General features: G+C 44.5%; 1 protein-coding gene and 2 pseudogenes across 1 annotated transcript; 2 read left to right on the forward strand and 1 right to left on the reverse strand.

Annotated features, from left to right (window-relative positions):
- Positions 1-13,384: 13,384 nt before the first annotated feature.
- Positions 13,385-80,107, reverse strand: LOC147119884 (putative G protein-coupled receptor 139; annotated as a pseudogene).
- A 20,389-nt stretch (positions 80,108-100,496) lies between these two features.
- LOC147119885 (putative G protein-coupled receptor 139) lies at positions 100,497-108,883 on the forward strand (annotated as a pseudogene).
- An 18,348-nt stretch (positions 108,884-127,231) lies between these two features.
- Positions 127,232-142,999, forward strand: LOC147119886 (putative G protein-coupled receptor 139). Its single transcript, XM_085983791.1, has 2 exons — positions 127,232-127,374; positions 142,091-142,999. The coding sequence occupies exons 1-2, from the start codon at positions 127,269-127,271 to the stop codon at positions 142,990-142,992; spliced, it is 1,008 nt and encodes a 335-aa protein (XP_085839917.1). The 5' UTR covers positions 127,232-127,268; the 3' UTR covers positions 142,993-142,999.
- The last annotated feature ends 1,180 nt before the right edge of the window (positions 143,000-144,179 follow it).

Below are 144,179 nucleotides of genomic sequence, written 5' to 3' on the forward strand. Positions count from 1 at the left end.
ACTTCTTGCCATAGCCCTGTATCAATCCCAAACGAACCCCACTGCCACGTGCTCGCCCCATAGCCCTGTGTCAATCCCCAAACTATTCCCACTGCCATGCTCTCTCCCTTTAGCCCTGTATGAATCCAAAACTAATCCCTCCACCCGCTCTCTCCACATAGACCTCATAGAGTCATAGAGTTATACAGCACAGAAAGAGGCCCTTCAGCCCAACGTGTCTTCGCCAGACATCAAGCCCTAGCTGTTCTAATCCAATTTCCCAGCACTTGGTCCGTAGCCTTGCATGTTATGGCATTTCAAGTGCTCATCTAAATGCTTCTTGAATGTTGTGAGGGTTCCTGCCTCTAACACACTTTCAGGCAGTGAGTTCCTGATTCCAACCACCATCTGGGTGAATTTTTTTTTCCTCAAATCCCTTCTAAACCTCCTGCCTCTTACCTTGAAACTATGCCTCCTGGTTATTGATCCCTCTGCTAAGGGCAAAAGTTCCTTTCTATCTACCCTATCTATGCCCCTCATTATTTTGTACACCTCAATCAGGTCCCCCTCAGCCTTCAATGTTGTAAGGAAAACAACCCCAGCCTGTCCAGTCTCTCTTCATAGCTGAAACGCTCCAGCCCAGGTAACATCCTGGTGAATCTGCTCTGCACCCTCTCTAATGCAATCACATCCTTCATATAGTGTGGCAACCAGAACTGCACACACTATTCCAACTGTGGCCTAACTAGCGTTTTGTACAGCTCCATCATAACCTCCCTGCTTTTTTATTCTATGCCTTGGCTAATGAAGGCAAGTATCCCATATGCCTTCTTAATCACCTTATCTACCTGTCCTGCTGCCTTCAGTGATCTATATACATGCATACCAATGTCCCTCGGATCCTCTGTCCTTCCTAGGGTCCTACCATTCATTGTATATTCCCTTGCCTCGTTAGTCTTCCCAAAATGCATCACCTCACACTTGTCTGGGATAAATTCCATTTGTCACTGTTCTGTCCATCTGACCAACCTGTCTATATCGTCCTGTAGCCTGAGGCTTCCCTCCTCACTATTTACCACTCCACCAATTTTTGTGTCATCTGCGAACATACTGATCATACCTCCTACATTCATATCTAAATCATTAATGTACACTACAAACAGCAAGGGACCCAGCACCGATCCCTGCGGTACACCACTGGACACAGGCTTCCAGTCACAAAAACAACATTCGACCATCACCCTCTGCCTCCTGCCACTTAGCCAATTTTGGATCCAATGTGTCAAATTGCCCTGGATCCCATGGGCTCTTACCTTCTTGACCAGTCTCCCATGTGAGACTTTGTCAAAAGCATTACTGAAGTCCATGTAGACTATATCAACTGCACTACCCTCATCCACACACCAAGTCACCCCCTCGAAAAATTCCATCAAATTGGTTAGACATGATCTCCTCCTGATAAAGCCATGCTGACTATCCTTGATTAATCCTTGCCTCTCCAAGTGGAGACTAATTCTGTCCCTCAGAATTTTTTCCAATAACTTCCCTACCACTGATGTTAGGCTCAGTGGCCTATAATTCCCTGGTAATTCCCTGGTTTATCCCTACTACCCATCTTGAATAATGGTACAACTACATAATGGTGTAACCATATCAATCGAAAACTAAACTCACTGCCCTGCTCTCTCCCCATAGCCCCGTATCAATTGAAAACTAATCCCACTGCCCCGCTCTCTCCCCATAGCCCCGTATCAATTGAAAACTAAACCCACTGCCCCGCTCCCTCCCCATAGTCTTCTATCAATCCTGATCTGATCCCCGAACCTACCGCTTCGTGTTACATTGATGATCTCTCATTACTCACCTCCGCCAGAGGGATTAAGCTAATCCTATTCGCCCAGTCAAAACCCTTTATAAATTGAGAAACCTCTTTCAATTTTCAATATAAAACCGGTAAAAGTTTAAAGTTCTGCAGGAACAGAGGCCTGCGGGTGGACATACACATGTCTTTGAAGGTGACAGGAAAAGTTGAGAAACACATTAGAAAAAGATACGGGTTCTTTGGCTTTATAAATTGAGGCATAAAGTACAAAAGCATCAATGTTATGCTAAACCTTTAGAAAACACTGGTTAGGTACCAGCTGGAAGGGTGTCAAGGCCTTTGAGGGAGTGCAGAGGAGTTTTACTGGAATCTTTCGAGGAATTAAAGACTTCTGCCTATGAGGCTCGATTTCAAATGTTGTTGCATAACTGCTGTAAAGCGCCTTGGGACTTTTTACTTCATTAAAGGTGCTGTATAAATAAAAGTTGTTGTTGGCGAATCATTGCACGATCTCAATGGCTTTAATGTCCTTTCTATTATGGTGCCAGAAACTGCACACTGTACTCTAACTGTGGCTTAACCAATATTGTGTGAAAATGTATTATTATTCCTCCCGCTTGTACTCTATGGTTCTATTTACACATCCCAAAATGTTCTTGACGCTTCTTCTGTCATTCCATACGTGCAACCACACGTTTGGTGGTTACATATCTGCATTTTCAGGGCTCGCTATTAACACACATCTTTCAGTATCTTTCCATTTAGTATACTCCCATTCCTAGTTTATTCTCCGAATATATATTATTTACCCAGATTGAATTGTATCCTCTGCCTATTTGCCCATACTGCTAAGCTCTTTGTCTTCCTGAATTCTTGTCCTTTGTTCAACCTCCAACTGTTGTGTTGTCATCTGATTTTCAGCTTATTTTCCTATGCCCAAAGTCCCAATGATCATTATATAAAGTGGGGCCAGTACTACCTGCCATGTTTCACTTCTGACCCGGCTCCAGTTCAAGCAACACCCATTTATCCAAAACCTTTGTTCCCGGTCCATATGATTTCCTATCCACGGTACTACATTTCCTCTTTCCCTTTCTCCTGAACTTGTGTATCGAGACTTTAGTGAGACACATTACCTAACATCTTCTGAAAATCCACATACTTTATAGTCACTTTATTCTCTTTATCCAATCGGTCTCCTTGGCAAAACAATATTTAAATGAACAAACACGCCTTGCATTTAACATATCCCTGCTGACCATCCTTGTTTAAAAAAAAAACACGCTGCTCTAAACTTTCACTAACTTTATCTGGAATGATGTATTCTAAGAGTGTGGTCACAGCTGACATTTTACTCAGTGGTCTTTAGTTACCGTCTGAACGGTCTCCACATTCTTGAGCAAAGATGTTACACCAGCTACATAAATACTGTGGCAACAAGAGCAGGTCAGAGGCTAGGTATTTTGCGGTGAGTGTCTCACCTCCTGACTCCCCAAAGCCTTTCCACCATCTACAAGGCACAAGTCAGGAGTGTGATGGAAGACTCTCCACTTGTCTGGATGCGTGCAGCTCCAACAACACTGAAGCTCGACACCTTCCAGGACAAAGCAGTGCACTTGATTGGCACCCCATCCACCACCATAAACATTCACTCCCTCCACCACTGGTGTACTGTGGCTGCAGTGTGTACCATCTACAAGATGCACTGCAGCAACTCGCCAAGGCTTCTTTGGCAGCACTTCCCAAACCCGCGACCTCTTCCACCTAGAAGGACAAAGGCAACAGATGCATGGGAAAACCACCACCTCCAAGTTCCCCTCCAAGTCCCACACCATCCTGATTTAGAAGTATATCACTGATCCATTATTGTGGCCGGATTAAAACCCTGGAACTCCCTACCTTACCGCACTGTGGGAGTACCTTCACCACACGGACTGCAGCGGTTCAAGAAAGTTGCTCACCACCACCTTCTCGAGGGCAATTAGGGATGGGCAATAAATGCTGGCCTTGAGAGCGACGCTCACATCCCATAAATGAATAAAAAATAAACTACAGGCACAAAGCGCACATTTAATGCGGGCCCATGTAACATCTACACCTTGAGTTCTGCTGATTTCAGAGCAAATCATCTTGAGACGGTTGCCTCCAACAACTGTCCTCTAAACACACCTGCAATCTCACTTCAACCATCATTTGTAACAATACTGTAAAGTATTGATTTAATATCCTTCCCCTCACATGATGACGCCCTCTTCATCCTAAATTGGTTGTATCCTTTCATTAACTATTCTTTTAGCTTTTATATACTAATAAAGCCCTTACCGCCATCTTTGAATTATATACTCATTCTTTTCAAGACTGGAACTAATGTTAACGTTCCCCTTCATAATTAGATTTCCCAACAAAATCCCAAGAACCGATGATATAGGAACAGGAAGAGGCCACTTAGCCGCTCGAGCAAGTTCTACCATTCAATTAAATCACGGCTGGTCTGTGACCTAACTCCAGATCTCCATATGGGCCTTTGCCCCATATCTCTTATATATTTGTTAACCAAAGGTAATATCAATCCCAGACTTGAATTTAAAAATTGAGCGAACATCAATTGCTACTTGTGGAAGAGAGTTCCTAACTTCTACTGCCCTTTGTGTAATGTCTCGGCTCCAAGAGTAATGTTTCACTTTTTACACCGAACCCGGTACTGCCGAGTTAGACACGTTTTTAATGTAAAGTTTGCTTTTCAAACGTTGCCACGCCTCTGTCTCGGTGACCTGCCCATCCGACCCAGCGATCCACGTGGGCCACTCGAGTGATCTTTCTAAACCAGGAGCTCGGGAGTCTGGGCTCACTACCCCAGACCAGGCTGTGTTCAAATTACTGCTGTGAACAGATTGAGTCCCAGAGAGTGTTCAACTTCTCACTGGGACCTAACCCACTGCCTGCCACACAGTCTCTGGGCTGGAAGTTCCCAGAGGATTATAACCGGCAGGGTTAGAATGAAATGTTACCCTTTGCTCGAGTGGCTTGGGAGGGTATGAAGAACTGTTCTGGCTCGGGTTATTGTCTCTCTAACGCTGGGCTGGGAACCTTTCAAGGCATATATTTCAAGATGTGTCTATATCCTAGAATCCTGTTAAAGCACAGCTGCTTTTGTGACCGACAACCTGGGAGCGCCCGCCGTTTAAATCTAATTTCTGGAGCTAGTAATATGTGATAAATCGATGTAGTGGAACAAGAACTCGAAGAGGCGATATCTTAGAATTAGCACGAGCACTTCATTAGCAACTGTGTAGCAAACAAAACAGGCCTGCATCCTGCATCCTTGCATTCCACCTTTGCTGACCTTGACAGGAAGCAACCCCTTGACCTTAACTAGTGGCAGCACTGGCTACAGCACCACCAGATGGATAACCTTAATCATAACATCCCAGATTACTATATTCCCCCCCCCTTAAGATTTCAGTATGAATTTCTTAACAACCCACATAAGTCTCTATTCACTATGTTCCATACGTGATGAATCTAACAGGTCAGTATCAATCTCTCTGGTGGCTTGCCAGTCCTTTGTGATCGTCTAACAATAAAGTCCCTGCTTGTTTGTGGTGAAGTCACCAGCTGCTCCTGAGCAGTGCTCAAGAGTATCTGACTCTGCAAAGATGGTTTCCTCTTAAAGAACAGGTTCCTGTGGAATTGTCTCTGTCCATGGTGGTGGCACCACAGATGCACTTGGATAACTGGGGGCAAACCTGTCCTCAGCCATTGCATCTGGAACCTTCATTTCAATTTCCCCGTGTCTGTGAAGTATCTGATCTACATGTCTGCATACTACCCTACCATCTCCCAACATGACCTTGTATGATACTGGCCCTGTCATTGAGTCTATGAAGCCAGGAATCCACTTTGGTCCATAACTGAAATTCCTGAAAAGGACTGCATTTCCTTCTCCAAATCTTTGGCTCTTTGTTCTTTTGTCATGGTTCTCTTTTTGTTTGTTTTGTCTGTTTTCTATTTTCCTTTTTAGGTCTGGGTGGACAAGGTCAAGAGTGGAGCGTAGTCTACAACCTAATAACATATCAGCAGGAGAGAGTCCTGTGGTGGATTGAGGTGTTATTCTGTAGCTGAACAGAACCCGTGACACTTTGGCTGCTAAACTCCCTTCTGCACCTTTTTTTCATCATCTCTTTAAATGTTTGTACAGCTCTCTCCACAAGTCCATTTGTACGGCTCTCTCCACAAGTCCATTTGAGGACGGATGATATGGAGCCGAGGTCACCTGCACTATGCCATTTTTTCTCATGAACTCTTTTGTCTCTGTACTCACAAAACAAGTGGCATTGTTACTTACCACGATCTCCGGTTGCCCTTGATTACTAAAGCTCTGACACAGGCAGTCTAAACTAGTAGTGGAGGAAGCAGAATTAACAGGATAAACATCCATCCATTTGGAATGTGCATCAATGATTATGAGGAACATCTTCCCCATGAATGGGCCCGCTTAATCTAAGTGCAATCTTCTCCATGGTTTATCCGGCCACTCTGAGGGGTGTAGAGGAGCCACTGCTGGTGCCTTCCTGTATGCCTGACAAGTGCTGCATGTCTTGACTAGATTTTCTATCTCCTCATCTAGCTTTGGCCACCACAAGTAATTCCTAGCCAAGGCTTTCATACGCGAGACCCAAGGATTACACTGAGATAGTTGCCATAGGATAGACTGTCGTGCTGGCTGTGGAATAATCACTCGTGCTCCCCACAACACGCAAACATCCTGTACACTCAGCTCTGTGTTCCTGACACTGTAGGGTGTGAAGTCAGCCCCTTCCGGATGCTGTGGCCATCCCCTCACCACATCTTCTCGAACACTAGAAAGTACTGGATATTTACCTGTCCATGTTCTTACTTGCTCTGCAGTCACAAGTGCCGTGTCAGTGTCCTCCAACATCAAAACTCTGTCCTCTGGAGCTGCACAGATAGCTGTGCCTGGCAGTGGAAGATGGCTCAAGGCATCTGCGTTCCCATGGTACTTGCCCGCCTTGTAGACAATGACTTACTCATATGCCCTCAACGTCATAGCCCACCTCTGGATCCGGGGTGACACCATCTGTGGAACAGCTTTCATTTCATTGAAAAGAGAGATAAGAGGTTTATGATCGGTGCATATGGCGAACTTCCTGCCATATATGTACTTGTGGAACCTCTGTAACCCAAACATTACTGCTAACCCCTCTTTGTCTAACTGGGAATAGTTTTTTTCCGCTGGTGTTAGAGTTCAGGACATAAACCCTCTTGGTCTTTCAGTTACATCTTCCATGCGGTGTGAAAGAACTGCCCCCACCCGGTAAGGTGAAGCATCACAAGAGAGAATAATGTCTTTCTCTTCATTGTAGTGAACCAGCACATCCGATGACAGCATCAATTTTTGGACTGTTCAAATGAAACCCCCTGCTCCTCTCCCCACTGCCACTGTGTCTCCTTGTGCAGTAGTTTGTGAAGCGGTGCTAACACTGTTGACAAGTTATAATAATTCAGCAGTCCCAGGTAAGCTTTTAACTCAGCCACATTGGTAGGAGCAGGGGCGTCCTGCAGTGCTTGTACCTTCTCCTTGAGTGGATGGAGCCCGGTGACGTCCACTCTGTGTCCCAGGAGCACTGCCTCATTCCCTAGGAAAGTGCACTTACTCCTCTTGAGTCGGAACCCTGCCCTCTCCAATCTCTGTAGTATCTCTCTCAGAGTGCTCAGCTGCTCCTGGTCGGTTCTTCCCATCACCAGAATGTCATCCAGATAGATGGAAACATGTGGAATCCCTTGCAGTACACCTTCGATTGTCCTCTGGAAGATAGCTGGACTAGATGAGACACCAAACGGTAAGCGGTTATATGTAAACAAGCCCTTGTGTGTATTTATGGTGACATACTTCTTTGATTCGTCATCCAGTGTAATCTGCAAGTATGCATGACTCATATCCAACTTTGTGAATGTCTTTCCTCCAGCCAGGTTTGCAAAGAGATCCTCTGTTTTGGGAATAGGATACTGCTCTTGTTTGGACACCCGATTGACTGTCTATTTATAATCTCCATAGAGTCTTACCGAATTGTCCGGTTTCAAAACAGGTACTATGGGAGCTGCCCATTCCGAACATTTCACCAGCTCCAGTATGTTCTCTCTCAATAGACGGTCAAGCTCAGCCTCTACCTTTGGCTTCATGGCATAAGTCACATGTCGTTGTTTAAAAAACCTTGGCGGTGCCTCCTTGTCTACATAAATCTTAGCTGGGGGGCCATTAAATGTGCCAAGTTCCTCCTTGAACACATTCTCATGTTCACTCAACACTTCTTGCAAAGTCAATTGTTTGCCCTCATCTATTTGATTTACTGCTCCCCAGTCTAATTTAATTTCTTTTATCCAGCCCCGACCTAACACATTTGGTCTGGTACCCGATACTATAACTAGAGGTAGCTGTTCCACAATGTCCCTGTGCTGCACAGTTACATTAGCTGCACCTAATGTCGCTACTCGTTCACCTGTATATGTTTTAAGATGCAGAGAGCAAGACTTTAACTCTGGAACTTTTGCATGGTTCCACAATTTTGAGTACTCTGCCTTGTTCATTACGGTTGCACTGCACACTGTATCGACTTCAAAGTTCACCTTAGAGTCATTTACTGTCAGTTGCAATGTGATATGAGCCACTTTTGGAATGTTCTCTAACATGCTATACATTATGAACATGTCCTCTTCTTCCCCAGCTTCCCCGCTGATGTGGTGTGCTCCCTGTTTTTTCACTTCTCTTCCTTGGTTTTGCTTTCCTCCCCCTTTTTGTTTGGATTCCTCCACAGGTGATTTTGCACTGCATGCTCGTTTTATGTGTCCTTTTTTCCCACATTTGTGGTACTTTTGCTCCAGAAACCGGCATTCACTCGCCAGGTGATCGCCCTTGCATCTATAACATGCCTTCCCATGCCCACGTTGTGGTTTCTGATGCATGTTTAACTTGTGCACAACAACCTGACCAACTTGCTTAGCATTAGCCCTGTCTGAACCCTGTATTTCTTTTACATCTCGGTTCGCTGTCTCTGTGGCTTGAGCAAGTTCCAATGCTTTTTCATAAGTAAGCCCAGTCTCGGATATTAATCTACACTGCATTCGATCGTCCATTATTCCGCCAACTAGCCGATCTATCAGCATTTCCTTCAGGTTGTTCCCATAATTGCAATCTTGTGTTAATTTACGCAACACCGCAACATAGTCCATTACACTCTCTTCCTCTTTTCTGTTCCTTGAATTAAACTTGAACCGCTGTACAGTCTCACTAGGCTTGGGGTTGAAATGTTCTTTGAGCAAGGCCACTAATTCAACAAATGATTTGTCTCCAGGCTTTTCAGGACTGAGCAGATTCCTCATCAAACTGTAGGACTGGCTTCCCACTGAACTAAGCCGAATGGCTTTCCTTTTTCCGGCATCATTTCTTTCATTTGCTTCGAAGAAATAACCCAACACTTCACAGTATTCCTCCCAGGTTTGTGCTCTAATATCAAAAGCAGAAACCGTTCCTATCATGGCAGCCATGCTGTCTTCCAACTGGTAGCTAACTTTAGCTCGTGATTTTGTTGTTTAAAAGTCCCGGCAGACTTCTCTTCTTTATTCAGGGTCCTTTTTACCTTGTCGCCAAATGTGATAAATCCATTTAGTGGAGCAAGAACTCGAAGAGGCGATATCTTAGAATTAGCACGAGTATTTTATTAGCAACTGTGTAGCAAACAAAACAGGCCTGCATCCTGGCATTCCACCTTTGCTGACCTTGACAGGAAGCAACCCCCTGACCTTAACTAGTGGCAGCACTGGCTACAGCACGACCTGGTGGATAACCTTAATCATAACATCCCAGATTACGATATAATGGGTCTGTTTGTTGCTTGTATACCGGCTCCTAAAATCAAGCGAGCCCAAGCGAGTTTGTGGGGGGTGTGCAATGGGGGGTCTCGGCCTCCAATGAGCAGATTGCCAGGTGTTAGAGGCTGAGGATTACCCCTGGATTAACTGCTCACCCACAGTACACGAAAAGGGAGCCTCTCTCCACAGAATTATAGAAACTTACGGCACAGAACGAGGCCATTCGTGTCTGTGCTGCCCGAAAAAGAGCTATCCAGCCTAATCTCACTTTCCAGCTCCTGGTCTGTAGCCTTGTTGGTTACAGCACTTCAAGTGCATATCCAAGTTCTTTTTAAATGTGATGAGGGTTTCAGCCTCTACCACCCTTTCTGGAATGAGTTCCAAACCCCCACCACACCCTGGGTGAAAAAAGTTCTCCTCAGCTCCCGTCTAAATCTCCGACCAATTACTTTAAATCGATGTCCCAGTTTATTGACCTCTCTGCTCGTGGAAATTGGTGCTTCCTATCCACTCTATCTGGGGCCCTCATGATTCTATACACCTCAATCAAGTCGCCCCTGAGTCTCCACTGTTACAAATAAAACAATCCCTGCCTATCCAATCTTTCCTGACAGCTAAAATTCTCCAAACCCGGCAATGTCCTCGTAGAACTCCTCTGTACCCTTTCTAGCACAATCACATCTTTCCTGTAATGTGATGACCAGAACTGCATGCAGTACTCTAGCTGTGACCTAATAAGAATACCCTCCCGGCTTTTATATTCTATGACAAAATGTTTGACCTGAAACGTTGATTCTGTTTCTCCACTCCTCGATGCTGCCTGACTGGCTGAGTGTTTCCACCACTTTCTGTTGTTATTTCAGATATCCAGCATCTGCAGTATTTTGCTATTTTATACTCTATGCCTCAGTTAATAAAGGAAAGTACCCTGTATGCCTTCTTAACCAACTTATCTACCTACCTGTTCATGCACTCCAAGGTCCCTCTACACTTCTCAATGTCCCACCATTTATTGTTTAGCTCTCCCCAAATGCATTATCTCACACTTCTCTGGATTGAATTCCATTTGACACATTTCTACCCTTCTTACCAGTCCATTGATATCTTCCTGCAGTCTGCAGATTTCCTCCTCACTATCAATTTTTTGTATAATCTGCAAATTTATTAATCATGCCCCTTACATTGAATTTCAAATTATTGATGTACACCCCAAAAAGCAAGTGACCTCGTTCTGAGCCTTGCGGAACCCCACTGTATACAGCCTTCCAGTCACAAAAACACCCGTCAACCATTACCCTTTGCTTCCTGCCACTGAGCTATTTTGGATCCAACTTTGCACTTTCCATTGGATTCCATGGGCCTTCACTTTTCTGACCAGTCTGCCATATGGGACCTGGAGAAAAGCCTTGCTAAATCCATGCAGACAACAACAAACGCACTACCCTCATCGAACCTGCTTGTTACCGTCTTAAAAAATTCAATCAAGTTCGTCAGACACGACCTTCCCTTAACAAATCTAAGCTGACTGCCCTGGATTAATCCCTGCCTTTCTACAAGACAATTAATACTGTCCTTCAGAATGTTTTCCAATAATTTGCCCACATTCCCGTCAAATTATCTTCAGAATCTCACAATCTCTAGCAACTGCAAGCCCTAAACAGCCTCTCTGCTATTGGAGACCTTACTGGTAAATTGAAATGGGAAGTTCACGTCACTGGCACAGAAGTTCTACAAATGTTTTAGTCAACACCTCGTCGCTTCTCAATTAATAATCATCTCAAGAAGCACTTCCTTGAAACACATTAAAGAGGACATTAAAATAATTCAAGTGTTCTCTTTATTAACTGAAACCTCTGAGCAGACCGATGCAATTCTAGTTCCTCTATTCACAGAGAGGGCCGCGGTGAGAAATCTCTGCTTACAAAGCGTCAACGAGTGGAGGCTGCACATTCGGAACAAATCCGGTGGATAAGATCCAGGTAACAATGCAAAGTTGTTAATATCCACAATAGCTCCCCATGATAGGTTCAGAGACAATAATGGCAGACGCAGGGGAGGAAGTACCCAGCTGCCTACTTTAGCAGGAGATGTCTGACTGCAGTAGGTTTCATTGCAAAGTGTTAAGCATCTCACCCAAACCCCGCCATTAATGATAAAATACTATTTAACACTGACCCAACCATTAATGAGAAAAATTCCACTCCACCACAAATTCCCCACTAGCCGCATGCAGATTTACTCTCTCACGCTGATCTCTGTGATCTTATCCACACAGATTTGCTCCTTTGTCAAGTGTATGGAAGGATCCTCCCTGTGAGGAATGGCATAAAGTACAGTCATCAAAGGCCGGGGGGTGGGGTGGGTAGCGAGGACGGGTTTTCCAGGTCACTTGGAGGAAACTATCTAGCCACCTTACAATGCACGGTGATCGGCTCCGAGGCCAACATATGGCAGTAATTTTAACTTTGTACGATAGTGTAAAATGGGTGAAATCTAATTGGCGGCCCAGTAAACATCCGCCTGATTTCCCCTTCATAGAATTCAACGGAATACAAAATCGAGCGTAGTGTACCTTGGGTGGCTAATTACACATTACCCATTTTACACCATCGCTGTAAGTTAATATTAACCCCACGTGTTCCCATTGGGAGAGTAAAATAACCACAGAGGGAACGCAACAACAGGCCTGATGTCCTTCATGACAATGAGGAATTCCACTCATTATAACCCAACAACTCTCAACACCTGCCACATTTTAGACGACAAACGTTCTGGCCTCGCTGGAATTGGATGAAATCAGGATGAGCTTCACTGAAGGATTTGAGATATTCTAATACGATCAGATATTTAACAAACGCTAACGTTCAGAGTTTTCTCCAGTTGGGCTGCCGTCCAGTGTTGGGGAAGTGGCTGTTGGTGTGTTCCAGAGTGTCGGGGTGCAGTGAGAGTCAATCCAGGACGGGCTGTGAAACAGCGTCTGTTGGTGTGTTCCAGGGTGGCGGGGTGCAGTGAGAGACAGTTCAGTATGGACCGTGAAACAGTGTCTGCTGGTGTGTTCCAGGGTGACGAGGTGCAGTGAAGGAAAGTTCAGGATGGCCTGTGAAACAGTGTCTGTTGGTGTGTTCCAGGGTGACGAGGTGCAGTGAAGGACAGTTCAGGATGGACCGTGAAACAGTGTCTGTTGGTCTGATCCAGGGTGACGAGGTGCAGTGAAGGACAGTTCAGGATGGCCTGTGAAACAGTGTCTGTTGGTGTGTTCCAGGGTGGCGGGGTGCAGTGAGGGACAGTTCAGGATGGACCGTGAAAAAGTGTCTATTGGTGTGTTCCAGGGTGGCGGGGTGCAGTGAGGGACAGTTCAGGATGGACCGTGAAAAAGTGTCTGTTGGTGTGTTCCAGGGTGGCGGGGTGCAGTGAGGGACAGTTCAGGATGGACTGTGAAACAGAGTTTGTTGGTGTGTTCCTGGGTGGCGGGGTGCAGTGAGGGACAGTTCAGGATGGACTGTGAAACAGTGTCTGTTGGTGTGTTCCAGGGTGGTGTGGTTCAGTGAGGGACAGTTCAGGATGGACTGTGAAACAGTTTCTGTTGCTGTGTTCCAGTGTGGCGGGGTGCAGTGAGAGACAGTTCAGGATGGCCTGTGAATGTGTGTCTGTTGGTGCGTTCCAGGGTGGCGGGGTGTAGAGAGAGACAGTCCAGGATGGACTGTGAAACTTAACCTTGCGCTAATGGAGAAACTCATTCGACTGTTATCATTATTTAACTCTTTTAATGGTCAGGTTCACTGGAGATTTGAACATTTTCATGAACTCCTCTCTGAATTTAGTCTGGGTCACTCCATAAATACAAGTGTTGGTGCAGCAATTCAGGAGCTGGAGCATTTTTCCGCTTTCCTGGAGAATGAACTTTGGATCATTGAATCCCGAGATCTTATAAACGTTCGAAATTCGCACATACAGGAAATTTACAAAATAGGTCATCCATAACAGGATGAAACTTCCCGAGATGGCGAAGAGTAAAACGATGGACTTTCTCCGGCTCTCCATCTCTGGGTCACTCTGAGTCTCTCCATTGCTGTGGGCCCGGAGTCTCCTGCGGGCTCTATTGGCCGCTAGAATGTGTCTGACGGTCAGAGCATTGAACAGTAACATCAGGAGGAACGGGGCACAGGGGTTTAAAATACGGTCAATCCAGTCAAACGCTGCCCATGCAAGTTCAGAAATAAAACTTTGCTTAATTTTGCAGTACCACGGGACACAGTTAATTATATACAAAGGCTCATATACAAAGTACCAGGGGATGTTTTTTACACAGCTCACGGCACAGATCGCTCCTATTACAATGGCAGCCGTTTTGTCGGTGCAGTTTTTGTTCTCAGCTTCTGGCAACAAATAGCTACAAATCGATCGAAGGTGAAAGCGACCGTCAGCCAGACAGAGCTGTCCCTGGCTGCATAGAGCAGAGCGATTTTTAGGCTACAGACTGGAGTGATAGACAGGAAAAGAACTGGAAAATAAATGACACTGATCCGGTTTAATATCACAGCGGTGATAATGACCAGGAGATCCGTCACCGCCATGGACACCAGGTACCGAGTGACACATTTGGAGAGACCGCACCTTCCTCGGGACAGGGTCACAATCGTCACCAGGTTAGCTGTGGGTGGAAAAGAACAGGTGACTCAAACAGTGTTTTACTCGGAAGTTGTCACTCGTTACCTATGGACTCAATTTGAATTTAAATAACATTCAGCATACGACGTAAAAACTGGGTGAGTTTTTACTTTTACCGCCATGCAGTCGCGGTTCTAACACCCGATTTTACACTTCTACTGACGCGTCGCCTGAGCACTCACTGAGGCTCACCATTGATTTCCGTCCGGAGCGGATCCCTAAACGGAGCTAGGCCCCAACTGATCTGTTTGCGAGGAAGGTGACCCCAACAGATAGGGCGCTGGCCATAGCCGGACATAGCCCTCATCAGGAACAGGTTTCCAGACAATGATCGTGCATTTGCCGGGCGGAGAGAGCTTCCGGAAACAAAGAGACCGGACGAGCCAGTGACAGTGAGCGGAGTGAGGGGTGGAAAGTGCACGGGGTGTTGAACAGCGCTGGCTGGCAGGAGGCTGAGAGAACCGTGTTGGAAGAGCAGTGTCAGAGTCAATCGCCGGATCAAGATCCAGAGAACTTCAACCGAAAGAAGGAATGACCACAAAAGAACAGCAAGGATTTCGGGAAATAGGCCGGATAGTAGGGTCGATGCAGCTTACTAACTAACTAACTAACTATTTGATGTTCATTAACTTTTACCAACAGCTGATTGGCATGTTACGTGTCTTCAATAAATAATAACCATTAAATGCAATAATATTTCCTTTATTATTACATCCAGTTCCCATTATTATAAGTTTTTAGTATTTAGTTAATTGAATATATCCTCTGGGCGGAAATGGAGCTGGTAAAAATGGTAATCATTTTAGAAATCAATTAGTTAATTGATGATTAAACCAGGTCAATATTATAGCTGCACATTAGTGAGTAATAAACTACTTTCCAAAGCCCGTGCAGTATGACGCCTCACACCTTTAATGGGAATCAGACGCCGTATATCCGGAGTGTATGTCAGAGACATCAAAGGGTTGGTTTCATATGAATTGAGATAGAGATTTTTGTCAAAACATCAGGAGCGCCAACTGATCTTCAAATAGAGCCTGAGAATTTTTAAGGGGCCCCTGACTCAAAGTAATAGGGGATCGAGGCTGAGGTCATAACATCTCATCCAATGAATAGCAGCTCTGATAATGCCGCTCACCGTCAGCAGTGTACTGGACGGTCTGCCGAGATTGGAAGTTCAAATCCCAGAGGTCCAGGCTGAGAGTCTTCTCTCTGTGTATACAGATTACAGTGTAATCCCACCATCACTCTGTTGTTAGAGAGGATCGTCCTAGATTGGGAAATCAAATCCCAGAGATCTACACTGAGATCCTGCTATCTTAATAAACAAATTATAATATATTTTCACCATCACTCTGTTGTTATGGAGGATCGCCCTTGACTGGGAACTCAAATCCCGGAGATTTAAACTGAGATCCTGCTGACTTCATACACAAATAAAAATGTATTTTCACCATCACTCTGTTGTTATGGAGGATCGCCCGAGATTGTGAACTCAAATCACAGAGATTTAAACTGAGATCCGACTTAATTATTACACAAATAACAATGTATTTCCACCATCACACTACTGTTATGGTGAATCGCCCGAGATTGGGACCTCAGATCCTGGAGATTTAAACTGAGACCCTGCTGTCTTAATGCACAAATAACAATGAATTTCCACCATCACTCCACTGTTATGGAGGATCGCCCTAGATTGGGTCCCAAAATCCCGGAGATGTACACTGAGAATCTGCTGCCTTAATACAAAAATAACAATGTATTTCCACAATTACTCTATTGTTATGGAGCATCGCCCTAGATAGGGACCCCAATTCCCAGAGGTTTAAACTGAGACCCTGCTGTCTTAATGCACAAAAAACAATGTATTTCCACCATCACTCTATTGTTATGGAGGATCGCCATAGATTGGGAACTCAAATCCCAGAGTTCTTCTCTGAGATCCTGCTGTATTAATGCAGAACAAAAATGTTTTTCCACCATCACTCTACTGTTATGGAGGATCGATGTAGATTGGGAACACAAATCCCAGAGATTTAACGTGAGATCCTGCTGTCTTGATACACAAATAACAATATATTTCCACCATCACTCTACTGTTATGCAGGATCGCCCTAGACTGGGAACCCAAATCCCAGAGATTTAACGTGAGATCCTGTTGTCTTAATACACAAACAACAATGTATTTCCACCATCACTCGACTGTTATGCAGGATCGCCCTAGATTGGGAACCCAAATCCCAGAGATGTAAACTGAGATCCTGCTGCCTTAATACACAAACAACAATGTATTTACACCATCACTCTACTGTTAGGAGGATCGCCCTAGGTTGGGAACCCAAATCCCGGAGGTCTACACTGTGAACCTGCTGTCTTAATGCACAAATAACAATGTATTACCACCATCGCTCTACTGTTATGGATGATCGCTGTAGATTGGGAATCCAAATCCCAGAGATTTGAACTGAGATCCTGCTGTGTTAATACACAAATAACAATGTATTTCCACCATCACACTATTGTTATGGAGGATCGCTGTAGATTGGGCACCCAAATCCCAGAGATTTAAACTGAGATCCTGTTGTCTTAATACACATATAACAATGTATTTTCACCATCATTCTGTTGTTAAGGAGGATCGCCTTAGATTTGAACTCAAATCCCGGATATGTACACGGAGATCCAGCTGTCTTAATGCAGAAATAACAATGTATTTCCACCATCACTCTATTGTTATGGAGGATCGCCCTAGATTGGGACCCCAAATCCCAGAGTTTTAATCTGAGACCCTGCTGTCTTAATACACAAATAACAATGTATTTTCACCATCATTCTGTTGTTAAGGAGGATCGTCCTAGATTGGGATCTCAATTCCCAGAGATTTAAACTGAGATCCTGCTGTCTTAATACAGAAATAACAATGAAGCCCCACCATCACTCTATTGTTAGGGAGGACATTATAGATTTGAGCTCAAATCCCGGAGATGTACACTGAGATTCTGCTGAAATAATACACATATAACAATGTAGTTCCACCATCACTCTACTGTTATGGAGTATCGCACTAGATTAGGAACGCAAATCCCAGAGATTTAAACTGAGATCCTGCAGCCTTAATACACAAATAACAATGTATGTCCACCATCACTGCATTGTTATGGAGCATAGCCCTAGATTGGGAACCCAAATTCCAGAGATTTATACTGAGATCCTGCTATCTTAATATAGAAATAACAATGTATTTCCACCATCACTATTATTATGGAGGATCGCCCTAGATTGGGAACCATAATCCCAGAGATGTACACTGAGATCCCCCTGTCTTAATGCACAAATAACAATGGCTTTTCAAAATCACTCTACTGTTATGCAGGATCGCCCTAGATTGGGAACCCAGGTCCCTGAGATTTAAACAGAGATCCTGCTGTCTTATACACAAATAACAATGTATTTCCAACATCACTCTCTTGTTATAGAGGACCACCCTAGATTGGGAACCCAAATCCCAGAGGTTTAAACTGAGATCCTGCTGTTTTAATGCAAAAAAAAACAATTTATTTTCACCATCACTCTACTGTTATGGAGGATCGCACTAGGTTGGGAACTCAAATCCCAAAGATTTAAACTGAGACCCGGCTGTCTTAATACACAAATAAACATGTATTTTCTCCATCACTCTACTCTTATAGAGGATCGCCCTAGATTGGGAACTCAAATCCCAGAGATTTAAACTGAGATCCTGCTGTCTAAATAAACAAATAACAATGAATTTCCACCATCACTCTACTGTTATGGACGATCGCCCTAGATTGTGAACCCAAATCCCAGAGATTTAAACTGAGATCCTGCTGTCTTAATACACAAAAAGCAATGTATTTCCACGATCACTCAATTGTTTTGGAGGATCGCCGTAGATTGGGATCACAAATCCCAAAGATATAAACTGAGATCCTGCTGTATTAATAAACAAATAACAATGTTTTTCCACCATCACTCTATTGTAATGGATCATCGCCCTTGATTTGAACTCGAATCCCAGAGATATAATTAGAGATCCTGCTGTCTTAATACACAAATAATAATGTATTTCCACGATCACTCTGTTGTTAAGGAGGACCGCCCTAGTTTGGGCTATCAAATCCGGAAGTTGCACACTGAGATCTTGCTGTCTTATTGCACAAATAACAATGAATTTTCACCATCATTCTGTCGTTAAGGAGGATCGACGTAGATTTGGATCCCAAATCCCAAAGATATAAACTGAGATCCTGCTGTCTTAATACAGAAATAACAATGAAGCCCCACCATCACTCTATTGTTAGGGAGGACCACTCTAGATTTGAACTCAAATCCCAGAGAGTTAAACTGAGATCCTGCTGTCATAATACACAAATAGCAATGTGTTTTCTCCATAAATCTGTTGTTATAGAGGATCGCCCTAGATTGGGCTTTAGAATCCTGGAATTGTACACTGAGATCCTGCTGTCTTAATACACAATAACAAACTGTTTTCACCATAATTCTGCTGTTAAGGAGGATCGCCCTTGATTGGGCTGTCAAATCCTTAGATCTACACTGAGATCATGCTGTCTCAATACAGAAATGACAATGAAGCCCCAGCATCACTCTATTGTTAGTGAGGACCACGCTAGATTTGAACTCAAATTCGGATATGTACACTGAGATTCTGCTGAAATAATACACAAATAACACTGTATTTGCACCGTCACTCTACTGTTATGGAGCATCGCCCTAGATTGGGAACCCAATTCCCAGAGAAGTAAATTGAGATCCTGCTGTCTTAATACATAAATAACAATGTATTTCCACCATCAATCTGTTGTTCAGGTGGATCGCCCTAGATTGGGAAAGGAAATCCCAGAGATTTAACCTGAGATCCTGCTGTGTTAATACGCAAATAACAATGTATTTCCACCATCAATCTACTGTTATGGAGGATCGCCATAGATTGGAACCCCAAATCCCAGAGATGTACACTGAGATCCTGCTGTCTTAATACAAAGAAAGCAATGTCTTTCCACCATCACTCTATTGTTATGGAGGATCGCCCTAGATTGGGAACCCAAATTCCAGAGATTCATCCTGAGATCCTGCTGTCTTAATACACAAATAGCAATGTGTTTTCACCATAAATCTGTTATTAAGGAGGATTGCCCTTGATTGGGCTTTCGAATCCCGGAATTGTACACTGAGATCCTGCTGTCTTAATACACAATAACAATCTGTTTTCACCATAATTCTGCTGTTAAGGAGGATCGCTCTAGATTGGGCTGTAAAATCCCGAGATCTACAGTGAGGTCCTGCTGTCTCAATACAGAAATAACAATGAAGACCCACCATTCCTCTATAGTTAGGGAGGATCGCTTTGGATTTGAACTCAAATCCCCGAGATGTACACTGAAATCATGCTGAACGAATACACAAATAACAATGTATTTTCACCATCACTCTACTGTTATGAAGTATCGCCCTAGATTGGGAATCCACATCCCCGAGGCGCACACTGAGATCCTGCTGAAATAATACAGAAATAACAACGTATTTCCACAATCACTCTCATGTTAGGGAGTATCGGCCCTATATTGGGAACACAAATCCCAGAGATTTAAACTGAGACCCTGCTGTCTTAATACACAAATAACAATATATTTCCACCATCACTCTATTGTTATGGAGGATCTCCATAGATTGGGAACCCAAATCCCAGAGATTTAAACTGAGATCCTGCTGTCATAATACAAAAATAACAATGTATTTCCACCATCACTCTTTTGTTATGGAGGATCGCCCTGGATTGGGAACCCAAATCCCGGATATGTAAATGGAGATCCTGCTGTCTTAATGCACAAATAACTATGTATTTCCACCATCACTGTATTGTTATGGAGGATTGCCGTAGATTGGAAACCCAAATCCCAGAGATGTACACTGAGATCCTGCAGTCTTAATACACAAATAACAATTTATTTCCACCATTACTCTGTTATTATGTTGGATCTCCCTAGATTGGGAAAGCAAATCCCAGAGATTAAATCTGAGATCCTGCTGTCTTAATACACAAATAATAATGTATTTCCACCATCACTCTACTGTTATGCAGGATCGCCCTAGATTGGTGACCCAGGTCCCAGAGATTTAAACTGAGATCCTGCTGTCTTAATACACAAACAACTATGTATTTCCACCATCACCTTACTGTTATGGAGGATCGTTCTTGAATGGGACACCAAATCCCAGAGAATTAAACTGAGGTCCTGTTGTCTTAATGCACCAATAACAATGTATTTTGACCACCACTCTACTGTCATGGAGGATCGCCCTAGATTGGGAACTCAAACCCCAGAGAATTAAATTGAGATCCTTCTGCCTTAATACACAAATAAAAATGTATTTTCTCCATCACTCTACTGTTGTAGTGGATCGCCCTAGATTGGGAACTCAAATACCGGAGATTTAAACTGAGATCCTGCTGTCTTAATACACAAATAACAATGTATTTCCACCATCACTCTGCTGTTATGGAGGATCGCCCTAGATTGTAAACCCAAATTCCAGAGATTTAAACTGAAATCCTGCTGTCTTAATACACAAATAAAAATGTATTTTCATCATTACTCTATTGTTATGGAGGATCTCCATAGATTGGGAACGCAAATCCCAGAGATTTAAACTGAGATCCTGCTGTCTTAATACACAAAAAATAATGTATTTTCATCATTACTCTGTTGTTAAGGAGGATCGCCCGAGATAGGGAACTCAAATCCCAGAGATTTAAACTGAGATCCTGCTGTCTTAATACACAAATAACAATGTATTTCCACCATCGCTCTGTTGTTAAGGTGGGTCACCCTAGATTGGGAACACAAATTCCGGAGGTCGACACTGTGAACCTGCTGTCATAATTCACAAATAACAATGTATATTCACCATCATTCTTTTGTTATGGAGGATCGCACTAGATTGGGAACTCAAACCCCAGAGAATTAAACTGAGATCCTTCTGCCTTAATACACAAATAAAAATGTATTTTCTCCATCACTCTACTGTTATAGCGCATCGCCCTAGATTGGGAACTCAAATCCCAGAGATTTAAACTGAGATCCTGCTGTCTCAATACATAAGTAACTATGTATTTCCACCATCACGCTGCTGTTATGGAGGATCGCCCTTGATTGTAAATCAAAATCCCAGAGATTTAAACTGAATTCCTGCTGTCTTACTGCACAAATAACAATGTATTTCCATCATCACTCTATTGTAATGGAGGATCACCATAGATTGGGAATGCAAATCCCAGAGATTTAAACTGAGATCCTGCTGACTTAATACACAAATAACAATGTATTTTGTTCGTCACTGTTGTTAAGGAGGATCGCCCTAGATTGGGCTATCAAATCCCAAAGATGTACACTGAGATCTTGCTGTCATAATGCACAAATAAATATGAATTTTCACCATCATTCTGTTGTTAAGGAGGATCGCCCTAGATTGGGCTTTCAAATACGGGAGATGTACATTGAGGTCCTACTGTCTTAATACACAAAAGCAATGTATTTCCACCATCACGCTATTGTTATGGACGATCGCCCTAGCTTTGAAATCAAATCCCAGAGATTTATTTTGAGATCCTGCTGTCATAATACACTAATAACAATGTATTTCCACCTTCATTCTGTTGTTATGGTGGATCGACCTAGATTATGAACATAAATCTCAGAGATTTAAACTGTTATCCTGCTGTCTTAATACACAAATAACAATGTATTTCCACCATCACTCTATTGTTATGGAGGATCGCCTTAGATTGGGCTTTGAAATCCCAGAGATGTATACTCAGATCCTGCTGTCTTAATACAAAAATAACAATGTGCTTTCACCATAATTCTGTTGTTATGCAGGATCGAGCTAGATTGGGCTTTCAAATCCCGGAGGTCTACACTGTAAACCTGCTGTCTTAATACACAAATAACAAAGTATTTCCACTATCACTTTATTGTTGTGGAGGATCGCCCTAGATTGGGACTTCAAATCCGGGAGATGTATATTGAGATCCTGCTGTCTAAATACACAAATAACAATGTATTTCCACCATCACGCTATTGTTATGGAGGATCGCCCTAGATTGGGAACTCAAATCCCAGAGATTTAAACTGAATTTCTGCTGTCTTAATACACAGATAAAAATGTATTTCCGTCATCACTCTATTGTTATGGATGATCACCATAGATTGGGAATGCAAATCCCAGAGATTTAAACTGAGATCCTGCTGTCTTAATTCCCAAATAACAATGTATTTTGATCATCACTCTTTTGTTAAGCAGCATCGCCCTAGATTGGGCTATCAAATCCCGGAGATGTACACTGAGATCTTGCTGTCTTAATGCTAAATAAAAATGAATTTTCACCATCATTCTTTTGTTAAGGAGGATCGCCCTAGATTGGGTTTTCAAATCTGGGAGATGTACATTGAGATCCTGCTGTCTTAATACACAAATAACAATGTATTTCCACCATCACGCTATTGTTGTGGAGGATCGCCCGAGATTGGGAACTCAAACCCCAGAGATTGAAACTGAGATCCTGCTGTCTTAATACAGAAAAAAATGTATTTTCACCATCACACTACTGTTATGGAGGACCGCACTAGATTGGCAACTCAAAACCCAAAGATTTAAACTGAGACCCTGCTGTATTAATACACACATAAAAATGTATTTTCTCCATCACTCTACTGTTATAGAGGATCACCCTTGATTGGGAACTCAAATCCCAGAGATTTAAACTGATTTCCTGCTGTTTAATACACAAATAACAATGTATTTCCACCATCACTCTACTGTTATGGAGGATCGCCCTAGATTGTGAACCCAAATCCGAGAGATTTAATTAGATATCCTGCTGTCTTAATACACAAATAACAATGAATTTCCACGATCACTCTGTTGTTAAGGAGGACCGCCCTAGTTTGAGCTATCAAATCCGGGAGATGTACACTGAGATCTTGCTGTCTTAATGCACAAATAACAATGAATTTTCACCATCATTCTGTCGTTAAGGAGGATCGCCGTAGATTGGGATCCCAAATCCCAAAGATATAAACTGAGATCCTGCTGTCTTAATACAGAAATAACAATGAAGCCCCACCATCACTCTATTGTTAGAGAGGAAAACTTTAGATTTGAACTCAAATCCCAGAGAGTTAAACTGAGATTCTGCTGTCATAATACACAAATAACAATGTATTTCCACCATCACTCTATTGTTATGGAGGATCGCCCTAGATTTGAACTCAAATCCGAGAGATTTGATTTGAGATCCTGCTGTCATAATACACAAATAACAATGTATTTCCACCATCACTCTATTGTTATGGAGTATCACCCTGGATTGGGAACCAACATCCCGGATATGTACACGGAGATCCTGCTGTCTTAATGCACAAATAACAATGTATTTCCACCATCACACTATTGTTATGGAGGAGCGCCCTAGATTGGGAACCCAAATTCCAGAGATTTATCCTGAGATCCTGCTGTCTTAATACACAAATAGCAATGTGTTTTCTCCATAAATCTGTTGTTATGGAGGATCGCCCTAGATTGGGCTTTCGAATCCCGGAATTGTACACTGAGATCCTGCTGTCTTAATACACAATAACAATCTGTTTTCACCATAATTCTGCTGTTAAGGAGGATCGCCCTAGATTGGGCTGTCAAATTCCGAGATCTACACTGAGATCATGCTGTCTCAATACAGAAATAACAATGAAGCCCCAGCATCACTCTATTATTAGTGAGGACCACACTAGATTTAAACTCAAATCCCAGATATGTACACTGAGATTCTGCTGAAATAATACACAAATAACAAAGTATTTGCACCGTCACTCTACTGTTATGGAGTATCGCCCTAGATTGGGAACCCAATTCCCAGAGAAGTAAACTGAGATCCTGCTGTCTTAATATACAAATAGCAATGCATTCCCATCATCACTCTGTTTTTAAGGTGGATGGCCCTAGATTGGGAAAGCAAATACCAGAGATTTAACCTGAGATCCTGCTGAGTTAATACGCAAATAGCAATGTATTTCCACCAAAATTCTACTGTTATGCTGGATCGCTCTAGATTGGTAACACAAATCTCGGAGGTCTACACTGTGAACCTGCAGTCATAATGCACAAATAACAATGTATTTCCACCATCATTCTATTGTTATGGAGGATCGCCCTAGATTTGAACTCAAATCCCACAGATTTAAACTGAGATCCTGCTGTCTTAATACACAAATAACAATTAATTTTCACCTTCATTCTGTTGCTATGCTGGATCGCCCTAGATTGGGCTTTCAAATCCCGGAGATGTACATTGAGATCCTGCTGTCTTAATACACAAATAACAATGAAGACTCACCATCACTCTATTGTTAGGGAGGACCACTCTAGATTTGTACTCAAATCCCAGAGAGTTAAATTGAGTTCCTGCTGCCTTAATACACAAAAAACAAAATATTTCTACCAGCACTCAATTGTTATAGATGACTGCCCTCGATTTGAACTCAAATCCCAGAGATTTAATTTGAGATCCTACTGTCATAATACACAAATAACAATGTATTTCCACCATCACTCTATTGCTATGGAGGATCGCCCTGGATTGGGGAGCAAAATCCTGGATATGTACACGGAGATCCTGCTGACTTAATGCACAAATAACAATGTATTTCCACCATCAATCTATTGTTATGGAGGACCACCGTAGATTGGGAACCCAAATCCCAGAGATGTACACTGAGATCCTGCTGTCTTAATATAAAAAAAGCAATGTCTTTCCACCATCATTCTACTGTTATGGAGGATCGCCCTAGATTGGGAACCCAAATTCCAGAGATTCATCCTGAAATCCTGCTGTCTTAATACACAAATAGCAATGTGTTTTCACCATAATTCTGCTGTTAAGGAGGATCGCCCTAGATTGGGCTGTCAAATGCCGAGATCTACACTGAGATCCGACTGTTTCAATACAGAAATAACAATGAAGCCCCACCATCACTCTATTGTTAGTGAGGACCACTGTAGGTTTGAACTCAAATCCCAGAGATGTGCACTGAGATTCTGCTGAAATAATACACAAATAACAATGTATTTCCAAAATCACTTTATTGTTGTAGAGGATCGCCCTAGATTGGGCTATCAAATCCCAGAGATGTACACTGAGATCTTGCTGTCAGAATGCAGAAATAAAAATGATTTTCACCATCATTCTGTTGTTAAGGAGGATCGCTCTGGATTGGGCTTTCAAATCCGGGAGATGTACATTGAGGTCCTGCTGTCTTAATACACAAATAACAATGTATTTCCACCATCACTTTATTGTTGTGGAGGATCGCCCAAGATTGGGCTTTCAAATCCGGGAGATGTACATTGAGATCCTGCTGTCTTAATACACAAATAACAATGTATTTCCACCATCACTTTATTGTTGTGGAGGATCGCCCTAGATTGGGCTTTCAAATCCGGGAGATGTACATTGAGATCCTGCTGTCTTAATACACAAATAACAATGTATTTCCAGCATCACGCTATTGTTATGGATGATCGCCCTAGATTGGGAACTCAAATCCCAGAGATTTAAACTGAATTTCTGCTGTCTTAATACACAAATAACAATGCATTTCCATCATCACTCTATTGTTATGGATGATCACCATAGATTGGGAACGCAAATCCCGGAGATTTAAACTGAGATCCTGCTGTCTTAATTCCCAAATAAGAATGTATTTTGATCATCACTCTGTTGTTAAGGAGCATCGCCTTAGATTGGGCTATCAAATCCCGGAGATGTACACTGAGATCTTGCTGTCTTAATGCCAAATAAAAATGAATTGTCACCATTATTCTGTTGTTTTAAGATGATCGCCCTAGATTGGGCTTTCAAATCTGGGAGATGTACATTGCGATCCTGCTGTCTTAATACACAAACAAAATGTATTTTCACCATCACACTACTGTTATGGAGGACCGCACTAGATTGGGAACTCAAAACCCAAAGATTGAAACTGAAACCCGGCTGTATTAATACACACATAAAAATGTATTTTCTCCATCACTCTACTCTTATAGAGGATCGCCCTAGATTGGGAACTCAGATCCCAGAGATTTAAACTGAGATCCTGCTGTCTAAATACACAAATAACAATGTATTTCCACCATCACTCTACTGTTATGGAGGATCGCCCTAGATTGTGAACCCAAATCCCAGAGATTTAATTAGAGATCCTGCTGTCTTAATACACAAATAGCAATGTATTTCCATGATCGCTCTGTTGTTAAGGAGGACCGCCCTAGTTTGGGCTATCAAATTCGGGAGATGTACACTGCGATCTTGCTGTCTTAATGCACAAATAATAATGAATTTTCAACATCATTCTGTCGTTAAGGAGGATCACCATAGATTGGGATCCCAAATCCAAAAGACATAAACTGAGATCCTGCTGTCTTAATGCACAAATAACAATGTATTTCCACCATCACTCTATTGTTATGGAGGATCGCCCTAGATTGGGAACCCAAATTCCAGAGATTTATCCTGAGATCCTGCTGTCTTAATACACAAATAGTAATGTGTTTTCTCCATAAATCTGTTGTTAAGGAGGATCGCCCTAGATTGGGCGTTCGAATCCCGGAATTGTACACTGAGGTCCTGCTGTCTTCATACACAATAACAATCTGTTTTCACCATAATTCTGCTGTTAAGGAGGATCGCCCTTGATTGGGCTGTCAAATTCCGAGATCTACACTGAGATCCTGCTGTCTCAATACAGAAATAACAATGAAGCCCCAGCATCACTCTATTGTTAGTGAGGACCACACTAGATTTCAACTCAAATCCCAGATATGTACACTGAGATTCTGCTGAAATACTACACAAATAACAATGTATTTGCACCGTCACTCTACTGTTATGGAGTATCGCACTAGATTGGGAACCCAATTCCCAGAGAAGTAAACTGAGATCCTGCTGTCTTAATACAAAAATAGCAATGCATTTCCACCATCACTCTGTTGTTAAGGTGGATGGCCCTAGATTGGGAAAGCAAATCCCAGAGATTTAACCTGAAATCCAGCTGTGTTAATACGCAAATAGCAATGTATTTCCACCAAAACTCTACTGTTATGCTGGATCGCCCTAGATTGGGAACCCAAATCCCAGAGATTTAAACCGAGATCCTGCTGTCTTAATACACAAACAACAATGTATTTCCTACATCATTCTACTTCTATGGAGAATCGCCCTAGTTTGGGAACACAAATCTCGGAGGTCTACACTGTGAATCTGCTGTCTTAATGCACAAATAACAATGTATTTCCACCATCATTCTATTGTTATGGAGGATCGCCCTAGATTAGAACTCAAATCCCACAGATTTAAACTGAGATCCTGCTGTCTTAATACATGAATAACAATGAATTTTCACCTTCATTCTGTTGCTAAGGAGGATCGCCCTAGATTGGGCTTTCAAATCCCGGAGATGTACATTGAGATCCTACTGTCTTAATACACAAATAACAATGAAGACCCACCATCACTCTATTGTTAGGGAGGACCACTCTAGATTTGAACTCAAATCCCAGAAAGTTAAATTGAGATCCTGCTGCCTTAATACACAAAAAACAAAATATTTCTGCCAGCACTCAATTGTTATGGATGACCGCCCTAGATTTGAACTCAAATCACAGAGATTTAATTTGAGATCCTGCTGTCATAAAACACAAATAACAATGTATTTCCACCATCACTCTATTGCTGTGGAGGATCGCCCTGGATTGGGAAGCAAAATCCCGGATATGTACACGGAGATCCTGCTGTCTTAATGCACAAATCACAATGTATTTCCACCATCAATCTATTGTTATGGAGGATCGCCGTAGATTGGGATCCCAAATCCCAGAGATGTACACTGAGATCCTGCTGTCTTAATACAAAAAAAGCAATGTCTTTCCACCATCACTTTACTGTTATGGATGATCGCCCTAGATTGTGAACCCAAATTCCAGAGATTCATCCTGAAATCCTGCTGTCTTAATACACAAATAGCAATGTGTTTTCACCATAAATCTGTTGTTAAGGAGGATCGCCCTAGATTGGACTTTCGAATCCCGGAATTGTACACTGAGATCCTGCTGTCTTAATACTCAATAACAATCTGTTTTCACCATAATTCTGCTGTTAAGGAGGATCGCCCTAGATTGGGCTGACAAATGCCGAGATCTACACTGAGATCCTGCTGTCTCAATACAGAAATAACAATGAAGCCCTACCATCACTTTATTGTTAGTGAGGACCACTCTAGGTTTGAACTCAAATCCCAGAGATGTGCACTGAGATTCTGCTGAAATAACACACAAATAACAATGTATTTCCACCATCACTTTATTGTTGTAGAGGATCGCCCTAGATTGGGCTATCAAATCCCAGAGATGTACACTGAGATCTTGCTGTCAGAATGCACAAATAAAAATGAATTTTCACCATCATTCTGTTGTTAAGGAGGATCCCCCTAGATTGGGCTTTCAAATCCGGGAGATGTACATTGAGGTCCTGCTGTCTTAATACACAAATAACAACGTATTTCCACCATCACGCTATTGTTATGGAGGATCGCCCTAGCTTTGAAATCAAATCCCAGAGATTCATTTTGAGATCCTGCTGTCATAACACACAAATAACCATGTATTTCCACCTTCATTCTGTTGTTATGGTAGATCGACCTAGATTATGAACTCAAATCTCAGAGATTTAAACTGTTATCCTGCTGTCTTAATACACAAATAACCTTGTATTTCCACCATCACTCTATTGTTATGGAGGATCGCCTTAGATTGGGCTTTGAAATCCCAGAGATGTACACTCAGATCCTGCTGTCTTAATACGAAAATAACAATGTGCTTTCACCATAATTCTGTTGTTATGCAGGATCACGCGAGATTGGGCTTTTAAATCCCGGAGGTCTACACTGTAAACCTGCTGTCTTAATACACAAATAACAATGTATTTCCACCATCACTTTATTGTTGTGGAGGATCGCCCTAGATTGGGCTTTCAAATCTGGGAGATGTACATTGAGATCCTGCTGTCTTAATACACAAATAACAAATATTTCCACCATCACGCTATTGTTATGAAGGATCGCCCTAGATTGGGAACTCAAATTCCAGAGATTTAAACTGAATTTCTGCTGTCTTAATACACAAATAACAATGTATTTCAATCATCACTCTATTGTTATGGATGATCACCATAGATTGGGAACGCAAATCCCAGAGATTTAAACTGAGATCCTGCTGCCTTAATTCCCAAATAACAATGTATTTTGATCATCACTCTGTTGTTAAGGAGCATCGCCCTTGATTGTGCTATCAAATCCCGGAGATGTACACTGAGATCTTGCTGTCTTAATGCCAAATAAAAATGAATTTTCACCATCATTCTGTTGTTTAAAGAGGATCGCCCTAGATTGGGCTTTCAAATCTGGGAGATGTACATTTAGATCCTGCTGTCTTAATACACAAATAACAATGTATTTCCACCATCATGCTATTGTTATGGAGGATCGCCCGAGATTGGGAACTCAAACCCCAGAAATTAAAACTGAGATCCTGCTGTCTTAATACACAAATAAAAGATATATTCACCATCACACTACTGTTATGGAGGACCGCACGAGATTGGGAACTCAAAACCCAAAGATTGAAACTGAAACCCGGCTGTATTAATACACACATAAAAATGTCTTTTCTCCATCACTCTACTCTTATAGAGGATCGCCCTAGATTGGGAATTCAAATCCCAGAGATTTTAACTGAGATCCTGCTGTCTAAATACACAAATAACAATGTATTTCTACCATCACTCTACTGTTATGGAGGGTCGCCCTAGATTGTGAACCCAAATCCCAGAGATTTAATTAGAGATCCTGCTGTCTTAATACACAAATAACAATGTATTTCCACGATCACTCTGTTGTTAAGGAGGACCGCCCTGGTTTAGGCTATCAAATCCAGGAGATGTACACTGAGATCTTGCTGTCTTAATGCACAAATAACAATGAATTTTCACCATCATTCTGTCATAAAGGAGGATCGCCGTAGATTGGGATCCCAAATCCCAAAGATATAAACTGAGAGCCTGCTGTCATAAAACACAAATAACAATGTATTTCCACCATCACTCTATTGCTATGGAGGATCGCCCTGGATTGGGAAGCAAAATCCTGGATATGTACGATCCTGCTGTCTTAATGCACAAATAAAGCAATGTCTTTCCACCATCACTCTACTGTTATGGAGGATCGCCCTAGATTGGGAACCCAAATTCCAGAGATTCATCCTGAAATCCTGCTGTCTTAATACACAAATAGCAATGTGTTTTCACCATAAATCTGTTGTTAAGGAGGATCGCCCTAGATTGGACTTTCGAATCCCGGAATTGTACACTGAGATCCTGCTGTCTTAATACACAATAACAATCTGTTTTCACCACAATTCTGCTGTTAAGGAAGATCGCCCTAGATTGGCCTGTCAAATGCAGAGATCTATACTGAGATCCTGCTGTCTCAATACAGAAATAACAATGAAGCCCCACCATCACTCTATTGTTAGTGAGGACCACTCTAGGTTTGAACTCAAATCCCAGAGATGTGCACTGAGGTTCTGCTGAAATAATAAACAAATAACAATGTATTTCCACCATCACTCTACTGTTATGGAGTATCGCCCTAGATTGGGAACCCAATTCCCAGAGATGTAATCTGAGATCCTGCTATCTTAATACAGAAATAACAACGTATTTCCACCATCACTCTTTTGTTACGGTGGATCGCCCTAGATTGGGAAAGCAAATCCCAGAGATTTAACCTGCGATCCCGCTTTGTTAAAACACAAATAACAATGTATTTCCAGCATCATTCTACTGTTATGCTGGATCACCCTAGATTGCGATCCCAAATCCCAGAGATTTAAACTGAGATCCTGCTGTCTTAATACACAAACAACAATGTATTTTCACCTCACTCTACTGTTATGGAGGATCGCCCTAGATTGGGACCTCAAACCCCGAAGATTTAAACTAAGATCCTGCTGCCTTAATACACAGATAACAATGTATTTCCACCATCACTCTGATGCTATGGAGGATCGCTCTAGATTGGGAACTCAAATATCGGAAATGTACATGGAGATCCTGCTGTCTTAATACACAAATATCAATGTATTTTCATCATCATTCTGTTGTTAAGGAGGATCGTCCTAGATTGGGCTATCAAATCCCGGAGATGTACACTGAGATCCTGCTGTCAAAATGCACAAATAACAATGTATTTTCAGCATCATTCTGTTGTTAAGGAGGATCGCCATAGAGTTGGCTTTCAAATCCCGGAGATGTACACTGATATCCTGCTGTCTTAATACACAAATAAAAATGTATTTCCACCATCACTCTATTGTTATGGAGGATCGCCCTAGATAGGGAACTCAAATCCCAGGGATTTAAACTGAGATCCTGTTGTCTTAATACACAGATAACAATGCATTTCTACCATCACTCTACTGCTATGGAGAATCGCCCTAGATTGGGAACCCAAATCCCAGAGGTCTACACTGTGAATCTGCTGTCTTAACGCACAAATAACAATGTATTTTCACCATCACTCTACTGTTATGAAGTATCGCCCTAGATATGGAACTCAAATCCCAGAGATTTAAACTGAGATTCTGTTGTCTTAATACACAGATAAAACTGTATTTTCAAAAGCAATCTGTTGTTAAGGAGGATAGCCCTAGATTGGGCTTGCAAATCCCGAAGATGTACACTGAGATCCTGCTGAAATAACACGCAAATAACAATGTATTTCCACCATCACTCTACTGTTATGGAGTATCGCACTAGATTGGGAACTCAAAAACCAGAGAATTAAATTGAGATCCTTCTGCCTTAATACACAAATAAAAATGTATTTTCTCCATCATGCTACTGTTATAGCTGATCGCCCTAGATTGGGAACTCAAATCCCAGAGATTTAAACTGAGATCCTGCTGTCTCAATACATAAATAACTATGTATTTCCACCTCACTCTGCTGTTATGGAGGATCGCCCTTGATTGTAAACCCAAATCCGAGAGATTTAAACTGAATTCCTACTGTCTTACTACACAACTAACAATGTATTTCCATCATCACTCTATTGTTATGGAGGATCACCATAGATTGGGAACGCAAATCCCAGAGATTTAAACTGAGATCCTGCTGTCTTAATACACAAATAACAATGTATTTTGATCATCACTCTGTTGTTAAGAAGGATCGCCCTAGATTGGGCTATCAAATCCCAGAGATGTACACTGAGATCTTGCTGTCATAATGCACAAATAAAAATGAATTTCACAATCATTCTGTTGTTAAGGAGGATCGCCCTAGATTGGGCTTTCAAATCCGGGAGATGTACATTGAGTTCCTGCTGTCTTAATACAGAAATAGCAATGTATTTCCACCATCACGCTATTGTTATGGAGTATCGCCCTAGATTGGGACCTCAAATCCCAAACATTTAAGCTGAGATCCTGCTGTCTTAATACACAAATAACAATGTATTTCCAGGTTCACTCTGTTGTTATGGTGGTTCGACCTAGATTATGATCTCAAATCTCAGAGATTTAAACTGTTATCCTGCTGTCTTAATACACAAATAACAATGTATTTCCACCATCACTCTATTGTTGTGGAGGATCGCCCAAGATTGGGCTTTCAAATCTGGGAGATGTACATTGAGATCCTGCTGTCTTAATACACAAATAACAATGTATTTCCACCATCACGCTATTGTTATGGAGGATTGCCCTAGATTGGGAGCTCAAATCCCAGAGATTTAAACTGAATTTCTGCTGTCTTAATACACAAATAACAATGTATTTTGATCATCACTCTGTTGTTAAGGAGGATCGCCCTAGATTGGGCTATCAAATCCCGGAGATGTACACTGAGATCTTGCTGTCTTAATGCCAAATAAAAATGAATTTTCACCATCATTCTGTTGTTAAGGAGGATCGCCCTAGTTTGGGCTTTCAAATCCGGGAGATGTACACTGAGATTCTGCTGAAATAATACACAAATAACAATGTATTTGCACCAACACTCTACTGTTATGCTGGATCGCCCTAGATTGGGAACCCAAATCCCAGAGATTTAATCTGAGATCCTGCTGTGTTAATCTGCAAATAACAATGTATTTCCACCAACACGCTACTGCTATGCTGGATCGCCCTAGATTGGGAACCCAAATCCCAGAGATTTAAACTGAGATCCTGCTGTCTTAATACACAAACAACAATGTATTTCCACCATCACTCTACGGCTATGGAGAATCGCCCTAGATTGGGAACACAAATCTCGGAGGTCTACAGTGTGAACCTGCTGTCTTAATGCACAAATAACAAAGTATTTCCACCATCATTCTATTGTTATGGAGGATCGCCCTAGATTTGAAATCAAATCCCACAACTGAGATCCTGTTGTCTTAATACACAGATAACAATGTATTTTCAAAATCAAACTGTTGTTAAGGAGGATAGCCCTAGATTGGGCTTGCAAACCCCGAAGATGTACACTGAGATCCTGCTGAAATAACACGCAAATAACAATGTATTTCCACCATCAGTCTACTGTTATGGAGTATCGCCCTAGATTGGGAAGCCAATTCCCAGAGATTTAAACTGAGATCCTGCTGTCTTAATACAAAAATAACAATGTATTTGCACCATCGCTCTGTTGTTAAGGTGGGTCGCCCTAGATTGGGAACACAAATTCCGGAGCTCTACACTGTGAACCTGCTGTCTTAATTCACAAATAACAATGTATATCCACCATCATTCTTTTGTTGTGGAGGATCACTGTAGATTGGGAACCCAAATCCCAGAGATTTAAACTGAGATCCTGTTGCCTAAATGCAGAAAGAACATTGTATTTTCACCATCACTCTACTGTTATGGAGGATCGCACTAGATTGGGAACTCAAACACCAGAGAATTAAATTGAGATCCTTCTGCCTTAATACACAAATAAAAATGTATTTTCTCCATCACGCTTCTGTTATAGCGGATCGCCCTAGATTGGGAACTCAAATCCCAGAGATTTAAACTGAGATCCTGCTGTCTCAATACATAAATAACTATGTATTTCCACCATCACTCTGCTGTTATGGAGGATCGCCCTTGATTGTAAACCCAAATCCGAGAGATTTAAACTGAATTCCTGCTGTCTTACTTCACAAATAACAATGTATTTCAATCATCACTCTATTGTTATGGAGGATCACCATAGATTGGGCTATCAAATCCCAGAGATGTACACTGAGATCTTGCTGTCATAATGCACAAATAAAAATGAATTATCACCATCATTCTGTTGTTAAGGAGGATCGCCCTAGATTGGGCTTTCAAATCCGGGAGATGTACATTGAGATCCTGCTCTCTTAATACACAAATAACAATGTATTTCCGCAATCACTCTATTGTTATGGAGGATCGCCCAAGATTGGGCTTTGAAATCCCAGAGATGTACGCTGAGAGCCTGCTGTCTTAATACAAAAATGACAATGTGCATTCACCATAATTCTGTTGTTATGGAGGATCGCTCTAGATTGGGCTTTCAAATCCTGGAGGTCTACACTTTGAACCTGCTGTCTTAATACACAAATAACAATGTATTTTGATCATCACTCTGTTTTTCAGGAGGATCGCCCTAGATTGGGCTATCAAATCCTGGAGATGTACACTGAGACCTTGCTGTCTTAGTGCCAAATAAAAATGAATTTTCACCATCATTCTGCTGTTGCGGAGGATCGCCCTAGTTTGGGCTTTCAAATCCGGGAGATGTACATTGAGATCCTGCTGTCTTAATACAGAAATAACAAAATATTTCCACCATCACGCAATTGTTATGGAGGATCGCCCGAGATTGGGAACTCAAATCCCAGAGATTTAAACTGAGATCCTGCTGTCTTAATACACAAATAAAAATGTATTTTCACCATCACTCTACTGTTATGGAGGATCGCACTAGATTGGGAACTCAGAATCCAAAGATTTAAACTGCGACCCGGCTGTCGTAATACACACATAAAAATGTATTTTTTCCATCACTCTACCCTTATAGAGGATCGCCCTAGATTGGGAGCTCAAAACACAGAGATTTAAGCTGAGATCCTGTGCTCTCTAAATACACAAATAACAAAGTATTTCCACCATCACCCTACTGTTATGGAGGATCGCCCTAGATAGTGAACCCAAATCCCAGAGATTTAAACTGAGATCCTGCTGTCTGAATACAGAAAAAGCAATGTATTTCCACCATCACTCAATTGTTATGGAGAATCGCCGTAGATTGGGATCCCAAATCCCACATATAATCTGAGATCCTGCTGTCTTAATAAACAAATAACAATGTATTTCCACCATCACTCTATTGTAATGGATGATTGCCCTAGATTGGAACTCAAATCCCAGAGATTTAATTAGAGATCCTGCTGTCTTAATACACAAATAACAATGTATTTCCACGAGCAATCTGTTGTTAAGGAGGACCGCCCTACATTGGGCTATCAAATCCGGGAGATGTACACTGAGATCTTGCTGTCTTAATGCACAAATAACAATGAATTTTCACCATCATTCTGTCATTAAGGAGAATCGCCGTAGATTGGGATCCCAAATCCCAAAGATATAAACTGAGAACCTGCTGTCTTAATACAGAAATAACAATGAAGCCCCACCATCACTCTATTGTTAGGGAGGACCACTCTAGATTTGAACTCAAATCCCAGAGAGTTAAACTGAGATCCTGCTGTCATAATACACAAATAACAATGTATTTCCACCATCACTCTATTGTTATGGAGGATCGCCCTAGATTTGAACTCAAACCCGAGAGATTTAATTTGAGATTCTGCTGTCATAATACACAAATAATAATATATTTCCACCATCACTCTGTTGTTATGGAGGATCGCTCTGGATTGGGAACCAAAATCCTGGATATGTACACAGAGATCCTGCTGTCTTAATGCACAAATAACAATGTATTTCCACCATCACTCTACTGTTATGGAGGATCGCCCTAGATTGGGAACCCAAATTCCAGAGATTTATCCTGATATCCTGCTGTCATAATACACAAATAGCAATGTGTTTTCTCCATAATTCTGCTCTTAAGGAGGATCGGCCTCGATTGAGCTGTCAAATCCCGAGATCTACACTGAGATCCTGCTGTCTCAATACAGAAATAGCAATGAAGCCCCAGCATCACTCTATTGTTAGTGAGGACCACGCTAGATTTGAACTCAAATCCCGGATAGGTACACTGAGATTCTGCTGAAATAATACACAAATAACAATGTATTTCCACCAACACTCTACTGTTATGCTGGATCGCCCTAGATTGGGAACCCAGATCCCCGAGGTTTAAACTGAGATCCTGCTGTCTTAATACACAAACAACAATATATTTCCACCATCACTCTACTGCTATGGAGAATCGCCCTAGATTGGGAACACAAATCTCGGAGGTCTACACTGTGAACCTGCTGTCTTAATGCGCAAATAACAAAGTATTTCCACCATTATTCTATTGTTATGGAGGATCGCCCTAGATTTGAAATCAAATCCCACAGATTTAAATTGAGATCCTGCTGTCATAATACACAAATAAAAAAGTATTTCCACCATCACTCTATTGCTATGGAGGTTCGCCCTGGATTGGGAACCAAAATCCCGGATATGTACACGGAGATCCTGCAGTCTTAATGCACAAATAACAATGTATTTCCCCCATCAATCCATTGTTATGGAGGATCGCCATAGATTGGGAAAGCAAATCCCAGAGATTTAAGCTGAGATCCTGCTGTGTTAATACACAAAGAACAATGTATTTCCACCAACACTCTACTGTTATGCTGGATCGCCCTAGATTGGGACCTCAAACCCCGGAGATTTAAACTGAGATCCTACTCTCTTAATACACAGATAACAATGTATTTCCACCATCACTCTGATGTTTTGGAGGATCGCCCTAGATTGGGAACTCAAATACCGTATATGTACATGGAGAGCCTGCTGTCTTAATGCAAAAATAACAATATATTTCCCAATTCAGTCTACTGTTATGCAGGATCGCCCTAGATTGGGTCCCTTATACACAGAGCTTTAAACTGAGATCCTGCTGTCTTAATACACAAATATCAATGTATTTTCATCTTCATTCTGTTGTTAAGGAGGATCGACCTAGATTGGGCTATCAAATCCCGGAGATGTACACTGAGATCCTGCTGTCAAAATGCACAAGTAACAATATATTTTCAGCATCATTCTATTGTTATGGAGGATCGCCCGAGATAGGGAACTCAAATCCAAGAGATTTAAACTGAGATCCTGTTGTCTTAATACACAGATAACAATGCATTTCCACCATCACTCTACTGCTATGAAGAATCGCCCTAGGTTGGGAACACAAATCCCGGAGGTCTACACTGTGAACCTGCTGTCTTAATTCAAAAATAACAATGTATATCCACCATCATTCTTTTGTTATGGAGGATCACCATAGATTGGGAACCCAAATCCCAGAGAATTAAACTGAGATCCTGTTGTCTTAATGCACAAATAACAATGTATTTTCACCATCACTCTACTGTTATGGAAGATCGCACTAGCTTTGGAACTCAAACCCCAGAGAAATAAATTGAGATCCTTCTGCCTTAATACACAAATAAAGGTGTATATTCTCCTTCACTCTACTATTGTAGCGGATCGCCCTAGATTGGGAACTGAAATTCAAGAGATTTAAACTGCGATCCTGCTGTCTGAATACATATATAACAATGTATTTCCACCATCACTCTGCTGTTATGGAGGATCATCCTAGATTGTAAACCCAAATCCCAGAGATTTAAACTGAAATCCTGCTGTCTTAATACACAAATAACAATGTATTTCCATCATCACTCTATTGTTATGGAGGATCACCATAAATTGGGATTGCAAATCCCAGAGTTATAAACTGAGATCCTGCTGTCTTAATACCCAAATAACAATGTATTTTGATCATCACTCTGTTGTTAAGGAGGATCGCCCTAGATTGGGCTATCAAATCCCAGAGATGTACACTGAGATCCTTCTGTCTTAATGCCAAATAAAAATGAATTTTCACCATCATTCTGTTGTTAAGGAGGATAGCCCTGGATTGGACTTTCAAATCCGGGAGATGTACATTGAGATGCTGCTGTCTTAATACATAAATAACAATGTATTTCCACCATCACGCTATTGTTATGGAGGATCGCCCGAGATTGGGAAATCAAATCCCAGACATTTAAACTGAGATCCTGCTGTCTTTATACACAAATTAAAATGTATTTCCACCATCACTCTACTGTTATGGAGAATCGCCCTAGATTGTGAACCCAAATCCCAGAAATTGAAACTGAAATCCTGCTCTCCTAATACACAACTAACAACGTATTTCTAGCATCACCCTATTGTTATGGATGATCGCCCTAGCTTTGAAATCAAGTCCCAGAGATTTAATTTGAGATCCTGCTGTCATAATAGACAAATAACAAGGTATTTCCACCTTCATTCTGTTGTTTTGGTGGATCGACCTAGATTATGAACTCAAATCTCAGAGATTTAAACTGTTATCCTGCCGTCTTAATACACAAATAACAATGTATTTCCACCATCACTCTATTGTTATGGAGGATCGCCCTAGATTGGGCTTTGAAATCCCAGAGATGTACACTGAGATCCTGCTGTCTTAATACAAAAATAACAACGTGCTTTCACCATAATTCTGTTATTATGGAGGATCGCCCTAGATTGGGACCCCGATTCCCAGAGGTTTAAACTGAGACACTGCTGTCTTAATACACAAATAACAATGTATTTTAATCATCACTCTGTTGTTAAGGAGGATCGCCCTAGATTGGGCTATCAAATGCCGGAGATTTACATTGAGATCTTGCTGTCTTAATGCACAAATAACAATGAATTTTCACCATCATTCTGTTGTTAAGAAGGATCGGCCTAGATTGGGCATTGAAATCCCAGAGATGAACACTGAGACCCTGCCGTCTTAATACACAAATAACAACGCCCTTCCACCATCACTCTATTGTTATGGAGGTTCGCCCTAGATTGTGAACCCAAATCCCAGGGATTTAAACTGAAATCCTGCTGTCTTTTTACACAAATAACAATGTATTTCCACCATCACATCTGTTGTTATGGAGGATCGCCATAGATTGGGAACACAAATCTCAGAGATATAAACTGAGATCCTGCTGTCTTAATACACAAATAACATTGTAATTCCATCATCACTCTACTGTTATGGGGGATCGCACTAGATTGGGAACTCAAACCCCAGAGATTTAAACTGAGGTCCTGCTGTCTTAATACAAAATAAACATGTATTTTCTCCATCACTCTACTGTTATAGAGGATCGCCCTAGATTGGGACCTCAAATCCAAGGGATTTAAACTGAGATGCTGCTGTCTTAATACACAAATAACAATGTTTTTCCACCAACACTCTACTGTTATGGAGGATCGCCCTAGATTGTGAACCCAAATCCCAGAGATTTAAATTGAGATCCTGCTGTCTTAATACACAAATAACAATGTAATTCCACCATCACTCTATTGTTATGGATGATCGCCCTAGATTTGAACTCAAATCCCAGAGTTTTAATTTGAAACCGTGCTGTCATAATACACAAATATCAATGTAGTTCCACCATCACGCTGTTGTTATGGTAGATCGCCCTGGTTTGGGAACCCAAATCCCGAATATGTACACGGAGATCCTGCTGTCTTAATGCACAAATATCAATGTATTTTCATCATCATTCTGTTGTTAAGGAGGATCGCCCTAGATTGGGCTATCAAATCCTGGAGATGTACACTGAGATCCTGCTGTCAAAATGCACAAATAACAATGTATTTTCAGCATCATTCTGTTTTAAGGAGGATCGCCCTAGATTGGGCTTTCAAATCCCGGAGAAGTACACTGATATCATGCTGTCTTAAAACACAAATAAAAATATATTTGCACCATCACTCTATTGTTATGGAGGATCGCCCTAGATTGGGACACTAATATCCAGAGTTTTAAACTGAGGCCCTGCTGTCTTAATACACAAATATCAATGTATTTTCATCATCATTCTGTTGTTAAGGAGGATCGCCCCAGATTGGGCTATCAAATCCCGGAGATGTACGCTGAGATCCTGCTGTCAAAACGCACAAATAACAATGTATTTTCAGCATCATTCTGTTGTTAAGGAGGATCGCCCTAGATTGGGCTTTCAAATCCCGGAGATGTACACTGATATACTGCTGTCTTAATACACAAATAAAAATGTATTTCCACCATCACTCTATTGTTATGGAGGATCGCCCTAGATAGGGAACTCAAATCCCAGAGATTTAAACTGAGATCCTGTTGTCTTAGTACACAGATAACAATGCATTTCTACCATCACTCTACTGATATGGAGAATCGCCCTAGCTTGGGAACACAAATCCCGGAGGTCTACACTGTGAATCTTCTGTCTTAATCCACAAATAACAATGTATATCCACCATCATTCTTTTGTTATGGACGATCACCGTAGATTGGGAACCCAAATCCCAGAGATTTAAACTGAGATCCTGCTGTCTGAATACATAAATAACAATGTATTTCCACCATTACTCTGCTGTTATGGAGGATCGCCCTACATTGTAAACCCAAATCCAGGAGATTTAAACTGAATTCCTGCTGTCTTAATACACAAATAAAAATGTATTTCCATCATCACTCTATTGTTATGGAGGATCACCATAGATTGGGAACGCAAATCCCAGAGATTTAAACTGAGATCCTGCTGTCTTAATACACAAATAACAATGTATTATGATCATCACTCTGTTGTTAAGAAGGATCGCCCTAGATTGGGCTATCAAATCCCAGAGATGTACACTGAGATCTTGCTGTCATAATGCACAAATAAAAATGAGTTTTCTCAATCATTCTGTTGTTAAGGAGGATCGTCCTAGATTGGGCTTTCAAATCCGGGAGATGTACATTGAGTTCCTGCTGTCTTAATACACAAATAACAAAGTATTTCCACCATCACGCTATTGTTATGGAGGATCGCCCTAGATTGGGACCTCAAATCCCAAACATTTAAGCTGAGATCCTGCTGTCTTAATACACAAATTACTATGTATTTCCACCATCACTCTACTGTTATGGAGGATCGCCCTAGATTGTGAATCCAAATCCCAGAGATTTAAACTGAAATCCTGCTGTCTTAATACACAAATAACAATGTATTTCCAGCATCACTCCATTGTTATGGATGATCGCCCTAGCTTTGAAATCAAATCCCAGAGATTTAATTTGAGATCCTGCTGTCATAATACCCAAATAACAATGTATTTCCAGCTTCATTCTGTTGTTATGATGGATCGAACCAAAATTATGATCTCAAATCTCAGAGATTTAAACTGTTATCCTGCTTTCTTAATACACAAATAACAATGTATTTCCACCATCACTCTATTGTTGTGGAGGATCGCCCTAGATTGGGCTTTCAAATCTGGGAGATGTACATTGAGATCCTGCTGTCTTAATACACAAATAACAATGTATTTCCACCATCACGCTATTGTTATGGTGGATCGCCCTAGATTGGGAGCTCAAATCCCAGAGATTTAAACTGAATTTTTGCTGTCTTAATACAAAAATAACAATGTATTTTGATCATCACTCTGTTGTTCAGGAGGATCGCCCTAGATTGGACTTTCAAATCCCGGAGATGTACACTGAGATCCTGCTGTCTTAATACAGAAATAACAATGTATTTCCATCATCACTCTATTGTTATGAAGTATCGCCCTGGATAGGGAACTCAAATCCCAGAGATTTAAACTGAGACCCTGTTGTCTTAATACACAGATAACAATGTATTTTCAAAATCAATCTGTTGTTAAGGAGGATAGCCCTAGATTGGGCTTGCAAATCCCGAAGATGTACACTGAGATCCTGCTGAAATAACACGCAAATAACAGTGTATTTCCACCATGACTCTACAGTTATGGCGTATCGCCCTAGATTGGGAACCCAATTCCCAGAGGTTTAAACTGAGTTCCTGCTGTCTTAATACACAAATAACAATGTATTTCCACCATCGCTCTGTTGTTAAGGTGGGTCGCCCTTGATTGGGAACACAAATTCCGCAGCTCTACTCTGTGAAGCTGCTGTCTTAATTCACAAATAACAATGTATATCCACCATCATTCTTTTGTTGTGGAGGATCACCGTAGATTGGGAACCCAAATCCCAGAGATTTAAACTGAGATCCTGTTGTCTAAATGCATAAAGAACATTGTATTTTCACCATCACTCTACTGTTATGGAGGATCGCACTAGATTGGGAACTCAAACACCAGAGAGTTAAATTGAGATCCTTCTGCCTTAATACACAAATAAAAATGTATTTTCTCCATCACTCTACTGTTATAGCGGATCGCCCTAGATTGGGAACTCAAATCCCAGAGATTTAAACTGAGATCCTGCTGTCTCAATACATAAATATCTATGTATTTCCACCATCACTCTGCTGTTATGGAGGATCGCCCTTGATTGTAAACCCAAATCCGAGAGATTTAAACTGAATTCCTCCTGTCTTACTACACAAATAACAATGTATTTCCATCATCACTCTATTGTTATGGAGGATCACCATAGATTGGGAAGGCAAATCCCAGAGATTTAAACTGAGATCCTGCTGTCTTAATATACAAATAACAATGTATTTTGATCGTCACTCTCTTGTTAAGAAGGATCGCCCTAGATTGGGCTATCAAATCCCAGAGATGTACACTGAGATCTTGCTGTCATAATGCACAAATAACAATGAATTTTCACCATCATTCTTTTGTTAAGGAGGATCGCCCTAGGTAGGGCTTTCAAATCCGTGAGATGTACATTGAGTTCCTGCTGTCTTAATACACAAATAACAATGTATTTCCACCATCACGCTATTGTTATGGAGGAGCGCCCTAGATTGGGACCTCAAATCCCAAACATTTAAGCTGAGATCCTGCTGTCTTAATACACAAATTACATTGTATTTCCACCATCACTCTACTGTTATGGAGGATCGCCCTAGATTGTGAATCCAAATCCCAGAGATTTAAACTGAAATCCTGCTGTCTTAATACACAAATAACAATGTATTTCCAGCATCACTCCATTGTTATGGATGATCGCCCTAGATTTGAAATCAAATCCCAGAGATTTAATTTGAGATCCTGCTGTCATAATACCCAAATAACAATGTATTTCCAGCTTCACTCTGTTGTTATGGTGGATCGACCTAGATTATGATCTCAAATCTCAGAGATTTAAACTGTTATCCTGCTTTCTTAATACACAAATAACAATGTATTTCCACCATCACTCTATTGTTGTGGAGGATCGCCCTAGATTGGGCTTTCAAATCTGGGAGATGTACATTGAGATCCTGTTGTCATAATACACAAATAACAATGTATTTCCACCATCACGCTATTGTAATGGAGGATCGCCCTAGATTGGGAGCTCAAATCCCAGAGATTTAAACAGAATTTCTGCTGTCTTAATACACAAATAACAATGTATTTTGATCATCACTCTGTTGTTAAGGAGGATCGCCCTAGATTGGGCTATCAACTCCCGGAGATGTACACTGAGATCTTGCTGTCTTAATGCCAAATAAAAATTAATTTTCACCATCATTCTTTTGTTAAGGAGGATCGCCCTTGTTTGGGCTTTCAAATCCTGGAGATGTACACTGAGATTCTACTGAAATAATACACAAATAACAATGTATTTGCACCAACATTCTACTGTTATGTTGGATGGCCCTAGATTGGGAACCCAAATCCCAGAGATTTAAAGTGAGATCCTGCTGTCTTAATACACAAACAACAATGTATTTCCACCATCACTCTACTGCTATGGAGAATCGCCCTAGATTGGGAACACAAATCTCGGAGGTCTACACTGTGAACCTGCTGTCTTAATGCACAAATAACAAAGTATTTCCACCATCATTCTATTGTTATTGAGGATCGCCCTGGATTTGAAATCAAATCCCACAGGTTTAAACTGAGATCCTGTTGTCTTAGTACACAGATAACAATGTATTTTCAAAATCAATCTGTTGTTAAGGAGGATAGCCCTAGATTGGGCTTGCAAACCCCGAAGATGTACACTGAGATCCTGCTGAAATAACACGCAAATAACAATGTATTTCCACCATCGCTCTACTGTTATGGAGTATCGCCCTAGATTGGGAACCCAATTCCCAGAGATTTAAACTGAGATCCTGCTGTCTTAATACACAAATAACAATGTATTTCCACCATCACTCTGTTGTTAAGGTGGGTTGCCCTAGATTGGGAACACAAATTCCGGAACTCTACACTGTGAACCTGCTGTCTTAATTCACAAATAACAATGTAAATCCACCATCATTCTTTTGTTGTGGAGGATCACCGTAGATTGGGAACCCAAATCCCAGAGATTTAAACTGAGATCCTGTTGTCTAAATGCAGAAAGAACATTGTATTTTCACCATCACTCTACTGTTATGGAGGATCGCACTAGATTGGGAACTCAAACACCAGAGAATAAAATTGAGATCCTTCTGCCTTAATACAAAAATAAAAATTTATTTTCTCCATCACTCTACTGTTATAGCGGATCGCCCTAGATTGGGAACTCAAATCCCAGAGATTTAAACTGTTATCCTGCTTTCTTAATTCACAAATAACAATGTATTTCCACCATCACTCTATTGTTGTGGAGGATCGCCCTAGATTGGGCTTTCAAATCTGGGAGATGTACATTGAGATCCTGTTGTCTTAATACACAAATAACAATGTATTTCCACCATCACGCTATTGCAATGGAGGATCGCCCTAGATTGGGAGCTCAAATCCCAGAGATTTAAACAGAATTTCTGCTGTCTTAATACACAAATAACAATGTATTTTGATCATCACTCTGTTGGTAAGGAGGATCGCCCTAGATTGGGCTATCAAATCCCGGAGATGTACACTGAGATCTTGCTGTCTTAATGCCAAATAAAAATGAATTTTCACCATCATTCTGTTGTTAAGGAGGATCGCCCTTGTTTGGGCTTTCAAATCCGGGTGATGTACACTGAGATTCTGCTGAAATAATACACAAATAACAATGTATTTGCACCAACATTCTACTGTTATGTTGGATCGCCCTAGATTGGGAACCCAAATCCCAGAGATTTAAAGTGAGATCCTGCTGTCTTAATACACAAACAACAATGTATTTCCACCATCACTCTACTGCTATGGAGAATCGCCCTAGATTGGGAACACAAATCTCGGAGGTCTACACTGTGAACCTGCTGTCCTAATGCACAAATAACAAAGTATTTCCACCATCATTCTATTGTTATTGAGGATCGCTCTGGATTTGAAATCAAATCCCGCAGGTTTAAACTGAGATCCTGTTGTCTTAATACACAGATAACAATGTATTTTCAAAATCAATCTGTTGTTAAGTAGGATAGCCCTAGATTGGGCTTGCAAACCCCGAAGATGTACACTGAGATCCTGCTGAAATAACACGCAAATAACAATGTATTTCCACCATCACTCTACTGTTATGGAGTATCGCCCTAGATTGGGAACCCAATTCCCAGAGATTTAAACTGAGATCCTGCTGTCTTAATACACAAATAACAATGTATTTCCACCATCACTCTGTTGTTAAGGTGGGTCGCCCTAGATTGGGAACACAAATTCCGGAACTCTACACTTTGAACCTGCTGTCTTAATTCACAAATAACAATGTAAATCCACCATCATTCTTTTGTTGTGGAGGATCACTGTTGATTGGGAACCCAAATCCCAGAGATTTAAACTGAGATCCTGTTGTCTAAATGCAGAAAGAACATTGTATTTTCACCATCACTCTACTGTTATGGAGGATCGCACTAGATTGGGAACTCAAACACCAGAGAATTAAATTGAGATCCTTCTGCCTTAATACACAAACAAAAATGTATTTTCTCCATCACGCTACTGTTATAGCTGATCGCCCTAGATTGGGAACTCAAATCCCAGAGATTTAAACTGAGATCCTGCTGTCTCAATACATAAATAACTATGTATTTCCACCATCACTCTGCTGTTATGGAGGATCGCCCTTGATTGTAAACCCAAATCCGAGAGATTTAAACTGAATTCCTGCTGTCTTACTACACAAATAACAATGTATTTCAATCATCACTCTATTGTTATGGAGGATCACCATAGATTGGGCTATCAAATCCCAGAGATGGACACTGAGATCTTGCTTTCATAATGCACAAATAAAAATGAATTTTCACCATCATTCTGTTGTTAAGGAGGATCGCCCTAGATTGGGCTTTCAAATCCGGGAGATGTACATTGAGATCCTGCTGTCTTAATACACAAATAACAATGAATTTCCAGCATCACTCTATTGTTATGGATGATCGCCCTAGCTTTGAAATCAAATCCCAGAGACTTAAATTGAGATCCTGCTGTCATAATACCCAAATAACAATGTATTTCCAGCTTCACTCTGTTGTTATGGTGGATCGACCTAGATTATGATCTCAAATCTCAGAGATTTAAACTGTTATCCTGCTGTCTTAATACACAAATAACAATGTATTTCCACCATCACTCTATTGTTATGGAGGATCGCGCTAGATTGGGCTTTCAAATCCCGGAGGTCTACACTTTGAACCTGCTGTCTTAATATACAAATAACAATGTATTTTGATCATCACTCTGTTGTTAAGGAGGATCGCCCTAGATTGGGCTATCAAATCCCGGAGATGTACACTGATATCTTGCTGTCTTAGTGCCAAATGAAAATGAATTTTCACCATCATTCTGTTGCTACGGAGGATCGCCCTAGATTGGGATTTCAAATCCAGGAGATCTACATTGAGATCCTGCTGCCTTAATACGCAAATAACAATGAAGCCCCACCATCACTCTATTGTTAGGGAGGACCACTCTAGATTTGAGCTACAATCCCAGAGAGTTAAACTGAGATCCTGCTGTTTTAATACACAGATAACGATGTGTTTTCACCATCATTCTGTCGTGAAGGAGGATCGCCCTAGATTGGGAACCTAAATCTCAGAGAGTTAAACTGAGAATCTGCTGTCTTAATACAGAAATAACAATGAAGCCCCACCATCACTCTATTGTTAGGGAGGACCACTCTAGATTTGAACTCAAATCCCAGAGAGTTAAGTTGAGATCCTGCTGCCTCAATACACAAAAAACAAAGTATTTCCACCATCACTCAATTGTTATGAATGACTGCTCTAGATTTGAATTCAAATCCCAGAGATTTAATTTGAGATCCTGCTGTCATAATACACAAATAACAAAGTATTTCCACCATCACTCTATTGCTATGGAGGATCGCCCTAGATTGCGAACCCAAATTCCAGAGATTTATCCTCATATCCTGCTGTCATAATACACAAATAGCAATGTGTTTTCTCCATAATTCTGCTCTTAAGGAGGATCGCCCTAGATTGAGCTGTCAGATCCCGAGATCTACACTGAGATCCTGCTGTCTCAATACAGAAATAGCAATGAAGCCCCAGCATCACTCTATTGTTAGTGAGGACCACGCTAGATTGGAACTCAAATCCCGGATATGTACACTGAGAATCTGCTGAAATAATACACAAATAACAATGTATTTGCACCAACACTCTACTGTTAAGCCAGATCACCCTAGTTCGGGAACCCAAATCCCAGAGATTTAACATGAGATCCTGCTGTGTTAATCTGCAAATAACAATGTATTTCCACCAACACTCTACTGTTATGCTGAATCGCCCTAGATTGGGAACCCAAATCCCAGAGATTTAAACTGAGATCCTGCTGTCTTAATACACAAACAACAATGTATTTCCACCATCATTCTACTGCTATGGAGAATCGCCCTAGATCGGGAACACAAATCTCGGAGGTCTACACTGTGAACCTGCTGTCTTAATGCACAAATAACAATTTTTTCCATCATCATTCTATTGTTATGGAGGATCGCCCTAGATTTGAAATCAAATCCCACAGATTTAAACTGAGGTCCTGCTGTCTTAATACACGAATAACAATGAATGTTCACCTTCATTCTGTTGCTACGGAGGATCGCCCTAGATTGGGCTTTCAAATCCAGGAGATCTACATTGCGATCCTGCTGTCTTAATACACAAATAACAATGAAGCCCCATCATCACTCTATTGTTAGGGAGGACCACTCTAGATTTGAGCTACAAGCCCAGAGAGTTAAACTGAGATCCTGCTGTTTTAATACACAGATAAAGTTGTGTTTTCACCATCATTCTGTCGTTAAGGAGGATCGCCCTAGATTGGATACCTAAATCTCAGAGAGTTAAACTGAGAATCTGCTGTCTTAATACAGAAATAACAATGAAGCCCCACCATCACTCTATTGTTAGGGAGGACCACTCTAGATTTGAACTCAAATCCCAGAGAGTTAAGTTGAGATCCTGCTGCCTCAATACACAAAAAACAAAGTATTTCCACCATCACTCAATTGTTATGGATGACCGCTCTAGATTTGAACTCAAATCCCAGAGATTTAATTTGAGACCCTGCTCTCATGATACACAAATAACAAAGTATTTCCATCATCACTCTATTGCTATGGAGGATCGCCCTGGATTGGGAACCAAAATCCCGGATATGTACACGGAGATCCTGCTGTCTTAATGCACAAAAGCAATGTATTTCCACTTCAATCCATTGTTATGGAGGATCGCCGTAGATTGGGAAAGCAAATCCCAGAGATTTAACCTGAGATACTGCTGTCTTAATGCACAAATAACAATGTATTTCCACCATCAATCCATTGTTATGGAGGATCGCCGTAGATTGGGAAAGCAAATCCCAGAGATTTAACCTGAGATACTGCTGTGTTAATACACAAATAACAATGTATTTCCACCAACACTCTACTGTTATGCTGGATCGCCCTAGATTGGGACCTCAAACCCCGGAGATTTAAACTGAGATCCTGCTGTCTTAATACACAGATAACAATGTATTTCCACCATCACTCTGATGTTATGGAGGATCGCCCTAGATTGGGAACTCAAGTACCGGATATGTACACTGAGATCCTGCTGTGTTAATGCACAAATAACAATATATTTCCACCATCAGTCTACTGTTATGCAGGATCGCCCTAGATTGGGTCCCTAATACCTAGAGCTTTAAACTGAGATGCTGCTGTCTTAATACACAAATATCAATGTATTTTCATCTTCATTCTGTTGTTAAGGAGGATCAACCTAGATTGGGCTATCAAATCCCGGAGATGTACACTGAGATCCTGCTGTCAAAATGCACAAATAACAATGTATTTTTAGCATCATTCTATTGTTATGGAGGATCGCCCTAGATAGGGAACTCAAATCCCAGAGATTTAAACTGAGATCCTGTTGTCTTAATACACAGATAACAATGCATTTCCACCATCACTCTACTGCTATGGAGAATCGCCCTAGATTGGGAACACAAATCCCGGAGGTCTACACTGTGAACCTGCTGTCTTAATTCAAAAATAACAATGTATATCCACCATCATTCTTTTGTTATGGAGGATCACCGTAGATTGGGAACCCAAATTCCAGAGAATTAAACTGAGACCCTGTTGTCTTAATGCACAAATAACAATGTATTTTCACCATCACTCTACTGTTATGGAGGATCGCACTAGATTGGGAACTCAAACCCCAGAGAAATAAATTGAGATCCTTCTGCCTTAATACACAAATAAAAATGTATATTCTCCATCACTCTACTGTTGTAGTGGATCGCCCTGGATTGGCAACTGAAATTCCAGAGATTTAAACTGCGATCCTGCTGTCTGAATACATATATAACAATGTATTTCCACCATCACTCTGCTGTTATGGAGAATCATCCTAGATTGTAAACCCAAATCCCAGAGATTTAAACTGAAATCCTGCTGTCTTAATACACAAATAACAATGTATTTCCATCATCACTCTGTTGTTAAGGAGGATCGCCCTAGATTGGGCTATCAAATCCCAGAGATGTACACTGAGATCTTGCTGTCTTAATGCCAAATAAAAATGAATTTTCACCATCATTCTGTTGTTAAGGAGGAAAGCCCTAGATTGGGCTTTCAAATCCGGGAGATGTACGTTGAGATGCTGCTGTCTTAATACACAAATAACAATGTATTTCCAGCATCACGCAATTTTATGGAGGATCGCCCGAGATTGGGAACTCAAACCCCAGATATGTAAACTGAGATCCTGCTGTCTTAATACACAAATAAAATTGTATTTCCACCATCACTCTACTGTTATAGAGGATCGCCCTATAATGGGAACTCAAATCCCAGACTTTTAAACTGAGATCCTGCTGTCTTAATACACAAATTAAAATGTATTTCCACCATCACTCTACTGTTATGGAGAATCGCCCTAGATTGTGAACCCAAATCCCAGAAATTGAAACTGAAATCCTGCTCTCCTAATACACAACTAACAACGTATTTCTAGAATCACCCTATTGTTATGGATGATCGCCCTAGCTTTGAAATCAAGTCCCAGAGATTTAATTTGAGATCCTGCTGTCATAATAGACAAATAACTAGGTATTTCCACCTTCATTCTGTTGTTATGGTGGATCGACCTAGATTATGAACTCAAATGGCAGATGCACTATAATGTGGACAAGTGCGAAGTTATCCACCTTGGGTGCAGGAACGGGAGGGCAAATTATTATTTAAATGGCAATAGATTGGGAGAGGGGGAAGTACAGAGAGACCTGGGTGTTCTTGTACACCAGTCACTGAAGGCGAGCATGCAGGTGCAACAGGCGGTCAAGAAGGCAAACGGTATGCTGGCCTTCATAGCAAAAGGGTTAGAATACAGGAACAGGGATACCTTGCTGCAGCTGTACAGGGCACTGGTGAGACCACACCTCGAGTACTGTGTACAGTTTTGGTCGCCTCATCTGAGGAAGGATGTTCTTGCCATGGAGGGGGTGCAGCGGCGATTCACCAGGCTGATACCAGGAATGGCGGGAATGACCTATGAGGAGAGACTATGTAGTTTAGGGATGTACACACTGGAGTTTAGAAGATTGAGAGGGGACCTCATAGAAGTGTATAAAATTCTGACAGGTCTAGACAGACTGGATGCAGAAGGAATGTTTCCCTTGGCGGGTGAGAACAGAACTAGAGGACATAATTTAAGGATAAGGGCTAAACCATTTAGGACAGAGATGAGGGGGAATTTCTTCACTCAGAGAGTGGTGAACCTGTGGAACTCATTGCCACAGAGGGCAGTGTACGCCAGCTCATTAAATATATTTAAGAGGGAATTAGATATATTTCTACGGGCAAAAGGGGTTAAGGGTTACGGAGAGAAGGCGGGGACGGGATACTGAATTAAAGGATCAGCCATGATCTCATCGAATGGCGGAGCAGGCACGAAGGGCCGAATGGCCTACTCCTGCTCCTATCTTCTATGTATCTATGTATCTATGTAAATCTCAGAGATTTAAACTGTTATCCTGCTGTCTTAATACACAAATAACAATGTATTTCCACCATCACTCTATTGTTATGGAGGATCGCCCTAGATTGGGCTTTGAAATCCCAGAGATGTACACTGAGATCCTGCTGTCTTAATACAAAAATAACAACGTGATTTCACCATAATTCTGTTGTTATGGAGGATCGCCCTAGATTGGGCTTTCACATCCCGGAGGTCTACACTGTGAACCTGCTGCCTTAATCACAAATACCAAAGTATTTCCACCATCACTTTATTGTTATGGAGGATCGCCCTAGTTTGGGCTATCAAATGCCGGAGATTTACACTGAGAGCTTGCTGTCTTAATGCACAAATAACAATGAATTTTCACCATCATTCTGTTGTTAAGAAGGATCGGCCTAGATTCGGCATTCAAATCCCGGAGATGAACACTGAGACCCTGCCGTCTTAATACACAAATAACAAGGCCCTTCCACCATCACTATTATTATGGAGGTTCGCCCAAGATTGGGAACTCAAATCCCGAGACCTACACTGAGATCCTGCTGTCTTAATACAGAAATAACAAAGAAGCCCCACCATCACTCTATTGTTAGGGAGGACCACTCTAAATTTGAACTGAAAGCCCGGAGACGTACAATGAGATCCTTACTGAAATAATACACAAATAAAAATATACTTTCTGCATCACTCTATTGTTATGGAGGGCCGCCCTAGATTGGGAACACAAATCCCGGAGGTCTACACTGTGAACCTGCTGTCTTAATGCACAAATAACAATGTATTTGCACCATCATTCTGTTGTTATGGAGGATCACCGAATATTGGTAACCCAAATCCCAGAGATTTAAACTGAGATCCTGTTGTCTTACTGCACAAATAACAATGTATTTTCAACATCACTCTGCTGTTATGGAGCATCGCCCTAGATTGGGAGCTCAAATCCCAGACATTTAAACTGAGATCCTGCTTTCTTCATTCACAAATAAGAATGTATATCCACCATCACTCTACTGTTATGGAGGATCGCCCTAGATTGTGAACCCAAATCCCAGAGATTGAAACTGAAATCCTGCTGTCTTTTTACACAAATAACAATGTATTTCCACCATCACTCTGTTGTTATGGAGGATCGCCGTAGATTGGGAACTCAAATCCCGGAGGGCTAGACTGAGATCCTGCTGTCTCAATGCATAAATAACAATGTATTTTCACCATCACTCTACTGTTATGGGGGATCGCACTAGATTGGGAACTCAAACCCCAGATATTTAAACTGAGGGCCTGCTGTCTTAATACAAAATAAACATGTATTTTCTCCATCACTCTACTGTTATAGAGGATCGCCCTAGATTGGGACCTCAAATCCCAGGGATTTAAACTGAGATGCTGCTGTCTTAATACACAAATAACAATGTTTTTCCACCAACACTCTACTGTTATGGAGGATCGCCCTAGATTGTGAAGGCAAATTCCAGAGATTTAAACTGAAATCCTACTGTCTTAATACAAAAATAACAATGTATTTCCACGATCACTCTATTGTTATGGAGGATCGCCGTAGATTGGGAACACAAATCTCAGAGATATAAACTGAGATCCTGCTGTCTTAATGCACAAATAACAGTATATTTTCACCATCACTACTGCTATAGAGGATTGCCCTAGATTAGGAACTCAAACCTCAGAGATTTAAACTGAGATCCTGCTGTTTTAATACACAAATAACAATGTATTTCCACCTTCACTCTACTGTTATGGAGGATCGCCCTACAATGTGAACCCAAATCCCAGAGATTTAAACTGAAATCCTGCTGTCTTAATACACAAATAACAATGTATTTCCACCATCACAATTATTATGGAGGATCGCCATAGATTGGGAACCCAAACCTCAGAGGTATAAAATGAAATGCTGCTGTCTTAATACACAAATAACAATGTACTTCCACCACCACTCTGTTGTTATGGATGATCGCCCTAGATTTGAACTCAAATCCCAGAGATTTAATTTGAGAAACTGCTGTCATAATGCACAAATAACAATTTATTTCCATCATCACTCTGATGTTATGGAGGATCGCACTGGATTGGGAACCCAAATCCCAGATCTGTGCACGGAGATCCGGCTGTCTTAATGCGTAAATAACAATATATTTCCACCATCGCTCTATTGTTATGGAGGATCGCCGTAGATTCGGAACCCAAATCTCAGAGATATAAACTGAGTTCCTGCTGTCTTAATACACAAATAACAATGTGTTTACACCATAAATCTGTTGTTAAGCAGAATCGCCCTCGTTTGGGCTGTCGAATCCCGGAGATGTACACTGAGATCCTGCTGTCTTAATACACAATAACAATCTGTTTTCACCATAATTCTGTTGTTAAGGAGGATCACCCTAGATTGGCATTAAAATCCCGGAGATGTACACTGAGATCCTGCTGTCTTAATACACAAATAACAATGTGTTTCCACCATCACTCTATTGTTATGGATGGTCGCCCTTGAGTGGGACCCCAATTCCCAGAGCTTCAAACTGAGATTCTGCTGTCTTAATACACAAATATCAATGTATTTTCATCATCATTCTGTTTTTAATGTGGATCGCCCTAGATTGGGCTATGAAATCTCGGAGGTGTGCAGTGAGATCCTGCTGTCTTAATGCACAAACAACAAAGTATTTTTGTTGTGTCTGAAGGGGTTTTATATTGTGTCTCAAGGGGTTTTATACCCTTATCCATATAACAATGAAGAAGGACTCCGGGGTGGAGAATTTAGTTCACGTTCATTTTATTTACAATGTGCTTCTTCAGTCAATGCACTACATTTCCCATTGTGCATTGCAAATCACAACTACGGTATCCCCTGTGGACAATTCTAAAACACATTCAAAATACACAACATATTTCCTACCCCTTAAAATAGAATGTCCACAAAACAGAATAACTGAAAATGACTGTAACTTTGGAAGAGAGGGTAGACTGCCTCTACATTCCACTAACCCTGGGGATTATTCTGCCCCAAGCACACAGGTTAGCACTAACTGTAACGAAGGCGATCCGGATGCTGCCCTTCTCTTTGGGGGTAATGCCTAGCCTCAGGAGCAGGCTCTGGCTGGCTCTCCCGTGACCCTGCAGGCGTGGCTTCCTCCCTGGATGGCATAAGAGTGAATGGTGCCACCGTCTCAGGGTCGGATGACCAGTCCCTGCTGGAGCCCCCAACAGGTCCTTGATCCTCTGTTTCTTGGGTTACCTGTGGCGACTGTCTTGGCAGTAAGTGGTCTACATGTCGTCTCCATGTTCGGTTGTCTCCGGTGCGGACTCGGTATGAAATGGGGCCCGTCTTTTGAATGACCGTAGCCGGGGCCCACCACTCCGGGGTGGTGTAGTTACGCGTGAGGACTTTGTCCCCCACCACAAAGTGTCATTCTTTGGACCTCTGAGCTCGTCTGCTGACCTGTTCCTGCTGATTGGCGTGCACCACTGCTTCTGTGGTCATTGGCCTCAGCAGGTCAAGGCGTGTCCGTAGCTGCCTTCCCATGAGTAGGTAAGCTGTAGATGCTCCTGTCGTAGCATGAGGCGTGTTTCAGTATTTCAGCAAGAAAGCATTCAGGCACTGCTATAGAGGAGCATCACTTCTCACAGCTTTCAACGCGCGTTTCAGCGTTCTCACAAATCTCTCCGCCAATCCATTCGTGGATGGATGATAAGGCGCGGAGAATGTGTGCTGGATTCCATTGCTCTTGAGGAACTCCTCCATCTCCTGGGATGTGAACTGTGTTCCATTGTCGGTTACGATCTGCTCCCGCAGACCAAATCGCCCAAACATCTCTCTCAGAGTCTTGATGGTTTTATCCGTAGTCGTAGTGGACATTACTGCGACCTCCGGCCATTTGGAATGGGGGTCCACCGCGACCAGGAACATCACTCCTTCCACTGGTCCTGCGAATTCCAGATGGATCCGTTGCCACGGTGTCGCCAGCCACTCCCATGGATGCAGTGGCACTGCTCTTGGCATACCCCTGGTTGTCTCACATGATGGGCATGATTTCGCTTCAACTTCAATTTCATGATCCAGACCGGTCCACCAGAAGTAGCTTCATGCCAGCTCCTTCATCCGGAAAATACCACAATGTCCCGAGTGCAGCTGGTTGAGGACATGTTTCCGCAGCTTTGGTGGTATGATCACTCGCATGCCCCAAACGAGGCATCCTGACGTGACAGACAACTCCTTCCCTCTTGACATGTAAGGTAGGAGCTCAGGTGGTGCATCTGAAACCCGTGATCCATCTCCTCGCATCACCCGATCCAGCACCTTGGATAGTGTAGGGTCCACTCTGGTCTCTTTCTTGACCTGCCGGGCCATGACAGTGGCATTGCTCACCATGTCAAAGTAGAAAATCTTCTGCTCACAGCCTTCAGAGGGCACAGGCAGCGGAAGTCTTGACAATCCATCCGCATTGCCATGTGCTGCTGACCTCCGGTATTTGATGTTGTAATTATGAGCGCTTAACATCAGCGCCCAGCGCTGCATCCTGCACGCTGCCAGGGAGGGTATTCCTGTGTGTGGACCAAAGATCGATGTCAGAGGACGATGATCCGTCAGCAAGGTGAATTTCCTTCCGAACAAGTAGTGATGGATCTATTTGATTCCAAAGATGATTCCCAAAACCTCTTTTCCGATCTGCGGGTATTTCACCTCCGCCTTGCTCAGGGACCTTGACGTGAATGCAATCAGCTTCTCTTTGCCTGAGGGAAAGATGGGGGACACGACCGCGCCGATGCCATAAGGTGACACGTCACAGGCCAGCTGAATCTGCAACGATGGGTCAAAGTGCGTCAACACTCTTTGGTCAGTAAAAGCTGCTTTGGCTTTCTTGAATGCAGATTCGCACTCCTTTGTCCATGCCCAGGCCTTGCCCTGACACAACAACTCATGTAATGGCTTCAACAGTGATGCCAGCTGTGGAATAAACATTCCGTAATAGTTCAGGAGACCTAAGAATGACCGCAGCTGGCCGACATTTGTAGGTGCAGGAGCGTCGGCAGTGGCTTTCACTTTCGACGGTGCTGTGTGTGGGCCATCAGTGTCAGTGACATGGCCTAGGTACTCCACTGGTGGCCTGAAAAATTCGCATTTGTCCTTGCGAACGCGTAAGCCATATTTTTCAAGTCTTCCCAGTGTCTTCGCCAGGTTCTACAGATGCTCATTGTCATCCTTTCCTGTGACAAGGATATCGTTGAGATAACATTGTACCCCTGGAATGCCACTTAAAATCTGGTCCATAGCCCACTGAAACAAAGCTGGTGCTGACGTTATACCAAAAGGTAGGCAGCAGTGCCTGTAGAGGCCCTTGTGGGTGGTGATGTTGAGGTATTTCTGTGAGTCCTCTTCTACATGCATCTGCAAGTAGGGCTGGCATAGATCAATCTTGATAAACTTCTGACTGCCTGCTAGACCCACGAAAAGATGTTCAATGATGGGGAGGGGGCACTGTTCAGCTGAGAGCACAGGCTTCACTGTTAGTTTGAAATCTCCACATAAGCGAACCACGCCATCACTCTTCATCACTGGTACCATGGGCATGGCCCACTCACTGCGCGAAACCGGCACCAGGACCCCTATCTTGACCAGACGCTCCAGGTCAGCCTCCACCTTTGGTCTGAGGGCGTAGGGAACGTTCCTGGCCTTCAGGAATTGCGGCTGGCTGTCAGGCTTCACCTTGAGTTTGACCGTAATCCCCTTCATACTCCCCAATTCTCCATCAAAGACAGCCGTGTGCATTATCAACACTGCTGCTAGCCCCGCCTCTTCGACTGACACCGCATTCACTTTTTCCCAATCCAGATGGATTTTCTCCAACCATGGCCTGCCCATCAGGGATGGATAGGCACCCTTGACGACGTAAACTGGCAGCATCACGGTTTGTCCATTAAGCTCCACCTTGACCTCCGTCTAACCCAGCATTGGGACTGTTTCCCCAGTGTAGGCCTTTAAGATGAGCTTGGCTGGCGTCAGTGATAGGTGGTTCAGTTTTTCTTTGAATAGCTTCTCTGAGATCAAGGAGACAGCGGCCCCCGTATCCAGCTCCATTTTGACCGGTATTCCCTCCAGTAGTGGAGTGACTCCATAGCCTGATGAGCCTCCATTCACTGTTAACACATGGAGATTCAACTCCCCATCAGAGTCTGTGTTACTGTCTTCCTGTTCTTGTTTCACCATGTGTAGGTTTTTCTTTTTAGAACGCCAGATGGATGTGTTTCCTTATTTGTTTTTGTGTGTCTCTGTGTAGGATTGTTTGCTTTGCCCTTTGCACACACGTTCAATGTGTCCTTGCTTTTCGCATTTCCGACAGGTCAGGTCTTTACACCAGCAGTCAGATGGCTGATGAACTGACCTCCCACATCTGTAACACTCTCTGGCGCCCCTTGCAATCTTATCCGGTGTAGCTGCTACCCTGTGCACTCTCGTAGCAGTCCCCAACAGCTGTGCATCTTTAGCTGCTAACTCCATAGACACAGCGAGCTCCACTGCTGATTTCAGCATCAGTATGTCAGTCGTGAGTAAGCGCTTCTGTGTTGTTTCACATCTTAATCCAGACACAAACCTATCACGGACAGTGTCATTTAGAGTTGCACCAAACTCACAATGCTCAGTTAGCTTCTTTAGCACTGCAACATATTCGGCTGTGGACTCACCCTCCCCTTGGTTTCATTGGTGAAACCTGAACCTCTCGGCAATCAGCAGCGGCTTGGGTGTGAAATGTGTTTCCAAAACTTCCACAATCTGATCATATGTCTTAGCGCTGGGCTTATGTGGGTGCATCAAACTCCGTAACAAGCTAAATGTTTTTGCTCCGATCACACTGAGCAACATCGCCACTTTCACATCACCTTTAATGCCATTTGCAGTCACGAAAAATCCGAAACGCTCTGTATAAGCCCTCCATTGCTCTGCCATTTCATCAAATGGTCCAAACGGTCCGGTTAGCATAGCCATTTTTTCTTTTTTTTTTCCAGGCCTTTTTCCTCCAATTCTTTTGTTTTTCACAGTCCTTTTTCGCCCCTTCGTTTCACTGTATCATTACTCTCCCCCTTCTGATTTGTGTAACACCCGAACCGCCACTATTACGAGGTGATTGCATCAGCCCTAAACTGCCATTAAGAAAAGACAGGAGCTTCTTACTTTAAACATTGCCGATTCCATTGCAAAGTCCATCGTCCTCATTGCCAGTTCTTTGTTGTGTCTCAACGGGCTTTATATTGTGTCTCAAGGGGTTTTATACCCTTATCTATATAACAATTAAGAAGGACTCCGGGGTGGAGAGTTTAGTTAACGGCCATTTTATTTACAATGTGCTTCTTCAGTCAATGCACTACATTTCCCATAGTGCATTGCAAATCACAACTACGGTATCCCCTGTGGACAATTCTAATACACATTCAAAATACAGAACAATTTTCACCATCATTCTGTTCTTAAGGAGGATCGCCCTAGATTGGGCTTTCAAATCCCGGAGAAATACACTGAGACCCTGCTGTCTTAATACACAAATAACAATGTATTTCCACCATCACTCTACTGTTATGTAGTATCGCCCTAGATTAGGAACACAATTCCCAGAGAAGTAAACTGAGATCCTGCTGCCTTAATACACAAATAACAACGTATTTCCACCATCACTCTGTTGTTATGGTAATCACCTTAGATTGGTAACACAAATCCCAGAGGCCTACACTGTGAACCTGCTGTCTTAATTCACTAATAACAATATATTTCCACCATCATTCTGATGTTATGGAGGATCACCATTGATTGGGAACCCAAATCCCAGAGATTTAAACTGAGATCCTGTTGCCTTAATGCACAAATAACAATCTATTTTAACCATCAATCTACTGTTATGGAGGATCGCAGTAGATTGGGAACACAAACCCCAAAGCTTTAAACTGAGATCCTGTTGTCTTAATACACAAATAAACATGTATATTCTCCATCACACTACTGTTATAGAGGATCGCCCTAGATTGGGAACTCAAATCCCAGAGATTTATGCTGAGATCTTGCTATCTTAATACACAAATAACAATGTATTTCCACCATCACTCTGTTGTTATGGAGGATTGCCCTAGATTGGGAACTCAAATCCCGGATATGTACAAGGAGATCCTGCTGTCTTAATGCACAAATAACAATGTATTTCCACCATCACTCTACAGTTATGGAGGATCGCCCCAGACTGTGAACACAAATCCCAGAGATTTAAACTGAAATCCTGCTGTCTTCATACACAAATAACAATGTTTTTCCACCATCACTATTGTTATGGAGGATTGCCGTAGATAGGGAACCCAAATCCCAGAGATTTATTTTGAGCTCCTGCTGTCATAATACACAAATAACAATGTATTTCCATCATCACTCTGATGTTATGGAGGATCGCCCTGGATTGGGAACCCAAATCCCGGACATGTGCACGGAGATCCTGCTGTCTTAATGCACAAATAACAATGTATTTTCACCATCACTCTATTGTTATGGAGGATAGCCGTCGATCGGGAACCCAAATCCCAGAGATTTAAACTGAGATCCTGCTGTTTAATACAGAAATAACAATGTGTTTTCACCATAAATCTGTTATTAAGCAGAATCGCCCTAGATTGGGCTTTCAAATCCCGGAGATGTACACTGAGATCCTGCTGTCTTAATACACAAATATCAATGTATTTCCACCATCACTCTACTGCTATGTAGTATCGCCCTAGATTGGGAACCCAATTCCCAGAGAAGTAAACTGAGATCCTGCTGTCTTAATGCACAAATAACAATGCATATTCACCATCAATCTGTTGTTAAAGAGGATCGCCCTAATTTGGGCTTTCAAATCCTGGAGATGTACACTGATATCCTGCTGTCTTAATATACAAATAACAATGCCTTTCCACCATCACTCTATTGTTATGGAGGATCGCCCTAGATTGGAAACTCAAATTCCGGAGATCTACACTGAGATCTTGCTGTCTTAATAGAAAAATAAATATGAAGCCCCAACATCACTCTATTGTTAGGGGGAATCGCCCTAGATTTGAAGTCAAATCCCGGAGATGTACACTGAGATCCTGCTGAATTAATACACAAATAATATTGTAGCCCCACCATCACTCTACTGTTATGGAGGACCGCCCAATTTAGGAACCCAAATCCTGTAGATTTAAACTGAGATCCTGCTGGCTTAATACGCAAATAACAATGAATTTCCACCATCACTTTACTGTTATGGAGGATCGCCCTAGATTGGGAACCCAAATCCCCGTGATTTAAACTGAGATTCTGCAGTCTTAATGCAAGAATAACAATATATTTCCATCATCACTCTATTGTTATGGAGGATCGCCCTAGATTGGGATCTCAATTGAGGGAAATGTAAACTGAGAACCAGCAGTCTTAATGCTCAAAAAGCAATTTATTACCACCATCACTCTTTTGATACGAAGGTTCGCCCTAGATTGGAAACCCAAATCCCAAAGAATTAAACTGAGATCGTATTGCCTTAATACACAAATAACAATGTATTTCCAGCATCACTCTACTGTTATGGAGGCTCGCCCTAGATTGGGATCCCAAATCCCAGAGAACTAAACTGCGATCCTGTTGTCTTAATACACAAATAACAATGTATTTCCAGCATCATTCACTTGTTATGGTGGATCGCTCGAGATTGGGAACCCAAATCCCTGAGATTTCATTTGACATCCTGCTGTCTTAATACACAAGTAGCAATGTATATCCACCATCACTCTATTGTTATGGAGGTTCGCCCTATATTGGGAATTCAAGTCCCGCAGATCCAAACTGAGATCCTGCTGTCTCAATACACAAATAACAATGTATTTCCACCATCGCTCTACTGTTATGGAGGTTCGCCCTAGATTGGGAACTCAAATCCCAGAGATTTAATCTGTTATCCTGCTATCTTAATACACAAATAACAATGTATTTCCACGATCACTCTCTTGTGATGGAGGATCGCCCTAGATTGGGACCCCAATTCCCAGAGATTTAAACTGGGACCCTGCTGTCTTAAAACACCAATAACAATGTATTTTCATCATCACCATGTTGTTAAGGAGGATCGCACTAGATTGGGCTTTCAAATCCCGGAGATGTACACTGAGATCCTGCTATCTTAATGCACAAATAACAATGTATTTTCACCATCAATCTGTTGTTAAAGAGCATCGCCCTAATTTGGGCTTTCAAATCCTGGAGATGTACACTGAGATCCTGCTGTCTTAATATACAAATAACAATGCCTTTCCACCATCACTCTATTGTTATGGAGGATTGCCCTAGATTGGAAACTCAAATTCCGGAGATCTACACTGAGATCTTGCTGTCTTAATACAAAAATAAATATGAAGCCCCACCATCACTCTATTGTTAGGGGGAATCGCCCTAGATTTGAAATCAAATCCCGGAGATGTACACTGAGATCCTGCTGAATTAATACATAAATAATATTGTCGCCCCACCATCACTCCACTGTTATGCAGGACCGCCCTAGTTTAGGAACCCAAATCCCGTAGATTTATACTGAGATCCTGCTGGCTTAATACGCAAATAAGAATGAATTTCCACCATCACTCTACTGTTATGGAGGATCGCCCTAGATTGGGAACCCAAATCCCAGTGATTTAAACTGAGATCCTGCAGTCTTAATGCAAAAATAACAATATATTTCCACCATCACTGTACTGTTATGAAGGATCACCCTAGATTGGGAACCCAAATTCCCATGATTTAAACTGAGATCCTGCTGTCCTAATGCAAAAATAACAATATATTTCCACCATCACTCTATTGTTATGGAGGATCGCCCTAGATTGGGATCTCAATTGAGGGAAATGTAAACTGAGATCCTGCAGTCTGAATGCAGAAAAAGCAAATTTATTACCACCATCACTCTTTTGATACGAAGGTTCGCCCTAGATTGGAAACCCAAATCCCAAAGAATTAAACTGAGATCCTGTTGCCTTAATACACAAATAACAATGTATTTCCACCATCACTCTACTGTTATGGAGGCTCGCCCTAGATTGGGATCCCAAATCCCAGAGATCTAAACAGCAATCCTGTTGTCTTAATACTCAAATAACAATGTATTTCCAGCATCATTCTCTTGTTATTGTGGACCGCTGTAGATTGGGAACCCAAATCCCTGAGATTTCATTTGACATCCTGCTGTCTTAATACACAAGTAACAATGTATATCCACCATCACTCTACTGTTATGGAGGATCACCCTAGTCTGGGAACCCAAATCCCAGCGATTTAAACCGAAATACTGCTGTCTTAATGCACAAATAACAGTGTCTTTCCACCATCACTCTATTGTTATGGAGGATCGCTCTAGATTGGGAGCTCAAATCCCAGAGATTTAAACTGTGATCCTGTTGTCATAATACACAGATAACAATGTATTTTCACGATAATTCTGTTGTTAAGAAGGATCGCCGTAGATTGGGCTTTCAAATGCTGAAGATGTACACTGAGATCCTGTTGTCTTATTACACAAATAACAACGTCTTTCCACCATCACTCTATTGTTATGGAGCATCGCCCAAGTTTGGGAACTCAAATCCCGAGATCTATACTGAGATCCTGCTGTCTTAATACAGAAAACTCAATGAAGCCCCACCATCACTCTATTGTTAGGGAGGACCACTCTAGATTTGAAATCAAATCCTGGAGATGTACACTGAGATCCTGCTGAAATAATACACAAATAACAATGAATTTCCACCATCACTCTACTGTTTTGGAGGATCGCCCTAGATTGGGCTTTCAAATCCCCGAGATTTACACTGAGATCCTGCTGTCTTAATACACAAATAACAATGTATTTGCACCACCACTCTACTGTTATGGAGGTTCGCCCTAGATTGGGAACCCAAATCCCCGTGATTTAAACTGAGATCCTGCTGTCTTAATGTAAAAATAACAATGTATTTTCTCCATCACTCTATTGTTATGGAGGATCGACCTCGGTTGGGATCTCAATTCAGGGAAATGTAAACTGAGATCCTGCAGTCTTAATGTATAAAAAACAATTTATTACCACCATCACTCTTTTGTTATGGAGGTTCGCCCTAGATTGGAAACCCAAATCCCAAAGATTTAAACTGAGATCCTGTTGCCTTAATACACAAATAACAATGTATTTCCACCACCACTCTACTGTTATGGAGGTTCGCCCTAGGTTGCGAACCCAAATCCCAGAGATAGAAACGGAAATCCTCTTGTCTTAATACACAAATAACAATGTATTGCCACCATCACTCTATTGTTATGGAGGATTGCACTAGATTGGGAACTGAGATCCCGGAGATTTAAACTGAGATCCTTCTGTCTTAATGCACAAATAATGTATTTCCAGCATCACTCTACTGTTATGGAGGCTCGCCCTAGATTGGGATCCCAAATCCCAGAGAACTAAACTGCGATCCTGTTGTCTTAATACACAAATAACAATATATTTCCAGCACCATTCTCTTGTTATTGTGGATCGCTCTAGATTGGGAACCCAAATCCCTGAGATTTAATTTGACATCCTGCTGTCTTAATACACAAGTAACAATGTATATCTGTAGTGTATGTACCCGTCTACCTTGAAGAGAACTATTGTATGTAACCGTTCACCTTTAAGAGAACTATTTTAGGTGTGGCACTACTTTGTTTGGCTTCTGTATACTGTAATACCGACGGTGACCACACCAGTATATAAGTGTTGTGACAGGATTTATTGGGCAGATTCGCCCTGATCTTCGAATAGTAAAGTCCTGTTTTAAGTTACTCTGGTAGTCTGTGTATTAATTAACTAAACAACCCACAGACTTTACAGTGGCGACGAGTCCGATCGTACCCTGCGGCAATAATACTTCCGAAGCAGTTAACGAGCATCAAGAAGAGGCAACCGCCCTCGTCGTTCTGCTGGGAGAAAACTCGAGGCTGCAGAACTAGAAAGGAGGAAGAATTTAGAGACAAAGACTTCCATCAGCAACAGGCACTGACTGTCCCTTCTGCCACGGTGAGGAGTGAGCCGATCAGCACGAGAAGCAAGGCGGCCACGGTGACTGTGAGTAAGGGAAAGTAAAAAGAATAACCGGAGGATAAGGGCGGTGCACTCGACCACGGTCAAGGGGGAAAGGAGCCGGACAGAAGTCGGGTCCAGAGGCGCTGAGACTGGGGCAGCGTGGAGCAAGGAAGTCGCAGTACAGACAGGCTGGGGGACGCAACGGCGTCGTGAGACAGCTAGACCGCAACCGGCGAAAAAGGCCGGGCAGCGACCGAAGCCACGAAGCGCAGCGACCGGGAACGTAGGCGCGGGAAGAGATAAACTCAGCCGCAGCCGGGGCGGGAAGCACTGGACTGCGAGAGGGCTGGGAGGCGCGATTGGGAGCCAAGCGAGCGGGAGAGACAGAGCCGACCAAGGGAGACTGAGCGAGAGCCAGTCCAGCGGCTGAAACTGTTCTCCGTCAACGGGGTGTACCCAGCGCCGGTAGAGCCGAGCGAGCGGGAGAGAGACAGAGCCCGAGCAAGGGAGACTGAGCGAGAGCCAGTCCAGCGGCTGAAACTGTTCTCCATCAACGGGGTGTACCCAGCGCCGGTAGAGCCGAGCGAGCAGGAGAGAGACAGAGCCCGAGCAAGGGGAACTGAGCGAGAGCCAGCCCAGCGGCTGAAACTGTTCACCGTCAACAGGGTGTACCCAGCGCCGGTTGCCCTGCCGAGAAACGGGAAAGCATAGAAGCCGACGCGCATGCTGTGAACCTGAAAGCCAGCGGCCGTCGCCCGTGGGGAAAGTGTACCCCTCCCGCTAGAGAAGAAACGCGGGAAGCCGCCATTAGGTGGGGAAGAAGACAGAAGCAGGAAACTGCCATTGAAGTGGGCGGGGAGGGAAGATAAGCGCGGGAAACCGCCATTTTCGCCGGAACCGCCATCTTGAAAAAAAAAAAAAAAATTTTAAGAAATATTTCGTGGCGTTTAGCAGGAAGAGAGGAAGATGCCTAAGCGTGGTAACATCAACGATTTTAATTCCGAGGTAGAAGACTGGGCCACGTATGTGGAACGCATTGAGATCTATGGTGAGGCCAGTAAAATAGAAGAAGATGACAAAGCTATAACCTTGCTAAACTCGATGGGCGCGAAGACATACGGGCTCTTGAAGCATCTACTATCATCAGCTAAACCGGCGGATCAGACTTTCGATGATATTGTGGCTGTTCTGAAGGATCACTTGAACCCCACACCGTTGATGTTGGCGGAACAATTCAAATTCTATGCGAGAACGCAACGGAAAGACGAAAGCAACGCAGAATACTTGGTCGAACTGCGTAGACTAGCGAAATACTGCCAGTTTGGAGGGAATCTGACAGAGGCATTGCGAGACAAGCTCGTGTGCGGATTGGCAAAGGAAGGAACGCAAAAGCAACTACTCAAAGAGAACGACCTTACACTTAACAGGGCTGTCCTTATTGCAGCATCGCACGAAGCCGTAGCGAAGGGAACTGCAGAAATGCAGCTAAAGACAGCGGCACTCAGTGTGGATCAAATTACCTCGACAACAACAAAATGTTATCGTTGTGGGAAGACAACACACGACCAGAACCAATGCTGGTTTAAGAACCAGGAATGTAGGAAATGTGGCAAACTGGGTCACATAGCTAAGGTATGCCGGTCAGGGAAGAATACCAACAACCAAAGGACCAACAACCAAAGGAAGCCATCACAGGAAAAGTACAACAAGGTACACAAGGTGGCTGGGAAGAGTTCAGTCGAACAGAATTCGGACTCAGACCCAAACGGCCAGGAGCTGGGTAGTCTGAGAATTCGCAATGTGAGTAAGGAAGCTGACCTACAAACTATCTGGGTCATGCTAAAAATAGCTGGAGTCCAAGTGAAAATGGAGTTGGACACTGGCTCAGCTCTATCAGTCATAAATCGAAGGGATTACCACCAGCTATTCTCACATATACCATTAAGAGATACCAAGTTCGTATTGCAGACATACACAGGGCATAAAGTATACCCCATGGGAAAAGTAAGAGTCAAGCTGAGAGATAGGGGTAAAGAACACCCAAGAATGAACTTATACGTACTACCTGAGGGAGGACCACCACTTCTAGGACGGGAGTGGATCAAGAAAATAGACATGGAATGGCACTATCTAAAAGCCATAACGAGTGAGGACTCGGTGCAGACAATCAGCTCAGATTCTGAATCGGATGACGATAAGACCAACCCAAATGTGAAAGACAAGGCTAAAATGGACTTGCCGACTAAGGTTGGAAAAACGAAGGCATGCAGAAAGGCTTATGCTCCAGAGAAGAACAAAGTTTCAGAACAGATCTCCACCGAACAACGAAAACATAGTTTGACAGAGAATTCTGAGTCTGTTCAGTTTAAGGACATATCCATGACGGAAGAACACCGAGCTCGGACTCAACTTTATTTCAAATTACGACAACAATTAGAACAATTGAGTTACCGTCTCGTACAAGAGATGAAAACAATGAAAAAGTTCTATGACACCGAATGGGAGAATCTGGAAAGCCAACAAAAGCAGCTAGCTCAAGCAGAGAGCGACCATCGAGCCATCGTGACCAATCACCGATCACATCTCCCTTATGATGTTCAGGAGTTAGAATATTTGCAGAAAGAAGCAAATGAAGAGGAATCTTCAGGAAGCCAGGATTTTATTCCAGTTCTTCTCTACGACCCCTTACAAGCAGAGTTTGAGAAGTTGAAGGAACAGTATGCACAGGCCCAGGCTACAATCCTGGAGGGGGTTAACTCGGCAACCTCCGAAAAGCTAGTTTCAATGGAAGCTTATGAGCAACTAAAGGTTGAACATGAGCAAGAAGCCCAAAGGCTGCAGGAAATTCTTGATGAGCTCAAGGCCAAGACAGACTCATCGGTAGAAGTTCCATCCATAGATGAGAAATTAGAGGTGAAAGACATGGCAGAACATGAAAGTCAAGATGTCCAAGAACTCATAAAAATATTGAAGGAAACCCAAGACAAATATGAGGCGGCAATGACCGAGGTTCAACAACTTGAAGAACAGATTCAACTGGGAATTCTTTCAGTGAAAGAAAAGGCAACTGTAAGAAACACAGAGACTGTAAGACTGGCCCTTGAACATGAGCTAGAGAGCATCAAGGCGCAACTTCTCCGAGCACTTAAAGCCAAAGTACAAGAGGAAAAAAAGGTGAAAGCATTGGCGGAAAAGGTGGATGAAATGGAGAAGACTCTGATCCACAGGGTCCCCGGGGAAGAGTTAACGGTCAGCCAACTCCTTCATATGCTGAGAGATAAGGCTCTGCAATGGGAACCATTTGAACACGAGCTTCAATCTTCAAAGGGAAGGGGTTCGGAGCTCTCAAAAGTTTGGGGAATAGTTGAGGTTGCAACACAGATTTTACGGGGCTGCCGAAAGTACGCTGAATCACGTCAATGTGAACTACAGAATGTTGAAACAGCTGCTCCAGTAGAAGGATTGAATAGCCCGATCAATCAATCCCCGATGGAAGGGGAAGTATTGGAATCACAAATGAGGTCATTAGTGAAGGATTGGCAGGAAACCCAGGAAGAGGGGGATGAATATGAACGCATGAAGAAGTCTCTTCAGGAAAGATGTCTAGGGAGGGAACAACAGTCGGCTATGTCCAGTTGGGTAAGGAAGAAGTAGCAGGCCCTCTCGCTAGACTAGCTCAGGACGACACCGAATATTACCATGACCTGTTGAGTGACATGGAATATTACGATGACTTGGTCTGCCCAGCTTGTGATGAAAACTCCCAAAGTGCAGAAATCAGGATGAAGCACTTAAAGTCTAAGGAACATAGGGAGATGGTGGCGCTACAGCTGGCAGCGGATAAGGGAGCCCCGAGAGTCTCCAAGAAGCAGAAAGGAAAAAGACGAAGCAGAAGACGATAACCATCTAAATCATTATCACTTCTATCAGATCATGCACGTGGGCCCTACGAAGGGGGCCAAATCAGTTGGAAAGTAGGAAAAATTACCAAGGCAGTGCAGCTGTTTGTAAAAGTCAGCACTGCTGGTTCAGCAGGACGGAAGTACAAGCTGTTAAGCCAAGGGAAAGACTATTGGATGAGTCACACTAGAAATGAGAACCGGCTACACCACAGAGATGTTGTTCAGACCGAGTCAAGACCAGAGACTGAATCAGTGAACTGTTCCCGCAGAGACTGTATCTGTGAACTGTTTTCCGCAGAGACTATATCTGTGAATTGTTTTACATGAAGTTGATTATATGTTATGTTTAATGGGGAATAAGTAGGTTGTAAGCTAAAAAGGGAGGATTGTAGTGTATGTACCCGTCTACCTTTAAGAGAACTATTGTATGTAACCGTTCACCTTTAAGAGAACTATTTTAGGTGTGGCACTACTTTGTTTGGCTTCTGTATACTGTAATACCGACGGTGACCACACCAGTGTATAAGTGTTGTGTCAGGATTTATTGGGCAGATTCGCCCTGACCTTTGAATAGTAAAGTCCTGTTTTAAGTTACTCTGGTAGTCTGTGTATTAATTAACAAAACAACCCACAGACTTTATAATATCCACCATCACTCTATTGTTATGGAGGTTCGCCCTATATTGGGAATTCAAGTCCCGCAGATCCAAACTGAGATCCTGCTGTCTCAATACACAACTAACAATGTATTTCCACCATCACTCCATTGTTATGGAGGATCGCTCTAGATTGGGAGCTCAAATCCCAGAGATTTAAACTGTGATCCTGTTGTCATAATACACAGATAACAATGTATTTTCACGATAATTCTGTTGTTAAGAAGGATCGCCGTAGATTGGGCTTTCAAATGCTGAAGATGTACACTGAGATCCTGTTGTCTTATTACACAAATAACACCGTCTTTCCACCATCACTCTATTGTTATGGAGCATCGCCCAAGTTTGGGAACTCAAATCCCGAGATCTATACTGAGATCCTGCTGTCTTAATACAGAAATCACAATGAAGCCCCACCATTACTCTATTGTTAGGGAGGACCACTCTAGATTTGAAATCAAATCCTGGAGATGTACACTGAGATCCTGCTGAAATAATACACAAATAACAATGAATTTCCACCATCACTCTTCTGTTTTGGAGGATCGCCCTAGATTGGGCTTTCAAATCCCCGAGATTTACACTGAGATCCTGCTGTCTTAATACACAAATAACATTGTATTTGCACCATCACTCTACTGTTATGGAGGTTCACCCTAGATTGGGAACCCAAATCCCCGTGATTTAAACTGAGATCCTGCTGTCTTAATGTAAAAATAACAATGTATTTTCTCCATCACTCTATTGTTATGGAGGATCGACCTAGGTTGGGATCTCAATTCAGGGAAATGTAAACTGAGATCCTGCAGTCTTAATGTATAGAAAACAATTTATTACCACCATCACTCTTTTGTTATGGAGGTTCGCCCTAGATTGGAAACCCAAATCCCAAAGATTTAAACTGAGATCCTGTTGCCTTAATACACAAATAACAATGTATTTCCACCACCACTCTACTGTTATGGAGGATCGCCCTAGGTTGCGAACCCAAATCCCAGAGATAGAAACGGAAATCCTCTTGTCTTAATACACAAATAACAATGTATTGCCACCATCACTCTATTGTTATGGAGGATTGCACTAGATTGGGAACTGAGATCCCGGAGATTTAAACTGAGATCCTTCTGTCTTAATGCACAAATAACAATGTATTTCCAGCATCACTCTACTGTTATGCAGGCTCGCCCTAGATTGGGATCCCAAATCCCGGAGAACTAAACTGCGATCCTGTTGTCTTAATGCACAAATAACAATGTATTTCCAGCATCATTCACTTGTTATGGTGGATCGCTCTAGATTGGGAACCCAAATCCCTGAGATTTAATTTGACATCCTGCTGTCTTAATACACAAGTAGCAATGTATATCCACCATCACTCTATTGTTATGGAGGTTCGCCCTATATTGGGAATTCAAGTCCCGCAGATCCAAACTGAGATCCTGCTGTCTCAATACACAAACAATAATGTATTTCCACCATCACTCTACTGTTGTGGAGGATCGCCCTAGATTTGAACTCAAATCCTGGAGATGTACACTGAGATCCTGCTGAAATAATACACACATAACAATGTATTTCCACCATCACTCTACTGTTATGGAGTATCGCCCTAGATTGGGAACTCAAATCCCAGAGATTTAATCTGTTATCCTGCTATCTTAATACACAAATCGCAATGTACTTCCACTATCACTCTCTTGTGATGGAGGATCGCCCTAGATTGGGACCCCAATTCCCAGAGATTTAAACTGAGACCCTGCTGTCTTAAAACACGAATAACAATGTATTTTCATCATCACCCTGTTGTTAAGGAGGATTGCCCTAGATTGGGCTTTCAAATCCCGGAGATGTACACTGAGATCCTGCTGTCTTAATGCCCAAATAACAATGTATTTTCACCATCAATCTGTTGTTAAAGAGCATCGCCCTAATTTGGGCTTTCAAATCCTGGAGATGTACACTGAGATCCTGCTGTCTTAATATACAAATAACAATGCCTTTCCACCATCACTCTATTGTTATGGAGGATCGCCCTAGATTGGAATCTCAAATTCCGGAGATGTACAATGAGATCCTGCTGTCTTAATACAAAAATAAATATTAAGCCCCACCATCACTCTATTGTTAGGGGGAATTGCCCTAGATTTGAACTCAAATCCCGGAGATGTACACTGAGATCCTGCTGAATTAATACACAAATAATATTGTAGCCCCACCATCCCTCTACTGTTATGGAGGACCGCCCTTGCTTGGGAACCCAAATCCCGTAGATGTAAACTGAGATCCTGCTGGCTTAATAAGCAAATAACAATGTATTTCCACCATCACTCTACTGTTATGCAGGATCGCCCTAGATTGGGAACCCAAATCCCCTTGATTTAAACTGAGATCCTGCTGCCTTAATGCAAAAATAACAATGTATTTTCTCCATCACTCTATTGTTATGGAGGATCGCCCTAGATTGGGATTTCAATTGAGGGAAATGTAAACTGAGGTCCTGCAGTCTTAAAGCACAAATAATAATTTATTACCACCATCACTCTTTTGTTATGGAGGTTCGCCCTAGATTGGAAACCCAAATCCCAAAGAATTAAACTGTGTTGCCTTAATACACAAATAACACTGTATTTCCACCGTCACTCTCCTGTTATGGAGGATCTCCCTAGATTGTGAACCCAAAACCCAGAGATAGAAACTGAAATCCTGCTATCTTAATACACAAATAACAATGGGGCAGTAATTCCTCCCCAAACGCTGAAAACCGGCATTTCCTCTCTAACCCAAGAGTTGAAGAGGCTAGCGCGTGCGCTGTAGGGGGCAGCGCGCGTGTCTTGGATTTCCTCTGTTTTGGGGGATTTGCGCATGTGTAAAGGCCTTGGGTCTTTACGCTTGTAAAAAGCACACGTAAGTATTTATTTTTACAGGTATGTGGTGTTTTAGAGCAATTTGGAATATTTTTTCCCACAGGTTTATTATTTTAAAGCATCTACAATACGGTAAGATTAGTTTTAGACACTTTTTATTACAAATTTATTTTTTTCAAAAAAAAAATTATTGTTCAAATTATTTTTTTTAACTTATTTATACTTAATTTAAAGATTGGGATGTTTTTTAAATTTTTATTTAAAGTTTAAATATTGTTTTGGGCCCCCGTAGTTTTCATGAGTTTGACTGTTCTTACTCTCAAACTCATGAAAGAAACTTCCCCTCCCCTGATTGGTTGTACATTGTTCAGCTGATCCCAAGCACATCGCACTAACTACGCCGCTGGATCAGGTCAGCACTGCGTGCTGACATCTGAACCGGGCCTGTGACAGGAAATGCAAGCAGGCCCGGGCTTCAGATGTCAGCGCGCAGGGTGAGTGCAGATCGGGGGCTTCCACGCGCGGCAAGCCCCCGACACCAATTCTGGGCCAATGTATTGCCACCATCACTCTATTGTTATGGAGGATTGCCCTAGATTGGGAACTGAGATCCCGGAGATTTAAACTGAGATCCTTCTGTCTTAATGCACAAATAATGTATTTCCAGCATCACTCTACTGTTATGGAGGCTCGCCCTAGATTGGGATCCCAAATCCCAGAGAACTAAACTGCGATCCTGTTGTCTTAATACACAAATAACAATATATTTCCAGCACCATTCTCTTGTTATTGTGGATCGCTCTAGATTGGGAACCCAAATCCCTGAGATTTAATTTGACATCCTGCTGTCTTAATACACAAGTAACAATGTATATCTGTAGTGTATGTACCCGTCTACCTTGAAGAGAACTATTGTATGTAACCGTTCACCTTTAAGATAACTATTTTAGGTGTGGCACTACTTTGTTTGGCTTCTGTATACTGTAATACCGACGGTGACCACACCAGTATATAAGTGTTGTGACAGGATTTATTGGGCAGATTCGCCCTGACCTTCGAATAGTAAAGTCCTGTTTTAAGTTACTCTGGTAGTCTGTGTATTAATTAACTAAACAACCCACAGACTTTGCAGTGGCGACGAGTCCGATCGTACCCTGCAGCAACAATACTTCCGAAGCAGTTAACGAGCGTCAAGAAGAGGCAACCGCCCTCGTCGTTCTGCTGGGAGAAAACTCGAGGCTGCAGAACTAGAAAGTAGGAAGAGTTTAGAGACAAAGACTTCCATCAGCAACAGGCACTGACTGTCCCTTCTGCCATGGTGAGGAGTGAGCCGATCAGCACGAGAAGCAAGGCGGCCACGGTGACTGTGAGTAAGGGAAAGTAAATAGAATAACCGGAGGATAAGGGCGGTGCACTCGACCACGGTCAAGGGGGAAAGGAGCCGGACAGATGTCGGGTCCAGAGGCGCTGAGACTGGGGCAGCGTGGAGCAAGGAAGCCGCGGTACAGACAGGCTGGGGGATGCAACGGCGTCGTGAGACAGCTAGACCGCAACCGGTGAAAAAGGCCGGGCAGCGACCGAAGCCACGAAGCGCTGCGACCGGGAACGTAGGCGCGGGAAGAGATAAACTCAGCCGCAGCCGGGGAGGGAAGCACCGGACTGCGAGAGGGCTGGGGGGCGCGATTGGGAGCCGAGCGAGCGGGAGAGGCAGAGCCGACCAAGGGAGACTGAGCGAGAGCCAGTCCAGCGGCTGAAACTGTTCTCCATCAACGGGGTGTACCCAGCGCTGGTAGAGCCGAGCGAGCAGGAGAGAGACAGAGCCCAAGCAAGGGGAACTGAGCGCGAGCCAGCCCAGCGGCTGAAACTGTTCACCGTCAACGGGGTGTACCCAGCGCCGGTTGCCCTGCCGAGAAAAGGGAAAGCACTGAAGCCGACGCGCAGGCTGTGAACCTGAAAGCCAGCGGCCGTCGCCCGTGGGGAAAGTGTACCCCTCCCGCCAGGGAAGAAACGCGGGAAGCCGCCATTAGGTGGGGAAGAAGACAGAAGCAGGAAACTGCCATTGAAGTGGGCGGGGAGGGAAGATAAGTGCGGGAAACCGCCATTTTCGCCGGAACCGCCATCTTGAAAAAAGAAAAAAACTTTTTAAGAAATAATTCGTGGCGTTTAGCAGGAAGAGAGGAAGATGCCTAAGCGTGGTAACATCAACGATTTTAATTCCGAGGTTGAAGACTGGGCCACGTATGTGGAACACATTGAGATCTGTGGTGAGGCCAATAAAATAGAAGAAGATGACAAAGCTATAACCTTGCTAAACTCGATGGGCGCGAAGACATACGGGCTCTTGAAGCATCTACTATCATCAGCTAAACCGGCGGATCAGACTTTCGATGATATTGTGGCTGTTCTGAAGGATCACTTGAACCCCACACCGTTGATGTTGGCGGAACGATTCAAATTCTATGCGAGAACGCAACGGAAAGACGAAAGCAACGCATAATACTTGGTCGAACTGCGTAGACTAGCGAAATACTGCCAGTTTGGAGGGAATCTGACAGAGGCATTGAGAGACAAGTTCGTGTGCGGATTGGCAAAGGAAGGAACGCAAAAGCGACTACTCGAAGAGAACGACCTTACACTTGACAGGGCTGTCCTTATTGCAGCATCGCACAAAGCCGCAGCGAAGGGAACTGCAGAAATGCAGCTAAAGACAGCGGCACTCAGTGTGGATCAAATTACCTCGACAACAACAAAATGTTATCGTTGTGGGAAGACAACACACGACCAGAACCAATGCTGGTTTAAGAACCAGGAATGTAGGAAATGTGGCAAACTGGGTCACATAGCTAAGGTATGCCGGTCAGGGAAGAAGACCAACAACCAAAGGACCAACAACCAAAGGAAGCCATCACAGGAAAAGTACAACAAGGTACACAAGGTGGCTGAGAAGAGTTCAGACGAACAGAATTCGGACTCAGACCCAAACGGCCAGGAGCTGGGTAGTCTGAGAATTCACAATGTGAGTAAGGAAGCTGACCTACAAACTATCTGGGTCATGCTAAAAATAGCTGGAGTCCAAGTGAAAATGGAGTTGGACACTGGCTCAGCTCTATCAGTCATAAATCGAAGGGATTACCACCAGCTATTCTCACATATACCCTTAAGAGACACCAAGTTCGTATTGCAGACATACACAGGGCATAAAGTATACCCCATGGGAAAGATAAGAGTCAAGCTGAGAGATAGGGGTAAAGAACACCCAAGAATGAACTTATACGCACTACCTGAGGGAGGACCACCACTTCTAGGACGGGAGTGGATCAAGAAAATAGACATGGAATGGCACTATCTAAAAGCCATAACGAGAGAGGACTCGGTGCAGACAATCAGCTCAGATTCTGAATCGGATGACGATAAGACCAACCCAAATGTGAAAGACAAGGCTAAAATGGACTTGCCGACTAAGGTTGGAAAAACGAAGGCATGCAGAAAGGCTTATGCTCCAGAGAAGAACAAAGTTTCAGAACAGATCTCCACCGAACAACGAAAACATAGTTTGACAGAGAATTCTGAGTCTGTTCAGTTTAAGGACATATCCATGACGGAAGAACACCGAGCTCGGACTCAACTTTATTTCAAATTACGACAACAATTAGAACAATTGAGTTACCGTCTCGTACAAGAGATGAAAACAATGAAAAAGTTCTATGACACCGAATGGGAGAATCTGGAAAGACAACAAAAGCAGCTAGCTCAAGCAGAGAGCGACCATAGAGCCATCGTGACCAATCACCGATCACATCTCCCTTATGATGTTCAGGAGTTAGAATATTTGCAGAAAGAAGCAAATGAAGAGGAATCTTCAGGAAGCCAGGATTTTATTCCAGTTCTTCTCTACGACCCCTTACAAGCAGAGTTTGAGAAGTTGAAGGAACAGTATGCACAGGCCCAGGCTACAATCCTGGAGGGGGTTAACTCGGCAACCTCCGAAAAGCTAGTTTCAATGGAAGCTTATGAGCAACTAAAGGTTGAACATGAGCAAGAAGCCCAAAGGCTGCAGGAAATTCTTGATGAGCTCAAGGCCAAGACAGACTCATCGGTAGAAGTTCCATCCATAGATGAGAAATTGGAGGTGAAAGACATGGCAGAACATGAAAGTCAAGATGTCCAAGAACTCATAAAAATATTGAAGGAAACCCAAGACAAATATGAGGCGGCAATGACCGAGGTTCAACAACTTGAAGAACAGATTCAACTGGGAATTCTTTCAGTGAAAGAAAAGGCAACTGTAAGAAACACAGAGACTGTAAGAATGGCCCCTGAACATGAGCTAGAGAGCATCAAGGCGCAACTTCTCTGAGCGCTTAAAGCCAAAGTACAAGAGGAAAAAAAGGTGAAAGCATTGGAGGAAAAGGTGGATGAAATGGAGAAGACTCTGATCCACAGGGTCCCCGGGGAAGAGTTAACGGTCAGCCAACTTCTTCATATGCTGAGAGATAAGGCTCTGCAATGGGAACCATTTGAACACGAGCTTCAATCTTCAAAGGGAAGGGGTTCGGAGCTCTCAAAAGTTTGGGGAATAGTTGAGGTTGCAACACAGATTTTACGGGGCTGCCGAAAGTACGCTGAATCACGTCAATGTGAACTACAGAATGTTGAAACAGCTGCTCCAGTAGAAGGATTGAATAGCCCGATCAATCAATCCCCGATGGAAGGGGAAGTATTGGAATCACAAATGAGGCCATTAGTGAAGGATTGGCAGGAAACCCAGGAAGAGCGGGATGAATATGAACGCATGAAGAAGTCTCTTCAGGAAAGATGTCTAGGGAGGGAACAACAGTCGGCTAACGTCCAGTTGGGTAAGGAAGAAGTAGCAGGCCCTCTCGCTAGACTAGCTCAGGACGACACCGAAAATTACCATGACCTGTTGAGTGACACGGAATATTACGATGACTTGGTCTGCCCAGCTTGTGATGAAAACTCCCAAAGTGCAGAAATCAAGATGAAGCACTTAAAGTCTAAGGAACATAGTGAGATGGTGGCGCTACAGCTGGCAGCGGATAAGGGAGCCCCGAGAGTCTCCAAGAAGCAGAAAGGAAAAAGACGAAGCAGAAGACGATAACCATCTAAATCATTATCACTTCTATCAGATCATGCACGTGGGCCCTACGAAGGGGGCCAAATCAGTTGGAAAGTAGGAAAAATTACCAAGGCAGTGCAGCTGTTTGTAAAAGTCAGCACTGCTGGTTCAGCAGGACGGAAGTTCAAGCTGTTAAGCCAAGGGAAAGACTATTGGATGAGTCACACTAGAAATGTGAACCGGCTACACCACAGAGATGTTGTTCAGACTGAGTCAAGACCAGAGACTGAATCTGTGAACTGTTCCCGCAGAGACTGAATCTGTGAACTGTTTTCCGCAGAGACTATATCTGTGAATTGTTTTACATGAAGTTGATTATATGTTATGTTTAATGGGGAATAAGTATGTTGTAAGCTAAAAAGGGAGGATTGTAGTGTATGTACCCGTCTACTTTTAAGAGAACTATTGTATGTAACCGTTCACCTTTAAGAGAACTATTTTAGGTGCGGCACTACTTTGTTTGGCTTCTGCATACTGTAATACCGACGGTGACCACACCAGTATATAAGTGTTGTGTCAGGATTTATTGGGCAGATTCGCCCTGACCTTTGAATAGTAAAGTCCTGTTTTAAGTTACTCTGGTAGTCTGTGTATTAATTAACAAAACAACCCACAGACATTACAATATCCACCATCACTCTATTGTTATGGAGGTTCGCCCTATATTGGGAATTCAAGTCCCGCAGATCCAAACTGAGATCCTGCTGTCTCAATACACAACTAACAATGTATTTCCACCATCACTCTACTGTTATGGCGGATCGCCATAGATTTGAACTCAAGTCCCGGAGATCTATACCGAGATGCTGCTGTCTTAATACACAAATAACAATGCAGTCCCACCAACACTCTACTGTTATGGGGGGTTAGCCTGGATTGGATACTCAGATCCCGGAGTTCCAGGCTGAGATTCCTCCCTCTGATTACAGGGACTTTATTTCCACCTTCACTCTACCAATTATGCTACAAATAACCTTAGTAGGGAGAAAGGCTCGTGTACCCGATAGCTGTCGGCGCCATTGGAACTGCTCGGTTTTGCATCAGAGCAGGGAAGAAAACTGGAAAAAAGTTAAAATTCTGTGGTAACGGCACGAATAATGGAAAACCAACACAACACTCAAAATCTAAACAGTTATCCCAGATTTCTGAGATATATTGGGTTACATTGAAATAGGTTACAATATCTGTAGTTACAACCAGGTGAAATAATTGACGTGAAGAGCCAAGAGGAAACGATTTAAACTGAGCCCAGGTTAAATAGGCGACCGCTCCTTGGAACTTTTACTGAATAGAAATGAATGGGAATAAACGAAGTATAAAAGATGTTGAGATATTAGCCTCGATAGTTCTTGTGATTCCGCTGATCATCAGCCACAAGCAGTGACCCTGCTGCCGAGTGGGTGATGGCAGTAAATGCGTACGGTCCTGGAACCACCGAATGATCGAGCGGTAGTTACCGCCCTGTGGCCTTCCCCACTACCAGTCTAATAACAATGATCGGAGTGAAGTGTGACACAGTTCAAAATTTTGGTGTTGGACATGGATGGCGAGCGGTGTGTTCCGCCCTGTGGCCTTCCCCACTACCAGTCTAATGAAAATGATCGGAATGAAGTGTGACACAGTACAAAATGTTGGTTTTGGACATGGATGGCGAGCGGTGTGTTCCGCCGTGTGAACTTTCCCACTCACAGTCCAATTAAAATAATCGGAGTAAGGTGAGACACAGTTCAAAATGTTGGTGTTGGACATGGATGGCGAGCGGTGTGTTCCGCCCTGCGACCTGTCCCACTCGCAGTCCAATTAAAATTATCGGAGTGAAGTGAGACACAGTTCAAAATGTTGGTGTTGGACATGGATGGCGAGCGGCGTGTTCCGCCGGGTGACCTTCCCCACTCCCTGTCCAATAGACTGTAAACCAGGAAGACATATTTAGAATCTCCCGGCAGCACTCGGCCTAAAACACACGGGAAAAATAATAATCCTAAAATAATATTAATCATATTTGAATGTAAAGTTTAAAAAAAAATCAAAAACAGCGCCTTAGACAAGCAATGGGCAGTCGATAGCAGAGATGGGTGGACTCTATACCAAGGACACACGTTACATCACCAGTTACATGGCGACAGCAGCGAGACAGCTCAAAATGATCGGTAAAATGAATCAGTGATCACAGTGACATACCCGGGACACCAAAAGCTGCGAGAACAGGATAGTAAATGGCGTAGACTGGCCCCGTCACTTGTCCGAGCATTTCTCCAGATCCTCTATCAGCTCGCTTCGAGTGTAGACGAGAATCTGAATCTGCTGTGTGAAATATTCGACGGTCCTTCATTTATACTTGTTGGAATCCTCCAGTGACACAAATAGTCCGAATCACCATTTATGTTAATTGCAGTTATTTGAACAAACAGATCACGTCACTCAGTTTCACTTCATAGTTTTAATAACAATGGATGGGTGTTTCTTAATTTAAAAGAAAACACCCAAATTCCACAATGATAGTTTCATCCAGCGCTTCGGAAAACAATCGGCCCCAAAGGCTCCGGTCTCGGAACAAGAAACGCACGAATTGTTCTTGCTGCTGATTTCTGACCGAAGGCCTCGGGCTGTCGGCTTCCGGCTAAGCATAAAATCATAGAAATTTACAGCACTGAAGGAGGCCATTCGACCCATCATGTCCGTGCCGGCCGACAAAGAGCTATCCAGCCTAACCCCACTTTCCAGCTCTTGGTCTGTAGCCGTGTAGGAGACGGCTCTTCAATTGCATGTCCAAGTAACTTTTTAAATGTAATGAGGGTTTCTGTTGTTTTTAACAAAGCTGCCTCTACCACCCTTTCAAACAGTGAGTTCCAGAAACCTAGCACCCTGTGAGTGAAAAGAATTCTCCTCAACTCCCCTCTAAACCTTCCACCAATTACTTAAAATATATGCCCCCTGGTTATTGACCTCTCTGCTAAGAGAAATAGGTCCTTCCTATCCACTCTATCTAGGCCCCTCATAATTTTATACACCTAAATTAGGTCTCCCCTCAGCATCCTCTGTTCCAAAGAAAACAACCCAGCCTAATCCATCGTTCCTCATAGCTAAAATTCTCCAGCTCAAGCAACATCCTTGAAAATTTCCTTTGCACCCCCTTTAGGGCAATCACATCCTTCCTGTAATGTGGTGGTAGAACTGCACGCAGTATTCTAGCTGCGGCCTAACTAGTGTTTTATACAGTTCAAGCATAATCTCCCTGCTCTTATAATCTATGCGAATAAAGGCAAGTATCCTGTATGCCTTCTTAACCACCTAATCTACCTGTCCTGCTACCTTCAGGGATCTGTGGACATGCACTCCAAGGTCTCTCTGATCCTCTGCACTTCTCAGTGTCCTAGCATGTATAGTGTATTTCCTTGCCTTAATAGCCCTCTCCAAATACAGTACCTCACACTTTTCCAGATTGAATTGCATTTGCTACTGTTCTGCCCACCTGACGAGTCCATTGATATCTTCTTGCAGTCTGCAGCCTTCTTATTCATTATCACCCACAATGGCCAATTTTGTATCATCTGCAAACTTCATAATTATACTCCATTACCAGTTCCTGCTTTCCGATAAAACGAAAGCAGTGGTTTTAACCTGAAATTGTTGAACTCGATGTTGAATCCAGAAGGTTGAAAAGAGATGTCTTTGCTGCTGCTTTTTAATAGATAAAACACCAGAAAACCAGAAGAACTGCCCCTCTATTTCTCGAATAGTGCCATAGGATCTTTTACATCCACTCGAGAGAGGAGATGGGGTCTTAATTTAAGTTTCTTCTGGAAGATGTCACCTCCGACAGTGCAGCACATCCTCAGTACTGCGCTGGAGTGTCCGCCTCAATCATGTGCGCAAATCTCTAGAGTGGGAAATCAACCCGCAACCTTCCGACTTAGAGGTGCCACTGAGGCAAGGTTGAAACTGAATGAATCCTTCATTGTCTCCTTTGAAATTCAGTTTTTTTTAAAGAGTTGCCCGTGCGTAAAGGCCTCCGGTTTGTACGCGTGAAAAAAGCAGACGTAAGTACTTAGGCCTAGAAATTCAGTATAGACACTTTTGGGGCGGTAAAGTCAGGCGGGCGCTAAAGTTAGCGCCCGCCGGAAAGTGGAGGCCACTTCGCCGAAATTCAGTAGCTTTGGCCAAGGAGTTTGGGCGAGCGCTGAAACTGGCGTTGCACTCCTATCTTTAGGCGCTAAGCCGGCAGTGCGGACTGATAACGCCGAGGCCGGGCGCAGCGCAGGTGCGGTCATGTTTTGATTGACAGCAGACACCCTGACGCCGGCCAGCTCTTGAAGGGGGAAGGTTCGACTTTGTCTGCAGCCACGCCCTGGATAGTGGAGCCCTGCAGCGAGGCCTGAACACTGCTGGTGGACCCAAATAGCGCCTGAAGCCATGCAGAAGGCCCGTGAACGAGTGCAGCGCTTCTCAGAGCATGCTTTGAGGGTGCTGCTTAAGGGTTTGGAAAAGAACAGAGAGATCTTGTGCCCGGACAGTGGCGAGAAGGCTCCCAGGAGGCAGTACAGGAGAGCCTGGAGGGAAATCGCCCAGAGGGTGTCAGCCAACAGCGATGTCCCCAGGACTGGTGACCAATGCCGCAAGAAGTACAACGACCTCAGTCGGTTGGTCAGGGTGAGTACCCTTTCCAGTGTCCTCCTCATCCTTGCATGTGCACCTCACATTATGGGCAAAGGGACATCAAAGGCCTAATGGCCAGCCCTCCTCCCGCAGCTATGGCACTGACATGATCATCAATAGCACTCTCTGCGCTTAACACACTGGCCAAGCTATTCGACCATGGGAGGCAGTGCACACAACAACAGGGCACCACACTGGCCAAGCTATTCGACCATGGGAGGCAGTGCACACAACAACAGGGCACCACACTGGCCAAGCTATTCCACCATGGGAGGCAATGCACACAAAAACAGGGCACCACACTGGCCAAGCTATTCCACCATGGGAGGCAGTGCACACAACAACAGGGCACCACACTGTACTTAGAGGCCGTCCTTTCTCTTGCAGGCCAAGCTGGCGCGGAATTTGAAGAGCCAGACTGTCACCGGGGGAGGCCGTGCCCAGTTCCAGGAGCTCAGTCAGCTGGAGGAGAGCATGGCTCGACTCATGCATGGCCGGGTGACTGGCCCCATTGCTATTGGAGATGCCGACCCTGTGCTGGGACCCAATGGTAAGGACATGACCGTTTGGACCTCTCTGGTTCCCCTTGCGCTTCAGATCTACATCCTTTGCCACTGTCCCACCAATGCGCATAATAGCACCACTCATGCCTCCCTCGCTGACGCCCTGTCCTCACTCTGAAGCTGCTCTTGTGCCTTCCTGCTTTCAGCTGGTGAGGAGGAGGTCCCTGAAGCTGAGAGTGCCAGTCCCTCGGAAGAGGAGGACGATGAGGACAAAGAGGAAGGCGGCACATCGGGGGAACCCTCATCTGCACCAGGGGATGGCAATGGAGGGGACACGTCTTGCCTGGAGGAGAGCCAGGGGGAAGTGTTGCAGGGGGGTGTAGCTCCTGGGCCCAGTGGCATCCAGGCACGCGGGAAGGGTCGGGCAGCACGGCTGCCTTCTCCCCAGAGGGGGGAAGTGTTGCAGGGGAGGGCAGTTGCTGGGCCCAGTGGCGTCCAGGCACGTGGGAAGGGTCGGGCAGCTCGGCGGCCTTCTCCCCAGAGGGAGAGTCCGCCCTCCAGTCCGGAGACGGTCCTCACCCAGGAGGTGCGCCTCCTTGATGAAATGTCCGCGGCCTTGGAGCGGCACCACAATGAGTTCATGGGGGTTGTGGGACAGTTGCCTCAGGCCATTGAGTCCCTGGCTCATAGTGTGGCCAATTTCGGGGACTCACAGGCCAGGGGTGTCGAGCAACTCGCGGCAGCACAGGCCAGGGGTGTCGACCAACTCGCGGCAGCACAGGACGCAAGTCGCGAGCTCAAGTGTGGTGCCGTCCAGACACTGGCTGATCTGATGCGGGCACAGACCAGGGCAGTTTGCGCACTCACTTCTGCCACACTCGCTGTGTCACGGAAGCATCGCCAGGGCACGCGCCGCTCTGCTGCAGGACAGCGGTCTGGCCTTCACCAGATTGCTGCGCTTGCTGCAGTGCCAGCCCGGCCGAGTGCCAGTGTCTCTGGCGATCGGCGAGCGCCTGGCATCAGCCAGCTTGCCCCCATTGCTGCAGCCACCACTGCCACTCCCCCAGCCAAGGTGCGACGAGCTGCTGGAGAGACTGATGCTGGCCAGCCACAGCTGCAGCAGTCAGCAGCCGGCCCCTCCAGGGCCGGACCTCGCCTAGGCCGACCCCCAAGGGCATCTGCCGTCACGCATTGTGCCCCTCAGGAGCCTTCCCCCAGCCTTGCAACATCCACAGGGCCCAGGTTGAGGCGTAGCAACAGGTCGGGCAGGGGCCGGAGAAGCCTGCACAAGGACTCGCCCTCTCGGCACACCAAGTAGAGTGTGTTGCCAACTGTTTTTTTTATATGGGGGTGTTTGTGTTCTGGGGGGGTGGTGCTTATTTTGGTAAGGCCGAAGATGAAGGCAAATGTTTTTTTATATGGGGGTGTTTGTGTTCTTGACGGGGGGGGCTTATTTTGGTAAGGCCGAGGATGAAGGCCAATTGGAAGGACAATTTTTGTTATTCCTCCCAAGTTTGCGGGAGTGAGATATGTTTTTGACTGTTCTTTGGGGGTCTTGTCTGTTTTTCTGTTCCATGTGGGAAGGGCCCTGAGTTTGTTAAATAAAGCTTTTTATTTATTCAGCTTGTCCAGGTGTCATGTTTGAAGTGGTTGTTGCATTAACCGGCTGAGGGCTTGCAGAGCAGCTGCATTCAGGTGCGTTCATTGCCACAAGCCATTCCCTGACAGGGGGCCTAGAAGTGTCGTTCAAGAAGCCGCCGGCGGACGGCCCTTGGACCTTGTGGCTCCCTCCTGGGCTGGTACTCCTCCTCCTCCTCCTCCTCCTCATGGTCCTCCTGCTCGTCCTCCTGAGGTGGTGGTCCAACGCGAGGTGGCAGTGCCTGAGTCCTGCGGATAGCCAGGTTGTGCAGCATGCAGCAAACAATGAAGAACTGGGAGACTCTATCCGGCGAATACTGTAGAGATCCGCCGGAACGATCCAGGCAGTGGAACTGTTGCTTGAGGACACCAATCGTTTGCTCTATGATGTTCCTTGTGGCTTGATGGCTTTCGTTTTATGCCTCCTCCGCAGGGGTCCTGGGCGCGCGGAGCGGGGTCATGAGACATGTACACAAAGGGTAGCCCTTGTCCCCAATAAGCCATCCCCTTGGTGGAGGCTGTGCCTCGAACATGTCAGCCACAGTAGTCTGGCGCAGGATAAATGCATCGTGGCTGCTTCCTGGAAAGTGGGCATTGACAGCTAGGATGCGCTGCCTGTGGTCACACACCAGCTGTACATTGAGGGAATGGTAGCCCTTCCGGTTGCGGTAATCCTCGGCATTGTCGATAGGTGCCCGCATAGCCACATGCGTGCAGTCAATGGTGCCCTGCACCATGGGGAAGTCGGCGATCCTGGCAAATCCGACTGCACGCTGCTCCTGCCTCTCTAGGGTCATGGGGAAGGAGATGAATTGGTGTCTCCTTGCGAAAAGGGCATCGGTGACCTGCCGGATGCAGCGATGCACGGCGAACTGGGAGATGTTCGCTATGTCCCCAGCAGCGGCTTGGAAGGAGCCGGTTGCATAAAAGTTCAGAGCCACCGTGACCTTCACTTCCACCGACAGAGACGTCCTGCCCATCAGCTGTGGACGCAGATCTCTGTGAAGCAGCTGGCAGATCTCTGCAACCACCTCCCTTCTGAAGCGCAGCCTCTTAACACAATGCGCGGCAGTCATGGTGAGATAGGACACCTGCTGCCGGTATTCCCTGAGTGGGTAAGGCCTACGTTGCTGACGCCTGATGGCCCCTCTGCGTCTAGGCATGGCTGGCCCTCTCACACAGCGTCTGCGATCCCTTCGCACATAATGCTGGAACTGAGGGTTGGAACCCCATGCAGCCCCAATAATAAACTTGCAAACAGTGAAATCACAATGAGTCTAATTTCAAAGCTCTGGCCAGAAGCCAAAAATACCTCTCCTATGTTGTCCCAAATCAGTAAGGTCTGTTCCTTGGTCTCTGTCCAGAAATCCAAAGCACTAAAGTCATTGCAGCAAAATGGCTGGCCTTTATAGTTCAGTCTAAGTGCCCTTTAATTAGCGCTCCCCGAGGCCCGCAGGGCCTCTGCTGCGTTCCAGTTCACAGTTCTTAACAGCGCCATGCCCACATTGGGCGGGCGCCACTGAATTTCCGGTTTGGGGCGCACAAACAGCGTTGCACGACAAAATGATGTCATAAGCTGCGCGCGCAGCTGAGCAGGCGCAAACACTTTGCGCCGGCGCTAAATGTCAACTGAAGTTGGGCGTAGGCGCAGATCGGCCTGCGCCCGGGCGCTAAGTGCCTAGCGCTGGAAATCTACCCCTCTTATGGCGTTAACGGCTGGCGAACGCAACTGAATTTCTAGGCCTTAGTTTTAAAAGGTAAGTGGTCTATTAATAAAATTTAGAATAATTTTTTCCACAGGTTTATTATTTTTAAAGAATTTACAGTAAGGTCAGTGTAGTTTTAGACCCGATTTTTAAAAAAATTATTTTTTTCAAAAATTTGATTAATTGTTTAAAATAGTTTTTTACAGTTATTCATAGTTCATTTATTTAGTGGGATTTTTTTTATCTTTTATTTGAAGTTTAAGTACTGTTTTGGGCGCCCTGAGTTTTCATGAGCTTGTCAGTTCTTACTATCAAACTCATGAATGAACTTTTGCAGCCTCCGATTGGTTGCCCAGTGCTCACGTGATCCCAGCCGGCTCATCGAACTAACTATGCCACTGGATCACGCAAGCACAGCGCGCCGGGAGCTGGACCGGGTCACAGAGCAGATATCCACGCAGGCCCAGTCCTCAAATGTCAGTGTGATAGGTAAGTGTAGGTCGGGGGTTTTCACCCGCGGGAAGCCCTCGACCCGAATTTCTGGGCCATTCGTGGGCCCCCGATCTGCACTTACCTTGTGCACCAGCCGTTGAGGTCTGGGCTCCTATGGAATTCCGATCCGGGGCCTGGTCCAGCTGCTGGCACACAGTGCTTGCATATCCCAGGGGCGCAGTCAGTTCGATGCATCCCCTGGGATCACATGGGCCATGGGGAGCCAATCGGAGCAGGGAATGCTCCATTCATAAGTCTCGACAGGAAGTGCTGTCAAGACTTATAAATACTACGGCCCCAAAATAGCACTAAACCTTGAAATAATTTTTTTTTTTAGTCACATTTTTTAAATAAACTATAAATTACATAAAATAATTATTTTAAAGAATAACACATTTTTGAAAAAAATAATTTTATATTCCAGCAGGGCTAAAAATAAACTTACCTTGCTTTAAAGTATTTAAAAATAATAAACCTGTGGAAAAAGTGTTTTAATTTTAATTAATTCACCACCTACCTTGTAAAAAGCAGGACTTACGCCTGCTTTTTACATTTCTAAATTCTGGAGACTTACCCTCATGGACAAACCTGTAAAAAAAAACTAAGTTTGATGCGCACGCGCAGCATCTCCTGTGTACGCGTTCGACCTCTGAACCCCTGCTTTCAGAGGAACGGAAGTGCCGGTTTCCCATGCATGCGCAGCACATGCAGGACACCGGCACTTCCATCGGGCCTATGGGTGAGTACCCCGTGCGTACTCACCCGTGGAGACCCGAATTTCTGGGCCTATGTGTATTATGTTCATTAAGCATACAGTGCATGCAATAATGTTTAAAAATTGACTTAAAAGACAAGACTTACAGCCACATCTGATAATTGTTGCTTGTGAAGTCGAACCTGTTCCACATGTGAGCTCAGTATCTTCGGTTATTACGAATTCAAATCCTCATTACAAGCAGCAAAGGATTGTGAGTCCAGCAACAATAACTTCCATGTGATCCTGGCCCGAGCGGTTTTATGAACATAAAGAATATAAGAAATAGGAGCAGATGTAGGCCATTCGACCCCTCGAGCCTGCTCTGCCATTCAATAAATCATCGCTGTTTATCGAGCTCAACACCACTTTCCAGCCTGATCTGCATATCCCTTGATACCCCTAGAGTTCAAATATCTATCTATCTGAGCCTTGAATATGCTGAAAGACTCAGCATCCACAGCTCTCTGGGGCAGAGAATTCCAAAGATTTACAACCCTCTGAGTGAAGAAATTCCTCCTCATCTCGGTGTTAAATGGCAAACCCCTTACCCTGAGACTATGCCCCTGAGTTCCAGACACTCCAGCCATGGGAAACAACCTCTCAGCATCTACCCTGTCAATCCCCTTCAGAACCTTATATGTTTCAATGAGATCACCTCTCATTCTTCTAAACTCCAGAGAGTATAGGCCCATTCTACACAATCTCTCATCATAGAACAGCCCTCTCATCTCAGGAATCAATCTAGTGAACCTTCGTTGTACTGCCTCCAAGGCAAGTATATCCTTCCTTAGATAAGGAGACCAAAACTGTGCACAGTACACCAGGTGTGGTCTCATCAAGGCCCTGTAAAATTGTAGCAAGACTTCCTTACTCTTATACTCCAACCCCCTTGCAATAAAGACCAAAATGCCATTTGCCTTTTAAACATCAAGCTTTAATATAAATTGAATAATAACAGTATTGTTTTTATACAACCATTCTACAGTATCACGAGTGCTCCGAGTGCTGTAACTTTTGAAGGAAACAGGTTCTACCTTCACACTATTCGGCTACCTAGGGCTGCATGTATGCGAATTTATTCTTATCTCCTAGTCACGAATACCACCCTCATGCTGACTCTGTGATAACCGGCTTCAGAGGTGCCACATCCTGTTGCTCCATCATCCTTTATCTTGGTTGTATAGCAATTTCTTCCTCTCAGGTGTGCGTAGGACAACGTGCATGTACAGGTCTCCTTATGGCCTTGTGGGCCTCCATAGTTCTGATTGCCTTAGCATTCTTTCAATTCTACCAGTTGTTGTGATATGTTAGTTATTTAGAAGCTGCTCTCCTTAGCTTGATGACTGTTTCCATGGCTCAGCTCCTTTTGTTCCCAAGGAGATGATAAAGCTTTGCATAGCACCGCCCTCTTTGTTAAATGTCCAAATCTAGGCGAGACAGGATACCTGACCAGGAGCTAACACCTGCAACTGCCTTACATTGTTGTTATTGGTAGCTTTATTCTTGTTCCGTAGTATTGCTAATCCACCAAGTGAAACCGTTAAATATAAATGTGTCTATATTTCTGTATCAGGATAGTAACAGACTTCAGGAGGACAGAGACAGATTGGTGAAATGATCTTTTAGCTAGCAGAATATGTTGAAGAGGCGACTAAAAAAGCATACGGGATCCTTGGCTTTATCAGTAGAGGCATAGGGTACCAAGGCAAGGGAGTTCTGCTAATCTTTTATAAAACACTGGTTTTAAGCCCAGCTGGAGTATTGTAGCGAATTCTGGGCACCGGACTTTACAAAGGATCTCAACGCCTTAGAGAGGGTGCAGAAAATCCGAAACTAGGATCCTAAAGCCAAACAAAGGAAACTACGAAGGTATGAGGAGTGAGTTGGCTGTGATAGATTGGGGAGCTTCATTAAAAAGCTTGATGGTGGATAGGCAATGGCTAACATTTAATGAATGAATGCATGAATTGCAACAGTTATGCATTCCTTTCAGGCACAAAACACAAAAGGAAAAGCGGCCCAAACATGGCTAACAAAAGAAATTAAGGATAGTATTAGATCCACAGAGGCGTCATATAAAGTTGCCAGAAAAAGTAGCAAGCATGAGGATTGGGAGCAGTTTAGACTTCAGCAAAAAAGGACCAGAGATTGATTAAGAGGGAAAAAATAGAGTATGAGAGTAAACTTTCAAGGAACATAAAAGCGCACTGTAAAAGCTTCTACAAGTATGTAAAAAGAAAAGGTTTAGTTTAAACAAATGTAGGTCCCTTACAGTCAAAAACAGGAGATTTATAATGGGGAACAAGGCAATGGTGGAGCAATTAAACAAATACTTCATGGAAGAGGACACAAATAACTTCCCAGAAGTGCTAGGGAACCGAGTGAGAAGGAGGGTTTAAAGGAAATTAGTATTAGTAAAAAAAATAGTGCTGGTGTAGGAATGTCTAGTTCCTATCCAAAGACTGAGGTCCACTCAGGTGCTCAAACTAAACGAAGTTTAATGGAAACTAACATGTTTAAACAAGTAACTGCAGGAGAACATCGAGTGTAGGTCTATTCAGTTCGGAGGCTCCATGAGGACTGCTGGCTGGTCTCGTGGTTGACGTCATGACGTCATCACGTTCTTCCCGCCAGTGAGGGATTTTGTGATGTACAGCGTGATGTCATCGTGTTTACCCGTGCTGTTAAAGTAATCACGCTCTGTACAAGTAAACTGTATAAACAAAGATACAAACTCAGGCTGTAGATAACATGTTGTTAAAGGGTTGATAAATGTTGTTAAGATACAAATGATCTGAGTCCTTTTGTGGCTCTGCCACATGCGCCTCCCCAGAGTTGTCTTTAACAGCAAAAGTGAGACAGCGAGGAGGACTGACAAGCCTGTCCGAGCGACTTCTGTAACCATGGAGTGGAAGCTGATGGCAGGTGATTGAGCTGTCGGGTGCTTATGGTGGATCTGGCATGGTGACTGTGGGCAGTCGGCCCCGTTTTGGTGGTTGAGCGATTTCGACTGGGCGGTCCAGGTCTAAGTGTGCCGGCTTCAGCTGGTCAACCGATATGTGGTCCGGTTTACCTCCGATATCGACCAAAAAGATTTTGTCTCCCGGCTCTATGATGCAGAAGGGACCAGTGTAAGGAGGCTTGAGTGGGTCCCGGTGAGCGTCGTGGCGGATAAACACGTACTCAGCGCTTTTCAGCTCAGTTGGGACGTGGGAGCTCTATAAGCCGTGCTGCGATGTAGGCACTGGAGCGAAACATCTGGCCGCTTCTTGGTGGCTGACGAATTGATGGGATGTGGACCATGGCTCTGTTGGAGATGGGAGGAAATCCCCTGGTACTCGTAGTTGTTGGCGATATACAAGTTCCACCGAGGACGATTGTAAATATTCTTTTGGCACTGTACGAAGACCCAAAAGGACCCAGGGAAGTCTGTCCACCCATCCCGTGCCTTAAAGACTGGCCCGCAGAGCGGCTTTGAGTTACCTGTGGAATCGCTCGCACAGGCCGTTCACCTGTGGATGACAGGCGGTGCTGCGATGTAGTTTGGTGCTGAGCCCCTGAGCCACAGCTTTCCAGAGCTCAGAGGAAAACTGCGGTCCACGATCGGAAGAGATGTCCGCCGGTACCCTGAAATGAGCAACCCAAGAGGAGATGAAAGCTCTGGCCACGTCTGCCAAAGAGGTGGAAACCAAAGAAACTGCCTCTGGCCATCTAGTGGTGCGGTCTACCATTGTGAGGATGTGTGTAAAACTTTGAGAAGGTGGAAGCGGCAGCACGAGGTCCACATTCACATGGTCGAATCGACGCTCCCGGACAGCAAAAGTGGCCAATGGAGCTTTAACATGACGCTGTACCTTGGCCTTTTGGCAGACCATGCAGGTGTTGGCCCAGTCGTGGACATCCAGGTGCATACCCCTCCAGAAGAATTTTGATGACATTAGCCTTTGTGAGGCCTTCATGCCAGGGTGTGACAACCCGTGCATGGTGTCGAATACTTTTCGGCACCAGGCGACTGGAACTATAGGGCGGGGAGCTCCCATGGAGACGTTGCAAAGTAGCATGTTGCCTGTGGCATGGAATTTGACATCAGCTGCTTGGAAGCTAGAGGGTCTGGTCCTGTATGCTTGGACGTCTGGGCCCAAGGCTTGATCCACAGCCATGAGGGCATAGTCGATTCCGAGTTGGACTGCATGCACAGGCGCACGGGAGAGGCAATCTGCCACCAGGTTGTCTTTGCCGGACAAATGCTGAATATCCGTGGTGAATTCTGAAATGAACGTCAGGTGACGTTGTTGCCGAGCTGACCACGGTTCAGCGGTCTTGGCCATAGTCTACGTTAATGGCTTGTGGTCCACATAAGCAGTGAACGGACGTCGCTCTAGTAAGAAACGGAAATGGCGGATGGCTAGAAAAAGGGCCAGCAACTCCCGGTCGAAAGTGCTGTACTTTCTTTCGTTTCACTATAGTTAACAGCTGAAAAATGCCAGCAGTTGCCACGTCCCATTCACCCACTGTTCCTGCACTGCGCCGATTACGTAGTCTGACGCGTCGGTGGTTAGGGCAATGGTGGCACCTGGAAGCAGGTGCACCAGCATGGTTGCATTGGCCAAGGCACCTTTGTTGTCGACCAATGCTCGGTCCATTTCGGCCATCCGCTGATTGGACCCTTACCGGACTTGGCCTTGAGGGCCTCGTACAAGGGCTGCATAAGCAGAGCCACCTTAGGGACGAACCGGTGATAAAAATTGACCATCCCGAGGAACTCCTGTAGGGCCCTGATGGTCTGCGGGCGTGGGAAACATGAAACCGCCTCAACCTTCATCTGTAAGGGAATTGCGCCATCTGATGTGATGCGGTGGCCCAAGAAATCAATCCGCTGCAGGCCGAACTAACACTTGGCCAGGTTGATAATCAAACCATGTTGAATGAGACGTGTGAAGAGGTTGCGCAAATGGCAGAAGTGCTACTCTTTGCTAGAGCTGGTGATGAGGATGTCGTCAATGTAGACGAAGAGGAATTTTAGGTCCCGAAGCATGGAGTCCATCAAGCACTGGAAAGCCTGTGCAGTGTTCTTCAAACCAAATGGCCTCCGCAGAAATTCGAACAGGCCGAATGGGGTGATGACTGCAGTTTTTGGGATTTCTTGCGGGTGCATGGGGACCTGGTGGTAACCGCGGGCGAGGTTGACTTTCGAAAAAAAGGTATTTCCCGCCAAATGGGCCGAGAAATCTTGGATATGCGGGATCAGGTACCAATCAGGAGTAGTGGCGTCATTCAGGCGTCGGTAGTCGCCGCATGGCCGCCATCCGCCGCCGGGTTTTGGAAAAGTGTGGAGCGGCAAAGACCAGGGACTATTCGACCAGCGAATAATCCCCAGCCGCTCCATCGTGTCAAACTCCGCTTTTGCAGCTGCGAGATTGCCGGATTCATGTCGTCGGGCCCGTGCGTAAACTGGGGGGCCGGTGGTGGTGATGTGATGTTCTACACCATGGTTAGTAGCCGAGGAGGAGAAAGTGGGCCTGGTCAGATCTGGGAACTCTCCAAGGAGCCGAGTGAAGTCGTCTGGAGGTGGGAACGCACAGAAGGCTGTGCGCAGCATGGCGTTAACACAGTGGCATGGGATGGAGTGGAACGTGGCCGTTTTGAACAACCAGCGGTCCCTGACATCGACCAGGGGGCCGTTGGCGCACAAAAAATCCGCCCCAAGGATGGCCTGCGTGACTTTGGCTGTGATGAATTCCCAGTGGAAACGCTGGCCGCTGAAACACACCTGGACCCGCCGCCTTCCGAATGTCTGAATGGCCACGCCATTAACCGCCGGGAGGGCGTGGCCGTGGTCCCCAGGTAGTATATCGAGATTTGACGCAGGTAGGATGCTATACTGTGCCCCGGTGTCGCAAAGGAAACGTCGACCAGATAGGGAGTCGGTGATGAAGAGAAGCTTCCCTGACTCTCCAAAGGCCATCGCAGCTGCGGGACGCTCGTTAGACCCGGTCCTCTTTCGCCAGGGTGTCTGTAGATGTTTTTTTTGTGCGAAAAACTGCAGGGAGGGCGGCAGCATCTTGCTTTCGCGCCAAAACGGGCGTGGTAAAAGCAGGATCCCGCTGATTGAAGAGCTGGAGCAGCATCTGTGGGGGATGGGTGCCTCGTGGCCGCGCAGTGCTGTTGTGTCACCGTGAAGATCTTGTCCACTTCGCCAGCAAGCTCCACGCAGTCTGTGACTTTGGACCTGACTAGGGCAGCCTGAACTTGCTCTGGGAACATAAGAACATAAGAACATAAGAAATAGGAGCAGGAGTAGGCCAATCGGCCCCTCGAGCCTGCTCCGCCATTCAATAAAATCATGGCTGATCTGATCCTAACCGCCAATCCACTATCACAGAACCATCTCCTGAATCTAACCGAATTAGACACATGAAATAGGAGCAGGATCAGGCTACACGACCCCTGGGCCCGCTCCGCTGCCCACAGGGCCATGACCGATCTGAACCTAGACTCATGTCCAAATTCCTGCCCGCTCCCCGTAACCCTTAATTCCCTTTACTTCTAGGAAACTGTCTATTTCTGTTTTAAATTTATGTAATGATGTAGCTTCTACAGCTTTTTGGGGCAGCATATTCCATGGACCTACCACCCTCTGAGTGAAGTAGTTCCTCCTCATCTCAGTTATGAAAGAGCAGCCCCTTATTCTTAGACTATGCCCCCTAGTTCTAGTTTCACCCATCATCGGGAACATCTTCCCGGCATCCACCCGATCCGACCCCTTCACAATCTTATATGTTTCAATAAGATCGCCTCTCATTCTTCTGAACTCCAATGAGTAGAGTCCCAATCTACTCAACCTCTCATCATATGTCCATCCCCTCATCCCCGGGATTAACCGAGTGAACCTTCTTTGTACTGACTCGAGAGCAAGTATGTCCTTTCTTAATATGGACACCAAAACTGTATGCAGTATTCCAGGTGCGGCCTCACCAATACCTTGTACAACTGAAGCAATACCTCCCTATTTTTATATTCTATCCCCCTAGCAATGAAAGTCAACATTCCATTGGCCTTCTTAATCACTTGCTGCACCTGCATACTAACCTTTTGAGTTTCGTGCACCAGGACCCCCAGATCCCTTTGTACTTCAGTACTTTCCAGTTTCTTGCCATTAAGATAATAATTTGCTCTACGATTTTTCCTGCCAAAGTGCATAACCTCACACTTTCCAGTATTGTATTCCATCTGCCAAATCTCTGCCCACTTACTTAGCCTGTCGATGTCCCCTTGCAGGATATTTATGTCCTCCTCACTCACTACTTTCCCTCCCATCTTAGTATCATCTGCAAACTTTGATATGTTACACTCGGTCCCCTCCTCCAAATCGTTAATATAGATTGTAAAGAGTTGGGGACCCAGCACTGACCCCTGCGGAACACCACTAGTTACTGATTGCCAGTCTGAGAATGAACCATTTATCCCAACTCTCTGCCTTCTCTTAGATAGCCAATCCTCTATCCATGCCAGAATATTACCCCCAATCCCGTGATTTTTTATCTTAAGCAATAATCTTTTGTGTGGCACCTTGTCAAATGCCTTTTGGAAGTCTAAATACACTACGTCCACTGGTTCCACTTGATCCACCCTATACGTTACTTCCTCAAAGAACTCCAGCAAATTTGTCAAACATGACTTCCCCTTCATAAAACCATGCTGAATTTGTCCTATTAAATTATGATTATCCAAATGTCCTGTTACTGTCTCCTTAATAATGGACTCCAAAATTATACCTACCACAGATGTTAGGCTAACCGGTCTATAGTTTCCAGCCTTCTGTCTACTGCCCTTTTTAAATAAGGGTGTTACATTAGCAGTTTTCCAGTCTGCCGGGACCTTTGCCGAGTCCAGGGAGTTTTGGAAAATTATTACCAATGCATCCACAATCCCTACCGCCACTTCGTTCAAGACCCTAGGATGTAAGCCATCAGGTCCAGGTGATTTATCCGCCTTGAGTCCCATTATTATACCGAGTACCACTTCCTTAGTGATTTTGATCGTGTTTAGCTCCTCCCCCCCTTTAGCCCCCTGTTTGTCCAGTGTTGGGATATTCTTAGTGTCTTCTACTGTAAAGACTGATGTAAAATATTCATTCAGTGTTTTTGCCATCTCCATATTTCCCACCATTAATTTCCCAGTCTCATCCGCTAAGGGACCAACATTTACTTTAGCCACCCTTTTTCTTTTTATATAACTATAAAAACTCTTACTGTCTGTTTTTATATTTTTTGCTAATTTACTTTCAAAACCTATCTTCCCTTTCTTAATCAATCTTTTTGTTATTTTTTGCTGTCTTTTAAAGTTTTCCCAATCCTCTATCCTCCCACTAGATTTGGCTACCTTATATGCACTTGTTTTTATTCGAATACTATCCTTAATTTCTTTACTTAGCCACGGATTGCTCTCTTTTCTTTTACACCCTTTTCTTCTCAGTGGAATATATATTTTTTGGAAGTTGTAAAATAACTCCTTAAATGTACACCACTGATCCTCCCTGCAGTCCCTGCTCCTGTCCCCACAGGGAGTAAGAGCCTCAAATCTGTTGGACAATACAAGGGCTGCGGCTCCTCCAACACTACCTCCTGGATCCCCGTACCTGCCTCACTTCTAGTCACACCATCCTGACCCTGGCCACGGACTACATCTGAATTAATCAATCTAATTGGTGTGACTACCTCATGATACACAGAGTCCAGGTAACTCTCCCCCTCCCTGATGTGTCTCAGTGTTTGAAGCTCGGTCTCCAGCTCTTCAACACGGAGCTGGAGTTCCTCGAGCAGCCAACACTTACTGCAAATGTGATCACCGTGGGCATCAATGGTGTTCACCAGCTCCCACATATTGCAGGGAGTAGGCAGAGGAATAGCTCCCTGAAGAGGAAGCATTCTGGCTCGGACCGGAGGAGCATGAGCATCTGGCTCATAAGCTCGGACGGCTTGGAGTCCCTGAGGCTGGACATAGCGAGCAGCCAGCGGGTGCACTCCGACTTCGTGAGCCGGAAGACCTGCAGCAACCGCGCCTTTAAGGTGTCATACTTGCGATCAGTAGACAGACTACCGAGTAGGCTGACGACCCGCAAGGTTGTGGTGCTGTCGAGGGCAGAGACCACATAATAATAACGGGTCTGATCCGCAACGATGTCCCTGATGGTGAACTGGGCTTCAGCCTGGATGAACCACGCAGCTGGTTGTTGCTCCCAGAACTGCGGTAGCTTCAAGGTAATGGCGTTCGTTTCCATGTTGATTATCTCCTGCGAAAACCATTCGCAAAAGTCGGGGTCACCAATGTAGTAATGTCTAGTTCCTATCCAAAGACTGAGGTGCACTCAGGCGCTCAAGCAAAATGAAGTTTAATGGAAACTAACAGGTTTAAACAAGTAACTGCAGGAGAACATCGAGTGTAGTGTATTCAGTTCGGAGGCTCCATGAGGACTGCTGGCTGGTGGGGGATCACGTGATGTATGGTGTGACGTCACCGCGTTTACCCGCGCTGTTAAAGTAATCACGCTCTGTACAAGTAAACAGTATAAACAAAGATACAGACTCAGGCTGTAGCTAACATGTTGTTAAAGGGAATTATATACAAACGATCTGAGTCCTTTAGTGGCTCCGCCACACTGGAGAAATTATGGGACTGAGAGCCGATTAGTCCCCAGGGCATGATAATCTGCATCCCAGCGTACTAAAAGAAGTAACCATGGAAATAATGGATACATTGGTTGTCATCTTCCAAAATTCTATAGATTATGGAACAGCTCCTGCAGATTGGAGGGTGGCAAATGTAACCCCACTATTGAGAAAAGGAGGGTGAGAAAACAGGGAACTACAGACCGGTTAGCCTAACATCAGTAGTATGGAAAATGCTAGAGTCTATTATGAAGGATGTGCTAACAGGACGCTTAGAAAATATCAGCGGGACTAGACAAAGTCAACATGGATTTATGAAAGGGAAATCGTGTTTGGCAAAACTACTGGAGTTTTTGAGGATGTAACTGGTAGAATAGATAAGGGAGAGCAAGTGGATGTGGTGTATTTGGATTTTCAGAAGGCCTTTGACAAATTCCCACATAAGAGGTTAGTGTGCAAAATTAAAGCACATGGGATTGGGGGTAATATACTAGCATGGATTCAAAATTGGTTAACAGACAGGAAACAGAGTGTAGGAATAAATGCGTCTTTTCAGGGTGGCAGGCGGTGATTAGTGGGGTACCGCAGGGATCAATGCGTTGGCCCCAGCTATTCACAATATATATCAATGATTTGGATGAGGGAACCAAATGTAATATGAGGAGAGATTGTGTCAACTAGGCCTCTATTCACTAGAGTTTAGAAGAATGAGAGAATATTTCATTGAAACATATAAAATTCTGACAGGGCTAGACAGACTGGATGGAGGGAGGATGTTTCCCCTGGCTGTGTCATCTAGAACGACGGGTCCTCGTCTCAGGATACAGGGTAGGACATACAGGACTGAGATGAGGAGAGAGTTCTTTAGTCAGAGGGTGGTGAACCTGTGGAATTCTCTAGCACAAAAGGCTGTGGAGGCCAAGTCACTGAATATATTTAAGAAGGAGATAGACGCATTTCTGGACACAAAAGGCATCAGCGGCATGGGGAGAGAGCGGGAATATGGTATTGAGATAGAGGATCAGGCATGACCGTGTTGAATGCCGTAGCAGGCTGGAAGGGCCGAATGGTCTAATTGTGCTCCTATTTTTCTAAAATATTTACTAGAATGGTTCCATGGATGAAATAAATAAGTTACGTGAAGAGACTAGAGTAACTGGGATTGGTCTCCTTGGAGTAGAGAAGACCAGGAGGAGTTTTGATACAGGTGTTCAAAATTATGAATGACTTTGACAGACTAAAAAAGGAGAAACTGTTTCCAGTGACTGAAGGGTCGCTAACCAGAGGACACAGATTTAATGTAATTGGCAATGGAACCAGAGATGGCAGGAGGAACAATAATTTGTTTAGCGAGTAAGTATGATCTGGAATGCATTGCCTGAAATGGTAGTGGAAGTAGATTCAATAGAAACTTTCAAATAGAATTTGGATAAATACTTGAAAGGAGAACATTCGGAGAGCTACATGGAAAGAGCAGGCGGTTGGGACCGATTGGATAGCACTTTCATCGGCACGATGGGCCGAATAGCCAGCTGCTGTGCTGTATCAATCTACGATTCTATGATTCGTAACAAGTACAAAAATGATTAATGCCCAGAAGTGTTCCATTGCAGAAGTAACCTTTCTCCCACAAATGGGGAATTGTGTGTAACTGGGCCAGTTTGTGAGGCACAGTGTAAGAATATGAGCTTTTGAAGGTATTTTGAGGGATTAGGCATGGCTTGAGTTAAATGTCCCTAGGCTTTTCTCTGACAAGCTTCTTTCTGCAGAAATCATACTGCCTTTGATTCCTGCTGACTGAAGGTTCTGGGTGCGTCACAAGTTCCCTCTTTTATTATCTAAATACAACTGTTATTTGTTTTAAATTCACTTTGGGGATATGGGCGTCGCTGGCAAGGCCGGCATTTATTGTCCATCCCTAGTTGCCGTTGAGAAGGTGGTGGCGAGCTGCCTACTTGAACTGCTGCAGTCCGTGTGGTGAAGGTACTCCTACAGTGCTGTTAGGGTGGGAGTTCCAGGATTTTTCTATAAAGGCAAGGGAAAAGGACAGGGTAGGCTCAGAGCTTTCTGAGTTTTATCTCATTGGTTCCACATCTGTGGGAATGTGAAAATTAGTGAGCCATGGAATCATAATCAACTCTAAATCCCTTGTTACTAATTTTCAGGATTAAGCTTTGCTAGACCGTAGTTTAATATTAAGAGTGCCAGTTTATAGTTTTTATTAAGATAGTATAGTTTTATTAATGTAGCCTTCTTTCTCTTCTGTGAGGATTAGCAGAAATCATGTGAAAAATGAGACTCTAATTGGAAGCCCTTGTCATCAAGGTTGCGTCATCAACATGGAAACCAAGAACAGAAAGATCTTGTGCTAAGGAGATTACGGGGGCCCAAAGCCTGTGGTGGGAGGCAGAGCTTCCCGGGTTCTTCATTGGGTAGAATGCAGGGTTAAGGAAAATACATGATTTGATGGATCTTTCTGTAGTTCAGGTTCTGGGGGTATATCCTAGTGGGTTTGTGTCATTCTCAGACTAGACAGGCCAGGAAGGGCACTGATCCAGACAGGTGCAGATGCTCCTGTGAGTAGAAGGAACCAGGATTGGGCCACACCTACTACCCAAAGGACAATGACGAGCAATATAATTCTGTATCGTACTTTGTAAACTGCTGCTCCAATACTGGGTGTATTAAGTTTCACTTATGCTTAAATAAAGAAGGAAAGAAAGACTTGCATTTATATAGTGCCTTGCACGACTATGGGACGTCCCAAAGCGCTTTACGGCCAATGAAGTACTTTTTTGAAGTGTAGTCACTGTTGAAATGTGGGAAAACCATAACTGTTAACAATATGGAGCCACCTTCGAACCATTGAACAGACAGTCTAAAGGGGCTTCCATTTTCTCTTTGAACAGTTGCTACATGCTGATATCAAGTATTCTACATTTCCTTTCCGCAGAAGTTTAAAGGAAAAACACCAGAAAATTGCAATGTGACTCCAGTGTTCAGCTCACATTGTAGCTATTCGGCGTTTTCATTTAGAACTCGGTGGCGTCCAGTTTTGTCCATTCTACTGCAACAGAAATCAGAGTCAAATCCGGTGCATTCATCTGTTTGTCCAATGACTATAACTAACACCAATGGTGATGTCACCTAACTTGTTTGTGCAATGATTGTAACTAACACTTATGGTGATGTCATCTAATTGTGTCTCGGAGTGTTCACATCAGGTATAATAAGGGATCCTTTAAATGTCGAACAGAGCGTGTGTGGGATCCGGAATAGACATTGCTGCTTCTCACAGAAAATGCACGCCCCACCCAGAGGCCTAGTATATGCCATTTACTACACTGTCCTTGCAGCTATCGCTGTGCCAGGTAAAGTATTGCAGTAAGATATTGATTGTAAAAAGCGTTAGTTATCTGGATCGTCTCAGTAACTTGTTATTGGCCACACTTTGTGCAATGTGTTCCCCCCGGAGTCTTCTGTACAGCGGGATTGGTTCGACCGATGTTACACACAGAAGGACTGTAGTTCAGTGCGACAGTTGATTGCAATTACCTTCAAGTGTTTATGCCGGTTGTTTACTTTCATGTATGATAGCAAAATACTGCGGATGCTGGAAACCCGAAATAACAACAGAAAATGCTGGAAAAACTCAGCAGGCCAGGCAACATCCGTGGAGACAAAATAGAGTCAACGTTTCGGGTCAAACTCGTTGTCAAGACTGGAAAGGCAGAGGAAATGAAATCGATTGAAAGGCCAGGCTGGGAGAGAACAAAAGAGAAGTGAAGAGACGTTAAGAGGTATTCAAAACGAGACGAGATGGTGATAGGACTAGTGGAGACAAAAGACGGCTCTAGATTAGGTGTGAAATGACCTGGCAGAATGAGAGACAGCTGCCATGTGGGAGAGAGAAAAAAAAGGGTGGGAAAGGGCCATAACAAAGGTGGGGATAAAAAATAAGTAAAAATGTAATGGGGGCCGAGGTTATGATCTGAAATTGTTGAACTCTATATTGAGTCCGGAAGGCTGAAAAGTGCCTTATCGGAAGATGAGGTGCTGTTCCTCGAGTTTACACTGTGCTTCCGTGGAACAATGCAAGAGCCCAAGTACAGTGAGGTCTGAGTGGGAATGAGGCAGTGAATTAAAATGACAGGTGACCGGAAGCTCGGGGTCACCCTTACAGACTGAACAGAGGTGTCCCGCAAAGCAGTCACCCAATCTGCGTTTGGTCTCCCCAATGTAGAGGAGACCACATCGTGAGCAGCGAACACAGCATACTAGAATGCAAGAAGTACAAGTAAATCGCTGTTTCACCTGGAAGGGGTGTTTGGGGCCCTGGACAGTGGGAAGGGGTGAGGTATAAGGGCAGGTGTTGCATCTCCTGCGCTTGCACGGGAAGATGCTGAGTGAAGGGTAAGGGGTGCTGGGGGTGATAGAGGAGTGGACTAGGGTGTCTCGGAGGGAGCGGTCCCTATGGAATGCTGAAAGGGGAGGGGAGGGGAAGATGCATTTGGTGATGGGATCACATTGGAGGTGGCGGAAATGGCGTAGGATGATCCGTTGAATGTGGAGGCTGGTGGTGTGAAAGGTGAGGACAAGGGGAACTCTGTCATGGTTCCAGGAGGAAGGGGCAGGGGTGAGGGCAGATGTGCGGGAGATAGAATGGACACGGTCGAGGGCCGTGTCAACCACGGTAGAGGGGAATCCTTGGTTGAGGAAAAAGGAAGATATGTCGGAAGCACTGGTGTGGAAGGTGGCATCGTTGGAGCAGATGCGGCTGAGACGGAGAAACTGGGAGAATGGAATTGAGTCCTTACAGGAGGCGGGGTGGGAGGAAGTGTAGTCCAGGTAGCTGTGGGAGTCAGTGGGCTTGTAGCGAATGTTGGTCAATAAGCTATCCCCAGAGATGGAGATGGAGAAGTCGAGGGAGGGAAGGGAAGAGTCGTAGATGGACCATGTGAAGGTGAGGGAAGGCTGGAAATTGGAGGCAAAGTGAATGAAATTGTCTAGTTCAGGGCGAGAGCAGGAAATGGCACTGATACAGTCATCAATGTGCCGGAAAAAGAGGTGCGGGAGGGGACCCGTGTAGGACTGGAACAAAGAGTGTTCCACATATCCCACGAAAAGGCAGGCATAGCTGGGACCCATTCGGGTACCCATAGCACACCTTTGATTTGGTGAAATTAGTTGATTCAAAGGAGAAGTTGTTCAATGTGAGAACAAGTTCAGCCAGGCGGAGGAGGGTAGTGGTGGATGGGGACTGTTCAAGCCTCTATTCAAGGGAGAAGCGGAGCGCCCTCAGGCTATACTGGTGGTGGATGGAGGTGTAGAGGGATTGTATGTCCATGGTGAAAAGGAGCCGGTTGGGGCCAGGAAACTGGAAACTGTTAAAGTGGCAAAGTGCGTCCGAAGAGATGCGGATGTAGGTGGGAAGAGACTGGACAAGGGGAGAATAGATAGAGTCGAGATAGGAAGAGATAAGTTCGGTGGGGCAAGAACAGGCTGAAACGATGGGTCTACCAGGGCAGTCCTGTTTGTGGATCTTGGGAAGGAGGTAGAAGCGGGCTGTGCAGGGTTGGGGAACTATGAGGCTGGTGGCCACGGGGGGAAGATCTCCAGAGGAGATGAGGTCAGTGACTGCCTTGGAAACGGTGGCTTGATGTTTGCTAGTGGGGTCATGGTCCAGGCAGAGGTAGGAGGAGGTGTTGGAGAGTTGGCGATCAGTCTCCATACAGTAGAGGTCGATTCGCCAAACAACAACAGCACCACTCTTGTCAGCAGTTTTAATGACAATGTCAGGGTTGGATCTAAGAGAATGGAGTGCTGCAAGTTCAGAGGGAGGTAGGTTGGCGTGAGTGAGGGGAGCAGAGAAATGGAGGTGGCTGATGTCACGATGGCAGTTAGCGATGAAAAGATCTAGAGAGGGTAAGAGGGTACTTTCATGGTTGTACTCGGCCTGTGTAGTGGTGCAGAGTGAAATAAGCCGACCCGAACACCCACCTCGAAATAACACTTCGAAATGTGTCTCCATTTTCTCCCACCACCACGCTGTGAGGAGCGGGCGAACTATCCACCAGCTCCCGCCTTGCTCCCGTTTAACTGTTTCTGGACGATTGTGGATAGATGGAGACAATTTAACTACAAAAATATCTTTGTGTTTTTAAACTGAATTACATGTACCTATAACAATTGCGTTGAAATCAAGTCGAATAATATTTCACCTCCCTCAGTTCCAGGGATCTAAGCTCTGTTCCCACCTTCTCTCATCCCCTGGCGCGACTCCGAGCAATCGGTTGCAGCTGGGTGTGACTGGGAAACGTGATTGCTTTAAATGACAATTTTTATTGCACATCATATCACTGCAGTGCACAAGCAGGCTAGATACCAACAGCACACTGAGAAACCGTGTTCATACATTTTTATCACGTTATTCATATTTTATTTCAGTGGTATTATCACATTACTGTAATTGATGAATCTGTCTGATTTATCTTCCCTTTTCTCCTGCGGATTGGCTCATGCTGGGGTGCGGTTGTGAGGGCGCTCTCAGCCCCCAGGTGCCTTGGCGTTCTATATATTCAAGTTATTTACAGTGTAATTCTTCAGTCGCTGTGGAAGATCCGCAGTCATGTCTTTAATTTGTACATCGGGTGTGAGACAAACATTGAATTCCAACAGGTGTACTATTGTACAAAATGCAGAAACGCTGCCTATCTGTTCAAAGCCAACCCCACCACTGAACTGAAGAGCCCCAGATCATATGGGCGGATGATGAGTACAGCGAAAGTGGTCTTCCGACCGTCTCAGAACTGAACACCCTGTGAGAAAACAAAGGGGCATCAATTGAGAGGCATGGCTGCAGCAACTAAATTAAATTAATTAACTCGCGTTAATTTTCTGCAATTCAAATTGGTCCGCATAGATATACAAATAATTGATGACTGCTTTCAAGAACTACATGCATTTATATAGCCACTTTCACGACCTCGGGACATCAAAACGCGTTTTACAGCCAATGAAGTACTTTTGAAGTGTGGTCACTGTTGTAATGTAGGAAACGCGGCAGCCAATTTACACACAGCAAGCTCCCACAAACAGCAATGTGATAACGACCAGGTAATCTGTTTTAGTGATGTTGGACTGGACTGGTTGAGCAGAATGGCCTGTTTCTGTGCCGTATATCCTATGTGATTGAGGAATAAATATTGGCCAGGATACCCGGGATAATTCCCCTGCTTTGCTTCGATATAGTGCCATGGGATCTTATAAGTCCACCTGAGAGATCAGACGGGGCCTCGGTTAAACGTCTCATCCGATGAATGTAATGAATATGTGAATCATTCACTGTTGATTAATAATGATAGGTGAACCATTTGTTGACAAATGCAGCATTAATCAATCCAACATATCAATCAATTGCTGAGATGATTTAATGATTTACTTTACGCTGATTGGCTTCAACGAATCGACTTATTGAAGGTAAGCTAAAGGTCAACAATTCGAAACCTTCAAATAAGTGACTAGTTTATTAATAAACCTTATTCCGGGAACACGTTAATCCCGGGCTTCTGTTCCATTTTATAACCCCGACCATTGGTTCGATCCTTCACTGGACTTCCACACTCGCTGCTCCTGACATCTTTCCTAAAAACGCTGCTCTGTCCCTCCTCAGGCAGGTACGGGTTATTTTAATTATCATTGCACAGTCCACTCTTTTAATCCATTTGAAACGTATAAAATTGTTTGACTGGATTTGTTCCCTTATGGATCCCCATTATAAATGAAAATTATTAACTTTCATTCACCCGAACTGGCGGTCTGTCCCACTTCCACTTTGGATTATTACACTGTTTTCGTCGCTTCAGCTAACAAAGCTGCTATTTTTGCATAATTCCGGTCAACCTAACACTTCTTTGGAGCTTACTCTAATTCTTCATCTCTCTCTAACCTTGCAGTCAATTTAGTGGCGATTGTGATCCTGTCCCGAGGAAGGTGCGGTCTCTCCAGATGTATCACTCGGTACCTGGTGTCCATGGCGGTGACGGATCTCCTGGTCATTCTCACTGCTGTGATATTAAACCGGATTCCGGGTATTTATTTTCCTGGTAGTTTCTTGTCCATCACCCCGGTGTGCAGTCTCAACATTGCGTTAATACATGCATCCAGAGACAGTTCGGTCTGGTTAACGGTCGCGTTCACCTTCGATCGATTTGTGGCCATTTGTTGCCAGGAGTTGAAAACAAATTATTGCACCGAGAAAACGGCGGCTGTAGTTATAGGAACAATCTGTGCGCTGGGATGTCTGAAAAGCGTCCCATGGTACTTTATACACGAGCCCATGTACATAAGTAACAATGTCCCGTGGTATTGCAGACTGAAGAAAATCCGTTATACCTCACCCGTATGGAGAGCGTTTGACTGGTTCGACCGTATTTTGACCCCATGTGCCCCGTTCCTTCTGATTTTGCTGCTCAATGCTCTGACCGTCAGATACATTCTAGTGGCCAGTGGAGCCCGCAGGAGACTCCGGGCCCACAGCAATGGAGAGAATCAGAGTGACCCAGAGATGGAGAGCCGGAGAAAGTCCATCGTTTTACTCTTCGCCATCTCGGGCACTTTCATCCTGTTGTGGATGACGTTTGTTGTACAGTTCTTTTATGAGTGATTTACAAATGATTATATAATCAAAGGCTTCAGTGACCCCAAATTTATTCTACAAGAAAGCGGAAATATGCTTCAGCTGTTGAGTTCTTGCACCAACACCTTTATTTATGCAGTGACTCAGTGTAAATTCAGAATGGAGTTAAAGAACGCGGTCACATATCCACTGAATGTACTCGGTGAATTAATAAAATAATGAAGGTATAAACCACAGGATTAATTGTGCATTGTGAGAATTGTCCATGGAGTGCTTCAGAGTTTGGAAAACAATGTTATTGAGATAAGGTGAATACAATAAATCTGTACGTTTGTGGGCTGGCATCAGATAAAATAAGACCATAAGAATATAAGAAACAGGAGCAGAAGTAGGCCAATCGGCCCCTGGAGCCTGCTCCGCCATTCAATAAGAACATGGCTGATCCAATCTTCCTACTCTCCCCCCATACCCCTTGACTTCCTTGTAGTTCAAAAGTCTGTCAGTCTCCGCCTTGAATATATTCAATGACTCCGCTTCCACAGCTCTCTGGGGTAGAGAATTCCAAAGATTCACAACCCTCTGAGAGAAGAAATTCCTCCTAATCTCCGTCCTAAATGGGCGACCCCTTATTCTGATGCTGTGCCTCCTCGTTCTAGATACCCCCACTAGGGGAAACATCCTCTCAGCGTCCAGCCTGTCCATGCCCCACAGAATCTTATGTTTCAATAAGATCACTTCTCATTCTTCTAACCTCCAATGAGTATAGACCCAACCTGCACAATCTTCTGTCATACATCAACCCCTTCATCCCAGGAATCAACCTAGTGAACCTTCTCTGCATTTCTTCCAATGCAAGTATATCTTTCCTTAATTATGGAGACCAGTACTCCAGGTGTGGTCTCACCAGCGCCCTTTAAAGTTGCATCAAAACTTCCCTACTTTTATACTCCAACCCCTTGCAATAAATGCCAACATTCCATTAGCCTTCCGAATTACTTGCTGTACCTGCAAGGTAACTTTCTGTGTTTCATATACTAGGACCCCCAGATCCCTTTGTACCGCATCATTTAGTAGTCTCACTCCGTTTAAATAATAATTTGCTTTTTCATTATTCCTTCCAAAGTGGATAAACTCACATTTTCCCACATTATACTCCATCTGCCAAATGTTTGCCCATTCATATAACCTATCTATAACCCTTTGCAGACTTTTTGTGTCCTCCTCACAACTTGCTAACCCACCTATCTTTGTATCATCAGCAAATTTGGCTACAGTACCCTCGGTCCCTTCATCCAAGTCATTAATATAGATTGTAAATAGTTGAGGCCCCAGCACTGATCGCTGTTGCACCCCACTAGTTACTGATTGCCAACCAGAAGATGACCCATTTATCCCGACTCTCTGTTTTCTGCTAATTAGCCAATCCCCTATCCATGCCAATATATTACCATTAACCTTATCTTGTGCAGTAACCTTTTATGTGGCACCTTATCGAATGCCTTCTGGAAATCCAAATACACTACATCAACTGGTTCCCCTTTATCCATCCTGTTTGTTACATCCTCAAAGAACTCTAGAAAATTTGTCAGACACGATTTCCCTTTCATAAAACCATGTTGCCTCTGCTTGATTGACTTATGATTTTCTAAATGTACTGCTATTACCTCCTTAAAAATGGATTCCAGCATTTTCCCAATGACAGATGGTAGGCTAACTGGCCTATAGTTTCCTGCTTCTGTATCCCTCCTTTCTTGAATAGTGGCGTAACATTTGTGGTTTTCCAATCTGCTGGGACCTCTCCAGAAGCCAGGGAATTTTCGTAGATTATAACAAACGCATCCACTATCTCTGCAGTGATCTCTGCAGCCACTTATTTTAAGTCCCTAGGATGCAGGCCATCTGGTCCAGGGGACTTGTCGGGCTTTAGCCCCATTAGTTTGCTTTTTCTCATTACTTATTACTTTTTTTTCCAGTGATAGACATTGTTTTAGGTTCCTCCCTCCCTATAGCACCTTGATTATCTATTATTATTGGGAACTTTTTAGTGCCTTCTATCGTGAAGACCGATACAAAATAATTGCTTAGAGACTCTGCCATTCCTCTATTTCCCATTAGAATAGGCATGAAACCTGCTACATTGTTGTAATGTGAGACAGAGAAGGGAACCTCCCACTCGACCTGGTCTGGCCGACATGTACTCCAGTCCTACACTAAACAAATGACTCTTCGTGTCGGCATGACCAATAGGGATGAATAGTAATTGCAGATTTGGCAGTTTCACCCTAACACCAAGTACAAATTTGTCAAAAAATGTATACGTATAAAATATTACCCAGCAATAAATTAGTGTAAATATGAGACTCACAAGCTGGCATAGAGGCGTAGTCGTGGGCAACAAACCCACCGTTGATTGGGGCTGCTGATCTGACTGTACCAGAGACAAAAACCATCCCAATTTAGTGTCTTGTAACCATACAGAACCAATGACACAAACATCCCAATTTACTGACATCAGTAACTGCACTTCCAAAAGCACTTCATTGTCTGTAAAGCGCTGTGGGACGTCCGGTGATGCGCTAATTAAGTGCAAGTCTTTCTTTCTTACAGTTAATTTCGTGGCGATTGTGATCCTGCCCCGAGGTAAGTCCGGTCTCTCCAGATGTATCACTCGGTACCTGGTGTCCATGGCGGTGACGGAACTCCTGGTCATTATCACTGCTTTGATATTAAACCGGATTCCTATTATTTATTTTCCAGGTAGCTTCCTGTCCATTACTCCCGGATGCAGTCTCAGCATTACTTTAATTCATGCATCAAGAGACAGTTCTGTCTTGTTAACGGTCGCTTTCACCTTCGATCGATTTGTGGCCATTTGTTGCCAGAAGTTGAAAACAGAATATTGCACCGAGGAAACCGCGGCTGTTGTTATAGGAACGATTCGTGCACTGGCATGTTCTAAAAGCGTTCCCTGGTATTTTCTGCACGAGCGCATCTACATAATTAATAATGTCCCGTGGTATTACAGACAGAAGGATATCCGTTATACGTGACTTGCATGAACCGCATTTGAATGGTCTAATCGTCTTTTAACACCATAGGGTCAATTTTAATTCAGGTGCGGGGAATGGTGGTTTCCCCTAATTTAGTGATTCCATCACGATTGCAAATGGGTCTGTGAGATTGATACAAATTTACCACAATTGGCCAATTGATTTCCAGCGTGTGGGAAGCCTTGGCAATTCAATATTTCCAGTCAAAAAGTCGCAGAAGTTGACGTAATTATTGCTGCTGCTCTTAAGGTCCACAGCAAGCCTTGCTTCTTCTGCAAGCTTCCAACCTTCAACATTAACATAGGTAACATAGAATTTAGGAGCAGGAGTAGGCCATTCGGCCCCTCAAGCCTGCTCCGCCATTCAATGTGATCATGGCTGATCCAAATTCAGTACCCGGTCCCTGCTTTCTCCCCATACCCCTTGATCCCTTTAGCCTTAAGAAATATATCCAACTCCTTCTTGAATATATTTAATGAATTGGCCTCTACTGCCTTCTGTGGTAGAGAATTCCACAGGTTCACCACACTCTGGGTGAAGAAATTCCTCCTCATTTCTGTCCTAAATGGCATACCGTTTACCCTTAGACTGTGACCCCTGGTTCTGGACTCCCCGACCATCAGGAGCATCCTTCCTGCATCTAGTCTGTCCAGTCCTGTCAGAATTTTATAAGTTTAATTGAGATCCCCTCTCATTCTTCTAAACTACAGCGAGTACAAGCCCAATCGACCCAATCTCTCCTCATACGTCATACCTGCCATCCCAGTTATCAGCCTGGTGAATCTTCGCTGAACTTGTTCCATGGCAAGAACATCCTACCTCAGGTAAGGTGACCAAAACTGCACACAATACCCAAGATGTGGTCTCACCAAGGCCCTGTACAACTGCAGCAAGACATCCTTGTTCCTGTACTCAAAGCCTCTCGCTACGAAGGCCAAAATAACATTTGCCTTCCTAACCGCCTGCTGCACCTGCAGCTTACCTTCAGCGACTGGTGCACAAGGATACCCAGGTCTCATTGCACTTCCCCTTCTCCCAATCTATTCCCATTCAGATAATAATCTATCTTCCTGTTTTTGCCACCAAAGTGGATAACCTCACATTTATCCACGTTATATTGCATCTGCCATGCTTCTGCCCAATCACCCAACCTGTCCAATTCATACTGGAGTTTCTCGGTATCCTCCTCACAACACACACGCCCACCCAGCTATGTGTCGTCTGCAAATTTGGAGATATTACATCTAGTTCCATCATCCAGATCATTAATATATATTGTGAATAGCTTGGGTCCAAGGTCCGATCCCTGCGGTACCCCACTAGTCACTGCCTGCCACTCGGAAAAAGTCCCGTTTATTCCAACTCTTTGCTTTCTGTCTGCCAACCAGTTCTCTATCCAAGTCAATACCTTGCCCCCAATCCCATGTGCCTTAACTTTACACGCTAACCTCTTATGCGGGACCTTATCGAAAGCCTTCTGAAAGTCCAAATATACCACATCCACTGGTTCTCCCTTATCTATTTTACCAGTTACATCCTCAAAAATTTCCAGTAGATTAGTCAAGCACGATTTACCTTTTGTAAATCCATGTTGACTTTGTCCGATCCTGTCACTGTTTTCCAAGTGCTCAGCTATTACATCCTTTATAATGTAAGAAATCACACAACACCAGGTTATAGTCCAACAGCTTTATTTGAAATCACAAGCTTTCGGAGCGCTGCTCCTTCTTCAGGTGAAGAAGGAGCAGCGCTCCGAAAGCTTGTGATTTCAAATAAAGATGTTGGACTATAACCTGGTGTTGTTTGATTTCTTCCATTCGTCCACCCCAGTCCAACACCGGCATCTCCACACCATCCTTTATAATGGACTCTATAGCATTTTCCCCACTACCGATGTCCGGCTTACCAGTCTGTTATTCCCCATTTTCTCCCTACCACCTTTTTTGAATAGTGGGGTAACATTAGCTACCCTCCAATCCATGGGTACTGTTCCAGATTCCATCGAATGTTGGAATATGATCAGCAATGCATCTACTATTTCTAGGGCCACTTCCTTAAGTACCCTAGGATGTAGATTATCAGGCCCTGGGGATTTATCGACCTTCAGTCCCATCAATTTCCTTAACACAATTTCCTTACAAATACTGATTTCTTTCAGTTCCTCCCCTTCATCAGACCCTATGTTCCCCGACATCTCTGGGAGGTTATTTGTGTCCTCCTTTGTGAGGACAGAACCAAAATGTATATTTAATTGTTCTGCCATTAAGATGGCACAGGAGCCTGCAGGAGGAACCGCCAGCGGGAGGGCCAGATCTGTGCCCAAGTTTGATGAGGCTTCACTACAGGCATTATTGGATGGTGCTCGGACCCACAGGGAGGTCCTCTTCCCTTCTTCAGGGAGGAAGTGGCCTCCCTGCCAGACCAAGGCTGTGTGGCTAGAGGTGGCAAAACTAATCAACTGCTTGGGGCTCACACAAAGAATGTGGTTGCAGTGCAGGAAAATATTCCATGACTTTCTTTTCACTGGAAATATAAGTACTGTCTGATGTTTCCACCACTCTCAATCTGATCCCCATTACCTTTCCTCACCAGCACTCAGCTTTTGCAATCTCTTCCTGCACATCCCACTAGACACTCACATTCATGCAACCTTACCCATTCCCTCTCTCTCTATGCTCACACTCACAGAACTATGCCACCATGCAGCCCTCACACTCCCTCTCACTCTGATGCTTTGAACACAACTGACAGCATACAGGGAGGGGCCTTGGTATTGCAACCTCACTCCATCTTTGTCTCCTTCTAAGTATCTATGCTATGCAATCACTGCACTCACTCCTTCATTCTCACTCAACCTCCACTTGTCTCCCTCATTTCAGGAAAAGAGAGCACAGAACAGGAGAGAGCGAGCCAGGACAGAAGGAGGGCCGCCCTCATTAGCCCAGCTCACCCCCTGGGAGGAAGGCGTTCTGGAGATTGCCGGGGCTGACCGAGATATGGACATTGGGGAAGGATAGGCAGGAGCATCCCCGCAAGCTGGTGACAGAATAGTTTTCCATCACTCTCATTGGCATTGCAAGAGTCGCTGATAATGATTCTGAAGCTACATCATATGGACTTATGATCATTTGCAAAATGCAATGTGCATGTAACCTTGGCATCACATCTCTAACTTTTTCCTTGACTCCCCCACAGGACCATAGAGAGCCCCGTCCCCACTGTGCAGGAGGAAGAGCCTGAGCAGCCAGTCTCCTCAGAGGAATCTGCAACCTCTGAGGGCGCACCGTCAGCAGAAATAAGCGCACCCAGCACCAGCGCAGACACTCACACCTCGGTGGGACCTTCGGGACATAGAGTAGAGTTGTCAACTGGTGTATCACAGCTCACAAGTGAGCATCAGCAGATTGTGGAGACAGGGACAGCAGTGGAGACTCCTCGTCGGAGGGCGCAGGACTCTGCCAGCTCGGCTCAGCTGCATGTGGACCCTCTGCCTCTGGATCCATCTGTAAGAGCAGAGGTGATGGAACTCCATGCATAGATGCAGGAGTATCTGGCAGGTTTTGTCTCCGGGGTCGTTGCGAGTGTGGAGTGAATGGAGGAGTCCAAATGAACAGGAGCAGAGCCTTTGTGGAGTCAGTGGCGCATGAATGCATCAACACAGAGAGGATGGCTACCTACGTGGAAATGATTGCTGGTGTGGTAAGGCTGGGTACGGTAGAGGAGAGGAGGGCTCATGGAGGAGGTTAGTCGCCAGGGTATGGAAAACATGGTGAGTGTTCACAATAGAATGATATCTCTTGAGGACCGATGGGAATCTATTGAACAGAGAAACTGTAGTGTATGTGCCTTTAAGAGCCCCAGGTGTGCTGTAATGCTGGTAATGGCCACTGGGGCTATATAAGCCTGTATATTGTGTATATCCGTTAGAACCCCCCCAAAACTTTGCTTAGTAAACACCTATGAACCAACTCCTGTCTTCAGTGTCTTTATCAACACACGGACACTACAGTGGCGACGAAGTGGAAACGGACTTACCTGCAATTTGGCAGCACCTCAAGGACATCGATTCCTCGGGCGTCCAGAAGACTTAAGAAAGTGAGAGAAGCTGTGGTTTCACCAGCGGGCCAAGCTGGTGTCAGGTACTGCGCTAACCCTTCCTGGGTGTCAGGCTGGGGCTCCAGCGGCTGGCTCTGCAGCTGAGACAGGCAGCAAAATCGGAGGCAAGCAATAACGGACTGGGAGGGAGCACTCGGGAGACGGCCGGTGCGGCAAGCAGGTCAGCGTTCAGACCTGGAGAGAAAGTCCCGCAGGAACGAGACTCCAACTGTAAATAAATTTTAAAAAAAAGAACGGGAACCACGGGAAACAGCGTTGTCATCGGCAGCAGCGGTGGGAAAGTACGGGAAGTGCCATATCTTTTCTGAAATGCCTAAGTCTGGCAATATTGATGCTTTTGATAGCAAAATAAAGGATTGGACCACGTACATGGAAAGAGTAGAGGTATATTGCACTGCAAATGGAATAGAAGATGAAAAAAAAGCTTCAGTACTGCTGAACCTAATGGGCGCAAAGGCATACGGGCTGTTACGAAATTTAATCACTCCAGCCAAACAAAAGGACAAGAATTTTAAATAAATTGTTGATACCCTGCAGAAGCACTTCAACACAACACCGCTGCTGATAGCGGAACGATTCAAATTCTTCAACAGAAATCAAGACAAGAATGAAAGTAACGCTGATTACCTAACCGAATTAAGAAAGCTATCAAAGTACTGCCAATTCGGGGCAGGACTAGCTTCAAGACAAATTCGTTTGCCGTCTCTTAAGTGAAGGAACACAAAAAAGGCTGCTTTCTGAAAAAGATTTAACATTGGACAAAGTTTTCAGTATGGCTGTATCATACGAAGCAGCAGCAAGAGGAGCTGCAGAGATACAACAAAAGACACAGGACTTCGGCACCCATGAAATGACACAGGGTTTCGAAAGATGTTATCACTGCGGCAGATCCACCCATAACCAGAAGGACTGCTGGTTCAAGGACAAAACATGCAGGCAATGCGGAAAAATTGGACACATTGCACGGGTATGCCGATCTGGATACAATAAATCCACGGATAGAAAAAAATAAATAAATAAAGGAAAGTACAGGAAGTTACAAATGATGATGGACAGTAGCTCCGAAGAGCAGAAGAGCGATAGTGACTCCGAAAACAAGAGACTAAGCTGTCTCAAATTACATAATGTACTTGCCAAAGATGATTACCAAACCATTTGGGTTACCCCCATGATAGCGGGGTCCCCAGTTAAAATGGAGCTAGATACAGGATTAGCTCTAATCGTAATAAATCGACGGGATTACGAGAGGATATTTTTGCATATACCTCTAAAAGACACATCCATTATCTTAAAAACATATACGGGGCAGAAAGTATAACCCAAAGGAAAAATAAGGGTGCCTGTTGTATACAACGGCAAAGAAATACAAAAGTTGTATTTATACATTCTACAAGATGGTGGTCCACTGTTGTTGGGATGCGAATGGATCAGAAAGATACGTTTAGACTGGCACTCCATTCAGGCACTGACGGTGACCAGTAAGAAAAAAACCAATGATGAAATCATACCTGAACGATTAAAAGACATCTTGGCCAACACCAAAGAAGTGTTTCAGGAGAAACTAGGAATCTTGAAAGGCATTACCGCCTCAATAAAAGTGGAAGATGCAGCAATTCCCCAATTTTTTAAGGCAAGACCGGTGCCATACGCAATTCGTCCAGCAGTTGAGGCAGAGCTGGAGAAATTGGAAAATGCAGGCGTATTATCCAAAATAGATTGGAGCGAGTGGGCAACACCCATCGTTCCAGTCATGAAAAAAGCATTGAATAATGATAAATCTGAAGAACAGAGAAAAATTCGCATCTGTGGAGACTTCAAGGTGCCTGTAAACCCGGTCCTTCACACAGTACAGTATCCTCTTCCGAGGATAGAAGATATTTTCGCCTCACTATGCGGAGGGAAACGTTTCACCAAAATTGACTTGGCACAGGCATATCTACAGATGGAGGTTGAGGGGGCCTCTAAAAAGTATCTCACGATAAACACACACAAAGGCCTGTACCAGTACAATCGACTGGTTTTTGGAGTAGCATCAGCTCCAGCTATCTGGCAAAGAGCTATGGAGCAAGTCCTGCAAGGGGTTCCGGGGACTCAATGCTACCTAGACGACATCCTTGTAACAGGAGAAAATGACAACGAGCACCTTGCCAATTTGGAGCAGGTGCTCACTAGGCTAAAAGAACGGGGCCTCCGAGCAAATCGCCCCAAGTGCGAATTTTTCCAAATCAGATATCATATTGTGACCACATAATTAATAATGAAGGGTTGCATAAGTCACCTGAAAAAATTGAAGCGGTCATATAAGCCCCAGCACCTGAAAATGTTTCACAATTAAGGTCGTTCCTGGGATTAATAAATTACTATCATGAATTTTTACCGAACATATCAACTCTTCTACACCCTCTTAATGAACTGCTACAAACAGGAGTGATTTGGAAATGGGACGAAGAATGTAAATGTGCCTTCCATAAATGCAAAGACTTATTCACATCCGAAGAAGTTTTGCCTCATTACAACCCATCACTGCCAATCAGACTGGTGTGCGATGCATCCCCTTACGGCATAGGAGCAGTATTATCCCATAAATTCCCTGATGGCTCAGAACAGCTGATAGCTTTTGCGTCACACTCATTAAACTCAGCTGAGCGTAACTATGCCCAAATCGACAGGGAAGCACTCAGCCTGGTATGGGGAGTGAAGAAATTCTACCATTACCTACATGGGCAAAAATTTACCTTGTTGACTGACCATAAACCCCTCATCTCCATATTCAACCCTAAAAAGGGTGTTCCCATTATGACAGCAAAAGGCTACAGAGGTAGTCCCTTTTTCTAGGGGCACACCAATACAACATAGAATACAAAGGATCAAAACAGCATGGGAATGCCGACGGTTTATCGTGCCTACCGTTGCCAACGTTAGAAGAGGCACCTACAGTAGACCCAGTAGAGATGTTCCACTCTACCATAGTGGAATGTCTACCAGTAACAAATTCTGCCATTGAAAGGGAGACGAGAAATGACCAGACTCTCTCACAGGTCTACGATTTAACAGTGAAGGGATGGCCAGCACATGGCGAACCACTGTTGCCAGCATTCTCGCAAAGAAGAGAACAGCTGTCAGTGAGCTGCTCTCAAGACACTTGCAGGCACTGAGGTGGACCTGACCCATGAGAGGGAGGTTGGTGGCAGAACTCAAGGAAGTGGGGTCTCCTCTCCAAGCGCTCACACTTCCATGCCACTGCAGAGCCCTCGGTCAGAGCCCCGCCGCAGTCCAAACCCAATGGAGATAGAGGTCTCAACCCCTGCACAGCCGCAGGAGCAGCAGACTGCTGGCATGCCCTCACAGGCTCACCATCCCAGAGGATGCCCGCCAAAGGTGTTGAGAAAGGAGCAGCAGGAAAGTGAGCAAGGGGCATCCACATCTGCTGAAGCCACAGCGGAACCACTACATAGGAGCACGCGTAAGAGGAAAATAAAGCACAAATAGTCACAAGGGTAGTCACTTGGGTGAAATGTTGTGTATTTTGTAAAAATTACATCAGTTGTATGCTTTTCATAAAAATTCTGGTGGCAACTTCTGCAGTTGTGGCGTGTGTCATTTCGCAAATGGGTTTGGAAGTCCTCTAATGCCAAGAGGGGAAGTAAAAAAAGGCCTCCCATGCTTCTGGTAGGTGCCTCAGTTGAGGAAGTGCTGAGTGAGGGTGGCGAGAGGGGTCACACAGGAAGTCACACTGGAGAAGTGTGTGAGGCGCGTTTTACATGGGAAAAGGGTTAAACAGGCAGCGGCCTGTTAAAATGGGATATTAAAATCAAATCAGTGCTGTTTAAGGGCCCTAGAGACCATTCCCGCCTGTTGCAGGCGGGACTGATTCAGGTCAATCAGACACACCGAGGTTAAAATGGCGTGGTGGCAGGAACCAAGCCGGGGTCGCGAACCCCAGGTTTTGCAATTTTAACCCCCCGCATGCCTAAAAGCCCGCCTCATGGCCAAATGAAAATCGAGGCCCATGTATCCATAATGACCATTGTATTAACAGCCACCATGTATCTTTACTGACCACTGTATTATCAGCCCCCATGTATCCTTACTGACCATTGTATTATCAGTCCCCATGTATCCTTACTGACCACTGTATTATCAGTCCTCATGTATCCTTACTGCCCATTATATTATCAGTCCCCATTTATCCTTACTGACCATTGCATTATCAGTCCTCATGTATCTTTACTGATCATTTTATTATCAATTCCCATGTATCCTTACTGAACATTATGTTATCAGTCCCCATGTATCCTCATTGACCATTGTATTTACAAATGGTAAACTGTGCTTGAATAATCTACTGGAATTTTTTGAGGATGTAACTAGTAGAATAGATCAGGAAGAACCAGTGGATGTTGTGTATTTGGACATTCAGAAGGCTTTTGATAAGGTCCCGCATAAGAGATTAGCGTGCAAAGTTAAGGCACATGGGATTGGGGGCAAGGTATTGACTTGGATAGAGAATTGGTTGGCAGACAGAAAGCAAAGAGTTGGAACAAACGGGACTTTTTCCGAGTGGCAGGCAGTGACTAGTGGGGTACCGCAGGGATCGGTCCTAGGACCCCAGCTATTCACAATATATTTTAATGATCTAGACGAAGGAACTAGATGTAATAACTCCATTTGGAGATGACACAAAGCTGGGTGGGCGTGTGTGCTGTGAGGAGGATGCCAAGAAACTCGAGTATGATTTGGACAGGTTGGGCGATTGGGCAGATGCATGGCAGATGCAGTATAATATGGATAAATGCGAGGTTATCCACTTTGGTGGCAAAAACAGGAAGGCATTTCACTATCTGAACGGCAATAGATTGGGAGAAGGGGAAGTGCAACGAGAGCTGGGTGCCCTTGTGCACCAGTCGCTGAAGGTAAGCATGCAGGTGCAGCAGGCGGTTCAGAAGGCAAATTGTGTGTTGGCCTTCGTAGCGAGAGGGTTCGAGTACAGGAACAAAGATGTCTTGCTGCAATTGTACAGGGCCTTGGTGAGACCACACCTTGAGTATTGTGTGCAGTTTTGGTCGCCTTATCTGAGGAAGGATGTTCTTGCCATGGAAGGAGTACAGCGAAGATTGACCAGACTGATACCTGGGATGGCAGGAATGACGTATGAGGAGAGATTGGGTCGATTGGGCTTATACTCGCTGGAGTTTAGAAGAATGAGAGGGGATCTCATTGAAACTTATAACATTCTAACAGGACTAGACAGTCTAGATGCAGGAAGGATATTCCCGATGTCGGGGGAGTCCAGAACCAGGGGTCACAGTCTAAGGTTAAACGGTAAGCCATTTAGGACAGAGATGAGGGGGAATTTCTTCACCCAGAGTGTGGTGAACCTGTGGAATTCTCTAGCACAGAAGGCAGTTGAGGCCAATTCATTAAATATATTCAATAAGGAGTTAGATATATTTTTTAAGGCTAAAGGGATCAAGGGATATGAGGAGAAGGCAGGGACAGGGTACTGAGTTTGGATGATCAGCCATGATCTCATTGAAAGGCGGAGCAGGCTCGAGGGGCCGAATGGCCAAATCCTGCTCCTATCTTCTATGTTTCTATATTATCAGTCCCCCTATATCCTTACTGAGCATTGTATTATCAGTCCCCATGTATCCTTACTGACCATTGAATTATCGCTCCCCATGTATTCTTACTGGCCATTGCTTTATCAGTCCCCAGATATCCTTACTGACCATTGAATTATCACTCCCCATGTATTCTTACTGACCATTACATTATCACTCCCCATGTATCCTTACTGAACCTTGAATTATCACTCCCTGTGCTGTCTCTCGGTAGCAATTTATGTTAGTTTTCCAGTTAATTCAGGGGTTTGAGTAAGTTGGGTCGACTCCCATTGTGTGCTGCCACTTAGTGGCTATTTGGTACCTAGCAACTGCAGTAAAAGTGCAGTAAAGTGCTGTAAAGCACAGTAAGTGCAGTAAAGTAAACTACAGACCTACAGCGGCACATGCTCTGGGAAGTTGTATTGTTCCCATGCCTGAGTCCTGGATATTATTTGTCTGTAAGTACTTGAGAATGTTATAGATGATTAGTGTACACTGTATGTTGCAGAAAATGTTTAGTTTGTAACTTTTCTCTGTAAGCAAACTTACACAGATAGCCGTGAAGTGCTCACTCTCTGTCTAGCTGGTTAACTAGTAGCTGTATTTTGATGCACTATGTACAGGGCTAATTTAAAGGGAATGCCTTCCAGTTTGCTAAATGTATATTCACAGTAAGCTGTGTTTCCACGTGTTTGGTAATTTACATGCCAAATGTACTGTGTTGCTCAGGCGTACCTAAATTTGTGTATGCATATCAGTTATGCGCTTGTATACTAATGTGTGCTTCCATTTCTGTGTTGTATTTCAGTTTTACAATAAGAATCCTTCAGTAAAGCTTGACAAGAAAAGTCAAGCCTTGTGATTTTATTGGGAAGGTATCAAGTTGTTAGCTATCTGTCTAGCTCTGCATAGGAACGCGCTGCGAGGGCAGAAAAGTAAAAAGACAACAGCACAGCGGGCTCAAGCACAAGAAGATACCACTCAGCTACCATGAGTCTACGCTCAGGAAGTCAATATACCATAGAGGACGTCGACCAGCCAATCGAGAAGCATGAGCCTCTCCGAGCAAACGATGCCATGTCACAGTCCTCTAAAGCATCCTGTAGATCATATCGGCGGTCCAGCAGACCGTCGTCATCGACAGCTTCTGCAGCCGCCAAAGCATGTGCCAAGGCAAAAGCTGCCCAGGCTCAATTGTCCTTCGCTGAAAACGATGCTAGGGTGATGAAGCAGAGAGCTGACCTCGACGCCAGTCTCCACATTCTCCAAAGCCAGAGAGCTGCTGCTGCCGCTAAAGCTGAAGCCGCAGCTTATGAAGCAGGTGAGGAGAACGAAGGCGGGGAGCCCAGCCATGAAGCATATGTTCTAGAACAGCCGCTCAGTCCAGTGCAACGTACAAGTGAGTATGTCCAGCAACACTCCAAATTGTTCTCCAAGGAAACATCCAGCTATCTCGACGCAGAACCAGCTACTCACCACAGTAGCAAACAGCCTGTTTTTGGAGACACTGAGCTTAAAGGAGAAGAAACAAGTAAGGCTTACCTGCAGAGACCTCCACAGCACTCGGCCAATCCAGCCAAGCAGTCCTCACCCGAGCCACAAGGTGCACAAGAGCTCGCTAGGTACCTTATCCGCCGAGAATTGTTAAGTTCAGGCCTTCTAGAATTTGATGACCATCCTGAAAATTATTGGTCATGGAAAGCGTCCTCCCTGAGTACCACCACGGACTTGAATCTGTCAGCCAGAGAAGAACTAGACTTGATGACAAAGTGGCTCGGAACTCAGTCGTCAGAACAGGCGAAGAGAATTCGCTCAGCGGACGTCCGCAATCCCACAGCAGGCCTCAACCTGGTTTGGCAACGTCTCGAAGACTGTTATGGGACACCAGAAGTCATTGAACACGCACTGCTCAAGAAGATTGAGGACTTTCCGAAGCTAACCAGCAAAGATAATGTCGAGCTCCGAGAACTGGGCGACATTCTCCTCGAACTGGAGTGTGCCAAGGGAGAAGGTCACCTGACCGGCCTCTCGTATTTGGATACAGCTCGTGGGGTAAACCCAATAGTTGAAAAGCTCCCCTACAACCTTCAAGAGAAATGGATAGCTAAGGGAGCCAAGTACAAAGAGGACAATGGAGCGGTATATCCCCCCTTCTCTCTCTTCTCCAGGTTCGTCCAACAACAGGCAAAGGTGAGGAATGATCCAAGTTTCACTTTCTCCACCCCCAGCAGTTACGCTCCTTCGAAAACAGAGAAACCCACAAAGTACAGCAATAAAGCCTCTGTGAGCGTGCACAAAACAGATGTTCCAGCCGAACCCTCAGTCAACCAATCCAGTTCTGCTGGGAATAAAGTGGATGACCCAGATCGTCAGTGTCCAATACACAAGAAGCCCCACCCACTCAAAAAGTGTCGAAGCTTTAGAGACAAGCCTATTGATGAGCGCAAATCATACCTGAAAGAGAATCGCATCTGCTTCAGGTGTTGTGGGTCGACTATGCACATGGCAAAAGACTGCAAGGTGACAATCAAGTGCTTCGAGTGCAACAGTGAAAAACACATCGCAGCCCTGCATCCAGGTCCTCCTCCTTCAACCACTGAGAGTGCTGTGGTTGACAAAGAGGATAGCGGGGAGCAAAGCAAAAGCACAGCTTCCTCAGTCACCTCCAAGTGTACAGAGGTTTGTGGAAATGCAAGCAGCCCACGCTCATGCTCCAAAATCTGCTTGGTTAAAGCATATCCTGCAGGGAGAAAGGAGAAGGCAATCAAAATGTACGCAGTGCTTGATGAGCAAAGTAACAAGTCTCTAGCGAAGACAGAATTCTTCAATCTCTTTGAAGTCAAGGCCAGCGCTGCTCCGTACACGCTAAAAACCTGTGCAGGGACAACAGAGACTACGGGTAGGAGAGTTGGGAACTTCATGATTGAGTCCATGGATGGGAAACAACAGCTTCCCCTCCCCACCTTAATTGAGTGTGACATGATGCCAGACGTTAGGACAGAAATTCCCTCCCCAGAGGTCGCACACCATCAGCCCCACCTACAGCCAGTTGCCAACAAGATTCCAGCTGTGGACCCGGACGCCCCAATCCTCCTGCTCTTGGGAAGAGACATCTTAAGGGTGCACAAGGTGCGTGAGCAAATCAACGGGCCCCACAATGCTCCTTATGTGCAGCGGCTTGACCTGGGATGGGTCCTCGTGGGTGGAGTTTGCCTGGGAACAGTCCACAAACCAGCGGGTGTCAACGTCTATAAAGCAAATGTGTTGCACAAGGGTCGCACATCCTTTCTCAGCCCATGCCCAAACAGGATCCAGGTAAAGGAAGACTACGATGGCATGATGCAGCATCATAGGTCAACCTCCTCTGCCTGTGAGGAAGAGGCAGTCCTCACTGTGAGCACAGACAGCCTAGGATGCTCAGTGTTTGAAAGGTCCAAGGATGATGACAAGCCAGCACTATCCATGGACGACAAAGCTTTCCTAACCATCATGGATGAGGAGGTTTACCAGGACGATGGACACAGCTGGCTGGCACCCTTACCATTTCACTCTCCCAGACGCCATCTTCCGAATAACAGGGAACAAGCTATGAAGCGCCTCTGCTCACTCAGGAGAACACTGGAAAAAAGGCTAGAAATGAAGGGCCATTACATAGAGTTCATGCAGAAGATGCTGCACAACGACCAAGCCGAGCCTGCTCCACCTCTGGAAGAAGGTAAAGAACACTGGTACCTGTCAACATTCGGTGTGTATCACCCACAAAAGCCAGACCAGTTACGATTGTGTTTGATTCAAGTGCTGAATGTAAAGGAGTGTCTCTGAACGATGTACTCCTCAGCGGCCCAGACTTGAACAACACCTTGTTGGGAGTTCTTCTGCGGTTCAGGAAAGAACCTGTAGCCCTGACAGCAGATGTGCAGCAAATGTTTTATTGCTTCGTCGTCCGAGAAGACCACAGGGACTATCTCCGCTACCTGTGGCATGAGGACAACGACATCAACAAGAATGAGGTGGAGTACAGGATGAAGGTCCATGTGTTTGGAAACAGCCCTTCACCTGCTGTGGCTATCTACTGCATGAGGCGAGCCGCTCAGAAAGGTGAGCAAGAATATGGCTCCGATGCGAAGCATTTTGTTGAGAGACAGTTCTATGTTGACGATGGTCTTACCTCGGTTACCACACCTGAAGAAGCAATAGATCTCCTGACAAGAACCAGAGCGATGTTGGCAGAGTCCAACCTGAGACTACACAAGGTAGCATCGAACAGTGGACAGGTGATGGAAGCCTTCCCTGCAGAGGACCGTGCTAAGGATCTGAAGGATTTGCACCTTGGAGTGGATCCTCTCCCCCTTCAACGGAGCCTGGGGCTCTCCTGGAACCTGGAAACAGACAGCTTCACATTCCTGGTGTCCCGTGAAGAAAGGCCATTCACACGGAGAGGCGTCCTGTCCACAGTCAACAGTTTGTACGACCCTTTGGGGTTCGTAGCTCCCATAACAATGCAAGGAAAAGCATTAGTACGGGAACTCTCATTGGATCAGAGTGAGTGGGATGCTCCACTCCTCCCAGAAAAAGAAGCAAAATGGAACCTATGGAAGGAGTCCTTGAAGGCTCTCAAAGACCTGCACATAGAGAGGTGCTACATTCCAGGCTCGCTGTCTTCAACACAGAGAAGAGAGCTGTGCATCTTCTCAGACGCTTCCACAGTAGCAATAGGAGCTGTGGCCTACTTGAGAGCAGCTGACACCGATGGGAAATACCATGTGGGATTCGTTATGGGGAAGTCCAAGTTGGCCCCTCGGCCTGCCCACACCATTCCACGTCTCGAGCTTTGTGCAGCTGTGTTGGCTGTTCAACTGTACGAGTTGATCAGAGACGAGATTGGCATCGATGTGGGCGCCGTCAAGTTCTTCACGGACAGCAAGATTGTACTTGTTTACATCCACAACTCCACAAGAAGGTTTTATGTGTATGTTTCCAACCGGGTGACTCGTATCAGATGATCCACTCACCCTGACCAGTGGTGCTATGTCTCCACAGACCTGAACCCTGCAGACCATGCTACCATGTCTATACCAGCAGCACACCTACAGCAAAGCAGTTGGTTCTCGGGCCCCTCTTTCCTGTCTAATGTCAACACAGAGGAGGCTCCTGAGTCCAATCCCTTCACCCTTGTGGAGCCTGAAGCTGATACTGAGATTCGGCCTGAAGTTACGATCCTGGTCACCAAAGCCTCAGAATCTCAGTTGGGCTCACAACGCTTCGAACGATTCTCAAGCTGGAGAACACTCTGCCGAACCACAGCCCGACTCATTCATGTAGCAGCATCCTTCAAGTGGAATTCGGACAACATAGAACGCAAAGGATGGAAATGTTCTAAAGAAGTATCCAGCACAAGAGAGCTTTCACAAGCCAAAGGGGTGATCATTCGCTCTGTCCAGCATGATGTCTTCAAGGAGGAATTCAAATGCCTTGAAGAGGGACAGACATTCCCCAAGCAAAGCCCACTTAATAAGCTCAACCCAGTTACAGATGAAGATGGTTTGCTCTGGGTCGGAGGGCACATATCATCCGCAGACTTGTCAGGAGAAGAAAAGCACCCTCTGATCATCCCGCGCACCCATCACATTGCCACACTACTCGTGAGATACTATCATGAGCAAGTGGCTCACCAAGGACGACACATAACAGAAGGAGCTATCCGAGCAGTCGGATACTGGATAATCGGGAGCAAGCGTCTGGTTTCTTCCGTTATCCACAAGTGTGTTACCTGCTGCAAGCTACGAGGGAGGTTAGAGGACCAAAAGATGGCAGACTTGCCCGCTGACAGACTCACTCCAGAGCCTCCATTCACCAGTGTGGGCCTTGACGTCTTTGGGCCATGGACCATCATGACGCATTGCACAAGAGGAGGTAGTGCAGGCAGCAAGTGCTGGGCGGTGCTCTTTACGTGCATGTCTACCAGAGCTGTGCACATTGAGCTGATCGAATCCATGTCAACAGACAGCTTTATCAATGCACTGAGGAGGTTTTTCTCAATCCGTGGTCCAGCCAAACTTCTCCGCTCTGACAGAGGGACTAACTTCGTGGGTGCCTGTAAGGAGTTGGACATCCACACGGACGATGCAGCGGTAGAAAGCTACCTCCAAAAGAAAGGATGCACGTGTGTGTTTAACCCCCCGCATTCATCCCACATGGGTGGTTCATGGGAGAGGCTCATCGGTGTTGCCAGGCATATTCTGGATGCTATGCTGCTTCGGACGGGTCCTACTCGTCTCACACATGACGTCTTAAGCACTCTCATGGCTGAAGTCATGGCGATCATGAATGCAAGACCCCTGGTGCCGGTGTCCACCGACCCAGACATGCCTGCAGTCCTCACCCCAACGATGCTCCTGACTCAAACGATGAGTGCTATTTCAGCCCCCTCTGGAAACTTTGACATGGCTGAGCTGCACAGGAAGCAGTGGAAGCAAGTCCAGTGTCTTGCAGACATTTTTTGGAAGAGATGGAGAGGAGAGTATTTGTCCATCCTACAGAGCCGTATGAAATGGACAGAAGACAAGCCAATTGTCAAAGTGAGAGATGTTGTCTTGCTGAAAGACAGCCAAGCACACAGAAATGAATGGCCAGTGGGACTGGTTGTCAAAACTCTGCCGAGCAGGGACAAGAGGTTCCGCAAGGTGGAGGTGAAGATTGTCAAGGAGGGGACTGTCAAGGTGTTTCTGAGGCCAGCCTCCGAGATCGTAGTCCTCCTTTCTGAAGAAACCTAGAGAACGGATTCTGAGTATGTTTGCAGCCAAAGGACGTTTTCTTTAGGTTTATTTTGTATCTGTAGTGGTACAATGGAATTGTACCAAGCGGGGAGTGTGCTGTCTCTCGGTAGCAATATATGTTAGTTTTCCAGTTAATTCAGGGGTTTGAGTAAGTTGGGTCGATTCCCATTGTGTGCTGCCACCAATGGCTATTTGGTACTTAGCAACTGCAGTAAAAGTGCAGTAAAGTGCTGTAAAGCACAGTAAGTGCAGTAAAGTAAACTACAGACCTACAGCGGCACATGCTCTGGGAAGTTGTATTGTTCCCATGCCTGAGTCCTGGATATTATTTGTCTGTAAGTACTTGAGAAAGTTATAAATGATTAGTGTACACTGTATGTTGCAGAAAATGTTTAGTTTGTAACTTTTCTCTGTAAGCAAACTTACACAGCTAGCCATGAAGTGCTCGCTCTCTGTCTAGCTGGTTAACTAGTAGGGCATCAAAATACAGCTATGTACAGGGCTAATTTAAAGAGACTGCCTTCCAGTTTGCAAAATGTATATTCACAGTAAGCTGTGTTTCCACGTGTTTGGTAATTTACATGCCAAATGTACTGTGTTGCTCAGGCGTACCTAAATTTGTGTATGCATATCAGTTATGCGCTTGTATACTAATGTGTGCTTCCATTTCTGTGTTGTATTTCAGTTTTACAATAAGAATCTTTCAGTAAAGCTTTACAAGAAAAGTCAAGCCTTGTGATTTTTATGGGAAGATATCAAGTTGTTAGCTATCTGTCTAGCTCTGCATAGGAACGCGCTGCGAGGGCAGAAAACTCCCCATGTATTCTTACTGACCATTGCATTATCAGTCCTCATGTATCCTTACTGACCATTTTGTTTACAGTCCTCATCTATCCTTACTGACCATTCTGTTATCTGTCCCAATGTATCCTTACTGACCATGATGTTATCAGTCCCTATGTTTCCTTACTGACCTTTGTCTTATCAGTCCCCATGCATCCTTACTGACCATTGAATTATCAGTCCCTAAGTATCCTTACTGACCATTTTGTTATCAGTCCCCATGTATACTTACTGACCATTGTGTTATCAGTCCCCATGTTTCCTTACTGACCATTGTCTTATCAGTCCCCATGTAGCCTTACTGACCATTGTGTTTTCAGTTCCCATATATCCTTACCGACAATTGTGTTATCAGTCCCGATGTATCCTATACTGAACATTTCATTATCACCCCCCATGTATCCTTACTTACCATTGCATTATCAGTCCCGATGTATCCTTACTGATCATTTTGTTAGCAGTTCCCATGTATCCTTACTGATCATTGCATTATCAGTTCCCATGTATCCTTGCTGACCTTTGCATTATCAGTCCCCATGTATCCCTACTCACCATTGTATTATCGATCCCCATGTATCCTTACTGTCTATTGCATTTTCAGTCCCCATGTATCCTTACTGACCATTCCATTATCAGTCCCCATTTATCTTTACTGACCGTTGTATTATCAGCCCCCATGAACCCTTACTGACCATGCATTATGTAAATTAAGCTGCTCACTTCACATTCATTCTGTGAGATTGTGGGATTCACTGTTTCTGTTTTTGACAATAGTGTTTAAAATAATGTTTTGGTTTTGGATCAACTCACTTGGTATGAATGCCACGTTGCTTTTAAGATATTTTGCAATAGAAAGTGATGGAGTGAAAGGATTTTATCATCGTGTTTGTTCAGTGAGTGTAATTAATGTCAGTCAGTGTGTAGTTTAATTGCCTCACTGGGGAGCTCCCTCAGGCTATAAATGGGACAGTTTTCAGTGTGTCCATCAGTGTTTGACTGAGTGTGGTCTCCAATACAAACAGCAACTATTGGATCGCACAGACAATGGGTTACATGTTCTGGGAGATTCCACCTGAACTCCGAGTACGTTGGGCAGTTTTCGATGTTCAAAGGATTTATTACCCGCTCCTCGCTGCTGTTGGTGTTCCTGGTGAGCCATTATTTCAGCAATTATTTCTGTAAACAATGTTTTACTGTATTTACTGCCCTTGCCCTTTAGACCCGGTCATTAATTGTATACAGTTTAATTCTGTTGTTCTGTGGCTGGTAATGCACCGTGTTTCTGCCACGTCATGTTTGATCAGTTGCCGATTCACTGCTCCCAGTTAAATGATCAGTTTGTATATTTCTCGACTTGCTTTCACCGAAAGTCTTTTACAGGATTTGACTGTTATTTGATTTTTTTTACACAAGAAATGTTATTGATCGATTCTCTTAATTGAACTGCCTGCAGTCTGCTCTCTGCACTGAAACCTGGTATCGGATCAGAAATATGTGTTCAGGGGTAATAGGAGTTTTAATGTTCGCTGGATATAGTTAATATCTATGATATGTGGAAACCAGCGCTGCCAGATAGATCACAAATACACTGAAATATGGGACAATATCCACTAATAATTCAGCTCCAGGCAGCTGTCTTACTTTCCACCATCTCCCGCTCTCCCTCATGGTCACTGACTCCAGATGCTCAGGACAAGATTAAACTGTAATACATGTTCCAGTAAAATGTTTATTCAGTTATGTTTGAACTGATTTATTTACATTTTTCAGACACAGTTCAGGAGATCTTGGTGAAGTCCGCACAGACTGTCCAACATCTCCTGTTGGTGAAAATTATTCCAGCCGATTAAAAACGATGGACCAAGTCATGAAATCTTTATATATTTCCAGTCTGATAATCCCTTTAGCAACTGGTGATAATTCAGTTCTTACAGCAATTAGAACCCACCAAATTCACACGATTCCAGCTGTGTCCAGACACATTCTGAATCCCCACCATGACACCTTACAGGGAATTACATAGGATATACGGCAGAGAAACAGGCCATTTATGCTCCATGCATTTATGCTCCACATGAGACTCCTCCCGTCTTTTCTCATCTAAATCTATCACCATAATCCTCTAGTCCCTTCTCCCTCATATCATTTTCCAACCTCTCCTTAAATCCACCAATACTATTCACTTCAACCACTCCTTGTGGTAGCGAGTTCCACATTCTCACCACTCTTTGGGTAAAGACGTTTCTTCTGAATTCCCTATTGAATTTCCTGCTGACTACCTTATATTGATGGCCTCTATTTATGCTCTTCGCCATAAGATGAAACATTCTCTCTGTATCGACTCTGTCAAAACCTTTCATAATTTTAAAGACCTCTATTAGAGACAAGAGAAAACAGACCTAACCTGTCCATCCTTTCCTGATAGGTATACCCTCGCATTTCTGGTATCATTCTGGTAAATATTTTCTGCACCCTCTCCAGTGAATCTATATCCTTTTTTGTAATACGGCAACTAGAACTGTACACAGTACTCTAAATGTGGACTAACCAATGTTCGATACAGGTTTAGCATAACTTATATAGTCATAGAGTTATATAGCACAGAAAGAGGCCCTTCGGCCCATCGTGCCTGCGCCGTCCATCAATCTCTGTCCAGTCTAATCCCATTTTCCAACATTTGGCCCATAGCCTTGTATGCAATGGCATTTCAAGTGCTCATCCAAATGCTTCTTAAATGTTGTGAGGGTTCCTGCCTCTACCACCCTTTCAGGCAGTGAGTTCCAGATTCCAACCACCCTCTGGGTGAAAAAGTTCCTCCTCAAATCCCCTCTAAATCTCCTGCCCCTTACCCTGAATCTATGCCCCATTGTTATTGACACCCCTACTAAGGGGAAAAGTTCCGCTTTATCTACCCTATCTATGCCCCTCATCATTTTGTACACCTCAATCAGCCTTCTTTGTTCCAAGGAAAACAACCCCAGCCTGTTTAATCTTTCTTCATAGCTGAGGCGCTCCATCCCCGGTAACATCCTGGTGAATCTTCTCTGCACCCTCTCCAAAGAAATCACATCCTTCCTATAGTGAGGCGACCAGAACTGCACACAGTACTCCAGCTGTGGCCTCACCAGCGTTTTGTACAGCTCCATCATAACCTCCCTGCTCTTATATTCTATGCCTCGGCTAATGAAGGCAAGTATCCCATATGCCTTTTTAACCACCTTATCTACCTGTTCCGCTGCCTTCAGGGATCTATGTACATGTACACCAAGGTCCCTCTGACTCTCTGTACTTCCTAGGGTCCTACCACTCATTGTGTATTCCCTTGCCTTATTTGTCCGTCCAAAATGCATCACCTCGCACTTTTCAGGGTTAAATTCCATTTGCCACTTTTCCGCCCATCGGACCAACCCGTTTATATCGTCCTGTCGCCTGAGGCTTTCCTCCTCGCAATTTACCACCCCACCAATTTTCGTGTCATCTGCGAACTTACTGATCATACCTTTTACATTCTCATCCAAATTATTTATGTAAATCACAAACAGCAAGGGACCCAGCACCGATCCCTGAGGTACCCCACTGGACACAGGCTTCCAGTCACAAAAGCAACCTTCGACCATCACCCTCTGCCTCCTGCCACTCAGCCAGTTTAGGATCCAACGCGCCAAGGCATCCTGGATCCCATGGGCTCTTACCTTCTTGACCAGTCTCCTATGCGGGACTTTGTCAAAAGCTTTGCTGAAGTCCATGTAAACCACATCCACAGCATTTCCCTCATCCACACACCTAGTCACCCCCTCGAAAAATTCAATCAGATTTGTCAGACATGATTTACCCTTGACAAAGCCATGCTGACTATCCCCGATTAATCCTTGCCTCTCCAAGTGGAGACTAATTTTGTCCCTCAGAATTTTTTCCTATAATTTCCCTACCACAGATGTTAGGCTCACTGGCCTGTAATTCCCTGGTTTATCCCTGCTACCCTTCTTGTATAATGGTACTACGTTAGCTGTTCTCCAGTCCTCTGGTACATCCCCTGTGGCCAGAGAGGTTCTGAAAATTTGTGTCAGAGCCCCTGCAATCTCCTCCTTTGCCTCATACAGCAGCCTGGGATACATCTCGTTCGGGCCTCGGGATTTATCCACTTTTTGGCCTGCTAAAACCGCTAGTACCTCCTCCCTCTCGATGCTAATATGTTCAAGTATGTCACAGTCCCCTTGCCCGATTTCTATGTCTACATCGTCTTTCTCCATAGTGAACACAGATACAAAAAATTCATTTAAAACCCCGCCTACATCATCTGGCTCTACACACAGATTGCCACTTTGGTCCCTAATGGGCCCTACCCTTTCCCTGGTTATCCTCTTGCCCTTAATATACTTATAAAACATCTTAGGATTTTCCTTTATTTTGCTCGCCAGTGTTATTTCATGGCCCCTTCTCGCCCTCCTAATTTCTTTTTTAATTATGACCCTGCACTTTTTATACTCCTCTCGGGCTTCCTCTGTCTTTAGTCTTTTGTAACTGCCAAAAGCCCCCCTTTTTTTCCTAATGCATTTTTGTATATCCCTTGTCATCCAAGGTTCCCTTTGCTTGTTGGTCCCACCCTTGACCTTTACAGGAACATGTTGGCGTTGTACTCTCTCTATTTCCCTTCTGAAAGTCTCCCACTGTTTTGATGTGGATTTTCCTAAAAGTAGCTGCTCCCAGTCCACTTTGGCCAGATCCTGCCTTATCATATTAAAATCGGCCTTCCCCCAATTTAGAACCCTTATTTCCGGGCCGTCTTTGTCTTTATCCATGACCACCTTAAATCTCACCGAATTATGGTCACTGTCGCCAAAATGCTCTCCTACTGACACTTCCACCACTTGCCCAGTTACATTCCCTAGAATTAGGTCCAGTACCGCCCCCTCTCTTGTTGGACTTTCTACATGTTGGCTCAAAAAGCTCTCCTGGTTGCACTTTAAGAATTCTGCACCCTCTAAGCCTTTCACACTCTGACTATCCCAATTCCGATTGGGGAAGTTGAAATCCCCCACTATAATTAACCTATTATTTTCGCACTTCTCTGAGATTTGCCTACATATCTGTTCCTCTATCTCCCCCTGACTGTTTGGGGGCCTATAGTACACTCCCAGCAAAGTGCTTGCCCCCTTTTTGTTTTTAAGTTCTACCCATATGGCCTCATTAGAGGAACACGCTAATATATCATCCCTTCTTACAGCAGTAATTGACTCCTTAATTAATATTGCAAACCCCCTCCCCTTTTACACCCCCCTCTGTCTCGCCTGAAGATTCTATACCCCGGAATATTGAGCTGCCAGTCCTGACCCTCCCTCAACCATGTCTCCGTGATAGCAACAATATCATACTCCCATGTGTTCAACAACAACTTCAGTTCATCCACCTTATTTGCAAGACTCCTTGCATTAAAATACAGGTAGACTATCCTTTATCCGAAAACCTCGGGACCAGCCGAGTTTCGGATAAAGGAGAATTTCGGATTTCGGAAGGTGGGTCGGCGGGGGTCCGCGGGGGGGTCGGCGGGGGTCCGCGGGGGGTTCGGCGGGGGGTCGTGCGCACGACTTACGCTGACGCTCAGCGTAAGTCAGTCGGGGTCGGCGGGGGTCGGGGCCGGCGGGGTCCGCGGGGGGGTCGGCGGTTGTCGGGGCTGGCGGGGTCGGCGGTTGTCGGGGCCGGCGGGGTCCGCGGGGGGGTCGGCGGTTGTCGGGGCTGGCCGGGTCGGCGGTTGTCGGGGCCCGCGGGGGGGTCGGTGGTTGTCGGGGCTGGCGGGGTCGGCGGTTGTCGGGGCCGGCGGGGTCCGCGGGGGGGTCGGCGGTTGTCGGGGCTGGCGGGGTCGGCGGTTGTCGGGGCCGGCTGGGTCCGCGGGGGGGTCGGCGGGGGGTCGTGCGCACGACTTACCCTTTATCCGAACTTCCGAAACCGGAACCCTCTAAAAACCGAAGGTTTTTTCGTTCGTACGTATGACTTACGCTGAACGAAAAAACCTTCGGTTTTTCGAGGGTTTCGGTTTTTGGAAGTCCGGATAAAGGGTAGTCCACCTGTAGATGCCTTCCAGCCTTGCCATATTCCCTTTTGCCTTCACATATTTGCTCTGCCTTCCCAGCTGACTTGTTTTTTCCTCCGTATTTGGCTGTAAATCACCCCCTACTATAGCTCGACTCTGTATCCCATCCCCCTGCCAAGTTAGTTTAACCCCCCCCCCAGCAGTGCTAGCAAACCTCCCCGCAAGGATATTGGTCCCCCTCTGGTTCAGGTGTAAACTGTCCGACTTGTACAAGTCCCACCTTTCCCAGAAGCAGACCCAGTGATCCAGGAAACTAAAGCCCTCCCTCCTGCACCATCCCTTTAGCCACGCATTCATCTGTTCTATCTTCCTATTCCTATACGCACTAGCACGTGTCACCTTTGAGGTCCTGCTCTTTAATCTTCGACCTAGCTCCCTAAATTCTTGCTGCAGGACCTCATCCCTCTTTTTACCTATGTCGTTGGTACCTATGTGGACCACGACCTCTGGCTGTTCACTCTCCCCCTCCAGAATGCCCTGCAGCCGCTCAGTGACATCCTTGACCCTGGCACCAGGGAGGCAACAAACCATCCTGGATTCACGTCTACGGCCACAGAAACGCCTATCTGTTCCCCTTACTATAGAATCCCCTACCACTATTGCTCTCCCACACTTTTTCCTCCCTTCCTGGGCAGCAGGAGCACCCCCAGTGCCAGGAAGTTGGCTGCTGCTGCCTTCCCCTGGTGAGTCATCCCCCTCAACAGTATCCAAATCGGTATACCTGTTTGAGAGGGGAATGGTCACAGGGGTCTCCTGCACTACCTGCCTGCTTCTATTGCTCCGCCTGGTGGTCACCCATTTCCTTTCTTCCTGTGCAGCCCTTACCTGCGGTGTGACCAACTCACTAAACGTGCTATCCACGTCCCTCTCAGCATTGTGAATGCTCCACAGCCCATCCACCCGCAGCTCCAGCGCCTCAATGCGGTCTGCTAGTAGCTGCAGCTGGATGCATTTCCGGCACACGTGGTCATCAGGGGCACCGGCAGTGTCCCTGAATTCCCACATAGAGCAAGAGGAGCATAACACGGGGCTGGGCTCTCCTGGCATGACTTACCCTTTAATTAATTTAAATTAATTCACTATCACCAATTTAAGATATCTCTAAGGCGCTTGTATAGTCTACCTACAGTCGCTGCTACACCAGAAAAGACCCTAGTAACTATAAAATACTATTGTTTTAATTCTATCCCTCTAGAAATAAACCCTAGTACTTAGTTTTATGTTTTAATGGCCTTGCTAACCTGTATCGCAACATTTATTGATTTGTGTATTTGTACTCTGAGATCCCTTTGTTCCTCTGCCCCACCGAGACTCGGACCCTCCAATTGATAAGTGAACTGCCTATTCTTCCAAACCAAAATGTTATATTTATCCGTGTTGAACTTCATTTGCAAATTATATGCACATTCTGCAAGTTTATTAATGCCCTCCTGTAATGTGCTGCAGTCCTCCTCAGCATTGACTACCCCCCCCAATGTGGTTTCATCCTCGAATTTAACAATTGATTCCAGAGTCTAAATCGTTAATGTAAATTGTGAACAGCAGTAGCCTCAGTACTGATCCTTGAGGAACACCACGACACACCTTCTGCCACTGTGAAAAGCTAGCCTTTACTCCTACTCTCTGCTTTCTGTCTTGAAGCCAGCTAGCAATCCATTCTGCCACCTGTCCCCTGACACCGTATTCTCTGACCTTACTCATCAGGTCTTTTGAAAATTCAGTTAAATTACATCTACTGCATTACCATTGTCTATTCTCTCTGTTATCCTTCAGAAAAATCAATAAAGCTGGTCAATACTTACCCTTTTGAAATCCATGCTGACTAATCATTATTATATTTTTGGTTTTTAGACATTCTTCTTTTTTCTCCTTTAGTTGGGATTCCATTTTTTTCCTGCCACTGATGTTAAGCTGACTGATCTATAATTCCCTGGACATGTTCTATCCCCCTTCTTAAATGTCGGGGTTATGTTAGCTACCTGCCAGTCCTCTGGCACTATACCATTTTCTAACGAATTATTAAATATGCATAGTAATGCCTCTGCTACCTCTTCCCTAGATTCTTTTAAAATGCCTAGATGCAATCCATCTGGACCATGGGTTTTACCATCTTTGAGTTTGATTAGTTTATTAAATAATACCCCCTTTGTTAATTTGAAAGCATTTATCTCATTACTAATCTCATCATCCAATGTCATGTCCACCTGTTCTACCATCCTGGTGAATACAGGAGCAAAATAATTATTTAATATTTCTGCCATCTCTCTATTGCTACTTGTGGTATTATCCCGACTATCCCTTAATGGCCATATTTCCATCCCAACCTTCCTTTTCATTGATGTGCCTGTAAAATATTTTACTATTTTGTTATATGTTCCTTGATAATTTAATATCAGGGTTCCTCTTTGCCTCCCTAATTGATTTTTTAAACTTTTCTCCTAATATTTTCCTATTCTCCTTTATCATACACTCCCCTGCTGTCTATGTACTTAATGTGTGCCTCCTTCCTTACCCTCATCTGTCCCCTTATCGCTTTAATCATCCACGGAGTCTCAAGATTGTTTAGTTTGTTCTTTCCTTTTAGCGGAATATATTTTTCCTGCACTCTGTTGAACACCGTTTTAAATGGTTCCCATTTCTCTTCTATATCGTTATTTGCCAATATTATTGCCCATTTTATCCCAATTTCTATTCTCAGCCCCTCAAAATCAGCATTTCTCCAATCTATTAACCTGCATTTCGTCGCAGAGTGCCCATGATCTACCCATCCCCTGCCCATCCCCTGCCCATCCACTGGCCAGCCCCTGCCCAGCCCCTGCCCAGCTCTTGCAGTCACAGTGTTGATATGGTTTGTCCTGTTCAGCTTCTGGTCAATAGTGATCACCAAGTGTTTATGATTTGGGACTCGGTGACTTTCAAGGGGAGGTGGGTGATCTTTGTGTTGATCAATATAACTAATACTTATGCCTCTGGCTTGTTACATGCCGCATATCAGCCCAAGCCTGGATGTTATGCCGATCCTGCTGTTGGAGCTTTTGTAAATGGCGCTGAAAAACGGCAGAATCATCAGTGAGTGGACCCACCCCTGACCTTATGATGGCAGAACGTCATTGATGAGGGAGCTGGAGGTAGTTGCTCTGAGGACACTTCCCTGAGGTATGACAACAACGACCACTTTCCTTGCAGCAGATATGACCTCAGCCATTGAAGAATTCCCCCCTTAGACCCCCATTGAAACAATGTCTGTATAAAGGCTGTGATGAGGTTTGCATTCGGTTGCCTCTGGCAGGACCCAAACTGAGTATCAGTGAGCCGGGTATTACTGGGTCGATGTGAGTTCATGGCACTACTTATGACTCCTCAATCACTTTACTGATAATTCATAGAAAAATGAAGGGCAGTAATTGATCTCTTCATATTTGCCACAACTTTGTTTATAGGATACACCTCGGCAATCTTTCACTTTGTCTGGCAGATATCAGTATCATAACCGGAAAACTAGGTGAGGGACATGCCTCACGCTGAATTTCAAATTCCAATTTTACAGTCTTTGGCGCTCCATTTACCACGACTTCTCTGCAGCTAGCGATCTGCTCCATCACGCACTCACCTCCACCTTTGATGTCCCTGTCACCATTAAACCTTGACTCTCTCTGATCATTCCCCCTGGTATGGTCCTCACCTCCACTTCCTTAAGCCCAAGCGACACATACATGAATGACTATGGCAGTCAAGTAGCTTAACCATTCATCGCCTGATCTGGTTGGATCACATAAAGCACTATCGGGTCCTCAGCTTCACCTCCAACAACAAGTGTGAGGACCTCATGAACTTCTTTGTCACAAAGATTGAGACCATCCGTTCAGCTGCCTCTGACACTTCCCTCCCTTTCCCTAGCCCACTGGGCCAAACCTCCCTGAAAGTACACCCGCCATAGCCCTGAACACGCATATTGTTCCAGTTTCTCCCCTCATTCGCCTCAGCCCCTGCCGAACTCATCTTGTCCGTGAGACCCACCTCCTGCTCCCTCGATCCTATTTCCACCTAACCACTGACTGCCCAACTTCCCTACCTGGCCCCCATGTTATCCAGTATTGTTAACCATTTCCAGTCCTCGAGTACTGTCCCCTACCCCACGCATCTGCCGTCATCACACCCCCGCATCAAACTACCAACCCTTATCTCCTCTGTCCCTATAAACTACTGCCCCATCTCAAATTTTCCAATCCAAAATCATAGAACATGTTGTTGCCTCCCAAATCCATGTCCATCTTTCCTGCAAATCCATATTTGAATTCCTCCAATGAGTTTTTCACCCCTGTCACTGTACTGAAGGGGCACTTATAAAAGTCACAAATGGAACCCCAATGTGACTGCGGCTGTGGTAACCAACCCTCCTGATCCTTCTCAACCTGTCTGCAGCCTTTGGCACTGTTGACCCCGCCATCCTCCTCCAACGCCTCTCTACCGTCGGCCAGCTGGGTGGGACTGCACTCGCCTGGTTCAATTCTTATCTATCCAGTCATAGCCAAAGAATCTCCAGTAATGGCTTCTCTTCCCGCTCCCTCACCGTTAACTCTGGAGTCCCTCAATGACTTATCTCTGATTGGTCTCACTGCTTCTCTGACATTCAGTACTGGATGATCAGAAACTTCCTCCAAATAAATACGTAGAAGACCAAAGCCATTGTCTTCGGTACCCGCCAAAAACTCCATTCCCGAGCCACCAATTCTGTCCCTGTCCATGGCAACTGTCTGAGAATGAATCAGATTATTCGCAAACTTGGTTTCATATTTAACCCCGAGTTGTGCTTCTGACCACATATCTGCACCATCACTAAGACAGCTTACTTCCACCTCTACGACCCGACACTGCCACTGCCTCAGCTCATCTGCTGCTGAAACTCTCATGAATGCCTTTGGTACCTCTAGACTTGACTATTGCAATGCTCTCCTGGCTGGCCCCTCATCTTGCACCCTACATATCCTTGAGCTCATCCAAAACTCTGCTGCCCATAAACAAACTCACAACAAGTTCTGTTAACTCATCACCCCTGTGCTCACTGACCTACATTGGCTCCCGGCCAGGCAATGCCTCCATTTAAAAATTATTTTCCTTGTTTTCAAATCCCACCGTGGCCTTGCCCTTCCCTATCTCCGTAACCTGCTCCAGCTCTCCAAGACTTCACGATCCCTGCGCTCCTCCAATTCTGTCCTCTTGCAGTCCCCGATTTTAATCACTCCACACTTGATGGCCGTGGCTTCAGCTGCCCAGGCCATAGCTCTAGAAATCCCCATCTAAAGTCTCTCCTCCTTTAAGACGCTCCTAAAAACCTATCTCTTTGGCCAAGCCTTTGGTCATCTGTCCTATTACCTCCTTACTTAGCTCGGTGACAATTTTTATTTGTTAACACTCCTGTGAAGCACCTTGGGACGTTTAATTACGTTAAAGGTGCTTTGTTGCTTTTGTTGTTGTTGTCAGTGACATCACCGGAACAGCTGGCGAAGAGAGCGGCGAACTCTGTTGTGCAGGTCTTCAGCACTACACCCGGGATGTTGTCAGGGTCAACAACCTTCACTGTGTCCAGTTCATTCAGCTGCTTCTGAACATCACGTGGACTGAAAAGCATTAGCTGGGTGCTGTTCTCTGTGATGGGGAGATCTCAGGAGGAGTAACCTGGCCCATCCATTCAGCATATTTGACAGAAAAGACATTCAATCACATCGAACTCCATTCGTGCTATCAGTGCAGGTTTTCCCTATGTTTGAGGGTGGTGATGTTTATGCAGCTTTCTCCTTCTGTCAGTTACATAATTGTCCACCGCCAATCTTCACTGGGTATGATTGAACTGTAGAGTTTTGCTCTGATCCCCTCTTGTGGGACCACATAACTCTGCAGGTAGCCTGATCCCTTTGGTCTTTAGTGTGCAGATAGCACTGTGTGATACCTTCATTAGGTTTGTATCTCAATCTAAGGTGTGCCTGGTTCTGCTCCCGGCACCTCCCTGTACACTGAATTACGATTGATCTCATGGCTCAGTTCTGAGGAAAGGTCATCGACCTGCATTGTTAACTTTATCATTCTCTCTCCACAGATGCTGCCTGACCTGCTGAGCGTTTCCAGCATTTTTTGTTTTTATTTTTGATTTCATGGCATGAATGTCATAATGGAGTGAGGGATGTGTCAGGCCATTAGGTTGCAGATTGTGGTGGTTTACTAATCTGCTGCTTGTGATCCACAGCGCCCAGTGGAGACCCATTCTGGGGTCACTGATCCGTCCCACTGACCCTGGTGCAGGCCCATTGTGGGGGTAACTGATCCATCCCTCTGACATTGGATGTTCCACCTCACTACTTGATGGAGGAGCTCCACACGATGGAGATGGGATGCTGTTTTCACAAGGACTGTGCAGCCATTTCTTCTACTAATTTTATCGTGGACAGTCATTCTGTGACTTGTAGTTTGTAGAAGATCAGGTCAAGTAGGTTACTCCCTTGTGGTGGTTCCCTCACCAACTAACACAGGCCCAGTCTGGAAGCTGTTACCTTCAGGACTCCCCCAGCTCAGCCAGCGGTGGTACTCCAGGTCACTCTTAGGGTTGGGCTTGGAAACCCGCACCCAGGGTGCATTCTGGGAACTTGCTTCCCTGAGAGAGTCTTCCAAGTGAATTTTATCAGTTCATCGGTAGCAGGTTTCTTTGACCTGAAACCTTGAGATGTCATGAGCTCCAGAGCCGATGCTTTGGATTCCCAAGGGATTCCCACCCGGCAGTATATAACTGCCCCATCACCACACCAAGTCCCGCACCCCCCTCACCGCCAACGCGGATCATTGGCACCTGGTGCCCCAAATCCTCATATTAAATCTCCTCATCCTTCTGTTTAAATGCTTTAATGGTCTTGCCGATCCTTCTCTCTGTAACTTCATCCAGCCATACAGCTGCCCTGCCCACCACGAACTCTGCATTCCTGTAACTCCATTCAAACTCTCCTCCCACTCCAATGGTCTGCCCCTGACCCCAGACCTCTTGCCCACCCTCCTCTCTCTTCGCTCCACTAGCAGCGGCCAAGAATTCAGCCGCCCAGAGCTCATGTTCAGTCATTTGCTGCCTAAATCCTTCTTTCCCTCCTCCTGCCTCTCTTCTGTTAAGGCCCTTCATAAAACCTAGGTTTTTGGTCACTCGACCTAATCTCTCTATCTTCGGCTTAGCATTCAATTCTCGTTTATGTGTTTTCCCCTTATTAAAGCCGCTCTATAAGCATAGAAGTATAGAACCATAGAAATTATGGGACTGAAGGAGGCCATATGGCCCATCATGATTGTGCAAACCGAAAATGAGCTATCCAGCCGAATTGCACTTTCCAGCTCTTAATCCATTTAGGTTACGTTACTTCAAGTGCATATCCAAGTACATTTTAAACGTGAGGCAGCATCTGTTGAGAGAGAAACAGAGTTAACTTTTCAGGTCGATGACCCTTCGTCAGAACCAACCAGTTCTGACGAAGGGCCATCGACCTGAAATGCTAACTCTGTTTCTCTCTCAACAGATGCTGCCTGACCTGCTGAGTATTGCCAGCAATTTCTGTTTTTATTTCAGATTTCCAGCGTCTGCAGCATTTTGCTGTTGTAATTTTTAAATGAGATGAGCGTTTTTACCTCTAACACCCTTTCATGCAGCGAGTTCCAAGCCCCTGCCACCCTCTGGGTGAAAAAAGTTCAGCTCAGCTCGCCTCGAATCCTCCTACAAATTACTTTAAATCTTTGCTCCATGCTTATTGACCTCACTGCTATGGTAAATAGGTGCTTCCTATCCACTGAATCTAGGCCGTGCATTATATTATACACCTCAATGAAGTCTCCCCTCAATCTCCTCTCTTCCATAGAAAACAACCCCAGCCTATCCAATCTTTCCTCATAGGCAAAATTCTCCAGTCCTGGCAACATCCTCGTAAACCTCCCCTGCACCTTCTCTGGTGTTATCACATCCTTCCTGTAATGTGGTGACCAGAACTGTACGCAGTACTCTAGCTGTGACATAACTAGTGTTTTATACAGTTCCAGCACAACCTCCCTGTTCTTAGATTCTATACCTCGGCTAAAATACCTCGGCTAATAAAGGAAAGTATCCCGTAAGCCTTCTTAACCACCTTACCCAACTGTCCTGCTACCTTCAGCGATCTGTGGACATGCACTCCAATGTCCCGCTGTTCCTCTACACTTCTCAGTAACCTACCATTTATTGTGAATTCCCTTGCCTTGTTAGCCCTCCCCAAATGCATTACCTGATACTTCTCTGGACTGAATTCCATTTGTCACTCTTCTCCCTACCTGACCACTCCATTCCTACCTTCCTGCAGTCAACAGATAGATTCCTTGCTATCAATCACACGGCCAATTTATGTCTCGTCTGCAAACTTCTTTATCATGCCCCCTACATTGAAGTCTAAATCATTGATATTTACCACAAATAGGAAGGGACCGAGTACTGGAAACCCACTCGAAACAGCTTCCACTCACAAAAATATCCGTCGACCATTGCCCTTTGCTTCATGCCACTGCGCCAATTTTGTATCCCACTTGCCATTTTCCCTTGGATCCAAAGGGCTTTTACTTTTCTATTGCAAATTGCTGTGAAATTAATTACAGACTGAATCATTTTTTGTTAACAATTATTTTCAGTCTTGGTTTACTTAAAATATTGCCACCACTGGTTCATTCAATCTTCACCTAACACCGACACATCCCTCCCAGTGGTTAACTCAGTCTTCATCCAACACCCACACATCCCATCGACTGGTTCATTCAATCCTGACCCAACACACACAAGTCCCATCCACTGGTTCATTCAGTCCATGACCCAACAAACACACGTCCCAGCTATTGGTTCATTCAGTCCTGACCCAATACCAACACGTCCCATCAACTGGTTCATTCAGTCCTGACCCAATACCAACACGTCCCATCAACTGGTTCATTCAGTCCTGACCCAATACCAACACGTCCCATCAACTGGTTCATTCAGTCCTGACCCAACACCCACACGTCCCATCCTCTGGATCATTCAGTCCTGACCCAACACCCACAAGTCCCATCCACTGATTCATTGTTCCGCTGCTTGCCAGACTGCCACTGGGGGCACTGCGCACTCTCTAGTGCTCCTGGCTATTGCCCCGTGTCCCGCTCGGATTCACTGTTTGTTTACATGTTTTTTCAATTCATTATTGAATTTCCCTAGCATCTAATAGGGATGCCATCTGTTACTAGGATACAGTAAGTGCCACACTTCAAAAATCATTCATTAGATGTAAAACGCTTTGGGAAACAAGACTTTCGTTGTTTTTTTCGAAAACTGGCCTCTGATTTTCCACCGAAGTGAACTTTAAAAAAAGTGAACCAGTTCCCTTTGGAGCGAATCACAGCCCAGCCTAAACATTCTTCTCCAAGGTGCACACATGCGCAGTTTCCAGCAGGGTCACTGGAGAGTAATGAGGACTAGAAACCCTGGGTTATTGTCGTTCCTAACACAAGGTCATTGAGGCCATTGTCGATTCCAACTGCCAGCACCATCCAGGCGGGGAATTGGAGCTCGTTTCCTGCTACACCAGGGCGGTGTTTTACTATAAACCCTTTCTCCAGCAGAACGTACTGACACTGGTAAAGTCATTAGAGTGTGTCCCTGGATTCAATAATAACGCTGCACATTTCACCCTGAATTCGATCATTGCTGTTGTTGCTCTCAGTCTGAAGAATAATTTCCCTGTTTTTCTCTTCCTTACAGTGAACTTAGTGACGATTGTGATTCTGTCTCGGGGAAGGTGCGGTCTCTCCAAATGTGTCACCTGTTACCTGGTGTCCATGGCAGCGGCGGACCTACTGGTCGTCATCACTGATCTCATATTCCGGCAGATTCCTATTCGTTATTGGGCTCAGTTTCAGTTCATTTGGAAGATTAAAGTGTGTAATATCCATGCCATCCTGCTTTACTCAGTCACAGACTGTTCTGTCTGGTTCACAGTCACTTTCACCTTTGATCGATTTGTGGCCATTTGTTGTCAGAAGATGAAAATAAAATATTGCACTGAGAAAACGGCGGCTGTGGTTCTTGGAACAGTGAGTGTGCTGTTCTGTGTAAAGAACACTTTCTGGTACTTTATGTATGGAGGTGGATATACGTTTGATAATTATCCCTGGTTTTGTGATGTAGGATTGGAAGTTATTCAGTCACCAGTATGGGGTGTAATTGAATTACTTCATTATATTTTAACCCCATTTGCTCCATTTGTTCTGATTATGCTGGTCAATGCTTTAACCGTCAGACACGTATTAGTGTCGAGCAGAGTCCGCAGGAGACTCCGGGCCCACAGCAGCGGGCAGAGTCCCAGTGACCCAGAGATAGTGAAGCGAAGAAAATCCATCATATTACTGTTTGTTATATCTGGGAATTTTATTCTGTTATGGGCAGTGTTTCTGTTGTATTCTGTGTGTAGCCGATTGTATAAGTTAGACTTGATGCCTGTGCATCTACCTCAATATGTACAGGAACTGGGATTTATGCTTCAGCTGCTGGGTTCCTGCACCAACACGTTTATTTATGCCGTGACCCAGACTAAATTCAGAGAGGAGTTGAAGAATGTGGTGAAATATCCCTTTACTGTAATTGCTAAATTCATTAAATATTGAGAAGAGTTTGCACCATCACAACGTGTTGGTCTAGTGTTTTGCCCAATCCCCTCATCTTGGTGATACACACAGTGAGGCCTGTTTTCATCTTTCACCGCTTGGATTCAGCGACTGAGAGGAACGGTAGAGGTGGCGAAGGCCGTGGAGATCAGTCCCGCTGGATTCCTGCTGGTTTTTAGCCACGCAAAGTCCTCTGGAGCGGCCTGGAGCGGGTTTATGAAGCTCCGGACCGCCCGCCTCGAGTTTCATGTATTTACCCAAAGGGGGCGGCGCGGGGAAGGTTGCTCTGTCAGTTTACAGTCCACAGGTGGACGGGCCGCTCAGTCCCCAGCACCCCCAGGGAAACTCAGGGCAACTGGCCTGGGACAAACCTGCAGCCGGGGAGGAAGGCTTTAGAAGTCTCAAAGGTCAGCCTTTTATAAACCACTCGGTGTAGTTGTCCGATGGGCTTCTAGGCTGTGCAGCCCCCGGGCTAGGTGACAGGGAAATGTCCCTGACTCCGTTTATCTGCCGTTGGGATTAACGGTTCTTGTGTAAACGGGAAATTCTCCAAATAAAATGTCCTTTGAATACTGCGTTTGTGGAGGAGGAATCATGGCCTATGCCCAGATCACCCTGAACATATAGTGTGTGGAGCGGAGAATCAAGTTGTCATAGTCATTTAACATGTCTTGATGATATACTGTCTGAACAATGCAGTGATGTCCAGGGTAAAGTCATCCCCGCACACCCTCCACACACATTGAAACCAGCTACTCTTCACTGTCTGGAAAATCCCCGAGCTAAACACAGCCCAAAATAAGCAGTTTCCAGGGAGGCTGGTCACGAGGTTGGTTGCAAGGTATTGCAGTATCAGTGATGTCATAAAGTGGTGACACGTCCATGGCGCTGTGTCTGTTTATTGTGACATCGCAGACCTACCCTGCAGAGCACGCCCTGGTCTGTGATTGACTGAGAATCAGCCTTTCAAACAGCCCTTCTCCTGTACACATCAACTTACATAGAGTTATAGAGATTCTGCAGCAGCGAAACAGACCATTCGGTGCTCTGCGGCTGCAGGTTGGTCCGAGACCGTTTCGCCGAGGTTTCCCTGGGGATGCTGGGACTCAGCTCTCTCTCTGGCCCTGGACTGTAAACTGATAGAGCGACCTTCTCCACCGTGCCCCCTTTCGGTGCACCAGGTCATA

The sequence above is a fragment of the Somniosus microcephalus genome, chromosome 4 (genome assembly GCF_052327205.1).
Source record: "Somniosus microcephalus isolate GS21.2 chromosome 4, FLI_Smic_1.0, whole genome shotgun sequence".
In the NCBI taxonomy this organism is placed as follows: domain Eukaryota; kingdom Metazoa; phylum Chordata; class Chondrichthyes; order Squaliformes; family Somniosidae; genus Somniosus; species Somniosus microcephalus.

Excerpts from the sequence above, each read along its gene's own strand:
- LOC147119886 (XM_085983791.1), top strand. The coding sequence starts at position 127,269 with ATGGGTTACATGTTCTGGGAGATTCCACCTGAACTCCGAGTACGTTGG. Across the intron at positions 127,375-142,090 it reads CGCTGCTGTTGGTGTTCCTG|TGAACTTAGTGACGATTGTG; the intron begins GTGAGCCATTAT and ends TCTTCCTTACAG.